The sequence below is a fragment of the Nymphaea colorata genome, chromosome 13 (assembly GCF_008831285.2).
Source record: "Nymphaea colorata isolate Beijing-Zhang1983 chromosome 13, ASM883128v2, whole genome shotgun sequence".
NCBI classification, from domain to species: Eukaryota; Viridiplantae; Streptophyta; class Magnoliopsida; order Nymphaeales; family Nymphaeaceae; genus Nymphaea; species Nymphaea colorata.
Window position 1 is genome coordinate 1,193,806 of NC_045150.1, and position 144,179 is coordinate 1,337,984.

The 144,179-nt window shown below is 38.6% G+C and overlaps 6 protein-coding genes across 8 annotated transcripts in view; 3 read left to right on the top strand and 3 right to left on the bottom strand.

Annotated features, from left to right (window-relative positions):
• Positions 1-8,174: 8,174 nt before the first annotated feature.
• On the top strand, positions 8,175-19,112 carry LOC116267084 (uncharacterized). The gene is made up of 7 exons (XM_031648650.2): positions 8,175-8,480; positions 9,373-9,469; positions 9,595-9,715; positions 12,496-12,617; positions 12,701-12,822; positions 14,070-14,229; positions 18,824-19,112. Exons 1-7 carry the CDS (start codon positions 8,348-8,350, stop codon positions 18,933-18,935), a joined length of 867 nt encoding a protein of 288 aa, XP_031504510.1. The 5' UTR covers positions 8,175-8,347; the 3' UTR covers positions 18,936-19,112.
• Positions 19,113-21,676: 2,564 nt separating this feature from the next.
• Positions 21,677-34,324, top strand: LOC116266906 (CAX-interacting protein 4). 2 transcript variants are annotated; one of them, XM_031648382.2, is made up of 2 exons: positions 21,677-21,815; positions 32,556-34,324. In XM_031648382.2, exon 2 carries the CDS (start codon positions 32,755-32,757, stop codon positions 33,718-33,720), a length of 966 nt encoding a protein of 321 aa, XP_031504242.1. In that variant the 5' UTR covers positions 21,677-21,815; positions 32,556-32,754; the 3' UTR covers positions 33,721-34,324. The 2 variants fall into 2 exon arrangements, with proteins under 2 accessions (XP_031504242.1, XP_031504241.1); XM_031648381.2 differs by lacking the exon at positions 21,677-21,815 and adding an exon at positions 31,777-31,914.
• A 6,272-nt stretch (positions 34,325-40,596) lies between these two features.
• Positions 40,597-69,624, bottom strand: LOC116266827 (CBS domain-containing protein CBSCBSPB3). The gene is made up of 14 exons (XM_031648229.2): positions 69,151-69,624; positions 68,799-68,967; positions 68,551-68,683; positions 65,248-65,418; positions 48,784-48,862; positions 48,546-48,659; positions 48,367-48,433; positions 46,575-46,680; positions 46,429-46,487; positions 45,528-45,637; positions 45,317-45,447; positions 45,111-45,196; positions 44,935-45,024; positions 40,597-41,200 (listed from the first exon to the last, which is right to left on the bottom strand). The coding sequence occupies exons 1-14, from the start codon at positions 69,303-69,305 to the stop codon at positions 41,021-41,023; spliced, it is 1,650 nt and encodes a 549-aa protein (XP_031504089.1). The 5' UTR covers positions 69,306-69,624; the 3' UTR covers positions 40,597-41,020.
• LOC116266828 (uncharacterized) lies at positions 61,837-62,654 on the bottom strand. The gene is made up of 2 exons (XM_031648230.1): positions 62,279-62,654; positions 61,837-62,125 (listed from the first exon to the last, which is right to left on the bottom strand). Exons 1-2 carry the CDS (start codon positions 62,405-62,407, stop codon positions 61,889-61,891), a joined length of 366 nt encoding a protein of 121 aa, XP_031504090.1. The 5' UTR covers positions 62,408-62,654; the 3' UTR covers positions 61,837-61,888.
• Positions 69,625-73,078: 3,454 nt separating the features above from the next.
• On the top strand, positions 73,079-98,311 carry LOC116267081 (uncharacterized). 2 transcript variants are annotated; one of them, XM_031648641.2, is made up of 8 exons: positions 73,079-73,578; positions 76,802-77,638; positions 80,727-81,082; positions 82,996-83,207; positions 96,824-97,080; positions 97,175-97,353; positions 97,608-97,710; positions 97,813-98,311. In XM_031648641.2, the coding sequence occupies exons 1-7, from the start codon at positions 73,245-73,247 to the stop codon at positions 97,689-97,691; spliced, it is 2,259 nt and encodes a 752-aa protein (XP_031504501.1). In that variant the 5' UTR covers positions 73,079-73,244; the 3' UTR covers positions 97,692-97,710; positions 97,813-98,311. The 2 variants fall into 2 exon arrangements, with proteins under 2 accessions (XP_031504501.1, XP_031504502.1); XM_031648642.2 differs by having other exon boundaries at positions 97,845-98,311.
• Positions 98,312-140,662: 42,351 nt separating this feature from the next.
• Positions 140,663-144,179, bottom strand: part of LOC116267162 (pentatricopeptide repeat-containing protein At2g22070-like) — a 5,089-nt gene continuing 1,572 nt past the window's right edge. The window contains exon 1 of the mRNA XM_031648756.2: positions 140,663-144,179. This exon is cut by the window's right edge and continues 1,572 nt beyond it. Within this exon, the coding sequence (XP_031504616.1) occupies positions 142,065-144,179 (2,115 nt within the window). The 3' untranslated portion in view covers positions 140,663-142,064.

The window sequence follows — 144,179 nt, forward strand, 5'->3', positions numbered from 1 at the left end:
ATATCTCAAAAGGTCCTACGAACCTCGGGCTCAATTTTCCCTTCGCACCAAAGCGAAAAACACCCTTAGTAGGAGAAATCTTTAAAAACACGTGATCACCCACCTCAAAAGCCAATTCTCTACGACGAATGTCAGCATAACTTTTCTGTCTACTCTGAGCAGTCAACAACTTTTTCCGTATCAATTTCACTTGGTCGGTGTAGTGCTGCAATACTAAAGGGTTTTCGATTTTTCCATCACCCAATTCGGTCCAACAAGCTAGCGATCTGCACGGTCTTCCATACAAAGCCTCAAAAGGTGTCATCCCAATACTAGAGTGGTAACTGTTATTGTAAGCAAATTCTGCCAGTTTCACATGTTTGTCACATTCTCCTTCCCACTCTAAGACACATGCGCGCAACATGTCTTCTAAGGTCTGAATAGTCCTCTCTGATTGCCCATCAGTTTGGGGATGAAAAGCTGTGCTCATCTTAAGATGGGTACCCAAAGCCCTCTGTAATTGCCCCCAAAACCTAGAGGTAAAACGCGGATCTCGATCCGAAATGATAGACTTTGGCACTCCATGCAATCTCACTGTCTCGCCAATATACAACTCTGCGAGACTTTCCAATGATTGACTTATTCTGATTGGCAGAAAGTGAGCGGACTTCGTAAGTCGATCAACAATCACCCATATGGCATTCTGTTGTCTTTTGGTACGAGGCAGCCCAACCACAAAATCCATCGTAATGTCTTCTCATTTCCACACTGGAATAACGATTCTTTGCAACAAGCCTCCTGGCCGCTGATGCTCTGCTTTTACCTGTTGGCAAATCAAGCACTTTGCCACATATTCTGCAATTTCACGCTTCATTCCAAGCCACCAAAAATTTCTTCTCAAATCTTGAAACATCTTTGTACTGCCCGGGTGAATAGAAAACTTAGATTTGTGAGCTTCATCAAGCAATAGACGCTTCACCCCTTCATCTCTAGGAACCCATAATCTGTGTCGAAACCGCAATGAACCATCTTCATCTTGATGCCAAAGAGAATCGGTCTTCCGGCTTGCTTCCATGTTCTTAGCAAACTCTGGATCTTCCTTTTGCTTCATTACAAGTTCTTCCATCAAGGGATGTCGTACCAAGGCTGTCATCGTTGCCTTGTGCTCATCACAAATGCAAGGTTGCCAAGCTATCACATCTTGCAATAATGTCCAAGAACGAGTCAACATACTGCACATTGTCGCCTTGGCATGCCTGCTCAACGCATCTGCCACCACATTCGCCTTGCCTGGATGATACGATATGGTGAAATCATAGTCCTTTAAATATTCGATCCATCTTCTTTGCCTCAAGTTGAGATCCCTTTGCGAGAATATATACTTCAGGGACTGGTGATCTGTAAACACCTCGAATGTTGCACCATAAAGATAGTGTCTCCACATCTTCAATGCGAACACGACTGCTCCCAACTCCAAATCATGAGTGGGATAGTGTTGCTCATGGGTCTTCAACTGTCTTGATGCATAAGCCACTACACGGCCATGCTGCATCAACACACAACCATATCCGATCCCCGAAGCATCAGTGTACACCACAAAACCGGAATGACATGATGGAAGCGTCAAAATAGGGGCAGAAGTAAGCTTATCCTTTAGAGTTTGAAAACTCTTCTCACACTCTTCATTCCACACAAACTTCATTCCTTTTCTCAATAGCTTAGTCATGGGCGTAGCTATTTTCGAAAAGTCTTGTATGAACCTGCGATAGTATCCTGCCAATCCCAAAAAGCTTCTAACCTCAGTTACACTGCAAGGTGTTCTCCAGTCCTGAACAGCTGACACCTTAGCCGGATCGACGGATACTCCATCCTTCGAGATCACATGACCCAGAAAGTTTAACTTCTCTAACCAAAATTCACATTTTGAGTATTTGGCGTAAAGCTTATGCTTGCGCAAAAGACCTAACACACTTCTCAAGTGGTCTCTGTGCTCTGCTTCACTCTCTGAGTACACCAAAATATCATCAACAAACACAATAACAAAACGATCCAAGAACTTTTGGAAAACCCGATTCATGAGGTCCATGAACGCTGCGGGAGCATTAGTCAACCCAAAGGGCATGACCCTGAATTCATAATGTCCATACCTGGTTCGAAAAGCAGTCTTAGAAACATCTTCCACCCGTATCAATAGTTGATGGTAGCCTGTCCTCAGATCGATCTTAGAGAAAACCCTTGCATTCTTAAGCTGATCAAACAAGTCTTCAATTCTTGAAAGCGGATATTTATCTTGATGGTGACTTGATTCAACATACGATAATCTATGCACAAGCGCATAGTCTCATCTTTCTTTTTCACAAACATCACAGGTGCTCCCCAAGGAGACACACTAGGTCGAATGAAGCCCTTATCTAAGAGCTCCCGCAGTTGCTTCTTCAACTCTTCTAACTCTGCTGGTGCCATACGGTAGGGTGCCTTAGAAATAGGAGTTGTCCCTGGTAACAACTCTATCTTGAACTCCACTTCTCGAGTTGGAGGCAAACTCGACAATTCCTCAGGAAACACATCAGGATACTCACTCACCACGGCAACATCCTACAATTTCATCCGTTCACCCTCATTGATCAACACATTGACCAAGAAGGCAACGCTTCCACTTTCTATCCATCGCTTAGCCTTCAATACAGACACCATTATCTTATCAGTTCGACTGGCCCTACGAGCATGAAATTCCAAAGGCTGCATCTCATTAGTCAACATCTGTATCTGCTTCTTCCTGCAATCGATTATGGCATAGTGCGCATACAACTAATCCATACCCAAAATCACATCAAACTCATTGAGACCGAGGATCACCAACTGTGCAGGTAGGTGAAGTTGATGGATTTCCACATTCACATCAGGAAGATACTCACGACACGACTCTTGAGCATGCATCGGACTAACAACTTTTAAAACATACGGCATTCTTCTAGCCGACACTTCGAGTGAGGTAGCAAATCGACTAGATATAAAAGAATGCGTCGCTCCTGCATCAAATAACACTCTAGCAAAATGAGAACTGACAAGTAAAGTACCTTCAACGAGGTCGTGTGCCTGGAGCTCCTCCACAGTAGTAGCGTAGACACGTCCAGACGTCTGTCGTGCGCTAGAAGAACCGGCTTTAGGCTTCTTCAATTCTCGTTCTTTCTTCAACGGGCAATCCTTGATGAAGTGTCCCATACCTCCGCAGTGTAAACAAGCCCCAATCACCCGATAGCACGGCTTCCCGGGGTGCACACGAGAATAATTGGGGCACTTCTGAGAAGTCGGAGTGGCCACTGACCCCTGTGTGGCCTCACTACGGGTAGACTGGTTCCGTCTGAAAGTTCGGTCATCCCGCCTCTCATAAGGCCTTGATCTGCCCGCAAAGTGTTGGCGCTTTACCTGTGTCCGTCCACCTTGTGAATGCTGGCCTGCTTTCTTCTGATGATCCTTCTGTGTCCTTACCCAATCTTCTTCTATGCAACGTGCCATTGTAACCGCCTCATCCAAGTCACGAGGTCTACTTGTCAACACTTTGCTTTGTAGTCCATCTCGCTCGCAGCCTACGCACAAACTTGCCCGCTCTGGCCTCATCCGTAGCATAAAGGTGTGGGCAATACACCTCCAAGTGCCGATATCTCGTAATGTACTCTTCTAAGCTCGACTGATTCTGCTGCAAATCTAGAAATTCTTGCATTTTCTTGTCCCTGGCATACATTGGAAAGTATGTGCTGAAGAAGGAATCTCTAAACTGCTTCCATGAGATTGACCCTTGGCCAGCGAACCGAATCTCACTAGTTGATTGCCACGAATTCTTGACATCACCCTTCAACAAATAGGAGCCATAGTTCACTCTATCTTCTTCTGGCACCTTCAGAAGCCCAAAAATACGTTCGACCTCTTCAATCCAGTCGTTCGCCTTGTCATGACTGCCCCCTCCTGAAAAGATAGGCGGCTGCATCGCCATAAACTGCTGATAAGACACTGTCGTTGCCTTCTCCCGAACTGGAGCATTGGTGTCCCCCGAAGGAGATGCGTCACTCCTCTGATTACCGACCATAGACTGCATTAACGTGGTCAGCGTTTGCAACGTGGTCAGCAAGATAGTCTGTTGATCCACTGGCGGAGTCTGTCTCGGTGGGGTTTGGGCACCCCCACCTAGCTGGGCATACTGGGGCTCTGACGCACTGTCACCCCGCGGAGTATGCGCATCAGAATGGGTTGGGCTGGGCTCTCTATGTGCCTCTGAAGACGGCCCAGCTCGCTTCTTACCCCTACGATGATATTCCATCTGTACAAACAAGATCCTTATCTCAAATCGCGACCAATACCAAACTCACAAGTTAAATCACAACGTGCATTAACACGAAGTTCAAAACATAAATCACATTACATACCTATACTTGAAAAATCAAAACTACAATAACTAACTAATCAAACAAATGCGTACCTGGGCAACACGGCTTCACAGATAGGCTTTAACTCACATCCATACTGGGGTTTAACCTGGCTCTGATACCAAAACTGTCACACCCCGACCTTTTTAACCCTCAAACTATTTTTTTTTCTAAACATAAAGCATCGAGGTGTGACTACCCAACAATTCAAAAAGACGATGAGCCAAGCAATACAAAACAATGGGGCGAACTTTCATTGATATAACCATTTTGTTTCATACAAATTCACATCTATGTGCATGACCAAAATGCCCCAAAATCAATAACATTGATGTCTAACAAAAAGAAGACATCAATAAAACCAAAACAAGACGCGCCGGCACTACAAACGACAATCCCAAAACCACCCCAGTAGGACGTGAGTGAAGCCATCTGCTCAACCTGTTGCCCCGGGTCCGCCAAAACCTGAAAAAGAAAACAACTGAAGGCTCAGCCTTCGCAGTATGGCAACAAGCCAGGAAAATGCCAAACCCTCTCAAGTAAGGCTCAAATAAAAGAACAAATATCAACTCATCTATCGTCATGTCGTGTCAGAGTACAACACGTAAAAGCCACTTGATGGCCACACTAACACAACATCAGTCACATGCGAAGCATGCTTAAACATAATACTTGCATTCATATCAATCACATATACGTCAATCACATGCATTCTGTAAAACACATTGCATTTTCATTAACTTTAGTGCATTAACAGTTCCTGTGGGTGCAACACAGGCACGTGCACACCGCGGGCGGCCTACAGCCGAGAGACAACCCCCGTGGTGGCCCATAACAGTATGGATCCATTTCACCCGCTGCAGCGGTAGAGCACTCATCCCTGGATGTGTGAAGTCCAAGGTGAGATACTCAGCCTTTCCTAGGACACCCAGGTTGGGAAGGCAGGAGCCCAACGCTCCAAGCACAACACACAACAGAACCCTGGGGCCTTGCACCGCCTGCGCTCTGACAGGCGAGACCAGTGGCAATCAACGGGGACGTCTCCCAAACACATAGCCACATCCCACTGGCCTCTCATCTCTTAGTTAGTCATTCTTATCATTATAGTTACACATTCACAAGATGACTGGCTAGCACACGAGGTTAGTACACTTCACGAGTGCACCACACCTCCGATTACCTCCACATGAGGTCTATACATACAGTAACAGTCATTGCTAGCCGTCATACCTTACGGGTACAACTACCCTCCAAAACATCCATTTGCATCATTGCCCATGGCAATGCATATGCAACGACATACACATTCATATCAATCATCACATCAATCACGTCAATCACCTCTTTGAAAAACATAGCCAATCCACAGAGAGTAGTCTCGATCTGCGGTTGGCTCGTAGCTGTCCTATGCAGTTATCATTCTATGATGCTTTCTAATGCACAATTGGGGTCGAGGAGACACTCGACTCGATACCCCGCCTCATCTGTCCTAAACAGATATCAATTCTAGCATGCACATGCCAATGCGTAACATTTTTAAAACGAATGACTAATAATCTTTCTAACCCATTCATATCATGTAAGCAACATACATATACTCAATCACAAAACAGTCAATCAATCAACATCACAATCCTAGGATCCCTTGATCCTAGGAGCACCCAATCACACAATTGCCCCAGGCAGGAATTTGCCTGGAATGTCGCCATACCTGTGGCGTGCTCACTAAATTCTTCAAAATGCCTCAGGCTTCGAACTCAAGGTCGACGGGATGAGCCCGGTGCACCTGTAAACATAAACAAGAATAAGGTTTCTACTAGATACCTACACCATTCAAACAGAAACGAACAGATACAAAAAATAAAATCCTTGAGGCACGTGCCGTCACCTCAAGAGGGTGTCGACAGGTAGCGTCGACCAACAAGCACTCCAATAGGCCTCCTCCTTTACGTCTTGACGTTGCCTCGAAATATCAAAGCCTTCAACCATCAATCAATCCATCACTAATTCCTTCCTCAATGGCGTTCTCTAAGTAAGACATCAACCTCAAGTCACGTCCCAATACGCATATATCCCTAATTAACTTCATGATACACCCGTTCATCGAAGTCTGCGCTACACTCCCTAAGACGGTTCTAAAACTTCTCCACAACCCCACAATCTCTACCATGTTTCCATAAAGCTTCGAAAATTAATTCATCATGCTTGACCGATAATTAAATACATGAATCATCACTTTCCAATGCAAATCCTAAGTTTCCCCCAAAAACAAAATCACTAACATGCGTCCCAAAATAATCAATTCTAAGCTCTAGCATACTCGAACAATAATTATACATGCTTTAGAAGATAATATTCATTACTTTGAGCTTGATTAGGTATTGCTCACCCCAAAACAAGCGTCCAAACTGCTACAACCCTTCTAGCAACCACTTCACACGTCCGATCAAGTGCCAATGCTCGAGATTGCTTGCTGTCGCTGCTCACTACACGCCCTACTAGCAGGTGAGAGGGGAAAAACGTCCCTAAACCGCAATCCAACCCCAAAACGCCATGGAAAGAGTCAACACACGTCCAAAAAGGTTCAACAGAAAATCTGTTGCTAACCCACGGTAGTAGTGGGGGAAAAAAAAACCGAAACAAACCAGAGAAAAGGGACGCTGACAGAGAGGAGAGACAGAGAGAGGAGGGGTTCGGTCAAGGGGGAAAACGGCCGTGGGGTGAGAAGAGAGAGAAAGAGCAGGTGGGGGAGTGCGGGTGAGTGAGAAGAGGGTCGAGCGGTAGAGAACCAGCGGAAAGAGGGGAAAGAAAGTGGCGAGAGAGAAGAAGAGGGGACGTGCGGCAGAGAGAAAAACAAAAAAAAAAAAGGGCATGAGTGGCAGAGAAAGAAAAATCGCACGAGAGAGAGAGGGTTTACCAAGCCGCCGCCGCCGCTGCCACCTCCGTCGCCGTCGCCGTTCCAGCCACCACCACCCGACCGCCACTCTCCTCCCTCTGCGCTGCCACGGGAGACCACCAGGAGACGACGACGAAGAAGGAAGGGAAAGGCGAGGGAGAAGGGCCTCGCGTCGGGCCCTTACGCGAGTGGGGGTCGGGTCCGGGTCTGGACCCTAACTCGACCCGACCCGCCACACCAGCGAGCGTTACACTCCTACTTGAAATTATGACATTCTTAACACGCCTTCATTATCGTTCAAATACACTTTTTCTTCAGTTTTAACAAGCTGAGTTGATGAGCTAAAATAACAAAGTACTTTCATGATAAACTGTTTTTCATGTTCAAATTTTGATTTAGCATCTTTAGCTACCCTATTAATATTCCTACATATATTTAACTACATCAAATAATTATACGTAAACTATTTACGTCATTGCATAAACGTGAGTATATTAGAAATGCTTTTTCTTTTTGCATGAGAATGGAGATAAAATTTCACTAAGTTATTGAAGAAATAAACCATGGTTTTAATATCAATCTGAAAAAACTTGGGACGTGTGCAACATGGAAATGGCAAATTTTAAAGTGTGCTTACTAGCCCTTTTTTTTCAAAAAAAAATACAAATAATTCGCTCCTTTGTTTCTGTTCTCACAAATGGTAATCTTTACGCAAAATATAATATCAATTCGATGTATTGTAACTCAAAGAGTTCCATAATTTGCAATTTTTTTATCACTTTGTTATTTTTCATGAACGAGTAGAAGACTAACCGGTTTTCTTCCAAATCTTTCTCTAAAGCCGATTCGATTCATCTACTCTTTTGAAGTTGACTTGGTTTTCAACCACCGAGGGCGAGAAGGGGAGGGGAGGAGGCTGAGTCCGAAGGGAAACAGAACCAGGGATAGGAGAGAAACAGAGAAGGAATACGTCGCCATGATTTGTCTGGAGTAAAAGCAAGTAGGAACAAAAAGGAAGAAGAGAGTCCAGAGGGACGACGAAGATCAGGTGATGGAGGTGAGGAGGGCGTGGTTAGGATGGGGAGTGGCGACCTTCTGCTTCGTAGTTCTGATGCTCGTGACCCCCGCCATCCCTCAATCCCAAGCTTACCACAATTTCGCCGACCAACGCCGATTGTTCCTGGGTAGTTCCTCCCTCTTCTTTATGCACCTCCTCAATCTTGCTTTGGTTCATTCCTTGTTCCTTCCCTTCTTGAATCTTATTCTTGTGGCTGCAAATCCGGTCCCACCTCCGCCTCCCAATTTTTCTTTCTCTTAAATTATTGATTGTTATTCCGAAACTAATCGTTCTCGTGCTTTCGCATGTTCAAATTGGATGCTGTTTGTGAATAATCGGATTGTTGTCCACCTCTCTGTTGCCTGGCCTCCTAAAACTCTATTATTTGACGAGTTTTTGAATTGTTAGCAAGCAAAATTCGCCCTTCGGTCATGTTTAGCGTGGTTTATTATTGTCCTACTTTTGTTAAAGTTGATCCCGACATGACCATTTTTTAACCACCCCCTTGTTCATGAAACGTGAATTTTTTCGTCCTTCAGAATCTAAGAATTTGGATCTCACAGAGTACTGGAGGTGATTAAACATTATTAAAATGGTAACTGTATTATTTTAAGGGCAACTTTGTGGGCTAGACCTATTATTTTATGCTTTTCTGCAAGCATGAGTGCATACTATCATACTTTCAATGTGTCTGAAGAACGCGAAATGCCATCTTTACCTGTAGTGTATCCATATAAAGCTTGTAAATGAATGATCGACAAAATTTGATCTCCTGGAGGGGGTATTTTGGTTGCTCACTATCACAGTAGCATCAGTAGTAGGTGTGAGATGAGTATGATTGATGCCACTAAATGCTTCTATGGACTAGTTATTGTCGAAATTTCTGGGTGTGAGTTAGCAGTAGGTAGATGATAAGCGTGGATGCAGCGTGATGTCATGTTTTCCCCATTACACACCTTCTTTCCTCTTACCCAAGTAGTATTATTTGTATAATGGACTTACTGTTGTTTGTTTACCAGGAATACCAAATACACTGGATGTAATCTCCAACTTTCCTTTTCTTGTGGTTGGTGTTGTGGGACTCATACTTTGCTTCAGAGGGGACTATAACCTAAGGTAATTTGGTGTCCACTTTTTTCTTCTTTTATTTTTTCCCTTTCCCTTTTCTGTTGAAAGCAAAATTTGTTCCCAGAGCCCAGGTAATTGAAAGCTTTTGATAAACCCTTTCTACCTCTTTTCAGTCTGCAAGGCGAATATTGGGGTTGGACTTGTTTTTTCATTGGTGTTGCTGCTGTTGCTTTTGGCTCATCCTACTATCATCTTGAACCAAATGATGCTCGCCTTGTCTGGGACCGATTACCTGTAAGGCTATTCCAACAAAAGAAACGGATTATCCATCTAAATTCATGGAATACAGCTTCTTGCTATCTATGATTGACAACAAACTTCATTTTGCACCGTGTCATTTGAGCTAGATATGCTTTATGGGCATATGAATCATGTAACTTAGTTATCCTTATTATGTACATATCTGCTCATGAAACCTTAGGTCTATGTTGTGCAACTACCATTTCTTTGTGACTGATTTCAAGAAAAGTTTCAAAACTTGTAGAGAATTGAGAGATATTTGTTCATTCTAAGCTATATCAGATGGACTCAAAATAAGATGTCGGACTTGCACTGGCTGCTGGTGCAGGTGTGGGTGCTGCACCAGTTCATCAAATTCAATCACTAGCAAATTAGCAGCATGGCAGGTGCAGTCAACTGCACCTGTTAACTTCGTACATAACTTTGGTTCAAGCTGAGTGGTTATCAGATGAGTCATCAACTCATTGGTTTAGTAGCCTAGTCGCACAATCTGTATCTCTACTTTTGCTATGTAATTTTCTAAATTTCATTTTGCTGTTGATATTGAAAAAAATGACGTTCTTACCCACATTTCTCTCCCTCCCTCTCTCTTTACGAGAGAGAGATTAAATGGCGCGCCCCATGTTTTATATGTCAAAATGATCCTTTCTCTGGAAGAAACTGATAAATTGGTCAATGACCAATATAATTTTCTAGATGTGATCTATATTTAACAACCAACAAATTCAAATCACATGTTTTGGACATGTTTGGAGAAAGATGAAGGGTATAAACTTTTATATCTCCGTATGTTTGTACTTTGCAGTGCCAAAACAATTTAATCAATTGATCAGATGACCAATATAAGTTGCTAGATGTGATCTACATAATTTATTTAATAACAAACAAATATTTAACCACATCTTTAGGGCATGTGAGGAGGAAGATAAGGGTATATAAAATCAACAGCTCACGCATATACATATATATATATATATATATATATATATATATATATATATATATATATATATATATATATATATATATATATATATATATATATATATATATATATATATATATATATATATATATACATATACATATGTCTGTATGTATGTAACTGCTAAATTGCACAGACTGACTTGATACATGATATATATTAAATCTGTCATTTTTCAGTTTTGGATGTACTTTCTGAGCTATAAATCAACTTAAACAAAAACATGTTTTTTGATAAAATAATCATAGTACATTAGCATACTTAGTGTAAGTTAATATCTTTGAATGTGTATTTGGATTCTCTGGTATTGTTTGTGACCTAACTTCTCTGGGATATACCAATATCACAAATATCTGCAATTTTTTGAAAAGATTGCTGTAAAGATTCCAGACTAAAGTAAACGAAAAAAGGGGAATTTATCATAACATTATCGGCAATGTTACAACTCCCAATATGTTTTGGAAACGTTTTTTAAATATGTTTTAAGTTTTTTTTTATCTTAATATTTATAAAATTTCAAACAACATATGATAAAATTTGTTTGTAAAATTTCCAATAAAGTATATCTAAAGTGGGATTGACAATTTTAAACTTGAAAACCTCTTTTGTCTTTTTAAAAGGAGTAAGCAACTGCCAAATAACAATTCTTGGTTTGTTAAGCACCATCATCTTTCTTACTGGCACATGAGCGAGACTTAACAAGTTATGGATCAAGTCCTTGAAAGTCTTTGCTTTATAAAGAAAATGAGTCAGATATATATTACCATTGAGAAGAAGCTTTTCCTGATGTAGCTCCTGAAAAATGGGGAAGTGAAAAATCAGAAAATTTTAATGTAAAATTTTCCAAATCCGGAGGAGGTTTTATGCACACACACACGCACAGAAACTTCATACCAGTGCCCATATCAGAATGTATGTGACTTAGTGGCCTTTATACATTATCCTTTAAGTATTCTCCTACGTGTTATCTGAACTCTTTGTTAACATACTTCATTGCATGTATCTTGCCACTTCCCATTTTCATGTTGTGCTATACAGTTATAAAGGTTTAGTTTAATATGAGAACATTACGCAGATTGTAATCTTCCAATAGTTGTGTGCATCCATCAGTTTTTCTTACACCCCCAGAAAGAGAAGCAACAATGAATTTCCCACTCAACCATGAAAGTCTGACATTCTATATGAGCTTTTAGAAATTTTAGCATACAGGCCTGAATTAAATTGGTCTGTTTATTATGAAAAACATAATATGTGTATAACTTGATAATATGAGAAAATGATCAGCATGCTAAGACTTGTTTATTCGGTTTTCGATTTTTCAATCAATGAAGAAGATAGTTGAAAGTCTTCAAAAAACTTGGATACTCCTTCAATGAATATGTTTATGTTGCTGTAATATTTCTCCTTGTTCCTATTCACAAATCTTTTGAATCTTAATGTTGGTAACTTGGATTTTACACTTTACCCTGTTACTAACCTTTGAGGGTTTTGATCTACTCATGAGCCCTGGACCTGTGACCTTTCCTCTGTATGCTAAACCTTGTATGTTTTCATTTGTGTCTCTGTGTTGCATGTGCACATGGGTCAAACAATGGATTGCATCATGTTGAAATAATTGATTAGGGCCTAAGCATTTTTTTCAACTTAAAGGTTATGTCAAGATGGATATTTCTGTATGATTTCATTCTTCTGTGTTCTCATTGTGGTTTTAGTTTATGTATTAGAATATGTTGTAATACTGCAAAAGCATGCTTTTGATCCTTAACGTTTTTCGATTGAATGCACACAGATGACAATTGCATTCACATCTATAATGGCTGTCTTTATTATTGAAAGAATTGACGAGAAGACAGGTACCACATCTCTTCTACCTCTTCTTGCGGCTGGCATAATAAGCATTTTATACTGGAGGCAAGCACACTATCATATAGATCACTGACTCCTGCTTTTAGGTTTCTGTATTTCCTTAAACTTCAAGTGCATGTTCCTTGCAGATTTTTTGATGATCTTCGTCCTTATGCACTAGTGCAATTTGTTCCTTGCATTGTTATACCTTTAATGGCTATCCTAATTCCTCCAATGTATACACACTCCATCTATTGGCTATGGGCAGCAGGTACGAGGATTTCTTTGCATTTTTTCTAAGCATTTAGTTTTTGTATTCTAATTTCTCATTTTCCCCTATTCTAGATGGTTGTCTGGTTGATTGTACTGTCATGATGCGTTTTGTTTATGGCGTTCAGCCTCATGTTTTTACAAGTTAGAATTTGGGCACTTGGATAAGACAATGGTAAAGTGAGTCCATCTTCTTAAACGTGGCCCTGGTTGATGTTAGAATATCAAACCCAAGCCAAGAATTAACAGAAATCAGAGCTCTCAAATTTTAAATTTTCATTATTCTTCAAGCTGCTCTGTGGCAGCAGCAGGAACCAGCTAATGCAAATGAGAAAGCGAGAACTGTGCACTAACTAAGGGTTGAAACTTGAAACCCTAGCTTAAGATACAACTGAAAGAGATAAACGGAGTAAAACAGTAAAATAGATTAAAACATATTACAATGAAGAAGACAAGAATATACTTTGACTGAGAAAGGGGCTGTTTGACTCAAGTATTTTAACACTCCCCCTCAAACTTGGCCTGATTGAATGGCATCATACCTAGTTTGTTTGAATTTTCTAAACTTTAATGGTGATAACTCTGTGTAAACATATCAACAACCTGGTCTTCAGATCTTGTATGCTCAAGAGAAATCAACCTTCTTCGCATGCTCTCCTTATAAAGTGGCAGTCGATCTCAATATGTTTAGTTGTTTCATGAAATTCTGGATTTTTTACCCCTAATCTCTCTTACAAGGAATTATGGTTAACACAATGATAATATTTCTTTCTCCTCCAAAGTCCAAACCTATCAAAACATGATTCATATTACTGGTGGACAACTTCTGAATGCAAGTTAAGGAATCAAAAACATATAATTTATCTTTAGATTGGTTTTCATCAGATGTAATTATGAAGGCTCGTGTTTTTGCTGTAAGTACCTGGCTATTTTATAATTATATTTAAGATTTTGAGTTGTAGATGTCTAGATTTGCATTTAAGATCTTATTTATGTTGAAGCATATCTTTACTGAATTGCAATAGATGTGCTATACATTCTTGTTTATGTGCTCTTTAAATACAAGAGTGGATCATTTATTACGCAAAATACATTTACTCTATCTTAAGCCTGCGATTCTAAAATTTTAACTGCTTACATGCTGTATACTGTATAGATAACCGATGGGTAACTGTTGCATTTTAATTTTTTGATGCTTTATTTAAAAAGTCAGGTCGTATGTTTCTCATTTTTTTGTCTTACTTATAGGGTTCTACCTCCTTGCGAAGGTGGAAGAAGCTGAGGACAAACCAATTTACAGATTAACTCATCATTTCGTTAGCGGCCACACACTTAAGCATTTATGTGCTGCAATGGTTCCTGTTTTCTTGATCCTCATGCTCACTAAACGGAGTATTGAAGAAGAGAGGTGCATGTCAGCTATGATTTTATGCTTTATGAACTATGATACGTTTTTGTTTGAAGGTCTTTTAAAATGATAGTAATTTGTTAAAAAACAAGTAGAGGTGTACCCAAGTTACAAATTTCCAACTCTCTACCTAAGTAGTGAGCACAGGTTGATCAACAGAGAACAGGTATAAGGCTTAATTTGGGCTCCTCAAATACCAAGAGTAAAACTTTATTAATCGATGGAATTGAATGTTCACAAAGATGGAAACAAGTGAGTACATAAACCGTTCAATCAAACTAACAAGAGACAATCAAGTAGAGCTAAACCCTAAACTAATGCTTACTGTTTGGGCTCGAACTCCAATGCATGAGGTTTCAACTGTGAATTGAGTTACCGAACCACAGTACAAGATGAAGACAGGATAAAACAATTGTTATTATATCTAATAAAGTGAATAAACCTATATAAACTACCTAGATACACACCATTCCCTCTTAACACTAACGGATGTAAACAAATACTATAAAATATCAGATACCAAAACTAAATGACGACCAAAATACACTTAAAAAGACACTAACTTATTAAAACACCTCTAAACTGAAGTAAGGCCATGCATCAGAGGCGTAAGGACGATGAAAGTGCAGAAGTCCTGCTGAAAAAGACTAAAATTTCCCTTTACATGCTATGTGTATTTTTCATTGTAGATTCTGTAATTTGCCTAAAACAGAGGGTTACAAGTGTCGAAAACTAGTGGGACAGAAGCTTTCTGAATGCTAACACTTCTAGGAACCCCATTACATTTTACAGAACTTGAAAATCATATCTATATTTCTAAAGATATTTGCATTTTGGTGCCAAAAACAGGAGAATACAGTTCTGTAATTTTCTGTAAAAGAGAGCAAAATGGGCATTAAATCCAGATAAAATGACATTGAATTTTCATCAAAATTGATCTGTAGAAGATACACACATTGACTTCGCTGCATTTAAAATTTTACTCTGAAATTCCCTAGTTTGCCCTCTGAAATTCAATTCTCAACTCAATGCTTCTTTGCTGAACAGAGTTCAGCAGTTCACATATTCAAATTAAAACTGCATAATAGAGGCCCTGAAAATCTATGAAGAAACTAAATTCAGAATATAAAACCTACAGCTTAATATGTATTTTAATGCATCTGCGTGCAAGTGAATACATGTCATATAACAAAAATATAACTAGCCCTACCCATCCCAACATAATACATAAAAGAAGAAAATTTTCACTGATTTTAATTTACACTATTTCTATGCATGAAATGCATGGTGAGATGCATGTCGTGTGGTTTAAGTATGTGTGGGACATGGACTGCATGATGAAAATACATAAACGATACATAAAACATGCCTGACAGGGATTGGCAGCATTTGGAAAATTCTGCCAAATGGTGCCAACCTTGTGCTTTGTGAGAACTTGGCAAGTTTCCTATTCTATTGGGTTGATTTCTTTGAATCTATGGTTTCCAATGGGAATAGATTTTCCTAACGCCCTGTTTGGATAGAGGGAAAGGGAGAGAAAGGAATGGAAATGATACCTTCTCATGCTTGGATGGCTAATTAAAGAGGAAGGAAAAGCTAGGAGTACGAGTTTTTGTGTTTGGATACAAAGGAAAGGAATGGAGAGGGAGGAAAAAGAAAGGATTATTTTAATGTACTGTTTTCTTTTTTTAGCCTCAAAGAAATCCCACAACACCCCACCGCCCCCCTCCCCCAAAAAAAAAAAAAATGAAATGAAAAAAATTCTAGATAGTGTACTTTATAATCGTTCGTTGTTTACAATTCAACATATTTTTACTTTCTTAAAATGGATGAATATTTAACATGATGCTTATCTAAATCTCTGTGAGTCAGCCAATTCAACTCGGTGGCCAATCCAAGAGTGGTACAAGCCATTTTAAAACTATTTTATGTGTACATTGTAAAGTTTTAATTTTCTATTATATTATAATTTATTTGTTTATTCAAAAATAAAATTTTAAATATATTTCACAATTAATTCATAGACATTGGGTATCTTGTGCTCTAATTTTTAGATGTTCCTCACATTGGTATACCATGTTAAAACGCAACCATGACAATTTTGCCTCACCTTGCATACTGTGTACTTAGCTTGAAGCCTTAAACCTCTTAATAGCGAAACTATATGATTTATATAGTTTAAACTTTAAACAAACATGGTTTAACAATTCTTTTCCTTTCCTTTCTTTTCTATCCAAACATGCTTTTATAATCATTCATTTCCTTGCCTTTCCTTTCCTTTCCTTTCCTCTCCTTCCCTTCCCATTCTTTTCTCTTCCTTTTCCTTTCGTTTATTTTCTATCCATTCATTTCCTTCTCTTTCCCTCCATCCAAGCAAGCTGCAAATCTAACATCCTAGAAATCTTGGCAGCAAATCTGCCAAATCCAGCCACTATGCATAATCAAGGGGATTCCTGAGAGCTGTAAATCCCAACTTTTTAGCATTTTCTTAAATCTAATGCACAGGAATAGGAAACTTCATATCTGGTACTTTCCTATACTGTCCCCAAAAATTTTCCCAATTCCTTGTATGCCCCTAGTCTCCATGAACTCCACACATGACAGACACCGATGCAGACCAGAAATAATGGTGATTGGCTGGATTCCAGCCTATTTTCCAGCGATAAATGTGGTGAAAATGCATGGGCAGCAGCACAAGACATTAATGCTATGAATGAAAGAGTGCAAATTATGCAAAAATGTAGACTTAAGCTAATGGACAATACTCTGGACAACTGAAAGCAAAATTTACACTAAGAAGAAGTCTGTCTATGATAAAGACAATGAAGAACACTAAGCAAGAAAATGAAATTCCACATTCTGATTTTCAACTAAAGTTCCATCATGTTGACAGATTAACTAGATCGGTAAAAACATGTATACATGCTGAATGGCACGTTCTGACACAAAATGTCAGCATTGCTAAAATTCTAAATACTTTTACTACAAGAAACCAGTACAGTCCAGCAAAAAAAAGAAAAAAAAAAATCTCTAACACCTAAGAGTACTGTGAGTAGACTGACCGAACAGAAATCTAACAGAAAATTCTAACATGGATAGGGATTCACAACAATCTAGGTTAGAAGTACAGAAAGTGGGATCATATTTTTATTACAAGAAAATCAGTACTTTACTGTATGATACATGGAATGCCAAATCTATTATCGGCAAACTATATTATCCTAAGTTGAAAATCTAAAAGAAGCTACTGTATATTTCAAAGAAAATTAATGGACTAGAACAGCAGGTTGGAGAAGGCAACGTTCTTGGTGAAAACCATCCATGCTGCAAAAATACCAATCTAAAATTATCAAAATGAAAATCGAAATCAGAGAAACCATACCAGGAATTATGGAGAAACAAAAATTCAGCAGGTATTGGAAGACCCAACTCTAAACCCTAGAAGAAAAGATAAGAAAAAGAGCAACACCAGTTCGGTGCTCTGATGAAAGTAGCGGGATAAGACCCGATTCCTTTGGTCTCTGGCTGCGGTCTTTGATGGTCATCACACGTCAACACCATGGGTGAAGTTTTTTTAGTCTCCTACAAGTCAAAGGCCAGAGGAAAGGTGGAAGAGAAGAGGTAGAGTGCTGACGGTGCAAACCTGTCTTCCACGGATATGGAGGGCCAATGCGAACCAGACTTTTGACCAAGGATCTCTCCACAATCTGATGTATTCCTGCAAAAAGTAGCACATCCTACAATGAAGGGAAAACACAAGAAAGATGGAAAATAGAAAGGAAGAAGAGGAACATCTGTCCAGGATGAGAACCCTACTTTCCCAGATGGAAGAATAATTTGATGATGAAAACCCTCTTTCAACAGTTGAGGAAAGAAGGAAGAAGAACATAAAATTCTACCAGTCGAAGACAAAGTTCTTCTCCAGGATACATTCTTTTTATGAGGGCAAATTCGGAGCTACTTTTTCTTATTTTCAAAATGTCTCATAAAAAGTTGAAAGTTGCTCAAAACATCAACATTTTACTATATATGCTTCTACCATATATTGGCCCCTGCTTTAAGCTATGTTATATATGAAATTTTCAATCAATATGGTTAAGGCCTGATTTAGATTTGCATGAACCTGATAACCAAAAAAAAAAAAAAAAAGACTAAAAAATACAAATGTAATTTGATGATAGAGGATAATATTGAAAAGCTTAATCTTTTTCTGTTCAGTTGACAAGATTTCACTTCAGGTTCTTATTTGACAGTTTGCTTAAGAAGTGTAACTCTTATTAAGAAACCTTAGAGGTAGTTCTTTCTATAGAATATAGGCAAAGATAGTCCTGAAAATGCAAATTTCTCTTGTTTTTATTGCTATTATAGTAAGTGTTTAGCTTCCTTGCTCAACTCTCCCTTTTACTACGGCTCTTATCATCTCCTATTTTCTCCTGCTTTATGGTATTTTTCCTCTTGTGCTTCTCCATTTCTGCTTATATACTTTGTATCTTGGTAACAGTGGATCAACTATAGCTCCTGTATTGGTACTCTCTTATCTCTTGTACTCAGCTTCTTATTTCATTTATGTTTGCATTTTCCACAATTTGTGCAGGCAAAGCTTATACCAAACATGGCGACTTTATTGGTTGAGGATAAAGATTAACAGACAGACACCTACAGCTGATTGTCGCTATGTAGAAGTGAACATGGAGGAGTCACCATAAATTGAAAGACATAAGAGCAGCTGTAATTGGTTTCGAGGCATTGCTCTTTGTGTATATAATAAGTGAATTAACTAATGTATAAAAGAAGAAGAAACTTTGTTGATCGTGTACTTCGAAGTTGATGAAACTATGATTGTATAATACAGGAAATTTTAATGGTAGCAATTCTATTCACCATGTTCTTTTCTCCTCAACCAGCTCCCTAGAATGAGTTCAAAATATATTCTTCCATGCCAGTGAGCTTGTCTAAGAACAAGTGTGTAGGGTTTAGAGTGCAACCTTTTGAAGCCTAAGAATGTAAAAAAGAACTTGATTTAGGTTGGCTAAATACCCAAGTCACATAGGTACTTCGGGAAGGTCCATGTACCTGTGCAACCATACTTGTACCCAAAATGGGTACTTGGACACACTTTAATACTTTTTATTTACTTGATTTAATCTTTTTTCAACTCACTTTTCATTTTGTTTTTAGAGTTATTGTTCATGTAATGTTTTTATTTATATCACTTGTTTATTGAAAGGTTGCTTTCATTTGGATTTTTCTTTGTGTTATAATATATATATCCTATCTTACCCTCATACCCAGATTTTCTAAAGTTGTGTCTGTACCCGTATTTTCATTCCCGTATCCCAACCACAAACCAACAGTTAAATAGATGATCAGTTTCAGATTCATATTTGAGAGTCCAATCAGTCTCAGACTCATACTTGAGAGTCCAATCAATTTTAGAGGAACAATTGGCTCCAGTATTGGTTTCCACTTTCCGCTGCAAACAAACCCTGTTGGGGGTTTACCTCAATTTTATTTACAAAAAATAGAGACCGCATACAAAAAGTGGTGACAGAAGAGGCCTCCTACAAAACATTGGAGACCCAAGACGTCTCATTACAAAAAAGACCAGAGACAAAAATTTGTTCAAGAAACAAAGCAGCTGGATTACAGTTAGCCATGAGATAATCTTCGACGGGAAAACAGAAGTGAGTTTAAAGCGTGCCCCTTGGGTGATGCAGACAGTTTTTTATTGTGTGTCTCCATTCTGAAGGGTCGGCAAGAATACAAATTTCATTGGAGAATTGAGGGACCAAAGTCAAGATATCTTCTAAGCCTGCCCATAGGTGCCGGTAATTGGGACGAGAGATTAGTTTTGACCCTTGACACACGAGCTCCTCGCGAAGTGGTGATGCCCAAAAGGATTACGCTACTGCCTGCCTGCTCCACAACAGCCAGTTGGATATGGAGGCCTCTCTTCAGGGGCGGAGGCCGGAGAATTGCAAAGGACAGCCATAGTTTGAGCTCTCTAGGATTAGTTCCATTATCCTTGAGCTTGGAGAGTATAGAACAGATATTGTTCCATACCATGGAGAAAGCTACTTCCATTGAGGCTTCGCCTTTACCATGCTTCATATTGTTGCGCAACTTCCATAAGTAGGTGACTATTAAGGGGAGACCCAGATTGCATGCCTTGGACAACCATCCTCGCTTGAATGCATAGGAGTACCATTTTTGAAGAAGAATGTGTATGTTTTTAGCTTGGGGGAGGCTTTTGTCGAACTTCCCACTCCACAGGCGCCAGAACTTCTTAGAATAGCTGCAATCTAAGAATAAATGGAAGGAAGATTCAGTGTTTTTCAAGCAAATTGGGCACTTGCTAGCAAGGGTGCATCCCAGACTCTAGAGTCTATCATCATGCAAGGAATAAAAACCACTTCGAAGCTGGTTGAGCTTTGCTACTCCAGATTTTCCCGCACCATGTAGACGGTTGGTTACGCATTCTGATGGAATTATAAACATCCATGGATTTGAAAGTAGCGACATCTCTATTCTCCCAGCATAAGCTGTCCTTAGAAAGGGATAGGCGTGTTTGTGCCAGAACCTGCCCAATCCAAGAGAGGCCACCTTCGCGATGATTTCATCTTTCCACCTTACGCAAACCTCTATGGATTGGTTAAGGAGATCTTGCATAGATCTGTAATCCATACCTGCGAGAAGCGTCGAGGGTATGCCAAAACCCCATTGGCTCAGACCAAAAAACGAGCAAATTTTTTATTGCCTACTGACCATTCAATGCAGTGTCCTACCTCCTCCCATCCCCAAAGGAGTGCCTTTCAAGACCACGATGAGGTTGGGTGGGGTTTCACCATCCAGAGATTGTTTCTGCCAAGGTATTTATTTGGCTCTGAAGATCTTAGCCCATGGTGAATCTCCAAGTCTGGCCCTGAACGAGAGCATAATCATGTGAGCTCAGTTTAGCACTGTGATATCTCTAATGTTAACCCCACCCTCTTCAAAAGGGAGGCAGAGAGAATCCCAGCTAATAAGGTGTGGACCTCGCGCATCCTCACTCCTGCCTCAAAGGAAGTTTGGCAAAGTGCCATTCAGTCATTTGGATACACAGAAGGATCTTGAAGGCACATAACCAGTAATCATGAGCTGAGCAAGCACGTGTTTGATCAAGCCAAGTGTTCCTGCAAACGACAGCATTCTGCCTTTCCAAAAGCTTTGTTTCAAGGCCACTTTGTCTTCAAGTAGGAGCAATAGCATACTTTCATGTTGCCTACAAACAAGGGAAGGCCCAGATACACCCTGCGGGATTGCGCTGACTTCCCATTCCAGGCACCCTCGGATCTATTCCAATGCAGTCTGAGATATCTTGAAAGGGATGATAGAGGATTTACGGCTGTTAATGAGCAGGAGGCGGGGGGTGTGGTGGTGGGGGTGGGAAGAGAAGGTCCATACCTCGGGGGCGAGGAACGATGATATTGTTTCGAGTCTGTTCAAAGTTCAGCTTCCTGATGAACATGTCGACAACAACAATGAACAAGAGGGGCGAGAGGAGATCACCTTGTCGGAGACCTTTGTGGATCTGCACCTGCTACCAGGTATGCCAATCCCTTTTAATCCTCTTAGTTATCCATGAGGATTCTTTCCTGGAACATTCGTGGATTGGTAAGAAAGCCCACTCAGTGAGACCTAAATTCTATTGTTAGAGATAACAACATATTGCTCTGGTTTTATTAGATACTTACTTGTCTAAAGATTCACTGGCTTTCTGGGCTCGCCAATTTAAAGATTTTTCTTTTGTTTCTAATGAGATCTGTGGTATTGCACATATTCTGATTGAATGGAGACCTAGCTCTCTTGAGGTTTCCATTATGTCAATTAGCAGGTTCTGGATTACCCTCAAATGCAAACACCACCGTCGCAATGTTCAGTTTGCACTAGTAGGCGTTTATATGCATACAAATTGGCATTCCAGAAGCGCGTCTTTCAGGGAACTGGACTCCTACCTTAGTCAGCTTCACCTCCCGATCCTCTCCATGAATGACTTCAATGCAATGCGCCACCCAGGGGATACGATTGGTTCTCCTCTCCTACACCAGTCTTGCCATGATTTCAATGAGTTCATCCATTTTTTTGACTTGCAAATTCTAGAAGATGAAGATCGTAGTTTTACCTGGACCAACAATCGGGATGGGGATGCTAATATCTGTTGTAGGTTGGACTGGATAGCTATCAGTCACCTGTGGCTTTTATTAGATTTGCTAAATTTCAATCTCTTTGTTCTGCCTCGTACTACCTCAGATCACATGCCTTTAATCTTTTGTTGAATCAGGCGACTCAACGCCGAAGTGGACATGGGATCTTCAAGTTTTTCAATTGCAGGTCTTTACAGAGTGGTGTGAATCCTTAATTAGACAGACTTGGTCCATTTCTGCCCTAGGCTGCCCCATGATCAGAATAATCGACAAGTTGGAGTGCACTAGATGGAAAATGTCTTGGTGGAACAAAAATGTTTTTGGGGCCATTTCATCTAGAATCAAGAATCTCTGCGATGAACTGATCAAAATTCAGACATCAGCCCAAAGAGGACTTTCATGGGATAGAAATTGTTGAATGGATCCTTCAGAAGGAATTGGACTCCTCTCTCTTAGAGGAACACATGTTTTGGAAGCAAAAATCTATGAACAATTGGCTATTGGAAGGGTCACAATACTAAGTTCTTTCAATCTCAGGTTAAAGCTAGATGGGATACAAACTATATTCACTACATTAAAGTTAACGAGGTAGAAGCACATTCCGATGATGACATTCTCAGCCTTTACACAATTTTTATTGATTTTTACTTTACAGATCAGTCATCCGACATCCCTTTCGAAGGCTCCCATGACGGCCCTAGTGTTTTGGATGCAGAGAACTTGTTCTTAACATCTTCAATCACCAACCAGGAAATCATCAAAGTTGTATTCAGTTCAGATAGCGACAAGGCCCAAGGTCCGGGTAGGTTCCTGTCAGGTTGTTACAAAACTTACTGGAGCATTGTTGGTGGTGATGTGAGTGCAGCCATTAAGGATTTTTTTTAGGTTGGGGAAGATGGTTAGAAAAGTAAATTACTCCCACATTGTTATGATCGGGGCCATTGATGTCGGAGATTTTAGGCCAATTGCTTTGTGCAATTGTCTTTACAAATTTATTCAAAAACTATAGCCGAGCGTGTGAAACATATACTGGCTCGCCTGGTTGGAGCAGAAAAATGAGCCTTTCTACCTAATAGGCTAATTCATGACCAGACCCATGCTGACCATGAATTGGTTAACAGCTTGGACAGACATCACAGGGCATCTGTGTTGCTGAAACTGGAACTTTTTAAAGCCTACGACAGGGTGAATTGAACTTTCTGGAGGAAGGCGTTGGAGATGCTGGGTTTCACTACTTGGTGGATAAAGAGGATAATGCTATGTGTTTCCACTCCAGCTTTTGCAGTGGTGGTGAACGGTAGAGAAGGATGTTTTCACCTGCATATTGTCCATGCTACTGCCTCCAAGAAGAGGAGCTCTCCCGTTGACGGCCTGGAGGAAAAGTGCATCAAGAGTCTTAACCCCCCCATTCAGATGAGGGCGGGGGGACAGATGTGTTGACTTTGGTTTTGAGATGTTGTGAGGGAAATATCTGCTTTCACCTCTGGTTGGGGATGGCTTGGATTGGTGGGGAGAGAATCGCAGGGCATTTCTTTATAAAACGTGTATTTCACCGATAGGTTGCACAATATCTGACTCTTTCTTCATAACCCACTTGTTGAGCTAAGAGATGAACACTCACCTGCACTTCCACCAGGGTTTAGGCGTTAATTGGAGAGGTACACTGATCCGCAGCCTCGAGAAGCCTATTCTCAGGATCGCCTTCGGCAGCGGGCCCGCCTCCAAATGTTCTCCACCAAGCACTTTCACAATTGCCTCAAAAATCTAGCTATTCCAACACAGGGTGGGAACCCTGGTAGCCAAATTTAGATAGATAGATAGCTAGATTATGTTTTCCACCTTCATCTCCATGCCTGCAGTCCATCGACTGGCAATGAGGACTTTTCTCCCAATCTCCAGACTCCCTCCTGTAGAACAATGTTCAGTTCCTCTACAAAGTCGACCCTCACCAGCTGTTATAGATGTATTCCCCTAGAAAGAATATTTATGAAGACAATAACCAGTAAAAAATAACTCTCAAAGCTAACACAAGTGTTCTCAAACTTTAACAATATATGTGTCCAAACAAAACTACTGAAAATCGAAATCACAGGGCTGCGAGCATAAGATCGAGTTTCCAACAGCAATGTTGCAGCAATATATATCAAAATATATGTTAAATAATGCAAAAAGTTAGAGACACCAATTTACGTGAAAAAACTCAATAATTGGGTAAAAAACCATGGGCAAGAGAGACTTTTATATTTATATTTCAAAGAGGCAATACAAACACATTAATATATGTTGTTCTTTTTGCAAAGAATAGCATAAATCATTCTCAATAATGAATGCACAAGAAAACAATAAGAAAAGAAATCATTGTATGTTCTTCTTTTCTTCTCCTTGTTTTCTTTACTTTCTCTCTCTACACTTGCGTCCACACGATTGATCGTGCTCTTCGTCCTCTTTCCTTCTCTTCTTTGCCTTCCTCTTCCCCTTCTCCTTGCGATGTGTGAGCCATGAGGGAAAGCCCTCTTTTCTTTTCCCTAAAAAAGTGAAAACGAGAGAGAGAGGGTCATGAGGGGTTAAGGCACTATCGGGTGCCCTTTCCCCTTTTTTTCTACACGGGTCGGGTCTTCTCTTGAGGCTGGACCCGACCCAACATACTCCTCATCCAACCTCAAGAGAGATATCATACCTGCAAAATGAACAAAAATTAATACACCGCTTTAAAGGCAGTCATCCCAACTAGGTCTCTACACTTGTCATGTTTTTCTTTAGGTAGAGACTTCATCATCATATCTACAAGATTCTTCTCTGTATGTATCTTCTCTAACTGAATCAGTTTTTGCTCAAGCACATCACTAATCCAATGATATCTAACATCAATGTGTTTGGTCCTTGAGTGAAACGCTGAATTCTTCGCCAAGTGTATAACACTTTGGCTATCACAATGCAACACATAGGTCTTCTGACTAAGGCCTATATCATGAAGAAAAATCTTCATCCACAGCAACTTTTTATAAATTTCAGTTGTTGCAATATATTCTACCTCTGTAGTAGAAAGAACAACACAATTCTGCAACCTAGACTGTCATGATACAACTCCCCCTGCAAAAGTAAAGACATAACTAGAGAGAGACTTTCTAGTGTTCAAGTCGCTTGTCATGTCGCAACAAAAAATTCTTGTATCTCTGGATTAGATTTACTAAAACACAAACAGTAATTGGAAGTATGTTTAAGATGCATTATGATCCACTTCATTGCTGTTCAATGCTCCTTGCTTGGATTTGACAAGAACTTGCTAACTACACCAACTACATAAACCAAGTCTGGGCATATGCAAACCATAGCATACATGAGACTCTCAATTGCAGAGGCATGTGGTACATTTTTCATTCTTTCTTTTTCATCTACTGAGGATTGACATTGCTCATTTCCTAATTTAAAATGTGTTGCTAAAAGTGTACTTATTGCTTTGGCATTGTTGAACTTACTAAACACCTTTTCAATATATTTCTCTTGTGATAACGACAACTTCTTGGCATTCCTATCACGAACAATCTTCATGTCTAACAATTGTTGTGCTGGCCTCAAGTCTTTCATATCAAAGAACTTTCTCATGTCCTTCTTCAATTGACTAATCAATTGACTGTCATGTCCAACAATAAGCATGTCATCTATATATAACAACAAGATAATGAAGTTACTTGATGAGAACTCTCTGATGTAGACACAATGATCTACGATCGACCTGCGATACTTTTTATTTATTATAAATGCATCAAATTTCTTGTATTATTGTCTAGGTGATTGTTTAAGTTCATACAAGCTTTTCTTTAACTTGCAAACCATGTGTTTCTTCCTAGCAACTATAAAACCTTTTAGTTGTCATGCAGATTTCTTCTTCTAGATCTCTATGAAGAAAAGCAGTTTTTACATCTAACTGCTCCAACTCCAAATCTAGGCATGCCACCAAACCAAATATTACCCTGAATGATGATGACATTTTAACCACAAAAAAAAAGAATTTCATCAAAATCAGTACCTCTTTCCTACTTGAAACCTTTCACCACTTACCGGACTTTGTATCTTAACTTGCCCTGGCCTTCATTTTTAAGCTTGTAGATCCACTTGTTTTGCAACACTTTCTTACCTTTTAATAGTTCTACCAAATCAAAAGTGTCATTCTTATACAAAGAATTCATCTCTTCCTACATAACTTGAACTTGTTCATGTTTATGCACATCATCTAGCACCACTGCATAAGATTTTGGTTCTTCACTATCTATAAACATAATATATTCATAAGTAGAATATCTACTAGATGGTATATGTTTTTTTTTTACCAGTTTCCAAGTGCTCTTCAATTGGTTCTGAATGAGAATGAAGTTCTCCCTCCAACTCATGCTCATGATCAGTTTGAATCTTCATAGGGTTGTCATCTGTATACTGATCATTTGCCTCTATTTCTTCTTCCTCTACATTTTCGTCAGTCTCACAATGCTTAGATGAAAAAATTTTAGGTCCTGCACAGGTTTGCTCATGAACACCACTAGCATTCACACCTGATTGTTTGTCACACATGACATCTTCAATCGTCTGATCTTTTCTGCAGACAACATCATGATTCATGTAGATTTTGTCATTTTTTGAATCTTATAACATGTAATCAAATTCATCATTTGCATAACCAACAAATATTAGAGGAATAACTTTATCATCTAGTTTAGTTCTATGTTCCTTAGGTACATGCATAAAAGTTTTGCAACCAAAAACTGTGAGGTGATCATACTTAATCTCTTCATCTGACCAAACTCTTTGTGGAATATCTTCATCTAGAGGCACTGAAGGAGACCTGTTTATTAAATAAATTGTAGTACGCATCGCTTCTCTCCAAAAGTATTTGGGCAACTTAGTGCAAGATAAAAAACTTTTAATTCTCTCAATTATAATTTTGTTCATCCTTTCTGTAACTTCATTATGTTGTGGAGTATAAGGAACTATCTTTTCATATCTATACCTTGCTTTAGACAATATTCTCGTAAGGAAAATGTTATGTACTTACCACCATTATCTATATGCAGTCTCTTCATCTTCTTACCAGTCTCGCACTCAACCGTTGCATGAAAAGTTATGAAGATACTACTTACTTCACTTTTGCTTTTCATTGTAAATGCCTACACCTTTCTAGATGCATCATCAATAAATGTAACAAAATAGATGTTCTACCTTTAGACATCTAAATAAACTAAATCTAATATATCTTTAGTTTTTTAAGAGTATTTTTTTTTTCAAATAAACTTTATGCAACTTACCAATCAAATAATGATCACAAGAAGAGAACAGTGCACTGTCTTTGGTAACAAATTCTTCTTGGTGAGCAAATCGATTGATCTTTGTCTCATGTGACCTAACCTCTTATGCTACAAATCTGACGAAGTACTACCAATAACTGCATTTACCTCCACACTACTTATTCAAGACTTCATACCATACAAAGAGCCAAATCTGCTAACTCTAGCCAACATTAGTGTCCCCTTTGTCAGTTTTCAACATGTCTGACTAAACGAAGTATAATATTCATTTTCACTTAGTTTTTTTACAGAAATCAGATTCATTCTAAGATCTAGAACATGTCTCACATCTCTCAAAGTCAATTTGCATCTTGTGCTCGTCTCAATGTAATCTCATATCCCAACAATCTTTGAAGTGTTAATGAGCATCACCCGCTCTATAGAATAAAAATAAATCTCTACATGGTGTGGCATGATATGATGTCATAATATCTAAAATCCATGTAGAATCACCATTCTGAACTGTAAGACAATCATTTTCTTCATATAAAAATAATACTACCTTGTCATCTGAAGCAACTGCAGTGTACTCTTTTGGCTTCACGTTCTCTTGACACTTTTTTTTTTTGCTCTTTTTCTTCTTTTCATTTCCTGCAATCAATCTTCTTGTGATCTGGAATACCACAATGAAAGCATTTACTTGTCATCTTGAGCCTTAATTTGGACCTAGATTTTGATATGTCATGCTATTTGTTACGGTTTTTCTGTCTGCCCCTATCTCTCATCACTAACACTTGTGAGCTACTAGTACCAAGAGGCTTTCTTCGTGTCTTTTCATTTAGAATACTGCTGGTTACATGCTTCATCGTTAGTGCACCATCTGGAGCGCAATTGCTCAAATAAACAATTAAAGTCTCCTAATTGTCGGGAAGAGAACTGAGCAATAAAAGTGTTTGTAACTCATCATTTAATATCTTTTTCATAGCTGACAACTGATTGATTATGTTCTACACTTCATTCAATTGCTCTGACACAGGTTTTCCCTCTCTAAGTTTCAGATTTATTAATTGCCTAATCAAGAAAGCCTTCTTCCCAGCTGTTTTCCTCTCGTAAAAATCATGCAACTTCTACCATAACGACTTCGCTCTCGTTTCTACGGATATCAAATGAAAAAAACACAATTATCTAACCATTATCTGATGGTGCCAATGGTTTTCCTATCTAATAATTTTCATTTTTCATCTGACATATTCGTTGGCTTCTGGTTCTCAATAGGTGCATACAAATATTTACAATACAGCAAATCCTCCATTTTTGGCTTTCCATATAGTCCAATTATTTTCGTTTAGAGAGACCATCCTAGTGGAGGTCGACTTCATCTTTTAATAAGAATGCACACAACCAACCTGACTCTGATATCACTTTGTTATAGATGTATTCCCCTAGAAAGAATGTTTAAGAAGACAATAACCAACCAAAAACAACTCTCAAAGCTAACACAAACGTTCCCAAACTTCAACAATATATGTGTCCAATAATTACGCAGCTAATGGCAGTTTTCAACAACAATAAAACAGCCTAAATCAACTAGTTTGATAGTTGGACATGCACAAAACTGCTGAAAATTGAAATCACAGGGCTACGAGCATAAGATCGAGTTTCCAACACCAATGTTGCAGCACTGATAGTGCCCTAACCCTTTTTTTCCATACGGGTCAAGTCCTTTCTTGAGGCTAGACTCGACCCAGCACCAGCAACAACGACCCAGAGCTTTTCCAAACCAGTCATGGTGAATGAAAAATCCATATTTCCTCTACCATTTCCTCCCACAAAACAACCTATTGCCGACCACTGGAATAACTTCTTCAGGTTTTCAATACCTTCTTTCGGCACAATGATGCGACGCATTCCCTCTACCGAAGTCACCAACAATGGTGGTTCGTTGACTTCCTCATCTAAGTCGTCCTGCAATAAGCGCTCTGCCCATGATTTTAGGGAGGCCTTTGGATGCGCACCATCTTTCAACTTGGCTGAGTTTTTCCTGCCACCGTTGGTCCGACCCGATATCACGGAAGAAGGTTTTCCAATTGATGTACCCGAACCATCGATCCCTCTAGTCGAGATGGAGCCGTTTGGTGGGTGGTGCCGTGACTCCCTTCGGATGAATCTCTTTTTGCCCTGTCGATCTGCCTCAAATGCTTGACGGTGATGTCACCCAGCAAAATGGCCATGGGCACAACACAACAGCCGTAGAGCACATAGGGATTTTGTTTCTAATCTTTAATTCACGGTTCTCAAATCATAAGGATCTCAAATATGAAGCTATCGGTGCTGTCTTGAGTTATTTTGCATCAGTTTCCACTTTAATGAGTTCCTTTTAATAATGAATAGAAACTTTGTGCCTGAGCAAATACATGAAAGCCACAGCACCTTAAGTGGGCAGCGATGAGATAAGAGACAAGCATGAAGGACAAGTGGGTGCAAAATCGTCTAACATCATTCGTGGGAATGTAGTTGAAAAAGAAGAATGAACTTCCCTTCTCTCATGCCCACAGCCTTGCAGTTTGAACAATCCTATTGCATGGTTGGAGTGGTCTTACCCGGCCTAAGTAACTGGGTTGCCTATATGTCTGCAGATTCAAACAACATACACAAGCATCTCATTTGGACAATACACCAGAGAAAAAATAATAGTACATACAAGATATATTTCCCACTATGCTATCTAAAATTCTCACAAATTCAAGCTATTGAAGCAAACAAAGGTTTTGAGTGCATGCTGTGGCCTAAGGCTGTTACTGGCTGTCAGAATAGCCAATCCAGTGGTGGGTGAAGGTGTCATGCAACAATGTCAGTGAGTCTTGAGACATTAGGCAGACTCAATGCACACTTCTTCTCATTGCTTGTGTCTCAAGCTTTAGGTTCTCTTACTTTCTTATGCCCAAGGTAGAGGGCACCTACCTGAGTTTTGAGTCTTTCAATTGTGTCAGCGACCTTACGAACCAAGAGGTCAAGGCACTGCCCTACTGTAGGAGTGCCAATTATTTCTCTTATATAGGAAAATAGAAATTAATTGGCTGCTAGATATTCCCGGAGTTTTAAACATTTGAAACTCATAGTAAAATGGATAAAGACTGGTCATAGTTTAAATATCTACCCATCCAACAACATTCAATGGCCTGCTATGTTGAATGTCTGGATATTTAAAACCCGTTGCTAAAAGCACCATTAACATTCATCATAAATTGGTACTACACCATAAAACCATTGCTAATATTCAAAATTGTCGCTACAATGCACCATATCTTGGGAACATTAGCAATAGATTTAGTGGCTTTAATTTGTGGTACTATATATATATATATATAGTTAATCTATGCTTTCTTTCCATGGAGGGAAGGGAAGGCAAGAGAGGGGTGCAAATGAAAATAAAGAAAAGGAAAGGAAGAGGAAGGGAAATGAAAGTAAATGAAAGAGAATAAATGAAATGATTATAAACTCTGTTTGAATAGAAAGGAAAGGAAATGAGATCAAATGAAACCATTTCCTTTTCATCCCAATCCCTCCAATTTTATCATAAGGATTGGATTTGCATTGGGTTATCTTTTCATTTTCATTTCATTTGTTTCCTTTTCTTTGTAACGAAACATGTTTCTCTGTTTTCCTTTCACTTTTTTTTTTCTTAATTAACCAACCAAACAAAGGATTAACTACTCTTTCCTTTTCTTTTTTTTCTTTTATTTCCTTTCCCTGCATCTAAACAAGCCGTAAAAGAAGAGGCCAAAAGATGAATAACCCTTCAAAATTGGAAGAATAAAATATCATTAATGATGAACTTTTAAATAAAACAAAAATATCTCTTTTTAATTTAAAGAAAAAGCACCTCGCATGTTAAAGTTGACACGAGAGGCTTGGTAGTTGGTACAAACAGCGCAGCGAACTAAATAAAATTAGTATTGTGAAATTGCGGAGAAAATATTAGGAAGAAATGTTTTTTTTCTGATCCGAATGGCCCCGTGAATAAATATAACACAGCACCGTCGACCCTCGGGCTAACTTTCAAAACCCTTGGGTCTGGATTTCGGTTCCAAAGCTCTCATATCCGAGAGCCGGATCCAAAGCCTGTTTGCAGGCCTTCCTTTTCTACCGGCCCGGATGCTTCTCATCCTTTCTCCATCTCTCTCTCCCTCGCTCGCGCTACCCTCGACCGCAGACGATCGTGTTCGGTGAGTGTCGTCTCCCTTCTCTCATTTTTCTCTCCCTTTAACCATCATCTTCCTTCTCTTGGTGAGTATTATTTTCTGTCTCTCTCTCTCTCTGTGTCGGTGAGTCTTCCTCTCTCCCTTTCTCTCGAGTTGTGAAACCTTCGGCCAATGCAGCCTAGGGTTTTTTCTGTTTCTTTTCTCTCTCTTGTTTTTCTTCCTTTTTTTCTCTCGCTCGTCTCTCGCTGGGGGTGGCGGAGGGTTTCCTCTGTTTTTCCCCCTCTATGTCTCTCTCTCTCTCTCTCTCTGTGGGCTAGTTCTTCACGTTTCGGAATGCCTCTGCTAATTCGTTGCCTGTATACGCATGTACATATCTGCTTTTATCTTTTTGCATGTCTATGTGTGTATGTATGCCCACGCGCGGATCACTGATTCGCTAACTTCTGATCTTAGGGCAGATCGGACCCTCGGATCGCCTGTCGTACGTTAGCCTAATTCCCTTGGATTAGCCTCCGCGGTTCGAGGTCCCAACTGTGTCGTCCCTTTTGTGCGCACTCGATTGTTGATTTTCTGCTGCATCTGGCGAATTTGCTTGTTTGCTCTATGTAACCCTAGTTTGTGCTTACTGCTTACCTACTCTTTCTTCCCCTCTTTTCTGTTGGCAGGTTGTTTTCGAGGGATTCTGTTGCGAGATTGAACTAAAATTGCGATAGCTACCCTGTCTTCTTGATCTAAAGGGGGCGCAATTCCCGTCCTTCCACATATATCTAACTCCTGTTTTTCTGCAGTAGTAAGGCCGTAATAGTCGTCGGATTGAGAAAACCTGATCTCAAAAGCTTTTCTTGTGGAAATTAGGGTTCCAAGATGCCGGCCACGGCAGGAAGGGTTCGCATGCCCGCGAACAATCGGGTGCATAGCAGTGCGGCCCTTCAGACGCATGGTATCTGGCAAAGTGCGATCGGCTATGATCCGTACGCGCCAAACAAGGATAGTTCGAAGCAAGGATCTGAGCAATCTGACACCAAAGCTGCTGCATCTGTGCCGGAGGGCGAAAATGCCTACGCCAGTTTCCAAGGATTGCTGGCCTTGGCACGACTGACTAGCTCCAATGCCGACGAAGCACGAGGTGCCTGCAAGAAATGTGGCCGGGTTGGTCATTTGACGTACCAGTGTCGAAATTTCCTGAGCGTCAAGGAAGATATTGCCCTTCAAACGATCGCGACCCATCCAGAGAAATCAAAAGCCAATGGGAAAGATAAAGGTGCTGAGTCTGAGGAAAGTTCGGAGGAAGAAGATGAAAGCGAGAGTTCTGATAGCAGTGTGGATTCTGAAATTGAGAGGATAATTGCAGCACGGTCTGGGAAAGGTTTGGTAAAGAAGAGTTCGTCAAGCCTTAAAAGCAAACATAGGGCACGTGAAGAGTCTGACTCGGACTCTGAGGAGAGGAGTACAAGGAGATCAAGGAAAAAGAGGAGCTCAAGGACATCAGACGAATCTTCAGAAAGCGAGGAAGAAGATCGAAGGAAGAAAAGAGAAAAAAGGAGGAGAAGGCACAAACATTCTGAAGCTGATAATGGCAAGCAGAGAAAGAGTAGGAAGGAGAAAAGGAGGAGGAGGGATTACTCTTCTGCTTCTGACAGTGAGTCTGACGAGGATGATCTACATCGAAGAACAAGAAGGTCTTCTGATTCCGAGAGGGATTCAGCCGTCAAGAAGAGTAGGAAGCATAAGAAGCGTGAGAAGTCACCAAGTGATTCTGACGACTATGAATCCACAAGGGGAAGGAGTAGGAAGAGGTCTGAGAAAAGGAGCTCGAAGCACCGGAACTGAAGAATGTGACTGAAACAGGGAGACGACTGAAAGGGGATTGTATGTCACGCTTTGGATCTCAAAATGGGTGCTGAAAATATTTGCTCGCCTGTGGATGAACTGTTGTATGTTCTGGATCTCAAAAGATGATTGAACCATGTCCTGCTTGAGGACAAACTTGGTATGCTATGTTTTATTTGCGATGTTGGTGAATGACTTCTATTGTTTCTAAAAATTCCTTCCCCTTGTTAAATGTATAGCGTAATGGCCTTTTGTCAACTTCATGAATCTGGCTATGAAGCTATCTTGATTTAGGTCTCAATAACCAGGTCTTTTTGTTAGTATTGCTGGCTTCCTTTCGGATATTATGTTACAAGTGAATGTGAACTCAGAAGGGTGACTGAAAATCTTAGCTTGCTTGTGGATGAAATGTTATGTCCTGGCGCTCAAAGGATGACTGGACAGTGGCATGCTTATCATCGAACTTTGGTATTGTTGTGTTTTATTTGCTGTGTTGATGAATGACTTAGGTTGTCTTTAAAATTCCAGTCTTAAAATGCTTGAGAAAAAAAGCTTGATGGCCTTGTAAACTTTATGAATCTAGCTATGAAGCTATCTTGATTTAGCTCTCTGTGACCAGCTCTATTCTTTCTTGTTACTGGTTTTGGCTTTTCGTTGGTACTTCTGTTACACGTGAACGTTGGGAAAAGATACTCGACTGGTCATCAGCCTATTTGCGAAGATGCAAAACAATCAGTTACGACGTAGGAGGAGATTTGCTTTCTGAGAAGCATGTTAGCAGACATGCTTGGCATAGTGCCTAGATGCTTGCGGTAGCATGCAGCTTTGTTCCTTGCAGTTGCAGCGCCTAGCAATTGATGGGCACCAGGTAGATGTCTCAAGTGGGACACAAGTGCTACAAATCGGACTTTGCTTGTCTCAGGTAGCCAGACTCATCTATGCTGCTGATGGGGCCAGTCAAAGTGCCTCACTGTTCATGTTTTAAGTTGCAGGCTTGCTGCCAATCTGGGTGGTCTCATTTGTAGCCTAATGCTTATTTGTGGACTTGCTCAGGTACCTATGCTCGTTGCAGTAGGTTACATGTGCTTCCTGTTGTCTTAGCAGTTCTACACCCATTAACTAATACCTTTATAACTTCCGAGATCTTGTTGCACGGGTTCTGAGACGGATAGATGTAGACAGGGGCAGAGTGAGAAATTTATGACTAAACAGCACTAGTAATAAATTGAAACTTTCAAGACAAAAACATGTAAATGAGAAACATGGTTCTAAAGTGTTCATATAAAAATAAGTGTTTTTTGTGGGTTTGTGCGCACAATTGCCCACATGTAATACAAATAAGGGGCATTAGAAATAAATTTTGAAACTTTTTAGAGAGAAAAATTGTTCCAAGAATTAGTATAAAAATAAGTGTTCTTTGTGGCTCTGTGTCGGCAATTGCCTACACATTCCCACACTTTGCATCACCCCTGTTGAATTACTTCTTCCTTTGCACGCGCACAGAAAAATAAAAAAATTATTGCTGTTACTTTTTGGCGGTTATTTTCTTGGACTTAATTTTACATTCTAGTTGCAGTGGTGAAGCAGTAGGAAATGTAGGCCATTACCGGATAGTTGCGGGCGTGAATCCCTTCTTAGATGAACATAACAAAAAACTATGACCCGTGTTGTAAATTATGACCAAAAGGCCGGGATTAAATGAAATTTTTACTGAAATAAATTATAAAAGGAATAATAGAGTAAATATTTGACTCACATTTTGGCAAGAAGGTTGGCAGTCAGCTGGAGTTGCAGATGGACATATTAGAGTCGGTGCATTCTTTTGTTTCCTTTATGCACAGTAGCAAAGCCATAAATATTTGATTAGACACTAAGAATTTAAACTTTGAGGTCATGTTTGATTACCGTAAGTATGACTTTAACATCACGTTTGGTTACCATGGATATGAGATGCGTGGTGATTTGAGATCAATGCAGATTTGAGGTCTGATCCCACATTGGATTTTAATTTCATGTTTTTTACACTATAGCATGGATTTGATATCCACATTAAAGGTGGATAAAACTGTAGATTTCACTTAGCATGGATTTCAAATCCTCTCGAATCTGAGACGCGTAGGGAATCAAATGAAACATAAATGATATTGTTAATATATAAATAAGATAATTTTCGGGGGCTGATGTGGGCAACATCCAGCAGCAGCCCACATTTGGCTCCACTACTACTTGGGCAGTATCATATTTGAGTTGGACCCAAAAACAAAAGCAATCAGTTCTCCTAGATCTGGACCAATTGCATTTATTGTTCCAAATAAATAAAAATATTTGTTTGTAGTTTTATGTATTCTCTTTGCACCAGAGAAGTCATAGCTTTGAGATCTGTGATTGATGCCTTCTTATAATTCTTGATTCTTTTCAATTTTGGCTCTTCATTGACTTTTATTGAAACTTCGTTTAACCTTGAGCGGTCCTTTTTTTTTTTGTTTGAATTGTAAACAAAAACTATTCAAAAACATAAATAAAAACTGTCAAATTAGATCATAATATTTTATTTTCCAGGTGAACGGGAGGTGAACAACTTACCGCTTGGAAAAGATGCTCAAAGGCCTCCCAACCCTGCCTATTTTAGGGGTCTTGGGTTGCATCGGAACTTGGGTATGATACAATATACCCATCAGCTACGGTGTCCTACCAATCAATGTTTACGGTCCAAAAGAGTAGCACTTATAAAAATCAAACTGTCAACCAATGTAATAGCTATGCTACATAATATTTTACTTTGGCAAATGCTAAAAGAAAACAAAACATGGTTTTCACTACATGTCATACTATTTATATCTCTTAGTCTTAGGTTACCATATACAGGTGGCTGGTGATACAAACCTATGACCAACCAAGAGAGAGAGAATATGAAAAATGTACATGCATCTGCCTTTCATGTCACTTATCTCGCAATTCAATGGCGACTAGCCAGTCAAATTAGTCGTAAATAATTCATCTGCACAGTGAGCAGCTTCAATGCCAGTGACTTTTTGTATTCAAAACTTTGCAGGCTTAGCGGCACGGAGATAAACTAACAAAAAAAAAACTAAGTTCTTCCTTAGTATAGGAAACTAGAAGAGTTTATTTCAGAATTCGATAAATATTAACGGTGGAGTTTTGTAAATATTCTGGTATTTTTTGGTATTTAGGCTCACGAGAAAAGATTGGGTAAACCTTGATGTGATCCTTAAACTAATTTTCGTGTTTTTAGATATGATTTCAATTATTCAGCATTTCCAAATTTTGCATGTTGTTAAAAAGCTAAATATGAATGAAAGACCTGCTCATTCAAGACCTGCTCATTCACACGAAGTCAGTATTCTTAAAGCATTAAAGCATACAACGATCCAGTGATTTAGAGTTTTTGACCATCCCATTGACTTGTGGATGTATGAGTCAGTATACTATTACCAGGATTTTTTTTTTTCAAAACTATCAACATCACGTAATTGTGTGCTTTTTATTGCACTGTCTAATTGAGAGCTGAAGTTTCCACCTTTTCCCTTTATCCCTTTAGGGTATCAGGCTTGTGTGCTTTCGTGCTTTTGATTTTAGGGTATCAGGCTTGTGTGCTTTCAGTGGTTTTGATTGATGCCTTTTTTTAGAGCATAGTAAATTTGATTGTGCATATATTTTCCATTAAATGTATGTGATTTTAAAGACATGGGAGGAAATGTTTAACCATTGGATGCCTTGGCTTGAGAAAGACGCCTCACTATCTCAATTATCAGAGTAAATATCAGAGTGACAAAAATTGAAACCCATGTACTCTTTTTTTGGGCTGGTGTAGGGCACTGCCCATGCCAGCCGATACAAGTCCTTGAAAAGGTAAAGTTTATTACCAGTGAGCTGAGCTGAACCCTGGTTACAGCCAGATATAATGCCCCACACCAAACTCACGTCAATGCCCATAAGGACCAAACCTATTGAGGTTAGTTAGTGCTCCTTTGATACCCAAAGTAAGCCTCTGGATTCAAAGGCGCTGCGTCAGGATCTTGCCATTGATTTCATCTTTATGAAAACAGTAAGACTGGAGCAGAGAGGCTCCAGTTGATTTTGATCGGAACAGAAAACGAACCGGTTTGGTAAACTGGAGCAGAGAGGCTCCAGTTGATTTTGGGGGCAATTTTTTTTTGTTCTTTTGAAAATCCAAAATCATTTTAATTCAAAATAATAATGTGCGGAAATAATTTCTTCAAAGCATCCACTTTTCAAAACAATTACCCTTCATCACCAACTAACTTCCAACTACAAAAACTTAAATAATAAATCAGATTCCACCTTCAAAGACATATTTTCATGAAAGCACAGAGTACCAAAATTCAGAGTTATCCTAAAATCTTTGAATTTACAAAAAAGATCGGTCGGGAATCATCAAATCATTACCACAGCACAACAAACCCGTCACCATCCTTTCTATTCAGGATCTCCTAAAAAGAGAATTGTCGTGAGAACTTGGGATGTTCTCGGTACGATGTCTACCCTTGGTTTATACTAGCATATATCGAGCATTACGAAATTAAACTTGTCTTGTTGCTTCATAAATTCTTGAAACAGTGCATGGACTCATAACAAATTTACACGTGGATAAAATCATTTAAGAATGAATTATAATATTATAACAACAATGAGTATAAGTATATGTGCATGCATGTAGTAACTATTATCTGTTGGTGATAATTAAGTTTCTCTTATGCATTCACAGCGGACACTATGCAGGTGGTGTCTCCACTGGCACTAGTATTTTCACATAACATTTTTGCTATAGTGCCCAAACACTAATATTTTCTTTTACTATAATGCCTATGAAAACAACCGACAACAACTACAACATGTGCTAGTATTAGACTCACAGATCAACTGTTGTCCTCATCCATTGAACATGCCCTTCAACTGTTCTCTCTACTCCTCGTGGCGAGGGAACGGGTCACCCTATGATGGGCATGCCCAAAACACATGCAGCCTCACTGCAAACGACACAATAACCTGGATGGCAATGGCATAACACTGGCTCGCCTAGACCCACCCAAACAAAAGGGCAACCCCTGCACCTTTCACATGCCAGGAGAGTTTGTGTCACCCAGATCCACGAGCAGTTTGAACCACACACAGTCAGGCCCGATTATGCATTAACCATTATGAGCATTCAAGTTCAATTCAAATATTTTAACATGCTTTCCATGTATAAACTTGTTTTGCTCATATGACTCATCAACTGCATGTTCAACATATATGAACATTTTACATGGTGTGGCTTGGCTGAACCATAACAACCAACATAATCAAGGCCATCAGAATCAATCAGCAGTTACTTACAGTAACAATCAAAGTCACCAACATGGATCTCAAGTCCAAATTTAAACAAGTTTGTGACATTGCAAGACCACAATGACATCCACATGTTAGTACAGATCCATATCCAAATCTTTCAGCAACTAATCTTCAGGCCTAAATCCATATACTGAACCAAAGCAACCTGAATGACAAGAAATAACTCATATTCTTCTGCAATGTAGTGGTGCAAATATATAGATGCGCACCGTGCGCATCATCCCCACGAGTGTGCATCGCATCATGGGGACGGTGCGCAGTGCACCAGATCGTGTGCATCATATCATAGCTCATGCCTGATGCGGCGCATCAGCAGGCATCAACGACATGCACTTTCTTTTTATGTTTTAATTTTTTTGAATGCTGTAATGTTTTTTAAACATTTTAATGGTTTATTTCCTTGATATTGCTGTGAAATTACATTGCAGCAATGGTCGACAGTATGAGCTACAAGATACGGTGACCCAAGTTTCATAATTAGTTTATCTCACACAAATCGTTTACATGTAACTATTTGATATGAAAAAAAATTGATCACATCAGAGTGTTTCCATGTGTGAATCCACTTTGAATTTGATAAATGCATTGCTTGTGAAGTATTTGTTTGCATATGTCCTGATAGGTCTACCTATTGTTGATTGGCAATTAGAAACAAATATTAGAAAGTTCCAATAAATGTGTTTTTGAAGCTTCCCTTTAAAATTGGAAGTGGATGTCCCAGCATGAATCTCATCAATCACTTGTTATAATTCCACATAGTGATCATTTTGAACCAATAGAAAATTTTGGTGGAATATTGATACCATGTATAATATCATGACCCTCAATAGTCACATATAGGTTTGCACGGCAAAGAAAGGGAGGATGTCCATGACACGCACGGGTGGAATGAAATGAATCCTCATTGAATTTTTATTTTTCCATTAGAAGGAGCTTGTACATGTTCTATGAATACCCAACCGGTATAAAAGGTTTCTAAGGTTAGTTGAATCTCTGGTTCTCCAATGGATTGACCCATAATAATACAATATTATGACAAGTAACCTTGATTCAATCACTAAACATCCTTCGATAGACTCCATGAAGCTAGACAAGTCCTTAAGAATGGCAAATTGCAAAGCTATAAATATTTCTGTTGTATTATGTCAATGCTAACCTCTGGATATAAGAACATATACGCTGGTTCAACTAGATACCAAGAGATTGTTGGAAATCTTTGTCTTACTTTCACTAATGCAGCCATTGTTTGTTCTAGTAATAAAGTATCATTAACTTTATATATGCATGAAGAACAAATCAGGTTAAGGTCATGAAAAAATTGTGAGACATTTGAAGAGGCCATAAGTGATGGCATGGAATGACATCTGTCTGCATACACTTTGGAGTTCATTTAAAGAGAGTTATTATAAGCACATTGCACTGAGAGAACTTCAAGTTGAGAAAAACTATAATATGTCCTATAAGCAGACCAATAGTTTTGAGGAAAACGAAGGCAACGCACTGTTATCTGACAAGTTAATATATTTTCTTCTTTCATGTTTAACCAGAAACCAAATACAAAATTTGAGTGGAACACGCCTAATTTAAGAGGACCAGTTGCACTGAAACCACATAATTACTTTTCACCTGCACAAATATATCAGTGCAACACAAAAGCTTTTGGTTTGCACTTGTATAGTTGGCCTGATAAAGCCTCTGATACATGAAAGTAAATCACACAGTGGCACTCTAAGTGCCTATAAATAGCTACTATTATGCGGTCTTTGTGAACATTGGTGTCCCAGCTTGAGGTGATCTGTAACTCCCACCACGGCGCCCCAGCATAGCGCATGATCATCAGCTAAACAGAATAAATCTGTCGAGTAGCCCTGCGTTGAAGTACCAGAAAATACAACTGATGCTTGATTGGGTGGACGACGCTTGGTTTTCATGAGTTAGATCTCCTCAAGTAGACCATCAAACCAATCCCGGTTACTACGGCTGCCCCAACAATAACACCAGACAGAAGATATGCACGTTGACCTCTTTGGTGGGTGCCCAAGTCTGATGGATGCCCCGACATTGGAAGCTCCGGCAGGGATGGGTATTCCAGTCGCAGTCTCAGAACCTGAAAGAAAAGACCAATTTACTTACCAAAAATGTACACAGGCCAGCCAAAAACAGGAGGGGTACATAAGTGTGTGGTTCGCAACCCATCAAAAAGTGGGTTTCCGAGGCAAAACATTGTTTAGCACGCTTTAAAATTTTCATAAAACAATCACGGGCCCCCCAAAAAAAAATTCCAGCTCTCAATAGCAACACATGAAACATACACAGGGAACGAATCATGCAGAGTGTCATAGATTCTAGATTAGTTTTTACAACCACCGGCTTTTCACTAAACAACTGGATAGACATCCTCATGTCATTTCAAACTAGCAATTCACTCATTTCGATTCAAAGGAACAGTTTTCCTAAGCAAAAAAAAAAACTAAAAGCAAATACATCTAAGTGATTAGTTTATGGGAAAAAGCAAACAACATTCTAGGAACATACACTCCAGCTAGAGTGCCATTCCAATTATACTAGATGTCTCCAAAGAGCCAACTCTCCAGCTTAAGTGAATTGCAGTCAAACTAAGTCATAACAGTCGCTGCACTCATAAGTTCCAGGTAGAATGTCGCTTCAATTATATCAAACGTCTTGGAACAGCTAACAATCCAGCTGAAGTGAATTGCAGTCAAACTAGTCAGACAGACCTTTCAAGACAGTTGCTACACCCAAGTCCACCTACTGTATCATTCCAATTATTCAGATGTCTCTGAAGAGCTGAAGCAAATTTTGGTCAAGCTAAGTCACAGGACTCCTCAAAACAGTTAATGCAACCGAGCTGACACAACTCGGATGTGGCAACTGACATTTTTTTTTTCTTACATCATTGAATCACTAATGTAGATAATATACATACATATATCCTCGCCATACCCACACCATGTTTTTTTTTTTAAGAAAAAGCTGCACCTGAAGCACCCCACACCTGTCTGACACAGCAGTGAAGTGGACATGCTGAGAGAGAGAGAGAGGGAGACAGAATAAGCCAAAGGTTTACAACCCTGCAGACCTATACCAAAAGAGAAAATGCTCAAGTTTTGTAGGCTAAGGAAATACACTTTTTTTGTAATAATTGATCATACGTTTTTGTGCAATAATTGTTCCTATGTTTTTTTTTACCATGTTAAATAGTTAGGTGTTTTCAAAAATCTAACCATATAGATGGATCTAGAGAGTTGAAAATTTTGAAACCAAAAAAAAAAAATCAATTTCTAGGTATGCGTTTATTTATTGTGCTTTTTTTTGTGTTTGAATGTAGACAACATGTGTGTGTGTCTGTATGTGTGTATGTGTGTGGGCATGTGTGTAAAGAGAGAGAAAGAGAGAGGGAGAGAGATCAATGTTCAATATAAGTATAACTACGTATTTACCATGTTGCATTATATCAAATCTGACAAACAACCACCTATTCTTCAATAAGAGCATCACCTTGGTGAATATCAAAATTTACATGCTATGGAAATCTACACAATCAAAAAAAAAATCTAATATGCCTTATGTTTGTCAATTTTTCTATGTATGTCATATTTTTCTTAATAATTGTGCAAAGAATAAACAAGACCTAGAGCACTTGAATTCAAAATCATATAAATTTACTCTCCAACACGAAATTGTCAAAACATTTCGTCTTTGCACTCCAATGTAAAAGAGCAGCAGATCAAGCAATAGATAGTAGGTGGATTGGTTTGAAAGTCAATGAATTAATAAGAGTATATTATTATTCCTAACAAAAATGAAAGTAAGATACTCTGTGACTGTAAGGTATGGACAATTTCGTCCCCTTCTAAGACAGAAGCCTCGTGCTCAAAGATGCCATTTATGAAACCTGAAATTTTTGCAGTTTTGCATAGTATTCTTTCAAGTTGGAATTTGCTTGCTTGCCCACAAAGAAAGGGACAAGTGCAACATAGGCAACCATTTTTGGAGTTGGGTAAAAAAAATTCTCGCCTCAAGAAATAGAGAAATGTTAAGACTGATTATCAGGGAATTAAGGCTAAACAGTCGATAAGAGAAAAATAATACAATAATAATTAATAAATTAGAGTTCAAAAATGGATGTTAGACTAATTAGTTACAGTTTGTAACTGGTGGTGGTGTTCTTTATCCCTATTTCTTTCTACTTTTACCTTTCTTTCTTTTCCTTAGTATTCTACTCTTACCTTTGTTTACTCTTTTTCTTCCCCACCCACCACCACCTCCCCCCCTAACTTTTTTTTTTTTCCTTCTTCTTCTTGTTGTCTCATTTTTCTTCTTCTCTCTCCTCTTTTGCTTTTTGGCTGCCTAGGTGCAGGCTATGTGCTGCTTAGTCCTGTTTGAAGGTCCAGTGTCTAGGTCCACCGAGCAATTTGGTCTATATAAGTCAAGTACCTTTTTCACAACCTTTCCATAATATCTTTAATAATGTCTAAGATGGCTTCCAAACCAAAAAATATTCAATGTCAATAAGAAAACTATAACCGACGTTCAAAATTTTTTCTGCACTTCATGGTGGTAAACATCCATTTTTCACATATCTGGTCATCAATAGTAATTCTAACCTTTGAATGATGGTTGATAAGATTCAATTGTTTTTCACATGCTAAAGCACATCTTTTAGACCCGCATATTCTTGAATTATGGCCATTCATTTTTACAGTGTTGGAAAAATCAAACCTTGTTCAGCATTGAAACTTATTAACCTTTTAAAATTACAGTTAAAATTATCTCAAACACCCGATGCGTTAAATCAAATATGTGATGGCTACATCTACTCAAACGGGGTCCACCTATAAGGTGACCTGATTTGCACACACACAAATAACACTAAAGACCGTAGCATCTCATTGTCAGGACAACCACAAAATTGAGTCTATCTCTCGTTGTTCATGCTTCAGTAATGAACATCGAAGGAAAGAATCAGCGTTTTTATCAAGATTGTTAGAACTCAAAAGCTAGTTGTGTTCTCTCTCTCTCTCTCTCTCTCTCTCTCTATATATATATATATATATATACACACACACACACATATATTATATACTTTCTCAGTAGTCAAAGATAGAAGTTGGTCAAATCCCTAAACATGCTAGTTGGTCTGAGTTGGCCCAAGTAGGTCTTCAGAAACCCAAATAATTTAAAATTTTAAAATTTTAAAAATTTAAAAAAAAAAAAGAGAGAAAGACAAAAAACTAACTTACAAAAAGCATAAAAATACCAGTATATCACTATAAATCAAGTAAAACTGTAAAACACATCTTGCATTTCTTGGATAACAGACTGAATCAAAACTAGCACAAACATTCCTTTACTCTTAAATATAAAAATATAAGTGAAAAGCATGTTTTATTAGTGTTGACAATAAAAACACACAAAAAAAAATCGTGAAAAAGTGGGAAATAAGTATAAATATCAAAAATAACAATAAAGAAAAGAAAAGGACACTCCTTTGATTTTAAAATGGTAAACAAAAAAAAAACATATGGCTGATATGAACTGTATAATGTTGAGCATAAACATGCAAAGAAAACATTCATAGCAGAAAAAAATAACAGAAAAAGAAAATACTAGGGAAATAAAATTTGAAATCCACGCGACTCAAGAATTCCATTCCAAATACTAGTGGAAAGATTCTAATTTCATGCAGCAACAATGAAACTTCAAGATTTCTGTTTCAGAATCATGCACCAATGACAAATTGACAACCTTAAACAAAAACCAAGTTATAAATAAAACTTTAGTTGCCAAAAGCATCATCAAGATAGCAAGGGAAATTACCTTCAATCCAGCTAACCTGGCATGGCTGATAGCACCAGCAAGATCACTATCATTGGTAAGAAGAACCCGATCACCCTCATCATCTTCATACTACAAAGGTGAAGAAATTATGATATGCAACACGTGCAAAATTACAACCAAAAAAAAAAAAAAGTTTTGCAGTCCAAAAGCAGTACCAAAAGCTGGGGCCTATGTGATTGATCAACATCACAACCTATCCTCTGCATGACGGCCGAAACAAGCTCACCTAGACTCTCAGATCCTGCAACCATAGTATCTTTTTAGTCATACAGGACAGTATTTTTTCAGACGTACAGGTCAAATAACTTCAAGAATCACAGCAATGAAATCCAAGTAGTTCAATGGCCTTGTTCCCACTAACCACAATTGAAACGATGTACATGGCCATTCCGGTCTTCAAACTTAAAGGTAAAGTTGTTTCCAAGTCCAAGGGATGGATATGTGGACCTCGAGGTTTCAGCACCATCTGATGCCATGAAACCAGAAACGTCACTGCAAATGGACAGTATTTCTGTTATGTAGGATAACGATAACATTTGATACTGATTTATAGAACAATGAACAAATAATGCCTTTGTGTTTCAAATTCATCTTCTGGTGGCTCAAGTGCGAGAGCTGAATCCCAGAATTTCTGCATCATTGTATTTGCCACATCATTGACAGCCCCAGCACTTCCTTCAACCTAAGGGCAAGGACCAAGGATATAGAACAACATTACTTTGCAGTTCATACACAAGCATCCAATTTTCAAGTTATACATACATACTTGACCATCAGTAGCCTGAAGACCCAAAAACAGGAAAGAGAAACCACATAGCTAAAAATATATTTGCCAAGGAAGCCCAAGCAGAACAACTGATTAAGGCTAACAATCTAAATCTATTCCTCATACATCAACACTGCAGTCGTCTGGGGAATCAAACCTACAACAAGTTGGATGAAGGAAAACTTTCAGACTTTCAGTCCTTCAGCCAATCCACTCTCCTAGGATTGCCACTACAAGGACTGTCGCTACAAGGCCAGTTAGCGCTTGATATCATAAGATTGTCATTAGAACAGAAGAAAAAACAAAAATAAGAACTGAAAAAAAAAAAAAACAAAAGAACCACACATCAATGCATTTAATAGTCACAAGCGACAACCAAAAAAGAACACAAGGACCTTATACCATTACATATAACTAAGTCACAAGAGGAGTCAACTTTTGACCCATGTTCATATTCTTAGGTGTGGCATGTTTTTTTACCAATCTAGAGTCACTGAATCATGTGTTTTGACCAATAAGGGTTCGCTATATGAAGCTTTAGATGTTTGTTCAAGACATTTTATACTCCTATGCAGCAAAAGTAACAGATCCTTGAGCAGAACCTAAACTCATTGATTAACAGGTTCTAGTAAAAGCGGTAAATTGTCTTTTCATTCACATATTCTGCTTTATGGAACTACTCAAAATATGTTGGTCATGGATCTCACCATTGAAATTGCAGCATGTGTTATCTGTAGGACATCCACACAAGCGACGGGGCATCCATCTGAAAAAAGAGAACAAATTAATAAGAAGAAAAAAATTTCACTTCCAAGGAACCCAGCAATCAAGTAACTTCTACCTTTTAACTCACCTTTGTCAACAACAGGTAAGTGCAAGAATTTCCCATCATGCATGATATGCAATGCATCAAGTATTGTTGTTTGCAGCGTTGCACACTCAGGATTGTGTGTCATCACCTTCAGCAATAGACAAATAAAATTCCTCAATGGCATTACATTAAGCTAAGGGTTCAGAGAGAAAAGAAATTAATCTAATCCATATGACAACCGGTTTCAGATCCTCCTAGCTACCTTGCCTCACGTCTGAAAAACTTGAAGGATAAGAGGAAGGAGAAGGTACAAACACAAGGTGCCAGGAAGATTTGTTAGTGACTCAGTTTGACAGTCATAAGTTACTAGTAATCCTTTATCTTCTGCAATTAGAGACAGATTCTCTTAAACTAGTAGAATGAAATGTTATCAGTTTCAATTTCCCATGGTTGAATATAACGTGTGATTAGTCAAAATAAATCCTAAACCATGTCTAAAAGTGTGACTTGGTTTACTCATCGTTTTGCTGTTGGATAAAGCAGAAGCATGACTAATCACGAGCAAACCACTATTCACTCCATTGCCTCACAACCGATATAGAAACTACTAGGGTAGAATTTTGCAGTGCCAAACTCCTACCCTAGTACCTTCAATTTACTTCGAAAATCTTCAAGGGGAGAGTTTGACTACCCCAGTTCTCAGCCATGGAATTGACATCAAATCCATGGGTTTTTCAAGCTCCACATTTCCAAACCATGGATTTGAAGCTTATCGCAGAAATGCATGGATTAAAGATGCATGGGTTCCAAATTGCTATTGTAATTTATGCATCTGTCAAATAAGGGATTCATAATCCCTGTTGAACACCATGGACCTGAGACAAGAACATAGGATCTCATATCACCTCCAGTCTCAGATCAAAGGCATTCAAATACCCCCTTAGGAGAGATTCATATCTCAGACCTGCTCTGGTCTCAAGAGCCTTAGAGCTTACGATCCTGAGTTTTGATCACTCCCTCTCCCTATATCATAATTTTGAAAATGCCAAAGTGAAGAGTCAATCTTGAGTTTGGATTCCCTGCCACATCAGATCCACAGAATGAAAACCCTTCACATTCAAAGACACCCTTGATGTCCATCAAATTTCCCACCTAGTATCATGGAATTGGATTTAAGAAATAACAATACCTAATAACCAAAGTAAAAGCTTCACATTGAAAGTCAAAACCAAAATCTAGAAATACCATAACTTTGTCCTCAAATTACAGTGCAATTTCTTTTTTAACTGTACAGAATCAAAGTAGTGATGAAAGAAAGGAATGGGATAAGCTTTCACTCATATTGTCGTTACACTTAAATAAACATGCTGGAGCAAACAGACACAGCACACAGATAAGAGCATGAGATAAAGAACCAGAGTGAGAAGTAGAAGGCCCCTAACCTATGATACCAGTGTTAGGGCGAATATCGTGTGCTTTACTCCCTTCATATTTTTCACTACTTTAATGCCACAAAAATCAAAGTGCTATGTTTTAGATGCAAAGTTAACATTCTCCTGGAAAAGACATGGCAGAAAAAGAAGACATCCAGTCCCCAATGCATGACATCTTCGGAAGAAACTAAATATATAGTCGAATTCTATACATTGTGAACAAAGATAAGTTCATGAAAAGATATAACCACTAAAAAAGCTTCCTTCAAAAGATAGATTCTGAGAAATCGGAATTTACCGTGTTTGAATGTAAAAAAAGCAATATCTGCTTCAAATGATAATATCCACTAAGAGGTCCCTAAGATTGATGCAGTCAAGATTGAGATATGTATGAAAAGAACCTTTTCTACAAGGGTTAGTTCAGGAGATAGATTTTGAGCCACAACTCGCATAAGCACATCCTTTGAACTGCATTTGAGCAAGGAAGGAAACAAATAATTAGAGGCAGATTAATGCTTGACCATGCTGATCACGTTCCAAACAAAATGAAAAGCAGTAAACTGCAAGTAGGTTTCTGTACGTAAGAATCCCCTGAGGTTTGTTCCCATTGACAATAATCACAGAGTTGACGCGAAATTCTCGCATTCTTTTTGTGGCAACATAGACAGGATCTGAAGGCAACACAGTTGCAACCCTGCAAAATAATGCACATTTTTCTAATGGTAGGAGTTGACAAGCAAACACATGTAACCTGATATGAGAACAAAAACACAATGACAATCTGAAACATAATCACTTCAAACAAATATTAGTCACACCTTGTATTATCTGTGACGATTGTTGATAATGAAGGCTTAAACATCCTCTCTCGCAGTGTTTCGATGAAAGCATATGGACCTATAACAAAGTGTAAAATTCATGTTCCACTGGTATAAAAAAAATAAACATTAAAGCATCTGAACATCAAAACAGAATCTTGAGATATTTGAAAATTTGAGCACATGGAACTTGAAAACAGAAAAGCTCACAGCTCACATGCTGCTATTTCACAAACATGCAACTATTCAGTATGAGAAATTTCACACATGCAATGACATACATGCGTGTGTGTGCATGAGAACAAATATATATACATGCAGACCATAAAATGCTCTCAGCTCCTATGTCTATTTTGTCTTGAATATATAGTTGACAACATACTACTTCCTGCATATTTTCATTAGTATACTGAAGGCCCCAGCACCACATCACACTTCCAGCTTCTGGAGTCTACTTCTAACAGTATGCCACACAAGACCGCTATCTTCTTCTTATGCAAACAGTCAGCAGCAAAACATGTGGAGAATGGACCTTGTGCAAAAATTACACATAATACTTGCTCCATTTAGAATCTGCTCACCAATCAATGTTGTTAAAGAGCATAGTAAAAAAAAATGTGTATTGTTTCAACAAAAAAACACGCTAAAGCGCAAAAAAACATCAGCCGAAAGGGTATACAAAAAGATGCATCTTTTCAAAAAGGTACAAAAACATGTTTCTTTGAATTTTCTTCGCAATCTTCTTACTCGGTTCAAATTCTTTTGGGCAGAGGTATCAGGTGTAATATTAAAAATTATAATGGCGAAAAAGGAACCTTACAAAGAAAGTTGACTTTTATGTTTAAAACTTGGAGTCGATTTAGAGAGACAGCAATTATAGCCACTATACAACATCTCAGACATCTGATGCATCTGCATCAGATGCTCAAGCTTTTAAAAGAAAAAAGCAAATCAAAAAAAAAAAAAAAAAGCTTCCCCACGAGTTGTCGCCGGCTGTCAGGACGGCCGGACAACCGGCGACACCCCCACGGGCCATCAATGGTGGCGGCAAGTAAAAAAATTTTGCATTTGACGCAAATTTTTTTAAAGGCAGGGGTGGCAACCGCTGCCCCTTTTTACTTGGAAATTTTGAATTTTCTTAGCTACTAAATATCAACAAACTTAGTAAGCCGATAGTTAATAGTGATAATACTATATATATATACATATATATATATATATATATTAGTTAACTAATATATCATAACATAACTTAATTTTCATATTAAGGCAACTGCAGTAAGTTTGTGGTCGGTCAACTTAACAGACCCAGCAAACTGGTTCCTAATAGAGTAACCAATTCGTTAATTGATTAGACATTCATCAAAGAATAACTCTTGAATTAAGAATTTTTACTTAATCATGTAAGAATTTAGGTGAATCCTTAAGAAAATCAAAACCATTACATGATTATCTTTCCAATGAAAATTGCATCATTAACTTTATGCTGTCTTTGTTTTATCATTTATGATTTTCCTTAAATTGAAATGAGATTTAAATTTTTCTTATTTTTAATGACTGTTGAAGTGCTTGATAGCTGATTGCCGAAGACACTACATTAAGAAGGAGGACAAAATGTATAAAGGCAAGGATCCATTTTGATTTTGGTCACATGCAACCGAAAATGATGAAGAGAGGTTGAATTGCAACTATAGTAGTGAACAATATACAAGAGGAATTACTCAATTTAGGTATCATTTGTCTGGTATTCAATGTCATGATGTTGCTCCACCTTATAATGTGCCTGAAAATATCAAGCAAATGGCAATTGAAACTTGTAGGTCTCTTGATGAGAGGCCTACAAAGGAGAAAATGCAAAGTATAAGTATACCACACTTAAGTGTAGGTTCATCAAGTTCGGTTAGTATTTTTTTCTATGCAAGATCATTTGAGAGAAGACAAGGGCAAAATCAAAAGGTTTCAGGCATGATCAAAAAGCCAGAAAAGGATTAATTTGACAAGCTCCTATCTAAAGCTATTATAATGAACAGTTTACCTTCCAACTTGCTTAGATCAATGGATTTTCAAAAATTTTGTTACTGTTGCTAAAAACTATGGCCCAGGATATATTCTCCCAAATGGTGAAACACAAGGAAAAAACTAATAGTTGAAGCAAAGGAAGATGTTCCATAATAAGTTGATGAAATGAAGAACAGTATTTATGCACAATTATATTTGATATTTGGAAAAAAACAATTAGGATCGGATCCTAATATAAACTTGTCGGTAAGCTTTTCACCATGCACCATATTTTGGAAGGCAAAGCATGTAAAGCAATGCCTTGAAAATGCATATTGTATAATTAACTTTTGGTCTTCAGCTATAGAAAAAATAGGGCCGAGAAAGTTGTACAACTTGTTATAGATAATAGGAAAAATTACAGAAAGGCAAAATAGATTCTTAAGGGAGATACACAAATAATTTTTATTACATCTTGTGTGTCCCATTGCATTGACTTAATGTTTAAACTTTGAAGACACCAATGGTTTAGAAGATGTGGCAAGTATCACGAGCATAGCAAGGCGAATAATCAAGTTCATATACAAAAAGCAACAAGCTTTAGATATAATGAGAACTCATACAAAGGCAAAGGAGTTGAAGAGGCGTGGTGTGACTTCATTTGCTTCTTATTTTATTTTGTTTGGATTCTATCTTAAAACAAGAAAAGGGTTTGAGGTTTATGGTTGTTTCCAATTGTTGAGAAAACGTGTTGTTTCCAATTGTTGAGGAAACGTGTTGTTTCTAATTGTTGAGAAAACATGCTGCTTTTGATATTTAAAGTGTTATGTGTTTTGGTATTTAGTATTAGGTAGCTTTCTGAATTTTTAATATTTTGGTGGACTCTTTATGTAAAGGGTTAATATTAACCCTAATCCTATTTAGTCTAATGAAAAGAGGAGCAGCCTTACGTTTTTCTAGACTGCTACCTTTCTCTCCTCCTTCCTCTCGTTCTTCTCTTCTCTACCTCTCAACGTAACATGGTATCAGAGTTTGGGACCTAGGACTGTGACGTCTAGGGTTTCACGCGGCTTTTCTTTCTCTCCTTTTCTCTTCCTTTCATTCACGATAAGGTTGGGGCTGTCGGTGGGACTGCTTGATAAAGAAAAAGGGGCAGATCACGTTCTTCATGTAGAGACGTGATCTGTACCCTATGTTGCTGCTGAAGAAGATGTGTTGTTGTTGACATTCAGATCTGAAGGTCGAAGTCCCTCATGTTGCTGAAGAAGACGTGTTGCTGTTGACGTTCAGATCTGAAGTTCAGAGCTGAATGCAGAAGTGTATTAGATCTAACCTTCATGGTGCCGTTGCAAATTGTTGGTGTTGATCAGATCTGATTCAGTGGATGTTATTATAAAAAAAAAAGGTATAATATCAGATCAGACGTTGATTTTTTGTCATAGGTTTGATTTTCAGACGTTGATTATCAAAAATATATATATATATATATATAACGTCTGATCTGCCTGGCGTGTGGTGCAGAGTTTTTTTTTTGAGTCGCAGAGTTGTTTTCTCAGTCGCAGGTTGATTTTCAGTCTATCGTGGGTCTGGTTTCGTGGTTTTATCATGGCTGCAAACAGATCTATACAATTTGATATAACTGAATCTGGAAATCAACACAAAGAGGCAAGTGTTGAATACAAAGCTTTCCTTTTTCGTTTGGATCTACTATCAAACTTGATGGAGCCAACTATGATGTATGGGTTAGAACCTTCATGTTGTCGGTCGTTGGACATGGGAAGAAATATATATTAGAAGAAGATGAACCAGTTGAAAAAACTGGTAAATAGTAAATACGCACGGTGGGAGGAAGAAAACAGCATTATTAGTGCTTGGCTTATGAATAGCACTCAGCCCCACATTGCAGCAGGACTTTGTTATTATAATACAGCCAAAGATATGTGGAATTCTCTTCGACAGACGTATTCTCAAGATAAAAATATCAGCAACATTTTATAGGTTCAGCAAGAATTGTTACAAATGTAGCAAGGTGACAATGATTTGACAGAATATTTTACAAAGTTGAAGTTTACTTATGAAAAGATGAATTCCTTAAAACCGCCCTGTAAGCATTGTCTCAAATCTCACATGGAGCAAATGATTGTGGTTAAATTTCTTGCTGGACTATCTTCTGATTATTCTGCACCAAGGCTCAAATGCTTACAGGCTCTGATTTTCTTAAACTTGATGAGGCCTTCAATAGACTAAACAGATTGGCTGTTACTCTTCCTCCATCCTCGAACAACTCGCAGCCTTCTGCCCTTGCCTCATTTGGAGGAGGAAGAGGTGGTCAGTACTCTTCTCGTGGTAGAGGAAGAGGCCGAGGCCCTGGAGGACGTGGAAGACTTCAGTGCACATATTGTGGTCGTCTTGGTCACCTAGAGGATAGGTGCTGGAATAAAGTGGGTAAACCTAACTCATCCACTTCTTCGTTTGTGACATCTTCATCCAGCTCTACTCCAAACACACATCCTATCAATATGGCTCCTAAGGCGAATCCCATTGCTGCTTCAGTAGATGCTACATCTCTTAATTTAAGTCCAGCTGAAATTGATTTAATTATGGAGCATTGATCTAATGCTACTCCTTCTACCTCATCGACATCTACAGTTGTCACAAGTTCAGCGTACTTTGCAGGTAACACTACTTCTAAAGGTTGTTGGATAATTGATTCTGGAGCATCTAAACACTATTATGGAGATGCTAGTATTTCAAACCTGCAGAAATTTGATTCTCCTCAACATGTTCGTTTGGCGGATGGAAGACTATGTCGCCAGTGGATGAATGTGGAGATGTTTATCTCTCTCCTTCTTTGCATGTTCATGATGTGTTATATGCTCCTGAATTACCGAAGAATTTATTATCTGTAAACAAACTAACTAAATAGATGAATTGCAGAGTTATTTTTGATTCGGGTACTTGTGTATTTCAGAATCTATCAACTGGGAGGAAGATTGTGGGAGGCCATGAGATAGATGGAATATACATCTTGGATACATCCCCTAAGGAGGCGTCATTCCATGTTGATTCTACTTCAAATGCCTTCCAGTGGCATCTCAGATTGGGTCATCCTTCATTCCCTAAACTTCGACTGTTGTGTCCTCAAATTTCATCCACAATGTCTATCGAGTGTGAAGCTTGTCAAATGGGCAAGCATAGTCGTACTTCCTTTCCATCGAGTTAAAGTCAATCTAGTCAATGTCTATTTGATTTAGTTCATGTTGATGTTTGGGAGCCTAGTCGGGTTCCAAGTCGGTTGTTGTCTTGTTATTATCTTTCCATTGTTGATGATTTCTCTCGTGTCACTTGGGTGTTTTTGATGAAAGACAGAACTGAAGCTCCTTGTATCTTGAAATCTTTCATATTGGAAATAAAAACTCAATTTAATTCTTGTGTCAAGGTTGTTCGCACTGACAATGCTCTCAAGTTCAAATCTTCTCGTTTACTTGAATTCTATAAATCCCTTGGTATTGTGCCACATTTTACATGTCCTCACACATCTCAACAAAATGGTGTAGCTGAAAGAAAACATTGTCATTTGTTGGACGTAGCCCGCACCATCATGATTCATTCTCATATGCCTTCCAAATTTTGGAGAGATGCAATTTTGACTGCATGTTACCTAATGAATAGAATGCCATCATCTTCCATAGACAACAAAATTTCAATACAAATTTTATACCCAAATAGAGCTTTTTTCATTCATGGCTTCGGTCCAATGTTTGTTTTTGCACGCTTGCTCATAGCATTTTGGTTCCACCTTTTTGTTCAATTCCGTTATGAAGAGCTGAAAATCCAAAGAGAAATTATCAAAACTTACCCATCTATCAATAGGGTGTTCCACACGTTCTGATCTACGTAGACAAGTAGTGGCAGTTTCCGGATCAGCTGAAACTGATCGTCGATTATACACCACTCCTGAAAACCGATTAGGTGAAGTCATGCTCATGCTGTTGGTTTGAGTAGATGAAGGTACGTTGTCCATCTGAGTGTTTGTGACTGCCTCGAACTCATTATCAGCTTCTTGGTCTAATATTTCAGCATTCGGTCATGAGTCATATACATCATTTCTAACATTAAGTGTTGCATGTGGCTCCTTTAAATCCTTCAACCTGAGCTCATCAAAAACAACATGTCGTGAAATATGCACATGTCTAGTCTTTGGATTATAGCAGCGAAAGCCTTTATAATTTTCTGCGTAACCCACAAATCTACACATGACAACTCGATCTTGAAACTTATTTCTCAAAGAAACATCAACATAAACATAACAAATGCATCCAAAAACACGCAGCTCGTCATAATTTGATTGTTCTTCATGTAAAATAAAGAATGGAGATTTTCCTTCAAGCATAGATAGTGGCAGTCGATTAATAACATGAACAGCAGTATGAAAGGCTTAAGTCCATAAAGTCATGGGCACATCAGTGTTATGCATCATACTGAGAGCACTTTCAACCATGTGCCTATGTTTTCTTTCAACAATACTATTCTATTGTGGTGTGGTGGACAGGAAATCTGTCTAGTGATCCCATGATTTAGTAAATACTCAGTGAATTCATTTGAAGTGAATTCACCACCACCATCACATTGGAAATGCACGATATTATTGAAGTATTTGTTTTGGACCAAGGTGTGGAATTTGGTGAACAAGCGGAAAACTTCTGATTTGCTTTTCATGAAGTGAATCCAAGTGTAACGAGAATAAGAATCAATGAAAACAACATAATATTTACTCCCGGAAGAAGAAGAAATAGGAACAGACCCCCAAACATCAGAATAAATGGTGTCAAATAACTTCGAAACTCGCTTATTTATTGATTGAAAAGGAAGAGCATGACCCTTACAAATATGAAAACTTGAGCACATGCTAGACTCACTAACAGGACTTAGACTGGTCTTTTGTAATAGTCCATCTCCAACAAGACATTGAATGAAAAACTGATTACAATGTGATAAACGACCGTGCCACAGAGATGGGGATATCATAGTCTGTAATATTGACTTCACTATGATTGGGAAAGGATGAATCTGAAACACAAGACTTAGACACTTGTGGAGTTTCTTCAATGACGTACATGTCTCCTTTGCGAACACCCTCAGCGAATGTCTTCTTGTTTCAAGCATCCTTAACATAAACAGAAGAATGAGTAAACTCAACAGAGGCATGAGTATCATCAATAAGCTTTGACACAGAAATGATATCTTTCTTCACATTTGGAACAACAATAACATTCTTAAGGGTATTGAGGAATGAGCCATGGATAAGTGTGCATTTCCAATATGTGATATTTTGTGATGGGAACCATCTCCTGTGACGATTGAGCCTTTAGCTAAATAAGGAAGAGCACTAGAAAGCTTACCTGTGTCACCAGTTACATGAGCAGCAGCACCTGGAGATTGACTTTAGACAACGGTGTCAGTAGAATATGTTGCATATCAAGGGAAATGTTCGATGCCACAGTTGTGTTCAAAATAGATGACCATGTTGCCTTATTGTCACGCCTGACCTGTTTTCCCTTGTTCTGAGGGTTATGCCAACATTCTGACTTCACATGACCTCTCTTATTGCAATAAAAACAAGTAGGTATCCTTCGTGGTACATTTGCCTGTACATTTGTGTTAGGTGTAGGAAGGATACCTCTCCCCACCCCTGCGTGTGAGTTCCAAACTCTTGGACGACTTCCTTGTAAAGCATGGGTCCCAGTGATCAATACATTGTAACTACCGGAATGAACTAATTCATGTCGTCGTTGTACATGACTCGCTTCATGCTGAATCAGTTTTGCTTTCAGGTCTTCAAAAGAGAGAAGAACAGGCAATACCTCTAAAGCGGTGCAGAAAACATCAAATTTTGACCCCAATCCACTCCAAGTATGTTGTACCTTGTCCTTGTCGCTGACTTGATGTCCTATGATGGCAAGCTGATCACTGACATTTTCGATCTCATGTATATAATCCAAGATTGAACGTGTGCCTCGCTTGATATCTTGAAATTGCCTCTTGAGTTGTAGACATCTCGCTTCTGACACTTGAGAACATGTGGTAGCAAGTACATTTCACAACTCAAGTGCTGAAAGATCATCATTAACACCCACCAAAACTTCCTCTGATAGTGTGGAGGTGATATAAGCAACGAGAGATTGATCATGAGCCATCCACATCTCATATTCAGGATTGATTTCTGCAATGGTCTCTTGAACTTGCTCTGCAACATTCTTCATCTCGCATAATCCATTTAGGTGGTGCAGGTGTGGTGACATTGAGATGTCCATAGAGACGGTGACTTTTGATGAACGCGACTATTTTACGTTTCCATGTCAAATAATTGGTATGATTTAGCTTTTATGAGATGAGTTGAGAGAGGAAATTGGACGACAAGATGTTGGAATTGCGGTGGGGATCCATAGATGCAATAATCAGAAAATAGGGGGAAAATAGAAATTTTGATATTAAGGTTAGGTGGCCAACGGTGGGGCAGATTAGGACAGATTAGGGCAGACGATAGGGGTAGGGCAGATTAGGGCAGACAGTAAGATTACGGCAGATTAGGGAAGACGATAGGATTAGGGCAGATTATGGCAGACAGTAGGGTTAGGGCAAATTAGGGAAGACGATAGGATTAAGACGGATTAGGGCAGACGGTAGGATTAGGGCAGAAAATTTGGGGAGTAGGGTAGAAAAGAAACAAAGATTAGGGCAGAAATTAGAGATTCTTACCAGACATTTTCAGTGGCAAAACTCTGCTCTGATACCATGTAAGATTTTGATATCCAATACCAAACCACCAAATGAAGTTAGATGCAAGAGGAGGAAGAGAGAAGTGGGCTGCACATCCAAACAAGAGAGAGATGAAAGAGGGCAGCAACAAATGACGTCTGCTTCTTGTTATCATTATATACTAATCACGATTTAGAGTACATCATAAAATATACAAAAATAACATTAAGATTTACAAGTATGCCACCGCCCATGATGTGTTGGGCATGTAGATCAAATGGGTCGGGTCTGGGTGACCCGATTCATATTGTACAAACTTAACAGTTGTATCATACCCGAAAAAAACATTGGTGTTTAACATTCAGAGACGTTATTTGTTACTATGATCTAATACCAAGCTAAAATAGGTACTCAGACAAACTTAGGTATTTTTTAGCTAGACGCTGATCTAAATAACTTAATTTTATTTGATTTATTTTTTTCTAGCTCAGTTTTCATTTTGTTTTTTAGAGTTATTGTTCACTAACATATAATGTTTTTTAGTTATGTCACTTGTTTATTTAAATGTTGCTTTCATTTCGATTATTTTGTGTTATCCCGTACCCACGTTTTCTAAAGTTACCATGTCCATACATGTATCTCTGTACCCATACCGCCATGTGAGTTAGATTGTAAACTTGTTGCCTTCAGGTCACAAAGCTTTTGAACTTTCATTCTTCAGCTTTATCAAATTTGCTCTTTCAATATCTTAACTATGCTTATTATCATATTATAAAATGCCTAACGTTTATATGTCACTGTGCATTCTAATCTTTTTTTGTTCATAAGTGTAGGTTTTCCATTGAGAAATGCTTCGGTTTTATCGTCAAGTTCTAAAAATTACTGTTCCACTTCATTGGTTTGCTTTTTTTTTTTTACCACTTAATGTGCATAGTCCCAAGTAGGCTCTAGGCTTCCATCACCAGCTAGGCTGCACCTAGAAGTTTTGGCAATAGAGGGCACAACCCTTACTCAAGGCTTACGTCACCAACTAGGCTGCACCTAGCAGTTTTGGCAATAGAGGGCATAACCCTTACTCAGGAAGGGGACAAATTGAAATCATAGGTTGCTGGACGGATGGAGTTCAATTATTGAATCAAAATGCTAGGAAGTAGTCCTTGGCCTTGAAAATTGAAGGAACAGAAAGAACCAACAAGAACAATAAGATATGGACTGAGAGTTTCTACTACTCTGTGGCAACATTTTGTTCCTTTAGAATCAAAAGCAAGAAAGGAACACGATGTAACGTGGAAAACCCCTCAACAAGAGGGAAAAAACCATGGGTGAGGAGGACTAGTGCCCACTAGCAACCAGACTCTCTCTCTCTTAAAATATCATTCACACACCGAAATTAGCTGAAATTAGGGTTTACACAGGTTAAGAAGGACCATAACAGTAACACACTAGATCGAGTCCAAATCCAGACCCGAATAGGTGACCCAAATACAACATATGTCAACACTCCCCCTCAAGTTGGACATACATATCAAACATGCCCAACTTGGATACATTTCTCTCAAACTGAGTCACAGGTAAGGCTTTAGTTAGAACGTCAGCAATTTAGCAGTTTGGTCCTCAGATTTCATATATAGTAGAATCAACTCTCTGGCATCAATTCTCTCCCGGATGAAGTGACGGTCAATCTCGATATGCTTTTTTCGGTCATGTAACACAGGGTTGTTGGCCAGATTGATTGCGAACTTGTTATCATAGTACATCTTCATAGGTCCTTCCGTCTCTATCCCAATATCAGTCAGTAATACTTTCAACCTCAGTAATTCTGACACTCCAGTAGCAACAGCCGTATATTCAGCCTCTGCACTTGAGCGGAAACAAACATCTTGTCTCTTGCTCCTCCAAACAACAAGATTTCCCCCCAAGTAAACGCAGTACCCTGAAGTAGATCTTCTAGTATCAACACTCTGCCCAGTCTGCATCTGAATACCCTTCCATCTCAATCGGTCCTTATTTCACATATAAAAGCCCATTGCCAGGATTCCTCTTCAAGTAACACAAGATTCTGTCGACAGCCTTCAAGTGAGTATCTGTAGGCGCGTGCATGAACTAACCCATCACATTTACAGCAAAGGTGATATCAGGTCTAGTCAGGTAAATCAATCTTCCAACCAGACATTGATACCTCCCCTTAGCTTCTTCACAAAGAGGTTCTTCATCCTTAATATTGAGTTTGTATCCAGCATCCAGAGGAGTAGAAGCCGGTCTAAACGCTAGTTTTCCTGTCCCCTTCAGTAAATTCAGGGTATACTTCCTTTGATTTAGCACAAGGGTCGTACCTGATCTAGCAATTTCAATACCAAGAAAATATCTTAGTTTGCCAAGGTCCTTGAGATCAAATTCAACAGCCAATAAACTCTTTAATCTTGTTATCTCATCTTCATCATCACATGTAACAATCATATCATCAACATAGAGTAACAAGAAAGTAACCTTACCTTCCTTCTTCTTTACAAACAGAATATGATCTCTGTTTCTTTGATTGTAGCCATGTTGTCTCATTACAAGTCTAAAACGTTCAAACCATGCTCGGGGAGACTGCTTGAGCACATACAAAGTCTTCTTCAGTTTACAGCATTTTCCTGGTTTCTCATATCCTAGGGGCATACACATATATACTTCTTCTTCAAGATCTCCATTGAGAAAAGTATTATTAATGTTAAGTTGGCACATCTTCCACTCCTTCAACACTGCTAGAGAAATAATAACTCTAACAGTCTTCATCTTCGCAACATGAGCAAACGTCTCCAAGTAGTCAATCTCATATCTGACTAAACCCCTTGGAAACCAGGCGAGCTTTGTACCTCTCAACATTCCCATCTGGTTTGTACTTAATGGTGTCGACCCACTTGGATCCAACCTGATGAACCACTTTAGGGATCTCTACCACTTCCCATGTCTGGTTTCTGCTCAAGGCTTCCATCTCTTCTTGCATAGCATGAATCCACTTGGGATCACTCTGAGCCTTTGTAACAGTCCTGAAAATCATAGCCAAAAAGAGAGATGATACAAAACATTTGTAATTCGTACTCAGTCTAAAATATGACACAAAGTTACCACTAGGGTGTTGGGTACAGGACCTGACACTCTTTCTCAAGGCAATGGGAAGTTCCTCATTTTCAATTTCTGTCTGAACAGTTTCTGTCTGAACAGTTTCTGTCTAAAGCTCCTCATTTTCAGCGTCTGTCTGAACATTTTCTCACTGAATGTCTTCCTCAATAGGTTTTTTCTGAGCACGAGTTGGGTCATCCAGGAAAGAAGTAGGATTGGGATTAAGAGTAGAATTATCACCATCAGTCACCTTATCTGTACGAACTATTCGCCTAGAGTACACCTGCCCAAACAATCGATTACATTCCTCTTCCGTCCCAATGGAACACCCTTCATTCCTCTCATGTTCAAGCACCTCAACAACTGATGGACTCTCTTCCCGCTTGTACTCCAAAAAATCTGTAAACTGAATTTCCTGACTCGAAGAATACTCTTCCCCTGACATAGACTTCTCCCCCTGAAGAGAATTCTCACTGAAATAAGCGACATGTTCCAAGAATGTGACATCCTTGGTAACGTAAACACGACCAGTGGTAGGATCAAGACATTTATACCCCTTTTGAGTAGGAGGATACCCAACAAATATTTCCTTGATTGACCTTGGATCAAGTTTTTTAACATTAGGGTTGTGATCATGAATGAAGCAAACACACCCAAAGACACAAGGGGGGAGGTGAAAGGGTTGATGATTCCCTGGAAGCATAGAGTGGGAAGTCCACCCATTTAACACACGACTAGGCATGCGGTTAATCAAGGATGCACTGGTAAAAATAGCATCTCCCCAATAATGCTTGGGAAGATTCCTTTGAAACAAGAGGGCTCTGGTGATATTAAGCAACTGACGATTTATCCTCTCAGCGACCCCATTTTGAGGAGGTGTATAACTACAATACAAGATGTCTCATGAACAATTCCCATTTTTCGAAGGAAATCCTCAACAGCATGACACATACTCACGAGCGTTATCAGACCGAAAGGTCTTAACAGAACCACCATAATGATTCTCCACAAGAAGAATGAAGGTCTCTATGACATGAGACACTTCACTACGATCTTTCAACAGGTAAACAAAGGTAGTCTGTGAGTAATCATCTATAAATGTTATAAAATACCAAAAACCACAATGGGTATGAATTCCCGAAGACCCCCACACATCAAAATGGATCAAGAAAAAAACTTCATTAGCACGAGTGTTGGAAACAGGGTATGAAGCTCTAACATGTTTAGCAAACTAACATACATCTCAAGATATCCTAGATATGTCCAAACTAGAACATAACTCAGGAAATAACTGTTTCAAAACTCCAAAAGGGAGATGTCCAAGGCGTTCATGCCAATACAAAAATAATTGAAGACAATCTTCTCTCTTTTTCTCAGTCCTGCTAACTAATGTCATAAGAGCATTGGCCACACGGATGGGAAGTCGATATAAGCCTTCAGACACCAAACCAATCCCTATCATCTTCCCTGTCACCAAGTCCTGCAAAACACAATGATTTGCAGAGAATATGAATTCACAGTTCAACTCCTTAGTAATCTTGTTGACAGATAACAGATTCAAGGGAAGATAAGGAACATGTAAGGCACTATGCACTAAAAATTTGTTTAACAAAGAAAGACTCGCTTTTCCTACCACAGAGGTAAAGGAACCATCGGCAAGAGAAACACGTTCCTTTCCAGAAGATAGCTTATACTTATAAAAAAACTTAGGATTGTCAGTCATGTGATGGGTGGCACCACTGTCAACAATCCATTCTTCCATACAAGAATTATCTTTTTCACTAGAAATGGCCAAAGCATGGTTAACCTTCACATCATCTGACACTTCAACCTGACCAACATCAATCCGACTTAGATAAGCACGAAACTCACGAATCTATTCAGCTGAGATAGAGGCTCTCCCTCCACTAGAGTTGGTAGCATCAAAAGTAGATTTCTTCCCACTAAAAGGTTTGCCTCAACTATTCTTTTTTCCAGGATGGAGGTCCCAACAAAAATCCACTGTAGTCTTCTTGCAATGAGTGCACTTGCGAAGAGGTCGGGCAGCTCCTACAGGGCCACGGCTAACAAGGGCAGACCTCTCATTATACGAGATGTGATCCCCCATTTTTCCAGTAATAACAAGGCGTTGTTGCTCTTCAGTCTCTACACGAGAGTAAACATCTTCAATACTAGGTAGTCTGTCAGATTAAGGATTTGACTCCTTATACCTTCAAAGTCATCATTCAACCCTGCTAAAAATAGGAATACTCTATTCTCTCATTCTTTGGCTAAATAACGCACTTGATCTTGAGAACAATCCCAAGCGTCATCAAAGTAGTAGTCAAGTTCCTCCCACTTAGATTTCAAAGCAGCATAGAAATCTGTTACATTCCTCCCACTTAGATTTCAAAGCAGCATAGAAATCTGTTACAGAGTGTTCACCTTGCCGAAGAGAATAGACATTCTTCATCAACTGATACACCCGAACAACTTTCTTTTTTTGACCATACATCTGCTTAAGTATAACCCACATATCCCTCGCAGTCCTCTTGCGAACAATAAGAGGTTGAATCTCGGGAGACACAGAGTTGACAATCCAAGCCTTAACTTGGTTGTCCTCAAGAAACCATGTGTCCCAAGCAACATTAGTCTCAAGGGGTTCAACTTTCCTTCCGCTAACATACGCAATTCGGCCCCGACCAGCAATCCCCATAGTGATAGTTGGGGACCATTGAAGGTAATTTTCCTTGGTGAGGCGAATTGTAGTGACTTGAACTGGAATATTCTCAATTCTAGACGCCCCAACATCAGGCTGGTCTATATTGACTATAGAAGAAGAATAATCTGCCATGATCAGATTTCAATACTGCAGCAAGCGACAAGGCAACGGCGAGTGAATGGCTGATGTAGTTGCACAGGCAATGACAGGAAGAAGAATCGGCAAACTGAGCAGGGAGCACGGTGGAGCATGGAGCACGGCGGAGCAGGGGGGCAGTAGCCGAGGCTCGGGCGTCGGTGTTGTGCACACTTGAGCAGAGGCAGCAGACGGACAAAGCTCAGGCGACGGCGGATGGGAGGCGACCAACTGACACTAGCGACGGTGGATGGGAGGCGACCAGCTGACACTGGCAACAGTAGAAGCATAGCGATAGCCCCCACGCACGACAGGAGAAGGCAGCAGGACAGGGGCGGGGCGCCAGAACTCCACGGCAGCTACTCAACCGTTGAACAAGGAGCGCAGAACCAATGGCGACCCTTGGGAGATGCACGTAGGAGTGGACTCCGTCGGGCAGACCTCGCCGGAACTCAAGGCAACGACACCAAAAGACCACGGCGGCGAGCAGTGGGAGTAGTGGAGAGCATCGGGAGAGGGTGCCTTCGAGCGAGAAGTGGGAAGCAATGGAGAGCGTCGAGCGAGGGTGACTTCAAGCGAGCAGTGGGAAGTCAGAAGATCACAGAAACTTTACGATGGGTGATGCACACAGTGGGATGCCGGAACTTCACGGCTACGGCAAAAAGCATGCAACAGGGAATCCTTCACCCAAGCACTGTCTAGGGATTTTTGGTCCAAACTAAACAGTAATTTCAAAGCCAGCCGACTCTGATACCATGTAGAATCAAAAACAAGAAAGGAACACGATGTAACGTGGAAAACCCCTCAACAAGAGGAAAAAAACCACGGGTGAAGAGGACTGGTGCCCACTAGCAACGAGACTCTCTCTCTCTTAGAATATCATTCACACACCGAAATTAGTGTTTACGCAGGTTAAGGGCCACAACAGTAAACACACTGGATCGGATCTAGATCCAGACCCGGATAGGTGACCCAAATACAAATGAGACGAAGTCTCAAAAAACTAGTCACAGACTAACAGTGATGGATTTTTGTTTGAAATAAGCTGTGTGCATAAATTACATAAAAAACTACTTAGCCATAGATTTATTCATTGATTACCTGACCTTGTGCATACATCATTCTAGCTTTGATGTTAGCATTTTTATATAATTTAATGTAATTTACATTGAAATTTTAAATTTGAATGCACCTAGCACAGTTTTTTTTATTACTTGCCTTTCTTTTGTGCACGTGATGTTATGACTCTTTTTTTTTCAATTTAATGTAATCAAATTCTGCTCCCAAAAATGAATGGTAAGCAAGTACATAAAATTTTACCCAGAAAACTCATAAATACCATAATTGAGTTATACGGAAGATATCTGATATTCTACCAATAACATTGGCTGGTCATAAAATCATTTTGATTTCATAATACCAGTGGCTCTTTCTCTCCACCCACACATGTATGTATGCCCCACCACCCAAAACACAAAAACACACATACACTTGCACACCACAGACCATACCAACATCAGTAATACGATTACTATTTTTTGCTATTATTGTCGTAATTGAGTTATAAATGAAATAGAAAGTGAATGCAATGTGTACAGCACACAGCCAGAAAATGTATGATCTCCTTCCAATTTGGCCATAATAGTTTCTTGTCATCATGTGCATCCACTAGATGCATAAGCATGTGTGATGCGTCCAATATATTATTGAAATATAAAAGCAAGACAACATTAGCAGCAGTCACACAATCAGAATAAGCAACAGACCAGAAAAATCGCGTCCCCATTGGCGCTCGACCCCCTCAACAGCAGCAGCAATGGCACTTCCTTTCTCAGCAGCCCTTTCCATTTTGGAAATAGCATCGTATAGACACTTTGTGATATCCAATAAAGCAATAACTTCACCATTTTCTACAACAGGGAGGTGTCTAAATTTTCCTACATTCAAAACAGCATCTCAAATCAATTGACATATAAGCATGTTTCTTATGAACTACAAAAAAATAAATAAAAGAAAATTATTGGAATGAATATTGCCAAAATAAATAAATAAATAAGACTGAATTTAAGCAATATGAAATGTCAAGTCCAAGAACACCTTACAAGCAGTTCAGTCGGCAAACACATTTGTAAATGCCTGAAGAAAACAGTAGAATTTCACATTGATAAGAAATTGTCAACATGTACTACAGACAGCTAAAAAGCCTCCGGAGCTTGGCGATGATTTTGGTTAAATGATAGAAAACAGCAAAATGTTTAGGAGACAAAGAACTACAAAAGGAAACTCCCTTGCTAAATGTTGATCCTCTAAACTTGGCTCAGCAATCGTGTTTGTCAGCCAGTATCACACTATTAATCACATGGACCAGGATCACCAGTATATGATCATCTGCAAAACAGCTGTCATGTGATTTGTAGTCTCTAAAAAGGCTATGGTATTGTTTGCATGGTCCAAATGAGCATTCTGCACAAGCACAAAGTCTTATATAAAATAGCACTTGACAAGATACAAATTTCTCCTTGTATGAAGAACTGAAAACCTAATCAGAACACCTTGACCCAGTCACTCTTTGACTCATCCAAGACAAGTGAGCTGATAACCCCTCATCCTTTCCCAAGTCTAGGTCAAATCAGGTGGTTGACCCAGTCGGCATTCACCTAATTTTATATTCTTAAATGCAGGTCTTGAATATTTTTATCATCATTCATGGTAATCATGGAGATAGTCAGTGAAATTCGAACTGTTCTATTTGTGCATGAACTTGTTCTCATCTTCATTTTGTTTAAAATATAACACTTGATAAATTCTGACCATATTTGCTATTCAAAAATCTCAATCATTTTGTAATATCACAATGTCGCATTGATATAATGTCACAGATTCATATTGACTTATGACAATGAAGTCCACAGTCTACACAAAATCACCAATTAGTTCATTGAGATGCTTGATGTAACAGGTCATTTATGATAAACAAGTAAATGGAAAGAGGCCAAAATGTCTGCTGTTCTCATCAAATAGTTTCTCCTTTACCATAGGGGGAGCTGCAAGATTCAGGTGAGGCATGAGCATGCAGTCGACGACAACATGCTGCCTGTTGGAGACCGGAAGCAGCAATGATACAAGCAAGGGAATGGTCAGAAGCAGAAGGTGCAGGACTGCAATGGTAGTTCATGACTGCTAATGGGAACCATCCAGATGGTTCCAACTTCCAACTACAGTATTGGAAAAGACTTGGAAAACCTGCAAGCAGTGCTATCCATATCGCACAATACAGGCCCGTATCGTGTGATACATATCATATAGGTTCGAGAAACCTAAACGATACACCTACAATGCACGATACATCTATAAATCATAGGTGTGTCACCTGTATCATGTGATATGCCCCTTTGTTTTACAATACGGGGACAAAACAAAATTTTTTTTAAAAAAAAAAACCTCTTTTTTTCATGCTTCCTTTTAAAATAGCTCATCCCTCCCATTTTCTAAACATTTCTAAGAGATGTGGGAGGAGGAGGTTTTACTAGTTCTCTAAAAAACACCATATGTTGGTGAGGACACACCATTTGAAGACATTGAAACAATTCACAAAGAAAATGAGGATGAATATATTTGGCGCTTGGCACTGAACAATTACATGTTGTGGATTGGTGATATAACTAAAAGATTTTAAACTCACGATTGATGTTTATTACGTTATTTTGAATCTATGGTTTCTCATTTTTTAATGTGTTGTTGACATATTATGGCTGATGAACAACGAATCATGAATGTTCTTTATGTGAGACAAGTTTTTATATAAAAAACATTTTTTTCTCAATTTTTTCTATTTTTTATTTTTTAATTAAAAAATTAATTTTTACAATACGCTATGCTACATTTACAATATACAGCATATAGGTTGGCCCAACGGATATGTGTTCTGATATTCCTTTTACAACATTGCATGTAGGTTTCAATGGTGAAAGAAAGGAAACGGACGAGAGGTCAATATTCAAAGGGAAAAAAAAAAGATTCACAAACCAACAACAGAACCACTCCACCCCACCCACCCCAGGCATAAAAAAAGGGGGGTCACCATATACCATTGATTGCAGATAGAATAGACAAAGAGAGTCTCACTCGCCTAGTTATCATGTCTACATGTGTTATTAAGTAATCTTCACCTTCAGCTGCTCAGTCTTTACAATCACATAACCCCAATAGAGTTTTTAAACAAAAACCAAGGACCTGAACATTTCATTTTTGTAGCATAAAGTCTGGTTCAACAAGGACGTTCATATATAAAGGTGCACAATCTCTTTGGCAAATGCCCTCTCAGAAGCTCCTGGTAAGCACATTTTGAGATCCTTTCTATTTATATCTGATTCTCAATCTAACAATAAACAAGTAATGGGCTATACAACGATAGGAAATGACTAGAATCTACGTGGCATACTAACAAATTAAAGTGTGGGTACCACTGATTATCTTGATTTGCTAGCTCCCCACTCTATATTCAAGAAACCTGACAAAGATCCTTCAAGGAACCTTGTGACCGGACGGTGCTGCTTGGACGCATGTGCAGGTTCCCTTACTCGCTTGACATCAAAAACAGGTCAGAAACCTCTTATCCCTCTCCGGAATAGTAAAGTGCTGATAAATGGTGAGAGATTGCTCACTTCTCATTGTTTACATTCGAAGGTCTGATAAACATTCTAATGAAGCCCTCCATCCTGTTGATTAGTCAGTTCATATCTAATAAGAAGCCTTCTAGAGTGCAACAATGCTAACTTTGGCATATGAACAGGAAAATAAAGAAAAAGACACACTGCATATGTATTCCCACTGTTGATAGCTAGTTTTTAATAAAAATAAATTATGATTAAAATCACTCAAAGAAAAAAACAAAAGAGCAATATGGTACACCATGGTCACATGGAAAAATTTACCACATACGATTTCAGAAAACATCAAAAGGAAATCACGAATTAGGAGAGTATATATACAGTGACCCATGAAAAACACCCGACACTTAAAAGATTCAGCTGCTTTTCTAATAGTAACTTGGATTGAGGAGGAGTAACCTTGAACCATCTTCTGCAAAGCCTCAATAGCCAACGAGTCCGCATTGACAAACACCGGATTCCTTGTCATGATTTTTGACACTATTGTTTGCTCGGGCCTCAGTCCCTCAGCTATGACACGAGTGGCGATGTCCTAAATCAATAGGAGAAAAAGAAAACCAGAAAAAATAACTCTCAATAACGCACCACTAAAACCTTCGAGTACCGCTAACAAGACACCCATAAAAGAAAAGTAATAAAAACCATGCCTTGTCTGTAACGATTCCAGAAAGCAGAGCATTGGAGTCGGTAAGCAAAACAGCATCAACGCGGCGAGTTGCCATCCGGCGACAAGCGTCGGAAACCGTCGTCCCCTCGGGAATCGTCAAAGCTTTCGACAATCTCAACTTCTTGACAGTCCTTTCCCCACCAAGAGAGCTGAACCAGGAGAATACAACACATTTAAATGGAATGAAGAAACGCCAAAACCACGAAAAGGGGAGGTCCCAAATAGAACGGCGAAAGTTTGTCAGCATCAGAAAATCAAAAAACTATTAGATAGGGAAACTCAAATAGCAAGAGAAATAAGAAGAATTCGATCAATCGTCCAGAGAGACTTACGAGAGTTGGTGAGGAGGGGAGGTGGGCTTGGTCCCGTTGGTCCCATTCTCTGTAGGGACGGCCTTCTTGACGACGGAGGGGGCACGCTTCGCGTTCAAGGAGTGATGCCGCCTTGATGCCAATGGTGGCGCGGGGCCTGCCGCCTGCCCGCTCATCCTTTTTTGCCGCTTAACCTTTCTCGCCTTGCTTTTTCCTCTTCTGTGAGACAGACGTATGGCAGGGGTCGAAGGGCTACGGGTGAAGGGTAGGAGAGGAATCAAGGAGAAGCAATAAGACGGAGGCGAGGAAGGGAAGCAAGGAACGGCTTACTTCTCCTTCCCCCGCCACCACCACCCTGTCTTTCCTCGCGTCTCCCCCCTCGCCCTCCCCAACTCGTCAATAATAAGCTTCAGAGAGAGGGAGGGAGAGAACGAAAGGGGAGATGAGAGAGAGAGAACGAGTTTCAAGTTTCAACTTTCAAATGTGGTGGCTTCTGTCTTTTCCACCGATGGAGTAATAAAATCCGGACACCGACACGTTCGACTCTCTCTGGCGTTCGAAATCGCGACCTCTCCTTCTCTCTCGGACAAGAACAAAAGCTGTGACTCGACAAATTATTAAGCAAACTTTTATTTCATTGATGTTGGCAGAATCTCATGACTTTCTATATTAATGTGTGCCTCAATTACCAACAAAAAAATATCATTAAAATTATTAAACAAACTTGTGTTTCATTGATGTTGATATATAATTATTCTTTCATTCTCAAATTATATATGGTGAATCCAAATAAACCTAAATTTATAACGGTGGTCTATATCAGTGTATGCAGCATTGCTTTCACATTAAATTCAAATGGGATTTACTCAGCTCTAGATTCTAGCGAAGTTGAGTGGACCTTCAGGCGCTTCGGGTCATCATGGCAGCAAAAAATAAGGTTGATTCATGAAATATTGTAAGACTACTCCAATTTCTTGAGCAAATTTATTAGACAATAACAATTTATTATTATTACCAAACAGCCCTTAAAACACTGGTATGCCATGGGGGTTGGAGAATTAGTCCCACAGTTTTGTGACTTTGAATACAGGATCAAGACTCTCGAGCGAAGTGGTGGAACACAAGTAAATCAACGATAAAAGTAAGATTTATTGTCGCATCATAACTGTAGCGACCTAATGTTATACGGGGAACTTTATTATAGGATCCTTTGCGTATAGCTCTCACACTTATTTGCATTGGAAAGGCATGAATCTATGGTATCCAACAAAGTAGTACCACGTCTCACGTATAATTGTAGGCAAATTCCCTTTCTGCAACGTATTTACTTTGGTGGGTACATAATTGGGGAGGTGTTTTTTTCATCCCAAATATAATAAAGTTATTGATACATAATTGGCAAGGTGTTTTTTCTCCCTAAAGTAATAAAGTTAATGGTTCTGCTGCCAAATACTTTACATTGTTCATCACCAAGCACAAAAATTGGTTGCTAGATTCAAAAGCGCCGGTGGAATGCCTTTGTTTAATATGAAATAGAAAGAAAAAGCTTATATCAACTACAAAGTATCGCGTAAATATATATATCTTTTGCAAGTGCCGAGTCCATTTAATTTCCTATCATGATTCGTGACTAAACAATTTTTTTTGTCTATCCTTTGCAAGTTCAATTCACCATATTCGATCTCAGTACTGCACTAAAATCAAAGAGATTTATCTGGCGCAAATAGTTATCTAACTCTGTATTTTCTGAAATTCATTAGTTGATTGATGCAGCTCAAAAGTAGATGAAACATGGAGGATATGTGTGTGTGTGTGTGTGTGTGTGTGTGTGAGAGAGAGAGAGAGAGAGAGAGAGAGAGAGAGCACTTGTAAGAGCAAGTTAGATGTCAGAAAACAAGGAATCTACACCCTTTAGAAAGGTCAAAATCAAAACAGCAATGGGTCACCAATCTAGAAAGTGAAATGTAGTTCACCAAGCAGGCATGAAAAAATCATTTTAAAAACAAACACTTCAATTATTTTTTGTCTTCATCAACTTTTTAGTGGACTGCCACCCATGAGGGCAGTTCTTCGAATCATTGACCCAGTTATTAATGGGTAAAATTTCAATGATTAGGGTATGATTTCTAAATTGCCTAAACAATGGACGGTTTTCTGTAATTATTTATAAATGTCGGTGGGTTCTCATCTAGCCTTATTGTTCTCGTTTCTAAAGCCCTTCCATGTGCATGCTGGATTGCTGGTGGATTGTGGATTTCGATATCTCAGTGGTTTTAAGTGTTGTTTCCGAAGCCTGCTTGTATAGAAGAATGCAAAATATTTGAAAATATATCAACAAAAAACATTCATTAGAGTTTGACGTGTGATTTTCAAATCCTTATTGAATCCGACTCGTGCATACATTGGAATCTTAAGCTTTTTTTTTTCTAATATACAACTCATGTAGCACATCTATCTGTATGGTTGACTAAGAAATGGCTGAAAAGACAGATCCGCTGGTAGAACATAATTGTTAGGGGATCGGATGACCAACAAATTTCTAAATGTAAGAACCGATACATGAGAATCATTGTGATCTAGTGACTCTTATATTTTGAGTTAAATTTGTTGATTAATATTTATTGCTTTGAAGTAAAATATGAGCTACCCAACTTAGCTATATGATCATATTGCGTGTCAAGAAGGTCTTAAGTTTCATTGGATCCAATTTATTTTAGCCAAAAAGGCCTTAAGCTTCCCACTACTAAAATTTTCATGCAACTGTAATGTAGTCTAGAGGTTGTTGGGCATTCCATTAGTTACTTTATGTTAGCTTTACCTTATGTTAGCTTTTAGCATTAGACAGACAAGAGGAGATTCCATTAGTTATCGTTTTCTTAACCTGCCCTTTTTCTTTGTATTGTAGCCTAATGTTAATTTGCACAACTTACAATCACAACCATACACCAACTAACATGATTTGCACCATTTGCTCCAATGTGCATTGACCTTGAGGCGTAATTGACGGTGGAGCCGGAGAAATTTTGGTGAGATCGGCGCAAACATGTTAAATTTTAGAGTTCACAAGAGAAATCAATATGTAAAAGTATGCATATATATGAAAGTTTTTAAAAGTTAGGCGGAGTTGGCATGTGCCTGCACCATAGAGTGAGCCTAACCCATGGCAGAGCCATGACTGGTTTATAGGGGGGTCAATACATAATTTTCAAAATTGTTACAATGGCCAAAGTTAATTTTTTAGAACTTTGGTAAAGTAAAATTTATTTTTTTAAAACGTTTATTTGCCAATTAAAAGATCTTATTGCACCAAAAAAGGGTAGCTCTCTCTGCTACTGGATGTTTGGTTAATGGTTTCTAAGGTGGAGAGAGAGTAAGAGAGAGAGAGATATTCTCTCGTGTCACCGTTTCTCAGGTTTTCTAACAACACCATTTTTCACATGAAATAAAGTGGCTGTGGGGTTGGTGGTACCCAAGTTTGCCGTCAAAACAAGCACCTAGAATAATCTTTTGTTTTTCATATTCAATGTTGGGTCGAGGATAGTTTTCACTTCTTCAAGGAAAACCATGACTTGTCTGGTAAAATCTAGGATTTTCATAAGAAACCGTGAGAAGCAAACGGGGCCTTATAGAAAGCAAAGGGATACTGAGAAATAAGAGGTGAGCAGAAAGTATAGCTTTTATGGTTTGAGTAAAAAGAAAATTTGGTTCAGTAGATATAAATTATTCAGATGAGAGGATCGAAAGATTTTTGGACGATAAATTTCTATATAACTGTCTTCTTTAATTAGTTGTCGGCGTGCCCACAATCACAAGAAAACGTTTCCGAGGTAAACTTTTTCATCCACATTGATGTCATGTGATTTTTTCATTTACCGCGACCAAATTCTATCTCGTCTTGGCGTGCTCCAAAGCCTGGTACGGTAAAGATTAAAAAAGTAGAATAGGGGGGTTAGTGAGAGAAATTCCCCAATTGATCAAACGTGGGGCTCTCTCTCCGAGTTCATTTAGGACACAATTTTCTGTTTTCCGGCAATTTTCACAAGAAAAGAAACCAAAGACAGGGAGAAACGGAAGGGGCAGCCGGAGAATGTGGAGTGATTGAGGGAGGAAAGAGAATGGCAATGTACAGACAATCAGGATGGACGGACAGAGTAGGCCTCCGAGGAGGAGGGGGATGTCCCGGAGACAATGGCGGCAGCAACAGCAACAGCAACGACCATCACCACCACCACCACGAGGGTGGCGGTCCGCCTCCTGACTCAGTGAGCGTCCGAGTTGCTCCCCACCACAGGGTTGGTGCCGCTGGTGCACGCAACAGGCGTTCCGGCCGTTCGGAGAAGGCCTTGCTCAAGCTTTCCTCTAGAAGGGGCCTCCTCTTCATCCTCCCTTCTCTGCTTCTCATCTTTGTAACTTTCTTCGCCTTCTCAATCCTCTCCAGAGACACCAAAGGTCAAATCTCCTCTTCTGTCGTCCAGATCGACTGCCAATTAGCTTCTGTCATTCTTTTTGTTCCACGAACCTTATCTCTGTCTTTCTCTTGTTTGGGTTCTATATTCACAAGATGCGTCCTCATCGTAGATAGATCACCCACTTTGGTTGTTAAACAGTCCAATTGGTTTGACTAGTTGTCAGGACATTCAGTGAATGGCTTATTTGGGCATCTACTATTACGTGACAGACATCCCAGCTATTGAATTGAGATTGCTTTTACTGTTTGAATTCGAATAATTCCTCCATCGGACCTTATATATGCAGTTATTTTTCTTGCTTCTGTTGAACTAACACTCTCAAGTGGTTGGATATCAAAGGGCGTTGGTTATGAGAAACGTATACAGATAGAATTTGCAATGATCGTCACAGGAACTTCTAGTGGCTTTAGTAGGGACCCGTTCGCAAACATACGTTTCTCCGTTCGATTTTCCTGCATGTTTTTTTCTGCGTTTCAGTGGTTAATGATTGCATTTGGTTTATAAACATGAGACTAAAAGAAGCATCAGTGGATGATTCAAATATATAACGGCTAACTAAGATGTGATGCTACTGGTAGCAGCATATATTAAAGATGAGGGATTGGTCTCTAGATACAGGTGGTGGCAAAATGTATTTAGTCCTGTAAAACATGTCCTATCACAAAACAAAGTCATCTATATGTGGTGGTGCACTAGAAGGCCATAAAAACTACTAATTGCGTGCAGGCGGAATCAGTGTATTTGGTTGCACATTGAACATAACATTCTTTTGCTAAGTTTAGAAAACAAAATCTCATATGTTGCAGTCCTCGCTAACGAGTCGAGTCTTCATGCAATGTTGAGGTAGGTGGTGGATGCAACCAGGAACTGTCAGCTCAAATATTGAGGTAGACAGGCAGAGTAACAACTATTTCCGGGAGATGGCGATGACATAAAAATTTCAAAGATAGAGACAAATGGTCTAAAAGAGCCAAGTGTTTTATTTTATTGTATTTGTTTCACCATGTTCAAGTTTATGTCTGTAATTCTGACAAGATCTGAGGTGGTTAAATTCCAGATCACAACACAGCATGAATAAACTCATTATATGAACACACCAGACAATTAAATAGTTCATCATTCAGAAGAAACAAAAAGAGAGGAGTCATGTAACAATTCAAGTTCACCAAAATTTATCTTCAGAGTTTCATTCAGTATTGGGCAAGTGGAAGGTAATTTTAGTTCACATGTTGAAAAGAATGCACGATTTCGCTCCTTCCTGTCATTGGTGAAGTTTCCAATTCGCCACAGCATCATTGTTTTAGAAAAACTATGTTTCTATCACATGCATGAAAATGTATGTTTCTGATATACACGATTGAATGCTCCACACACATTTTTTTATATGTATAACTTCGAACATGATGTACTATTTTAAACAATGATAGGCTGAGAATATTCTGGTGAGGGTTTAGTAGTGCCAGCTTTTCATAATGTAACAAAAGAAAGGGACTTGATTTTAGAAATAAAATTCTGGCATGCCGTTGTTTAAATCCTTAGAGAAATAGATGAGATGGTCTCTTATAATTGCTTATTCCATTTTAATATGTTGAACCTGTAGGTTTGGAATGAAGGATGCATCATTGGCTATCCATCTATTTCACTCTTAATCACCTTCCATTATATTGTTTATACCTTTTTTGCACTGATATATGTTGTTTCTGCAAAAGCAATAATGAGAAAGCTTCCATTGGTCCAAGCATTATCTCTTTTAGTACGTTCTATCCATATTCCACAATGATATATCATTTAGACCTTATGTGCTGCTGCGTTATCCTTTTCCTTTTTCAATGATGTCGTGTTTCTAAAGTAAGTAATACACCTTCACTTTGTCCATGACACAATATGTAGATTTAGCAACATCTTGTACAGAAATTGTCAATTCGTGGTTTTGCACAATATTTTTTTAATCTACTAGACGTTTTGTGGTCATAATGTTTTTTTGTTTTTTGTTTTTTATTATTATAGCCACCAGTGACATTTTCGGCAATTCTTGCAAGGTTATCTTCTGGATTTTTTCAAGACTGGACTTTTAATGATGAAATGTCAGGAAAACCCAAATATGAAAAGCGAATGTTATCACATAATAGGTTTTTGATATCTTTGTTCCAAAATTTAGAGAACCAACTAAAAAAACAGTTTGAAAACATAAAAGAAAAGACTGGAAAAAAATCAGATGCTTGAAAGTAGAAATAAGAAGCTGTTATGAAAAACTCGGAAAAATATTGAGAATATCTCAGGGTAGTATCACAAATATTATTTTTGGTGATATTGTGAAAGCATTAGTTTACTTTGCTGATATTGCCAGCTGTCTTCAATTAGGCAACAATATCAGGATTTTTTCAAAATATTTAAAATATTTGTGACTATGCCGACAACATACCTCAATTTAAAGAACTACGTTCTCAATCTATGAGGAGTGATGACTGATCTGCAAACGAGCAATTCTTGAATCCACATGAGTATGTGCTCAAACGAGCAATTCTTGAATCCACATGAGTATGTGCTTGTGATCAGTATTAATATATGCCCCTCCTATGTTGTGCCCTTTTGCTCGAAGTGATACTTACCTATATTACAAACTTTTATGTATACGTATATGCGACTTATTGACATGAGAATGATCTGGGAAAATACAGAAATACTCATGCAGTCATGCACACATGTGACCTGTGGGAGCTAAAAGCCTAAAACCATATCTAACATGATCAAAATTCTTTGAATGCAAGTGTCATTACTTTAATCATGTAGTCAGCATATTGCATATCATAAGAGGGTTGGTGCTCATGACTGTTGTCCACCTTTTGGGTTCCCACATTTTGCACTTTGTGTGCAGCATGTTATTATTCACACATGGTAATTCCTTGGTGTTGATACAGACATTCATATAATCTTTGTAGTGCCACTCTGACAGTGCTTTAATTGAAAGTTGAAACTTAGGCTCGTAAGGCAAGGACTTTATGCTTTTACTGTTTTACATTATAGCACTAGGGCATAAAATTGTTCCTGCTGTAGTAAAAGATCATTCCATCTCCCAATAATATTAAATGATAATCAGTCGCTTCTCAATATGTATGTGAAAGTTTTGTTCCCGAAACTGAGTATATGTTTTTACTACAGTGTCTGTTATACATAAATAAAAGATTATGTCAATTATTTTGCAGATGTTCAACATTTTTATGATCAAACTAAGACCAATAGTATGGATAGTCTTTCAAATGCCACAAAGAAAAATGCAGCGTTCAAGGTTCTCAAATTTGGACATGGTTCTGTTTCACTTGGACGAGACTCTAGGTACTGGGATGGTGATGACAGGAGAAGAGACGATGAATACAATGAAGATGCTGTTGAACACTATAATGTGACCATTTCTATTTCTCGTGGAAGGAAGCATGTCAGAGAGAAATGGAAGAAACAAGAGGATCCTTACAAATCTGCAGAGGGCCATGTTGTTACAAGTGTGTCTGAGAATGTTCCAGTAAAGGGCACTTTTGGAAGGCCTCTTACTAAACAAACTTGGAACTATAAAAATAAAAGGTTGTACAATGAAGGAGGTCAGAATGAACTGAAACACTATGAAGCAGAGTTCCAGGCATCAAAAGAGAAAGAAGAGGGCAGAGAAAAATATTCATCAAGTGATTCTCACTCTGCACAGAAAAATAAAAATAAACTTTCTTCCATGGAGGATATGGATGAAGGGTCACAGAGTGACAAAATTGACATTGATGATGAATATGATATTGATGTTCAAGATATTAACGTTGATGATGAAATAGATGGAAGCAATGATCAAACTGATTCTTCCTTCCAGAAATATCATAGTAAAAAGGAACTTGTTAGCGGCATCACAAGGGAAGATTCTTCTATATTATCAGAAAGGTCTGCTGGTGATAAAGCTCAAAATGTGCATAATGGTGGTGCTGAAGGTCACTCTGCTAAGACTACCAGCTTGGGAACAAAGTCCTCTGTAAAAAGGAGAGGGAAGCGACACAAAAATACCAGTAAGTTTTACAGTTTACTCTCAATGTTTCATCTTTAACACTATTATTTTCATATTAAACTAGTACTTTGGCCTTTTGAAAGGACTTACATCAATGAGAATGTATTTTGTGCAATTTTGAGTTATAAAAATGAAAAGAATTATTTTTTGTTAAGTGTGTAGATGCATATTATGTGTCTGCGTTCATTATTCTGTGTACACAGACGTGCACGTGCATGTCCTAACTTAATGTGACACAATGGAAAGATTGTAAATTTGTTTAGAAGCCATTCAAAGTGAAAAATAGGGACATTTTAGGAAAAAAACTGAAAAAGAAAAATATATTACATGACAAAATTATGTTAGTTACAGAATAGAACTACAATTTTCACTCTAAATGACCATGAATTGCATAAAGACATCAAATGTAAAATAATAAAAAATATATGCTACAAATAGCACATGCATTTCATTGGAAACATTCAAAATTTAACAACATAAATTGATCCAAATACTTAAGAGATTTCAAATGAATAAACTTAAGTGAGTATGGTTGCTTGTTGCACAATTCAATGGTCAAAAGTTTATCTGTCTGTTTTAAATTTTGGGGGATAAAAAATCAGAAATAGACGCCTATGTAACGGAGCTGTGAGATCCCCCTAATTGGTGCATGAGATCAGAGTTAAATTCTATCTTTGTAACTCTAAGAATGCCGCTCAACATAATTAGTTTTCAGTCTTATGGGAATTTGTGTCAATTCTACCTTAAAAAAAAGTTAAGTTTTGCCACTTTCTGTGTTCTAAAGACATGACATACAATAACTTGGTGTCATGTAAATTACAATTTCGTCATTACTTACACCCCTGGAACTAGTTTAGGGGTGTGTCATATGTATTGTAGTGTAATTTATGTTACATTCTGATACTTAGCTGTAAGTATTAACAGAATAGGACACAATACAATTCATTGGATATATCAAAATTTTGAAAAAAGCTTCTTCTCGCAATAAGTTTTTTGTAATTATTGGGGCTACATCAGTGATCATTCCTCATGTTTGACCTTTTGAGGGAGTTTGCAAAGAGTTCCATAGGATGCAAGGAACTGGATGTTCAGTTCCTTGCTCCATGGACAGGATGACAAACACATCCTTAAAAGGGGTCATGTTTGTTTACTGCGGAGTCCGGGGTGGATGCTCCTGCTCCATTCTTTGGCACTCCAAGGTCCCCCTTGGAACACTGAAAAATGTATTCCTTAGGATGCTGGAATGCACAGAGGTGCTTCGTCTTGCGTCCCACATTTTTTTTGCAGGTGCTGTGAAATGATGTTCTCATTCTACCATTCCGTGGCGATCCAAAAACCTGTCTTCAACCCAGAACTCTCTCTCGTATATAAGAAACTGGTATTTATGGGATAGCTAAATGATAAATGCCAGCTAACAATGGGATCTAACCTACCGTCTGGTCTGGATGAAATGAGTGGCATGAATGAAAGGCTGCCAGGGATGTTTTTGCAGCCCCATTTTGCCCCTTTTCAAAATGGGCAAAAGGGGCTAGGTGCCCCCATTTTCCCTCTCTCTTCTCCATTCTGCTCTCCTTTCTTCAAGCTCGAGCTGCCCTTCTCCTTGGTCATCTTCCATCAGGTCGAAGCTGCGATGTTATCGACAGGTATGTGTGTCTCTCTCTCTTGGAGAGAGGGGCGGTGCATCGGCTGCTCATGTTTCCTCTTTTTGTTAAAGTAAGCCCCTTATCTGTTCACCCCCCCTCTCAAACCTTTCTCTAGGTAAGAGGAATTTGTGTTTTTGTCATTTTAAAACTAAGAGTTCAAACAAGAAGATCAAAATTGCGTAATAACTCATTCAAGGTAGCAGTATGGTATGATGATCAGCTGTTGCTCTTGGTAGCATTTAAGTGTTCATACAGCTGCAGTAGAACACAAAGAACTGCAATGCCACATCAAACTAAGGCATGAGGCAACAAAATGGCTCAAAGCATGTAACCAATAACATGGAGGTGAGGCTACTGTCTGAAATTCGTTTCAAAGTCACACATCTGAATTCAAAGAAGTATAAATTGACAGTGTCATGTTGGATCGAGGAATTACAAAAGGTTGTCTTTAAGGGACAGTGACAGCATTGACTGTGATACTGTCATCTGAGTTATTGCAGTGGTTGTGGAGTATTTGATCTGGGTTTCCTCAATCTGTTGTTAGATCATGATTGAGAGTGGTTGTTGTAAGCCAGAAGAGGGTGTTTTTCTTCTCTGGCCGTTGGAATTTGTTATTCTTCTTGTGCAACTGAATGAACCAGGAATATTTGCAAACATGGTGATGGAAAATGTTAACATTTTATCATTCTGGGAACATGGGGGTCTTGAGCCCTTTTTGCTGTTTTAGGGAGGGGCAAAATATGGATGCAAACGACGGCGGTGGCTTTTCATCCAGGTCGCTTTGCTTGTTTCATCCAGATTGGATGGTAGGATATATATGTATATATATATATATATATATATATATATATATATATATATATATATATATATGTGCATGCTTGTCTGTGTGTTTGCCTGGTTGTTTTTTGGCTAACCTATTACCTTCAATCATGCAGTTTGGAGAAATGATGTGTACTTGCATTTTCCATTGTTTAATTTTTCAAGTTGTTGGATATACTTTCTACCACCATCACATTTAGATAATGTAAATAATGCTTGTTGGATTGAATATGTCAAAATATTTCTTCTTCTTAACAAGATGATTTTATGTGTTAGGTGTTTAGGGTGTTACTGACTTTGCTTAAACAATGAAATTGTAAGTGTTAATCTCAAGAACTGTTCTGTTATTAAGTTCTGTCCATATAAAATGTGAAGTTTGTGGCAGCATCAGTTCATGTAGACTTCTCCTCTTGCAGAAAACTGGTACCATTTTGAAGCCTCCAGCAAAATGATGATGTGATGTTTTATTCTTGTCCAGATGCTTTATTGATTAGCATGCTATTCAGCAATTTCAACTGTCCATATTAAATTCCTTTTAGTATTTTCAACAGTCATGCATCCTTGTACCCTTGAGCTTTTACTGCTGGAAACTTTAGCCATATTTTGTTTTTGTTGTTTCTTTAGGTGCCTCGTGCGGGATGAAGTTCTTGAACTCATCATCACATGTTATAGAGCCTTTAGAGAGTAAGAAATTTATGAGATTCTCACTGCATTACACTGAAAGAGAGGATGCACCTAGCGGGTTAGAAAATTGGGAGCCGAGATTTGCTGGGCATCAAAGTCTTGAAGAGCGAGAACGGTCATTTAATGCATCTGACCAAAGAATAAATTGTGGATTTGTTAAGGGACCGAGTGGGTTCCCAAGTACTGGGTTTGACCTTGCAGAGGATGATATGAAGTTCATGAGTAGTTGCCACATAGCTGTATCATCATGCATATTTGGGAACTCTGATCGCTTGCGAGTACCTAATAATAAAATGGTAAACTGTGGACCTGATCTTTTACATATCGAAGGCATTTACTTTTTTGGCATTTCTCATAGATATTTGATATCATGGTATATTTTTACAATAATTTTTACTATTCCATTGTTTTTGCATCAATGTACATTCAAACTCCTTGTAGGATGTCTGTGAAATGAATGGCGACTGAGACACCACCTATACCTTCCATTTCCTGTAAGCAAGGGGTATATTCATGTAAATTTGGATTTGTATTCATAAATTTAAATAATGACTAAAGTTGATTTAGGATACACAATTTTCTTGTACGAGTTAGCATTCCAAACCATAGTTCACTTACATATTTCCATGTAATGTTAATGGACTGTGTATTTGTTAGCACTATTTCTATGCTGGTTCAAATCCAGCTTGGCCAAAAAATTCAGTGATCCCTGAGGATGACGTAGCCAATCTGTATTCCTGAAATATATGGTGACATGGAGGAATAAAGCGTCAATTGATATTGTTCCTCCATTTTTTGTTGGATCTATGAATCCTTTAAGTCAATCCAAAAATAATTGGAAACAAGATGAGCCTTTTTCCATTGAAAGATGGATTCTCTGTCTAGACGGATCATGTGCTCACTCTATCTATACATTCAGTGGCTAATAGCTTCAGTAAACCGATACAGTTATGAACAAAGGATTATCAAAGGTTTGAATCCCTCTGTTGCCTTTTTTCCCGTTACATATATTGGTTTAGTTATTGCAGTAGGAGCAATATTGTGACTTGAATGGCATGATCAACTGTGGTTTTCTGTCCCGGTCCCTTCCTACCCCAAACACATAAATAAGGTAGACAAGTCTTTAGCAAGAGAAAGAATGATCTGAACTGTTACATGGAAAAAGCTCTAAAAATATTTAGCTGTTATAATGAGAATATCTCTAGCATGATGATGGAATGATATTTGTATCACTCTTTTGCCTTTGTGATCGGTATTCTTTCTCATATTGATGTTATGGTATTTTTATATTTTACAATATCGCCTAAATTTGTGATGACTGATGATGCTGATCATACCAGTGACTGTGTAGGAAAGCCATTTCTAGTATGTAACTTTAGGAGAGTTCCTTCAGAACTTCAAATGATAAAATCTCATTATTTCTGCTTGTCATACCTATCTTCCAGTAATACCATTTCTTGATTCATCTGCTTACACATTTTTGTTTAATTCTAACCACCAGGCTTATCAGGCCATGGGCCACTGTGGCCAGCATTTGGAATCTTAGCTCTTTAGGTGTCGTCAGGCCAGTCTTTTTCAGCCCGAGGAAGGGTTTATTGGACTCAATTGGTCCTTTTACCTGCTAATGACTGTTTAGCCATCTAGAGGTAGCATAATTTGCAATTAGGTGTGCCCTTCCTTTGGACATTTATGTTCATGTAAGCTGCAGTCTTCGAACTGCTGATGGGGCAAAAGGTCACCTATGAAAGTCCCACAGCAGAAACTGACTGACCCAGCTTGCTTTCTAACACGAACTTGCTACCACTTCAAACACCCCTGACTGAGGTTATGGTTTATGAGTTCAACTCCTGATGTTTACATGCTGTAAATAATTGTATTGGTACAAAGGTCATTCTTATATAGCTTTTATCATTCTGGTTTCTGGTGTCACTTACATGTACATAATTCTATCATGTGTCTTTTCTTTCTTATTTTTGACTGGGTTTTATTTTTGCATCTCTGTACATTACCTGTATCTTTTTCTAGTTTATCTGTTTTGAAGTTCTTCCATACCCAATTTTATTGTCTGTATCTCTTTTTTGTCTACGCTCTTATTGTTATGCACTTAACAAAGTCCAATGATAGATTTCTATTCATTGAAAAGTTTTATTTTGAATGTATTTTCTTTATGAACATAACAGGTGAAATTTATTTACTATTTTTGACATAGGTTTCTCGTTTGTCAAGAAAAAGTGTTTGCTTTGTGATGTTTGTGGATGAGAATACATTGGAAACCATGTCCCTAGAAGGCCAAAAACCTGATCAAATGGGTTTTGTTGGTTTGTGGAAGATTGTGGTGGTAAAAAATTTACCATATTCAGACATGCGGCGAGTGGGAAAAGTTCCAAAATTTCTTGCTCATCGACTTTTCACAACGGCAAGGTATGGGAATGTTGTTGGCAGGACCAACAAAATTGTGATGTTAAAATAAGTATGATCCTTACTGTCTTCCACAAGTATATATTTATTCCCCATTGTTGAAAAACTTACATCTTTGTCATGCTTGTTTGAAAGATACACTTTTAAGTATCTGCACTCAAGTAATTGTGGTGGTCAAATATTTACCTTAGTAAGACACACAGCAACAAAATTTCTTACCACATAAAATGTGATGGTAACATAAATATGATCCTTATTGTCTTTGTCAGCTATAGGTTTGTTCCCATTGTGGCAATACTTATTTGCTGGTTATGCTTGTTTGAACGATGCACTTTTAAGTGCATGTACTGTTATTGAGATGTTTTTTATAAGTAATTCATTAGAATAGGGTTCTGTATTGTGGTCTTACTGAATTTCTTTCATCTAATATTTATGATGTGATCTTTGCCTTGTGTCACATTTGCAATACTTCCTTCTTGATCAGTTCATGCTCACAAGAATATCAAAAGACTCGTAATCTGCAGATTGAGATGCAATATATGATCCTGTCCTAGAAAATGGATTGGTTAATAAGGCGATGTTGATAATCCTAGCTTGTGGACACTTCTGCTCTGGACTTTTTAAGAATTGCTCTTGTTGATGCTCCGTTAGGGTTAACCAGGGAGAGAAAACACCCTATAAAATAAGTACTTCTAGGACAATGTATTTATCTGGTTTACTTATTTATTCATGAGAGACATGACTTCCAGCAGCATAATTAGCAATCTTGTTGTCAGAAATGAGTTACAATAACTCACTGAGACAGTTGTAGCCAAAAGAAATTGTTTAGTGTTATTTGTCAGTTGCGGTGATCTCCTAGATGGGAGCACTTGATGTTTGCAGTCATTCCACCTCCCTAGATGTAAAGGGCCTTTTTCATTGCTTGCATTTCTGCAGAACGGGAGTTGCTTGGAAAAGCAAAATAGACAGATAATGAGTGTTGGTGGCGTCATTTCTCCAGTCATATCTCAATTGCATCATCTCTTTGTTCAGAATTTGACTAAGTTGCGCATTAGGAAGGACTGACAAAGATCCTTGCTGAGAAAATGTATTAATGTGTTGCTTAGCAACATACTAATGAAGATTTAGGGACATGCTAAAAATGGTTCACAACAAACTCTGTATCTGAAGTCTTTGACACTGTAATACTTGAAGAAACATACATTAATTGGTGATATGAGGTTGGATTTTCTAATAAAGCACCATATAGATGTTACTTTTCTTTGATTATTTAACATTTGATATAATGGATATTAGAACTATATCAATAACATTGTTTTTGCAAAATAAACATCCAGAGGGAGATTTTTATTAAGTTCTAAATTTCCAATCAAACATCAAACAAGTCCTAAGCCACTATTTCAAGCTTTTGCTAAGGACTGTCATGTTTTCCAATACCACTAAGATATTGTGGTTAATGATCATATGATCAATGTAAAGGGGACATGGACGATGATTTTACACTGTAAAATTGGTATAGCATGTGTTGTATTTGACATGGTTTTCAGATCGTGTATAAAGCTCAAAGAGCAATGTAAAGCTTTTCATAGAAATAAACAAACCTCTGAGTCTGAGGAATGTCTAGATTTTTAGTGGAACATCCACAATCATTTCTGGCAAGTCATCATTCAAAAACTTGTCCTTTAAACCCATTTGATGCAGTGATAATATCTGAACCATATTTATATGGTTGAGAGCGAAACTTTTATACATCTTTTCCATGCAATATTCAGTATAATTTTCTGAACCAATCTTTTCTCACTAACCTTTTATGTGTGCGGCCACTCCTAAGTCTAACCTGATAGCCTTCTTGCTTGTGGAACGGCATTTTATTTCCTGAGTCTTAGCCATTAACAGTATATTCCCAGCACAATAGCTTCATCCATTTTGGATATTATTTCACTTCTTGGTAGATAATGATCTTGAGTAAAGAGTGAGCAACCGCAAGATATCCCACATTCAGGAACAAAAACTTCACAAAATATCAAACACCTGTTCTAGCAGTTACTTAGTATTTGAATAAGAATTGTCATTGGCTCTTCACACATAAAAGAAAATGATCCTACATGCCAGATTTACGATATTTGCCTAAATTGGCAGAGTCACTTCCTGTCAGTATTCAGCGATGTGTTTCCTAGAACCGATTTTATCATACAGAACTCTTCTAGAAAAGAATAGTAATTAAAACCCTATTAAACAAAGATACATGACGATGATATTGATCAATATTTAATGTTCTTGTTTGGTGAAAGCGCTATCTGCTTCTATTGCTGCTTCTTTAATTTAATATATCACTTCCTTGCAGAAAGCAATGTTACCATGCATAACTTGTCAGCAGAAGCCCCTTAGCACTAATGTCATGCTTATTGTCTTTATGTCTGTATCAGTTATCTTAAATGTTTTCTGTTGGCATACCGTTCCTAATGGTTCAACTGACAGTATATTGATGAGATAAATGCGTGTAAGTAACAAACAGAAGGTAGGACTGAAATTGTTGGAAGAATGTTGCATTTTCATACTGTCACTTCCTTTTGTTGCAGAATGGGCTTAAAACAATTGATTATGTACTCTTTTCGAGTTAAATCTTAATGAGTATAGGTTTTAAAACGGACTGTTAACGTAAACGTGAAAATCTATAAAACCAGTAATAGTTCAAATTTGTGAGTCATCTGTAACATAAGTCACATTGGTACAAGTTCGGGTATGAGTGCGTGCGGGTAGACCTGGGCAACGGGCCGGGGCCCAGTAAAACCCGGCCCGATTGCACGGGTCCCGACCCGATAGCCTGGGACCCGGCCCGTTTGGTAATAATTTTTTTTTAATTATAAAATAAATTTTTAGTCATATAAAACATATTTTTAATAATAAAATACATATTATTAAATTTTGAAAAATTTTAAAATTTATTTTTTAAATTATAAACTGGCTGGATTGGGACAGGCCGACCCGGGCCGCACATCAGGCTTGGGCCCGGCCCGCTGGGCTGTTTTCTCGGCCCGGACCCGGACCCGACCGGGCCGGGTACCGGGTACCCATCGCCCGTTGCCCAGGTCTACGTGCGGGTATGGACACAACAATTTTAGAGAACATGGGTACGAGTGTAGAGGAGGGTGTGTATGTATATCTATATATTTAAAAGCAAAACTTTGAGAAACTTACTAATTTGTTGTAGTACTTTGTATGTTTTTAAATATTTGAGTTTGTTTCCATAATATGAATAAATTTAATGGGCTTAATAGAAATTTAAAAAAGTTAAAAAGAAGAGAAAGAAAGGGGTGCTGCAGTCCCTCAACTTTTTTTTCTCACTCTCGCACATACGCACCCAAAATGAGGTATGCCTTATCTTTCTCTCTCTCTCTCTAAACCCCTCCTCTCTGCTCTATCTTTGTCTCTCTAAAACCTCCCTCCATCCAAGTTTTTTGTTTTCCTTTTTTTCCTAAACTTTACAAAAAAAGAGGCATGTTGGGCATGTGTCCCTGTACCTGCATTGCCATGTCGGCATACCGACTTGGTTCTGGGAACATTTCCCTGGTGCCCATGTGATTTGGTCTATAATTGCTGCATGATATACATATGAAATCTATTTCTAGATGTAACAAGAGCTGCACTTGCTAATTCATATCAACAATATGAAAGGGCAATCAGCAGTATAGATACTAGAATTAGAAGATATTCCAGTAGAATTACTATAAAAGAATGTAAAGTAGAATAACTGGAATTTGAAGCCACCTAAACATAGTCCTCGCAAGTAAACACTTGATATTATTATCAGAATTGGTATTATATATATGTGTGTGTGTGTGTGTGTCGAAATGAAGATTTATTTACGTTTGATCAAGGATTAAAGAAGAATTGGCTACCAGGAATTCATGGTCTTTGTGCCACGACATGGTTTTGTATAGATCCATACACTAGTTATTGTCTATGAGAAAAGGCTCCTGAAAGGACTAGCTGGGGCCCAATTAGGACTACAGAAATGTTCAAAATTAATTTTAAAAACTAAAGGTTGAATTTTAGAACAGATAAGATTTGGAAAGTCTCACACGAATAAAAACACTTGAAAACCACCTGTTATAAGACTTTGTGGATAAAGAAAACAAAAATAGAAAAAGAAGTTGGATACTTGCAACTTACGTAACATAAATATAGATGCAGCTACATGAGCAGGCTGGCAATAATGGAAATCAATCACTCAGATTAGTTGTCTCTTCAGCTCTTATGCTTTGGGTTTGTCATTTAGATGTCATTTGAACATCGTGTCAAGCCAAAGAATTCGTCTTGACCTAGGTGGGTTAGATGGTGATGTAAGATTTTGATATCTAATGCCATACCATCGGATGAAGTTAGATGCAAAAGGAGAAGAAGAGGAATAGGCTGCACATACAAGAGAGAGAGAGAGAGAAGAAAGAGAGCAACAACCCTAATGTCTGCCTCTTGATATCATTATATACTGATTTGGTATACAACAAAATACACAAAACAATTTTCAAAAATACAAGTATGCCACCGCCCATTATGATTGTGCGTGTGGAGAAGATGGGTCGGGTCTGGTTGACCCGATCCAAATCGTACAATCTTAACAGCCCCTCTCAAGTTGTGCATGAGGTTTGTATCATGCACAACTTGTTCTTCAATTCTCAGAAATGATGTCCTGTGAGCCTTTTAGTAAAAAGGTCAGTTACTTGTTGAGACGTGACTATATAAATGGGAACAATTTCGTCTTTTTCAACCTTTTAACAAATGAGATGTTGGTCAATCTCTATATGCTTAGTCCGATTATGTAGAACATGATTGAAAGCAATGTTGATTGCACTTTAATTGTCACAATATAGAGATGATTGAGCAATGGAAAGGGAGAGTTCCCCAAGCAGATGACTTAACCATGAAGCTTCAGTTATGCTTGCAGCCATTGCCATGTATTCTGCCTCAGTGCTAGATCTGGCAACTGCACGCTGTTTCTTGCTACTCTAACAAATAAGATTGGAATAAAAAAATAGACAATAACCGGAAATTGATCGTCTAACGTTTGGATCACCTGCCCAATCTGCATCAGTATAGGTGGAAATGTTGTGTCCATGTAAAACAGATGACTGTCTTGTGTAGACAAGTCCATCCCCAAGAGTAGCCTTAAGGTAACGCAAAATGCGTTTGGTAGCATCCATATGCCCTTCTGTAGGTGCGTGCATAAATTGAGATACTTGATTCATTGCATATACTATGTCTGGGCGTGTAAAAGTGAGATATTGCAACATGCTAATTATACTCCGATAGAAACTAGGATTTGAGTATGCATCACTCCCATCAGAGGCATTCAATTTTATGTTGAGAACACTAAGTGTATTTATGGGCTTGCAATTTGTCATACCTACTTTGTCCAAAATATCAAGAGTATATTTATGCTGCGTAAGAGTTAATGTGTCGCCGTTTCTATCAAGCTCTACGCCCAAGAAATACCGTAATTCGCCAAGGTCTTTCATCTTGAATTCTTGTTTCAATACCTCCTTTACATGGGATATATGAGATGAAGAATTTTCAGTAAGAACTATGTCATCCACATATATGAGCAACCAAGTGGTAACTTTACATGAATGATATATGAATAAGGAGTGATAAGTGAACTTCTGCGAAAACCAGCCTGCTGTATATGAAGGGAAAATCTATCGAACCATGAACGAGATGCTTGCTTAAGCCCATACAATGATTTTTGAAAATTGCACACCCATTTGGCGGGATCATTTGTAGCATAACCTGAGGTTGTTCCATGTATACTTCTTCTTTAAGAAAACCACAAAGAAAATCATTTTTAACATCCAACTGATATAAAGTCCATCCATATGAGACTGCAAGAGATATGATAACCCGGATTGTTCCCATCTTGATGATTGGACTGAAAGTCTCATCATAATCTTCCCCGTGCTGCTGAGTGAAGCCTCTAGCCACATGTCTAGCCTTATATCTATCAATGCTTCCATCGGGTTTATACTTGAGTTTGTAAACCCATTTTGAGCTCACTACATTCTTACCATCTGGACGAGGAACAATCTCCTAAGTTTGACATTCACTTAAGGCAGCCATTTTTTCATTCATGGCCTCGACCCAATATTTGCTTTTGCACGCATGCTCATAGCATTTTGACTCCACCTTTTTGTTCAATTCTGTCATAGAAAGCTGAAAATCCAAAGAGAAATTTTGATAATTTACCTATCTATCAATGAGATGTTGCATACGTTCTGATCTACGTGGACAAGCAGTGGCAGTTTGTAGAGCAGTTGCTGGAATTAATCGTCGAGTATACACTACTCCTGAAAAATGATTGGGTGAAGTCATGCTGTTGGACTGAGTAGATGAAGATGTGTCTTCCATCTAAGTGTCTGTGGCTGTCTCAAACTCATCAATAATCCTTTCACCTTGTGTGTGGTGTGTGGCAGCTCCTTGGCCTAATATTTCAGCATTCAGCCATGTATCATATGCATCATTTCTTGCATTGGGTGTTGCCTGTGTCTCCTTTAAATCCTTCAAAATATGCACACGTCCAGTCTTTGGATTGTAGCAGCGATAGCCTTTATAATTTTCTACATAACCCACAAATCTACACATGACAGCTCGATGTTGGAATTTATTTCTCAGAGAAACATCAACATGAACATAACAAATGCATCCAAAAACACGTAGTTCATCATATTGGCTGTTCTTGATGTAGAACAAAGAAATGATATTTTTCCTCAAGTAGAGATAATGGCAGTCGATTATTGACATGAACAACAATATGAAAAGCTTCAGTCCACAAATTCATAGACACATCTGTGTTATGTATCATTCTTAGTGCACTTTCAACTATATGTCTATGCTTTCTTTCAGCAATGTCATTTTATTGTGGTGTGTGTGGACAAGAAATCTGTCTAGTGATCCCATGATTTAGTAAATACTCAGTGAATTCATTCGAAGTGAATTCACCACCACCATCACATTGGAAATGCACGATATTATTGAAGTATTTGTTTTGGACCAAGGCATAAAATTGGGTGAACAAGCGGAAACCTCTGATTTGTTTTTCATGAAGTGAATCCAAGTGTAACGATAATAAGAATCAATAAAAACAACATAATATCTACTCCAGAAGAAGAATAAATAGGAGCAGACCCCCAAACATTAGAATATATGGTATTAAATAACTTCGAAGTTCTCTTATTTATTGACTGAAAAGAAAGAGCATAACTCTTACAAATATGACAACTTGAGCATATGCTAGACTCATTTACTGGACTTAAACTGGACTTTTGTAATAACCCGTCTGCTGCAACAAGACTTTGAATGAAAAACTGACTACAATGGGCTAGACGACCATGCCAAATGGATGACTTATCATACTTTGTTATATTGACTTCACTATGACTGGGAAAGGATAAATCTGAAACACAAGACTTGGACACTTTGGAGCTTCTTCAATGACGTACATGTCTCCTTTGCGAACACCTTCAGCGAATGTCTTCTTGGTTTGAACATCCTTGACATAAACAAAAGGAGTAAACTCAACAGACGAATGAGTATCATCGATAAGCTTTGACACAGAAATGATATTTTTCTTGACATTTGGAACAACAAGAACATTCTTTAAAGGTATAGAGGAATGAGCCATGGATATGTGTGCATTTCCAATATTTTGTGATGGGAACCATCTCCTGTAACAACTGAGCCTTTAGCTAAATAAGGGAGAGCACTAGAAAACTTACATGCATCACCAGTCACATGGGCTGCAACACCAGAATCCACATACCATTGTCATTCCTCATTTTGTTTGAGATTGACTTTAGACAATGCTGTCATTAAAATCTGCTGCACATCACGAGAAATGTTCGATGCTGCAATCGTGTTTGATATAGTCGACCCTGCTGCCTTATTGTCACGCCTGACCTGTTATCCCTTGTTTTAAGGATTATGCCAACATTCTGATTTCACATGTCCTTTCTTATTGCAATAGAAACAAGTAGGTATTCTTCGTGGTACATTTGCCTATGCATTTGTGTTACGTGTAGGAAGAATACCTTTTCCCATCCCTGTCTGTGAGTTCCAAACTATTGGGTGACTACCATGCAAAGCTTGGGCTCCAGTGACCAACACATTGTGACTGCTAGAATGCACTAATTCTTGTCACTGTACACTACTCGCTTTATGTTGAATCAATTTCGCTTCTAGATCTTCAAAAGAGGGAAGAACAGACAATACTTCTAAAGCAGTACAAAAAACATCAAATTCGGACCCCAATCCACTCAAAGCCTATTGTACCTTGTCCTTGTCGCTGACTGGGTGCCCTATGATTGCAAGCTGGTTGCTGACATTTTTGATTTCATGTATGTACTCCAAGACTGAATTTTTTTATGTGCTTGATATCCTAAAATTGCCTCTTGAGTTGTAGAAATCTAGCTTCTGATACTTGAGAATATGTGGTAGCGAGAACATTCCACAACTCAAGTGCTGAAAGATCATCATCAACGCCCGCCAGAACTTCCTCGGATAGTGTGGAGGTGATATAGGTAACAAGAGATTGATCACGTGCCATCCACGCCCCATATTCAGGATTGACTTCTGCAAAGGTTTCTTGAACTTGCCCTGCAACATTCTTCACCTCTCGCATGTCCCCACTCAGGTGGTGCAGGTGTAGTGCCATTGAAATGTCCATAGAAACGATGACTCTTGATGAACAAGACTATTTGACATTTTCATGTCAAGTAGTTGGTATGATTTAACTTTTGTGAGATGAGTTGAGAGAGGAAATTGGACTACAAGATGCTGGAATTCCGGTTGTGATCCATACTTGCAGCAATCAAAAGGTTGGAGATTAGGGCAGAAAGTTGGAGATTAGGACACATGATAGAGATTAGGGCAGACGACAGAAATTAGGGTTAGAGCAGAAATTTGGGGATTAGGGCAGAAAACAAAGATTAGGCTAGAAATTAGAGATTCTTACCGAACATTCTCAATGGCAAAACCTGCTCTGATACCATGTAAGATTTTGATATCTAATGCCAGACCACCAGATGAAGTTATATGCAAAAGGAGAAGAAGGGGAACAGGCTGCACGTACAAGAGAGAGAGAGAGAGAAGAAAGAGAGCAACAACCCTAACGTGTGCCTCTTGATATCATTATTGATTGATTTGGTATACAACAAAATACACAAAACAATGTTAAAAAATACAAGTATGCCACCACCCATTATGATTGGGCATGTGGAGAAGATGGGTCTGGTCTGGTTGACCTGATCCAAATCGTACAATCTTAACAGGTGATTCTTCTTGAAGTGACTGCATATTCCCTCTTTGAATCTGCAGTATTTGTAGCTGCATTGTTTGTTTGGAACGACGTCTTGGATTAGGTCAGCTTTAGAAGAGGTATGTTGCTACTGTCAATCTGTTTAAGGGTTTAATCTTGCTTTCGAGGGGTTGCTCATGGAGTAGAGAAGGCTGTCTTTGTGAAAGCCATCATGGCATTGTTAGAAGGTAGCTCTGTGAAAGCCATCTTGTTGTGAAAGCAGTATGCTTACAGCCTCATTTTGTTGATGTAGTAGTTGTTTGTTGGGCCTTTACCCAGTCTATATGAGTGTTCTGACTGTGTTATCTTGGTATTGGGAAGGCTGGAAGATACGTCTGCGGTTGGAAAGCTGTATGCTTGCAACTTGCTACTTGTTAATGTTATAGCTGTCTGGTTTGCCTTGCATTCTATCTATATCAATCCTTGACAAGTCTCAGTTTTATTTGCTAATTGAACAAAGTATATTTTGTATTGCTTGCTGGGTCATATAAGTATGAACAATAAAAGGCTTGTGCAAGTGCCAACCATAAAATTTGGTGGGTCAAATTATGCGTGTGGGGATGAGTACATGAAGTTTGTCTTAAAGGGACTTTGATGTTGGGAGTTTGTTGATGAGGCTAAGAAAGAATCCAAAGGAGATGATGAAGATTTTATGACTACCTTTGGAGAATGGGATAAAAATAAAGTGAAGTTTTGGTTGCTTGCAGCTATGGAACTAAATATAGCTCTAAATACAGTTAAGTTTGAAAAATACAATATATTTGGGAGTATAGATTGATGTATGTTCAGTTAAATTGGGCAAGAAAATACCAATTAGCACAAGATTTGAGAGGTTTAAGACAAGAAAATGAATCTATGTAAGTCTTCTTTGTAAAATTTGAACACATATCAAATGATCTTGCTATGATGCTCCCCAATGTGAGATCTGCAAAGCGTAGGGAGTGTTTGGAATGTAGAAAGATGGAAACGGATGCAAGGGACCAACAATATGTCATGGACTTTTTTATTACCTTAAGATTTGAATTTGAAAGTATAAGTTGAAATGACTCCCTATGAGTTGTATAGGCATAAACCAAATTACAAAATGATGAAATTGTTTGGATGTACTTCTTTTATGCTTATACGAAACAATTAAGAGATAAATTCTCACATAGAGCTGCAAAATGTTGTTATTTGGGCATTTCAGAAGACAAGAAATTACAATATGTCATGGACTTTTTGATGACCTTAAGATTTGAATTTGAAAGTATAAAAAATGAAATGGCTCTCTATGAAAAGTTGTATAGACAGAAACCAAATTACAAAAGGATGTAAGTGTTTGGATGTACTTCTTTTATGCTTATACGAAACAATTGAGAGATAAATTCTCACCTAGAGCTGCAAAATATTATTATTTGGGCATTTTAGAAAACAAGAGAGGATACATATTATGATCCAATTGGACAGATAATATAGGTTTTAAGACGTATTTTTTCACAAGCATGAACCATATTCTATTCAGGTAGAGGAAAGGCAAAGGACAACAATACATATCAATCTTTCTTAATGACATATCCCTCAGAGAAGAATAGTGAAGTAAAGGAAAGACAGTTTGAAAATGGAGAAGGAAATAACCTTGGCGACATTGGGAAGGAAACAATATTAGTCAAATGTGTCAAAGAAGGGAAAAAGGAATGATTCATGTACCATTTCTTGAACAACCCGAGCCATTAGAAGAAAAATTAGAAGTGGCCAATTCTGATATGATTTCTTCTGCAGATCCTGAATGTACAGTTCAGGAAGAAGATTCGTCTCCATCTTCTTCTATCATAATTCATTTTCCCATTTAGATGCGTAGTAGTTCAAGAGTCTTAATTCCTCATTCTCGTTTTTATGACTCATTTTCTTCTAAATGTTGTGCTTATCTTACCTCGATTCATTCTTATGATGAGCCCAAAACCTATGAGCAAGCTGCATTTAAGGAGGAATGATCTCTTGCTATGAGTGAGGAATTGAATGCTTTAGAAAGGATGAAGGCATAGGACTTGGTAAGACTTCCTCCATAGAAGAATGTTGTGGCCTATAAGTCGGTGTTCAAGATCTAGAGAAATTCAGATGGATCAGTAGAATTTTACAAGGCCAGATTGGTTGCCAAAAGATACAACCAGCAATTTGGAATAGATTACTAAGAGACTTTTGTATTATTTGCTCATATGACCACTATTAGAACTCTCTTTGCAATTGCCTCTGCAAAACATTGGAATTTCTAGTAACTTGATATAAAGAATGCCTTCCTGAATGGAGATCTAAAGGAAGAAGAAGATGTCTATATCTAACTCCCACAAGGTGTTTCTAATCCAAAAGGCAAGGTATGGAAAGTAAAGAGAGCTCTTTATGGGCTGAAGCAAACACCAAGAGCATGGTTTGAAAAGTTTAGCACAATAGTTAAGGAAATTGAGTTTTAGTGAAAGTTTCCATCATTGTTCGTATTCACTATAGAGAAAGGAAAATGCTTATTGCTTTTGTATGTTGATGATGTGATTATGATTGAATATGTTCCTAATGTTGTTTAAGAAACAAAAGAAAACTGTCACAAATGGTTGAAATGAAGGACCTTGGATTTTTGAAGTATTTCTTGGACCTAAAAGTAGCTTATTCTAAAAGAGGTTTGTTTCTTTCTCAACGCAAATATGCAGCTAAACTTGTGGCTAAAGTTAGATTATGTGATAATAAGAAGGTAAAAACTCCTATGGAAACAAATGTTAAATTGAGACATCTTGAAAGAAAAAATTTAGTAGATCCTATGGTATACAGGCAACTTGTTGGGAACTTAGTTTATCTCACCATTTCCAGACCTCATATAACTTATCCAGTTCATATGGCGAAACAATTTATGAATGCTCCTAGATCAACACATGTTGCTGCTGTGTTAATAATTATTAGGTATGTAATAGATACAATGGATTATGGTGCGTTCTTTTCTTTATTCAATTTTGAAGAACTTGTTGCCTATTGCGATGCTGACTTGGAGGATCCACCTGAGATCGACTCTCCAGGACTGGAGTTTTTGTCTTTTTGGCTGAGTCTATGATTTCTTAGAAGAGTAAGGCAACAAAGGTAGCATTGTCTACAAGTGAAGCTGAATATAAAGGTGTAACTCAAGCTACAACTGATAATCTGGAGAAAGTGTCTGCTAAAAGAGGATGGAATTCCAATCCACAACAAAACTAGATTGATTTGTGACTATAAAATCTAGAATTTCATGAAAAGCCAACACATATTGAGATCGACTTTCATTTCACAAGGAAGACATATGAAGAACGATTGATATTCCTTGACCATGTAAGGATTGAAGACCAAGTTGCTGATATATATAAAAAGTTTATCACCTTCCAAATTCAGAATGTTTGTTGACAAACTTGAAATTATATCTCTTAAACATGCCAAGTCTGAGGGGAGTGTTAAGAGTATGTGGGTCTCTCAGTTGTTTTAAGTTGGTCAAGGGCCATGTATCATTCTTGTTATGATATGCTTAACGTCCTATTGTTATAACTTATATTAGTGAGGGCCAGGACAGTCACTTACTTATTGAGTCTTAAACTAGGGTTTCAATTATTTCTTTTGGAATTATTCTATGTATTTTTGAGGTGCTGAAGCTACATGAGCAGACTGGAAATAATGGAAATCAATCACTTAGGTGAGTTGTTTCTTTGATTCTTAGGCTTTGGGTGTCACTTGAACATATATCAGGTACCCTGGGTTCAGGTAGCCTTTCTATTTCTTGTCGAACGAATGGCATCTTTTTCTGGAAATGATAGCTATTCTTATTCTGATAAAAGGCTTAAATTGGGGGTCTCATAGAGTGAGCTAAGTTCATAACCTCAGGGTAATGAACATAATGAAGTTAAAGTAGGAATCTTGAGGTCACAAGCTTGTCAAGCTGCTGAATTTATTAAGTGTTTAACAGGCCATGCCGTGGAGATAACTCTTTTGGCTGGTGTCTCACTGCGAGGAGCTGTTGAACCAACACTAGAAAATGAAATACGGATCAGGATACTGATGTTACCACACTCTTTTAACATTTCCCTTTTTAGGGCTTGATCTCTTGCAGTAACGACACATTATGTTGTCAAACCTGCTTGTGAAATTGGTGCATATAAAAAATGGAGGAACAGAACTTGTATGCAGAAAAAGCACTCTAGCATGCTAAAATTCAAGTTGAAGTCTTTCTGAGTAACAAATTGCGTTTAGCGATGGTTCATCTCTCTGTATTGATTATGTGCAAAATATGCAGGTACTCTATATGGCTAGACAGTAAGCTGCGCCTTCAAAATGATCCACTTCTTATCCTGGAGTACTTTCTTTTCAGAAAAGGCCATGAGTATGCAATTTCTAATCACTATGATCGACACTGTGTTTGGGAGGAGGTTATGCAGAACAAGAGGCTTGACAAGTTCAATCACACCTTAATTGACCAACAATTTGATTTTTACCAGGCTGATGGGCTAAAAAGATTTAATGCATCTGATTCGGATAAGCTGCTACCTAGCTGTATGAATTTTCACCTTTTCATCTTATCTTCTGTATGACAATCTTGTGACCTTCTAGATGGGTGATAAATTTTTGGTTTGTCTTGCACAAGCAGATGTACCTGAAGGTTCCTTCATAGTGCGAGCACATACAGCAATGTCCAATTTGTTCTCGTGTCTTTGGTTCAATGAAGTTGATCGCTTTACACCAAGAGACCAGCTAAGCTTTGCATACACGTATTTGAAGCTGAGAAAGATGAACCCAGAAAAACCTTTCTACCTCCACATGTTCAAGGTGGTGTTTTCTCGATTCTGTGAAGTAGATTGTTATTTTGCTTTCCTAAATGATTAAATTTGTCCTTTTTGCATCAAGCAATGGTGTGAAGTTCTTTTTAATGCTCATCCATGCAACCACATGATTTAAATTTTAAAGCAATCTATAATGATAAATTTTGCTTATGAGTGATTTCTTGACAATGGTGCTTAATGCAGAAAGAAATGAACTAGAAGTGGAGCTGTCTGTACTTATGTTTGAGTTGGATTTTGTAGGACTGTGAGAGAAGATTAATTACAAAGCTATACCGTCACAGAAATGAGAACAAACGAAACCTTCCCTCGCAAGCAATAGAATGACAATTTGGAGTTACCAAATGTGGTTCTCTCTTTCTCTCTCTCTCTCTCTCTCTCTCTCTCTCTCTCTCTCTCTCTGTATCAGCCTGTGGCACTCATTCTATGTAAATCTGAAACTTGGCAGCATCTGGTGACAATGGGTTGTCTCCCATGCAGTATTGCAAAGACTTTCCTGCCGACCAACCTGCTGTGCTGCTCAGCCATAAAATCGTTCAGACGTCATTGGCAGTTAAGGCAACATGGTCCCGATGGTCGAAAGTAATTGAAAAGTTTCAGGTAGCATTTGCATATTATCGGCTACTATTGGAGGCCAGGGGCAGATGCTGCAATTTTTCCAGGTCATGCTTATGTAATTTTAGTAAATTGGTGCTTTTCTTTTCCCAGTTTTGGGATATATTCATTTTGTTTGTACCAATCCACATCGATTGTTTGGCTCACTTCATTCCAAAGCACGTTCTCTTTCAGAGACGTGAAAGTCTTGTGGGCTTTGTATTTCAAGTGCTGTTACTGAAAGCCAGCCATTTCAATTTGCTTTTGCGAATTGGCTACGGTACAAAAGCAGCGCCTCATGTAGATGTTTCACCAGCCTTATTGACCTTTAATGTAATTCTTTTTCATTCCCACGGACAGAATCTGTAATTTATGCTGTATTCTTGCCTGGAACAAGAAAACGAAAAGCAGACGGCCGTTGACTGTAGCTGGTGATTAACTCCTTGCCCGCCATCGTCACAAACCAATCTCACATTGTGTATGTGCACAGCTACATGGCTGTGTGTGCTCGGGTGCGTGCATGTTCGTGTGCCTGCATGCACATGCATGTGTATGTGTAAAAGCTTGTACAAGCGAAATTTTCATGATATTGATTGACCTATTTATACCCTACCTACGCAACATTCAGATCCTAGTACTAGTTAGGCTGCTTGACCTTTTGATGGGGAAAGATGCGCATGTACAACATGTGTTCTTTTCAACTAGAAAAATAAAAATTAAAGCAGATCCTGCATTTCAGTTGGTAAATATATCCTTGTTAGAGTTTGAAGACAAATTGAATGGATTTCGTAGTTCCCCATAGATCTGGATGAGATGTGATTACATTTTTGGCCAACCTTAATTCCATTTATAGAAAAATTAAGGCTTATATACAATATATATATATAGGAAACTAAAATTTCTGTCCTTCGGCATGGTGCCAGCGACACGCCCGGTGGCAGGAAGGAGGGAGATGATCAGAGAGAGAGAAATGAGTAAAAAAAATAAAGAAATGTAAAAGGACAGTGCCCATCAAGAGAGAGAAATCAGTAAAAAAGAATAAAGAAAGGAAAAAGGATAGTGCCCTGATAGGCTGTCCCATGGATAGAAAATGAATGAGTCAGCTCACTGACTCTCTCTCTCTCTCTCTCTCTCTCTCTCTCTCTCTCTATATATATATATATATATATATATATATATATATATATATATATATATATATATATATATATATATATATATAGAATGTTGAATAGGGCTACAACCTTAAAAAAAAAGAACTATAAGGATTGATCTGGTTCATGGAGTCTAAATATAACCAGCGTGTTATCCAAGAAAATTAATAGTGTGAGCTGGAGTGGCTTCACCGTGTAAAACAAGAGAAATCTGTGATGTCAACCACTTTTATTCCTCTCATGAAGGACCATCAAGTACCTACAATTTCTCACATCAATTTTGTATGAGAGTTGTTCTTTGGATGCGGTCGTATTCACTTAGTACATGCTATGTTACTTGTACCGATCTTATGCATAGTGAAGTTCTACACTCTCCAATTCGAACAAGAAAAGGGATATCATAAACAGCCTATCCATTTTTGTGGCAAAACTCACATGTTTGATAAAAAGGGATTTTTATGGCCTTCTCAATTTATTGGTGCTTCACATATTCCTGGTTGAAGATGAACATTAAAATGGAGACCATTGACGAAGAGACCTAGATGGGCAAGTGATTGTATAATTTGTCACGCTTAGGTTAATGTTATCAGAACTGAACTGAATCAGCTGATTCGAAGAATGCCATTCCTTAGCAACAGGCCTAAAGCCCTGCAGATAATGTGAAAAGAGCTTCATGTTTTATTTTATTATTATTGAATTAAGTCCAATTACTTATTCAAGTCATCTGCACCTTCCACCTGGAGCTCCTTAAGATCCATCCCAGGCATGAGTTTAGATCTTGAATTTGAACAATGGATCTTATGGTACGATGATAATAGATCTTGAATTTGAATATTGGATCTTAGATCTAGGACCTGCTGGCACTGGATCTTGGTAATATTGGATCTCGAGTTTGGATTGCCAAGCACAGTGGATATCAGATTCTAAAAATGTGATGATTTGGATCTTCAGATAGATATCTGAATCACTAATATGAACTTTAAGTAGATTACTAGATCATGAATCTCAATATAGATCCAATTAAGTTAAAGATTTGGTTGGATCATTGGAGCTACTTCCTAAACCCCAACAAACCAGATCTTGGTTATGAGTGACCTAGTGATGTGGACCACACCGTGGGCCCACACCCTTCATGCACCATGTCTAGCATCTACCTTCAGTAGAAGGCCAGCTCTGCATTGCAGGCCACTCAACAAACCTAAGTAGTATCCTTGACCGTGGTGGATGACACCCCTGTAGCGTGGCCAACATCTCATGTTCACCCCTGCTTGTCTAGCCTACCGCAGCTCCAAAGCTCGGCCTACAGCCGAATGGTTGACCTGGGCCTGAGCCACCTCAAGCCCAGTCTGCACCTAGCAGCTTGCTAGCTCCTTTTGGTGCGCTGGTGCTTAAGCCACCCAGCCGGCTGTGTGCTAGTGTAAGGAGGACTCACACCCAACACACGCCACAGGCAATGTGGTGCTCCACCTCAGCCCGGGTCCTGTGCACCTCCAATATGCATACAACACCTATCTGCCACCTCAGCACACGGGTCTTCAGAGGAGTGCCACCTACGCCATTTGCCCTCTATAAACCCTCTATTTGTGACAAACCTCTAAGAACGTGCCCCACAACTCAAATCGGCCAACAAGAGGGCTAAATCTAGCTCTTACTATAGGCACCACCTCACTCTAGCCAATGAAGATGCACCGTTTGAATCTGCGTCATCCTATTGATTTATTTTCCATTTGATTGTGCACATGAGGGCTTAGAAGCCAAAACCCCTTTGGATTTTAATCAATCTTATGCACAAATGAATAAAGTTTGAACATCTCTCTCTCTCTCTCTCTCTATATATATATATATATATATACCGGCGTCTCAATCAATCTTTGGTGAGGCTCCTCTCTGTATAAATTCAAAAGGGCTAGCCTTGCCAGCACTTTACTGGTTTTAGACGGGCAACCTATCCATTGAAGATAGGAAATTCTTGTCAAAAGGAGCGGCACAACCAAACCGGACACTACCAATGAGGAAGCAACCCTGGCTGTAAATTGTAATCCCCATTACCATCGGCGACTTGCCGATTGGCTGTCTCCTTACCAAGATCAAGCATACCCCAACCAAAAGCTGAATTCCTTATCTGAGACCGTTTCTAACCAATGCTCCTTCTCAACTGACAAGCACCCGATCCAGCCCCTACCATCGGCCATGAGCCTAACCGCACACCTAGACATCGTTTGCACTAGCTAGAGAGTGAATTCCTTTTGTACTATTGGGTCCACCCTAGGTATATTCACAACCTAGGATCCTTGGGTTAGGCAGTCTGGACCGCAATAAGTGGCATCAAAGCTCTATGCCATGCAAAATGAATACCGTCAAGCAAATTGCAAGCTCTATGCCATTGACCAGCTGAGACATGAGATGTAAACAACTTGCAGTGATATGGGTACACTTAACACATGGATGGACACTATGGTCCAACAGGTCATTATAATAAGTAATTGATTTGAGAGGCTCTTTGCTCAACTGGACCAGTAGACTACTGTCATTGCAGCCCTACGAGAGGCCAACTGTGCCCGCATCGTGGATGTAGTTAGGGAGTGCACTCGTAACACAGGCACTCCACCGCACCACCATGAGCCTAACCCCACACCCTCCGCTAGGCCTCACTGCTCGCCACAGTTAGAGCCCTTTTAAGAGGCCCTCCGCACACACTCACTTCTTCACATGTAGGATCAAAATATGATGATTATAATGTAAATGGTGATAGACATCGTGGAAGACATCATGATCATGACAATAGGAGAACACCATGGCTTCTTTCTCTTGAAATTGATTATCTAAAATTTGATGGTTGTAATGTGATGAATCGGTATTCAATGCATGACAATACTTTGACTATCAAACCATTCCCATGGGTCAGTAACTAATCACAGCTATTCTCCATGAGATGGGATGGGTGGTATGACAAAACTACCCCATATATCACAAGGGAGAGACTGGTGGATGACTTGACCACCCAATTTGGAGATAAATGTTTCACCAATTACAAGGTGGAGCTCAAGAACCTTTGGTACACAGTTTCCTTGAATGACTACATAGCTAAGTTCGAGGACATGAGTGCGATGATAGAGTAACATGTTTGCCTGTTCTACGACAGGTTCTTTCATTGGAGGACTTTGGAAAGACATTCAAATAGAAGTCCTAGCTGCACGCCAACATGATTGAGTGGATGCTTTCATGTAGCTAGGTTGATAAATGAAGAGGGTGTTGGAGCTTTGCGAGGAATCAAGATAGGCACAAATGAAAATGCAGAAATTGAAAAACATTCATAGAAACGTGTGTTTCATAGGGCGGAAGTAGAACCTGTAGAGGCGATCACCGACTGAATGTCGGTGGCTGTTGGTAGAACAGCTACAGTCCCCATGGAGTTGTTGCCCAACGGAGGTAGCGGCAGCGGCAACGGCAATGAGTTTCTCTCCTCAGCCATAGCAGTTCAGTGATGGAGACAGACAATTCACGTATGGTTAAGGGGACCGATTACCCAGACGGTAAAAACTGAATGTGTCTCTCACCATCACAAGACACAAGTATTTATACTTAATGATCCAAAACGGATATGGACCCGTATCGGCGCAGGACTATCCAGATGGGTAAATCTCAACAATCTCACGCTAGTCCAAGTCGATATCAAGGGTAAACAAAATAGACGGATGAGCCTTAAAATCCATTCCAAGGTCCCACCATTGTTATCTTACAAAACTTCTCAATAAACAAACGAGAATTTAAAATAAATAGACAACAAGCTTAATGAGAATCAACAAACTGTATGTGATCACATTCATAAATGTTTGTATAATAGTGTGTTTATATTGAACTACACAAACTCATCCTCTTAACATGTTCAAAAAACATACCAGATGCTAGCACTTTAGTAAGAGGATCTGCAACCATATCTGTAGTTCCAATGTGTTGATCACGCTGGTTGATTCTCTGTCATTTCCTTAACAACAAAATACTTAAGTTTCATATGCTTACAAGAAGTAGTACTTTTGTTGTTGTTGGGAAAAGACATTGCAGCTTCATTATCACAGTGAACCTTAAGTGGTCTGTCAATAGACTGCACTATCTTGAGATGTGAAATGAAATTCTTTACCCAAATTGTCTGCGATGTAGTCTCATATAATGCAATGAATTCTGCTTCCATGGTGTGAGCAGTAGTCACAGTCTATGTTTTGCTCTCCCATGAGATGACACCTCCTGATAGAAGGAAAACAAAACCAGTAGTAGACTTTCTACTATCGGTATATCCTCCAACATCGGCATCATAATAGCCAATCACATCTAAATGGTCCACCTTGCAATATGTCAACATGTAATATTTTGTCCATTGCAAGTATCACATGACTCTCTTTACGGCCTTCCAATGTGTCATGCTTGGATTAAATTGAAATCTACCAAGCATGCCAATAGCAAAGAAAATGTCAGGCCTAGTGCAAATCTGCGCATACTGCAAACTGCCAACCGTTGATGCATATGGAATATTGATCATTTGTGCTTTTTCAAATTCGTCATTTGGACAATCATTTAGGCTCAATTTATCACCTTTAGCTATGGATGTCGAAATAGGAGAACATTTCTCTATTCCATATCTCTTAAGTACTTTATTGATGTATGCTGATTGAGAGAGACTTAAATTACATTTAGGTCTGTCTCGACGAATCTCAATGTCGAAAACATATGAAGCCTTACCCATGTCCTTCATTTCAAAATGAGATGCGAGAAAATGTTTGGTCTCTGTTATCAATTGAAGATCATTTGAAACAAGTAAACGTTATCCATATATAAAGTCAAAATTATGAACTTACTCCCACATGTCTTAAGATACACACATCGATTAATGATGTTTTCTGTAAATCCAAAAGTCGTAATGACTTCGGAAAACTTAATGTACCATTGACGTGAGACTTGTTTAAGTCCATAAGTTGCTTTATTAAGCTTGCAAACAAAATGATTTTTACCACTCTCAGAAAACCCTTGAGGTTGATCCATATATATCTCTTCATTCAAATCACCATTTAAGAAAGTCGTTTTCACATCCATCTAATGTAGCTCTAAATCAAAATGAGCTACAAGTGCAAGGACAATCCTCATTAACTCTTTAGCAGAGACAGTTGAATGTGTCTCATTATAGTCAATACCTTCGATTTGTGTGAATCCTTTAGCAACCAGTCTTGCCTTATATCTCTCTATGTTGCCTTTAGATTCTGACTCTCTTGGTCTTATAGACCCATTTACACCCTACATGTTTTACTCCTTCAGGCAACGACACAAGACTCCATGTCTGGTTTTTAACCATAGCGTCAAGCTCTTCTTTAATGACATTATTCCAGTGCCTGTATTGTTTGCTTTCAACGACTTCAATAAATGTGAAAGGATCATCATCAACATCTATGAAATCATTAGGCTCTTGTAGGTATACCATATAGTCTGATGATATGGCAGATCACCTGGCTCTTGCAGATCTACGAACATGTAATTGATCATTTTCAATTTGTATGTCTACATCCTGTTTGTGTTTATCAGTATGATCCACATTTAATTCATCTGGATCTGATGCATTACCTGTATGATTTGCATTTATGTCATCATGAGAGACAACATAATCATACACATTTACATTCTCTTTAGCAGATCTACATTCAGTATCATGTATTTCCTCAAAATTGAGGTTTTGTAATACATCTAATCCAAATGAGTCATCTTTCAAAAACTTAGCCTTATCTGTTTCCACAATATGTGGTATGTGAGATGAACAATAAAACCTATAGCCTTTCGATCTTTTTGGATAACCAATAAAGAAACCACTGGTTGTTCTAGGATCAAAGGCTTTTATGTAAGGGTTGTATAATTTAGCTTCAGTAGGACATCCTCATATGTGCATATAAGAGAGAGAATGTTTCATACCTGTCCACAACTCCTAAGGAGTTGTGGGAACAGCTTTAGTAGGAACCCTATTTTGGATATGCACTGCTATCCTGAGAGTTTCACCCCACAAGGTTAGAGGGAGAGTAGAGTAATTTAACATAGCTCGAACAATTTCTTTAAGCGTACGATTTCTTCTTTCAGCAACACTATTTTGGTAGGTGCTGCTTGACATAGTGTATTGAGGCACAATGCCTTATTCCTTTAAAAATCGTGCTAATGGTCCCTTCCTTTGTCCCATCTCAGTAAACCTACCATAGTATTCATCACCTCTACATGATCTGACTATCATGATAATTTCACCGGTTTGTTTCTCTACTTCTTTCTTATAGTCCTTAAAAACTTGACACACATCAGATTTCTCAAAGATTAAGTAGAGACACAAATACCGAGAATAGTAATCTATAAAAGTAACAAAATACTTTTCGCCTGTGTAACAAGGAGGGAAAGGTCCACAAACATTGTGAACAATTCCTAATTTTTCAGCGCTTGACACCTTCTTTATAAATGTTAGTTTGCTTTGCCTTTATGCAATCTACACATATGTCGTTATCTGTAAAATCAAGAGGTCGTAAGATCCCTTCATTTATGAGTCTCCTTATTCTCTTTTCAGAGATATGACCCAAACGGCGGTGCCATAGCATGTACAAATAATCTTTCATGGTACTACACTTATTGCCACTTATACAACGACTAGAAACCAACGATTCAGGAGATTGGATCTTCACATTCAACTTGTATAAACCATCACACAAAATAGCAGAACCAATTTCAACAAGATTTTTATAAATGAACATCTTTGAATTCTTAAACTTTAAGCAGAAATCAAATTTGTCCAGTCTTCATACAAAAATTAAGTTTCTACTATATGATGAAACAAAGAAAACATCATGAAGATCCAAAACAAAGTCAGTATCAAGCCTAATCTAGCATTCTCTTACAGCCTTCACATGTGGGCGCATTTTATTTTATGATAAAATGCTCTTCTCATGTAGAGTTGGTCCCATTTTGCTCAGAAAATCTTGTAAAGAATTAGCAATATGCACAGTAGCACAAGAGTCAATCCACCCGCTATTAATAAGAACATGTAACATATAACTTTCAAGTGAAACAAATGACATATTACCTTTCTTCTCTAACCAACTCTTGTACTTGATGCAGTCTGACGTCTTATGTCTCATTTTCTTGCAAAAGAAACACTTTATAGGAGCTAAGTTAGTCTGCGTAGTTAGAGAAGCAGTTTGACTAGTTGACTTCTTTTTGGCACTCATTTTCATTGAACTTTTCTTTATGCCAACTTTACCAACCCCAGAGTGAGAAACCATATGTGCGCTTTGCAATTTCTCACCATTCATTCTTTCATCCTCTTCAACACACTTAGACATCAATTCATTAAATGTCCATTCAATATTATGTGTGTTGTAACTGATATTAAAAAAAATATATTCAACTGGTAAAGAGGTCAAAGTAAAGAATACCAAGAAAGATTTAGAAATAATCAACTTTATGTCATTCAATTGAGAAGCAATGTTCCTCATTTCTAACATATACTGACGAATGTTACTCGCTCCTTGATATTTCATAGATATTAACTTTGACATTAAGGTACTGGCTCTGGCTTTATGAGAGCTAACAAACCGAGCCTCAACTGCATCCAAGAACTCTCTTACCGTTCTGCAAGGTGGGATAGCACAACGTATGTTCTTAGTGACATTTGATTGCAAAAACAACAAACTTAGTCGGTTAGAAAGCTCTCACTTGTCAAAGTACACTGTTTCATTATGTGTACTTTGTGGTGTAAGAGGAGGCGGCTCAGGTCGCCTCAAAGCTATATCCAGATATATATACCCCAATGTAAACACAACATTTTCTTTCCATTCAACATAATTTGAATCATCAAGTAAAATGATAAAAATTGAGCCACTAAAATAAATAGAACCAGATACTGCAGATGACAAAAGACATCAATAAGTTGACATGCATTATATGAGACAAACCATATAGAACAGTAAACTAATAAAAGACTCTTTGTGTCTACATTTTCCAAGACAAATACCAGAGGTCATTAGGTTACTACTTTGGTAATATACATAATATGCACATGTATTCCATCTTAACTTTATCTAATAAAACTAAGAAATGTAAATCAAAACTATAATTAAGCATCATACCTTTGGGTGTAAAATGACAGAACTATGTAAGAATCTATTTTCTTATTTTACTCTACTTATTCTCTTGAACATAACACACTACCTTTGGGTAATTATGTTATTTCAAATGAGAGTAAGTACAACATGAAACACTAATGTGCCTTTATAAACCATGCGTAGTCACTTTGGTGAGGTATGACATGATTTAACTAATCATAGGCTCTTTACATTAGCGTTATCATAAATTGTTCATTAAAGCTCCATAAAACATAATGAATCGGTCCCATATCGATCTAAAATGATCAAACCAATTCATTAAACACCTTAAATAGACATGCAACCACATATACCAACATCCTCTAGTTTAGAACCGGTCTCATATCTGTCATAAATGGACTAAACCAATGGGAAACTAGATGAACCGGTCCAAAAAAGGGAAAGAACCGACCTCAAACAACTCTAAATTAGTTTGAAAAAGCCAGAATCAATTCTGAAATTGAATGAACCAGTCTGAAAATCAACTGAATCAGTTCAGAAAAGATCTGAATCAGCTCCAAAATGCCCGAACCGGTCCCAAAAAGGTCTGAATCGGTTCTGAAACGGACAGAATCGGTTCTGATTTAAACATCAGGCCATATGAATACGGGTAGGGTCCCAGACCTGACCTGATCCAAAAAAATCAAAACGCGGGCAGGCGATGGGCGGAAGAACGGGTGGGAATAATTTTTTTTAACTTTTAGGGATTCGGGTCGGGACAGGACTGACCCGACCCGGGTCTGACCTGCCTCCTCGCCTTCCGTCCGACCAACTCCCGCTCGACCTAGCGAGCGGTTTCAGGCAACGAAAACTGCCACTCGCCTGCAACGGTAAGGAACGGCAGATTTTCTTCTCTGGCAGCCTTGGGTGGTCGCCAGAGAGTCTCACGGCGCCGCGCAGCGACGAGGAACCTCCCGGTAGTGGAGATGCGAAGGTGGGTGCCAGAATCGAGCGAACCCCAATCATTTGTGCTTTTCTGGATGTATCCTTATTACTTCTGTGATTATTGCTTTTAGATTTTGTAAAGTTCTTTAACACAAATTTCATGTTCAAATAAAAGAATTGCTTGAGTAGAAGGATAAATTACTTATTTGAAGAATGACAAATTTAAAAAGAAATATCATTGAGAAGGGCAAGCAAGTATGTGATTCAAGACAAAGTTTAGCAGATGTGCCAATTGGAGTACATTCCTCTAATAACACTCATATGGATTCGCAAGACATTGAAAATGAAGGAGTTTTACAATATGGAATGATTCTGACGAGGTAATTATAAATGGTGTAAAAAAAAAAGAAAATGTAAGTATTGTAGTACACTATTTATCATAAGTACTGGTAGATCTACATCATCAATGAGAAGGCACAAATGTTTGACATGTTTTGCTAACAAAAAACCAGAGGTTTGAAGTTTTAAATTAGGAAAGACTTCAAATGTCACAAAGAAGCTTATAGAAATGGGTTCCAACACCTTTTATCCTTATTTGAGGAAGTTCATGTTGGAGCTCTTTGATGATATGTGGGTGTATTGTCATTCACAGTTTGATGATATTGTCCATGTTCCTGTTGATTTGACAAACTTTTAGGAGCACAACACTTTATGCCAAACATTCCAAATGCACATTTGGCACATAGGAGATGTTGGCTATTGTGATAACCCTGGATAAATAATGACCTTACATTTTTGGTCAACACTTCATTGTGGTGACCAATTATAGCCTCAAGTTTTTGATAGGGCAAAGTCATCACTATCTCTATGTAGTAGAAGTAGTTTGCAAGATTATGACCTATGACTTTAAGATCCCATACAGAAAGGGCCAAGACAATGACACCTCTAATGCTTTCTCAAGGGTAGTGGATGACCAAAATGGAGATAGAGTAGTTTTAACACAATCCACAACTTTTGTGGACCTATGGCATAAAATAGTGAATGAATAATACTTAGATGAAAAGATATTTGAGATAGGAACCAGTCTCAAAGATAAACCTTTGGCATGTCCTAATTACACACTTATGAATGAAGTTGTTCATTTTAAAGATAAAATTTGGCTGCCTACCCTTTCAACATTGATCCCAGATTTGCTAAACCATTTTCTTTGTTTACCTATAGCTAAGTATGAAGGCATCAAACCACTATGCCCTCTATCCCCATTACCTATTTCTGAGTCCACTTAGGTGGATGTGTCTATCGGCTTTGTTAAAGTTTTACACTGCTCTCTTGACAAGGAAACTATCATGATTGTCAATGGCACTACAAATATACTTATTTCATTTCTTTATTCATCAACTTCTCATCCCATACAACTACAAAATAGGATAAACATAGTCATTAGATTAACAGTATGCTAATGAGAATGTGAATTGTAGAAACATGCAGCAGAAGAAGAGAAGGAAAACCAACAAAGGATTTACGTAGAAATCCTCAGAACAAGGTGAAAAACCACGGGAAAGCTCTAACCTAGGGGCAAAACCGCAACCCTACGAGAGAGAAACTTAATTCACTCAATCAACAATTACAATAAGTGATTAAAATAAAAGAGGGAGGAAGAGAGACCCACCTAGGGAACCGAGTCCATCCTCGGTTCCCGTGCCCACGGGTACTGAGTCCATATCCGGACCCGGTTCCCTATTACACGGTATTCTAACACTCCCCCTCAAGCTTGACATACATGTCAAACATGCCAATGTTGCTAACATTCTTTTCAAATTGAGATGTATATAAGGCTTTGGTTAGAACATCTGCAATTTGATCTTCATACTTTATATAAGGAATGATCAACTCTTTTGAATCTATGCGCTCCCGTATGAAGTGATGATCTATCTCCACATGTTTGGTTCTGTCAAGCATGATGGGATTATTTTGCCAGGTTAATCGCAGACTTATTGTCACAATACATTTTCATCTTCTCTTCAATTTCAATTCTAATATCTGCTAGAAGAATCTTTAGCCATAACATCTCTGTAACACCCATAGCAACAGCCTTGTATTCAGCCTCATGGATCTAGAACATACCTCCTGCCTTTTACTCCTCCATACCACCAGGTTTCTCCCTAGAAAGATGCAGTACCCTGTGGCAGACCTTCTGGTATCCGTGCAACCAGCTCAATCGGCGTCAAAGTATTGTTCAATATTAAGTTTGTCCTGCTGTGTAAACACTAACCCTTTACTTGGGTTATTCTTTAGGTGCCCCAACACTCTTTCTGCACACTTCCAGTGACAATCAGTAGGAGCATGCATAAACTGACTCAACATATTTACAACATAAGTAATATCAGAGCGAGTAAGAGTAAGATAAATAAGCTTACCAACCAGCCTCTGATACCGTTTTTTTCCTTCCTCATTCAGGATGTTACCAGTTTTGATACTTATCTTTGTATCTGACTCTATTGGATTTAGAAAGGACAGACATTCCACTTTACCTGTCTCTTTCAGGAGGTCCAGAGTGTACTTCCTTTGGCTCATAAGAAGCCCTGTCTTTGATCGAGCAATCTCTATTCCCAGAAAGTACCCTAATTTTCCCAGACCTTTAAGGTCAAATTCAACATCTAACCTCTCCTTCATCTTCCTTTTCTCGTCTTCATCATCTCTTGTGACAATCATATCATCAACATACACTAGAAGAATGCTCACTAGGCTACTTCTCTGCTTAATGAACAGGGTATGATCACCATTTCCTTGTTTGTACCCATTTGTCTTCATTACCATCCTCAGTCTTTCAAACCATGCTCTGGGGGACTGCTTCAGGCCGTACAGAGCCTTCTTGAGATGACAACATTTTCCACTTTGAGCATATCCAGGAGGCATGCTCATATAGACCTCATCCTCTAGATGGCCGTTCAAGAAGGCATTCTTGACATCAAGTTGGTGTATGCCCCCCTTCTTTTGCACTGCAAGTGCCAAAATGATCCTCACAGTCTTCAGTTTTGCAACAGGAGCAAAGGTTTCAAGATAGTCACTTCCGTATTTTTGGCTGAATCCCTTTGCAACCAGGCGAACTTTATATCGTTCCACAGTGCCATCAGGTTTATACTTCACACTAAATACCCACTTGGAACCAACTAAGTGAGTCCCCTTGGGAATATCGACCACTTCCCACATGTTGTTCTTTGCTAAGGCATCCATCTCCTCTGTCATAGCCTGTAGCCATTTAGGATCCTCTTTAGCTTCTTCCACACACTTGGGAATCACAGAGATAGTTAGAGTGGTAATAAAGGATTTGTATTCTTTACTGAGTTTTGAATATGAGACAAATATTTGAATAAGGTAAGAAGTACATGACCTGGTCCACTTGCGCAGGGCTATGGGAAAATCTTCATTCATTGGACTTGGTTCATTAGGGGAACTCACAGGATTGAGATTGGTTACATCAACAGTCTCAACCACATCTTTCTCCTATCTAGTGTAAACCTGCCCAAACAAATGATCACAGGATGTGGGCTGATCATCCACAGGGCCCCCTTCCACATGAGTGTCTTTATCATCTCTTACTGTATCTTCCACACTGTGACTAAGTTTGTAGTTCAAGAAGTCAGTAAACTGAATAAGCTGATTTGGAGAATACTCTTCCACACTGTCCCCTATACACTCTCCCTGAAGAGGATTCACATGAAAATACGCCTCATGTTCATGAAAGGTAACATCCCGGGAGACATAGATTTTGGAGGTAGTAGGATCAAGACATTTATATCCCTTCTGAGTGGAGGAATACCCCAAGAAGGCAGCTTTGATAGACCGAGGGTGAAGTTTCTTGATGGTACGACTATGGTTATGAACAAAGCAAACACACCCGAACACCCGAGGAGTAAGAGGCCATGGGTTATGAGTGGGACGAAGCACATAGTAAGGAGTATGATCATTCAACACGCGAGTGGGCATACAGTTGATAAGGTGAGCACTAGTGAGGAGAGCATCACCCCATTAGCGCTTATAAACATGCCTGTGGAACATAATAGCTCGAGTGACATCTAATAAATGACGATTTTTACGTTCGGCCATGCCATTTTGAGGAGGAGTATAACTATAGGATGTCTCATGAACAATACGTTGCCCCGCAGGAAGTCATCCAGGGATTGGGAGACATACTCCCTGGCATTATCAGTACAGAAAATCTGAACAGAGGTCTGAAATTGATTTTCGACAAATGCAACAAAATTTTTTGACAACGACAAAGACCTCACTGCATTCTTTCAACAAGTACACGAACGTATAATGAGAGTAGTAATCAATCAGAGTCATAAAGTAATGGAAACTACGAGAAGTGGGTACTCCCGAAGGACCCCAAACATCAGAGTGAACCAAGCCAAAAGGGCGAGTGGTTTTATTAATAAAAATAGAGTACGAAGCCCTAACATGCTTAGCAAACTGACACACTTCACATGTGAAAGAGTCCATGGAAACAAAAGTAAACAACCTAGGAAACAACTTCTTAATCAACTGCAATGAGAGATATCCAAGGCGCTCGTGCCACCTCATAATGCTAGACTTGTCCTCCACGCCCGTCAACTGTCTGCTAGTGGCTGAGATGAGAGCAGAGGCAACCTGTACGGGCAGTCTGTAGGGGCCATCAATAACCAAACAAATCCTAAGCTTCTTCCCCGTCACCAAGTCCAGCAGCATACAATGATCAGCAGAGAAGATTAGATTACAATTGAATTCTTTGGTGATACTACTGACATATAACAAATTCACAGGAATATTGGGAACATGAAGAGCGTGATGCAGAAGATATTTATTTAGTAAGGGCAAACTCTCTTTTCCAGCCACAGAGATCGATGACCCATCAGCCATAGATATGCGTTGCTGCCCTGAAGACAATTTGTACTCTTGAAACATCTTAGGGTTTCCTGTCTTATGATGAGTAGCTCCACTGTCAACTACCCAATCACCAAGTAAGGGATTACCTTGATCACTTGTGGCAACAAGAGCTTGGGCTAACTGAGCTCCGTCAGATGTGGAGGCTTCCTCCTTAGTAGTAGATAACCTGCTGATATAAGCTTGTAATTCCTTGAGTTGGTCAGAGAAAAGCTTCGATTTTTCAACACTGTGAGAGCTAGTATCAGGCATAGGAGGACCCCGCCTACCAGAGGGAGGACGACCACGTGTAAGCCTCTTCTCAAGATGAAGATCCCAACAAAAATCAACTGAGCGTCCCAACTTGTTATAATGACCTCAATGCCAAATAGGACGCTGCCCAGTCCATGGAGCACGGCTAACAAAAGCAGAGGGTGAACTACCATGACTAGAGTCAACATGCATCACTTGACGACGTTGTTCCTCAGATTCCATCCGGGCATACACCTCCTCAATTCCAGGGGTCTCGTCATAGTTGAGAATTTGACTCCAAATGGATTCAAACTCGTCATTTAGACCTCCCAGAAAAATAAAAGTATGGTCCATCCATTCTTTCTGCCAGTACAGTTCATGATCAGAACCACAATTCCAGTCATCATTCACATGATAGTCCAGTTCCTCCCATTTAGTCTTCAGGGCTGCATAGAAAGATGCCACAGACAAGTCACCCTGTTTAAGAGAATAAATGTTGCGTTTAGTCTAGTATGTACGCATGATTCTTTTTTTACGGCGATACATCCTCGCAAGCACAGTCCACATGTCATATGAGATCGACTTCCGCAAAATAAGGGGCTGAATATCAGTAGAAACAGAATTAGTAATCCAAACCTTAACTTGACTATCTTCCAATGCCCAAGTCGCCCATCCAGGATCAGTTTTACTAGACACAGGTTTCTCCCCAGTGATATAGGGCAGACGACCGCGACTCGTGATCCCAATTTCAAGCGCAGCAGACCAAGAGAGATAATTGTCTTTGTTCAGCCGAATAGAAGTGACATGAACAAGAAAATTTTTGCTCTTGGTATTGTTGCTTGTGTCAAAGGTAACATCAGTCTTGGAGGTCATCCCTTTCGCCATAACGACCACAAAACAATTCCAACAGTCAGAGAATACCAGAAAAAAATGAGGAGTAGGACCCGGGCGGCATCAGACGACGTTGAACAACGAGCAGCGTCGGGCGGCGCACTCCAGGCAATGGCGAAGATAGAACTCCACCATGGTCAGACTTAGGGTTCAAAAAAAAAACCCTAAGTCACACACGAACGAAGAGGCCAAACAACACGATTTTGGCTCTGATACCATGTAGAAACACGCAGCAGAAGAAGAGAAGGAAAACCAACACAGGATTTACGTGGAAAACTTCGGAACGAGGTGAAAAACTACGAGGAAGCTCTAACCTAGGGGCAAAACCGCAACCCTAGGAGAGAGAAACTTAATTCACTCAATCAACAATTACAATAGGTGACTAGAATAAAAGAGGGAGGAAGAAAGACCTGCCTAGGGAATCAAGCCCATCCTCACTTCCCACGCCCATGGGTACCGGGTCCATATCTGGACCCGGTTCCCTATTACACGGTATTCTAACATGATTGTTAAGAGTTTCATTGATCATAAACATGAGTTTATAAAATGACATTGACTATGGGTAAAACTTCTTGAGATGTAAAACATTAATAGGGCTTAAAAATTTCAGTCCATCTTGATCAATGTGCTTGTATGAGTTATTGGACAACACTGCCTTGATAACACAAGGTCCTTCCCATTATGGGGCCGCCATGCCATGCAAGTGATTCTTTAGAGGGATAGTAGCTCGAAACAGTAGATCATTAACTTGAAAATTTCTCACCATCACTGCCTAGACATATTGTCAAGTTATTTGCTAACAATAAGCTTTTGCATGCTCTATGGCTTGAAGTTTTTTTCATCAACTGTATCTAGTTGAACCTGTTTCAGTTGTTGATATTGATCCAAAGGTAGTTGTTCTAGTGATGCAAACTTGAGTGCCAACTTCTAGACACATGAAGACAACACCACTTCCATGTCATAGACCAATTTTGTTCGATAAACCGACAAAACATCATGTATATTCTCATATCAGTTGCATCCTCTTTATATAATCCTTTTCAAAATGTGGATCAAGATCATGTTAGTAGCCTTTATTTGGCTGTTATTCTACGGGTAATACAAAGCTGAAAAATGATTATTGATCCCAAACTTGTGGCAAAAAACCTTCATGTTTTTATTTTTTATGTTACTGTCATTGTTAGATACTATGTCATGAAGAATCTCAAATTGGTAGAGAATATTATTATGAATAAAAGAAACATGTCATCCGTCCAGTGTCCATAAGGTGATAGCCTCAACCTATTTAGTGAAATATTCGGTTGCCACCAATAAATATTTATGACCATTAGAAGTAGCAGGAGTGATTGAGCTCATCACATCAAAGGTCAACATGGAGAAGGACCAACAAAAACAATGGAATGCAAATAATCTACATGAATTATATAAGCATGCAATTGACATTTGAGGCATCTCCCACTATACCAAAAGTGTCCTTGCACGACACTTAGTTGCCAAAACATGGAACCCCATATGTCGGCTTTCCCATTTTAGTTGTTTTGCATTCTTATTACTAACCATAGCCTTCCGTTTTTACTCGAGAATAGATCATGGCGTAGAACCTTCGTCTCTTATTCACACATGACACAAAAAATGCTCAAATATTTCTGACTGAACAAAAGTTCGTCTTGTGCATTTGAAGCTCTCATCCGCACGTCTACCCCAACAACACTGGGTCATCCACAGTATTTCCATGTTTGTCTTGGTTTTTTCCTCATTTGGAGTTTATACGTGAGGCTTCCACATTTTGTAGTTTGGCATTGGAAGCTGTTGTTTGTGTTTCTTCAATGTTATAGGGAAACCTAGAAGAGTGAAAATAAATCATAGAATCATCGGTGTATCAAAATCTCAAATCTTTTCTTCCTGCTAGTCAACTAGTAGAACATAGACTATTTTTACTCTTCTCCATGTCATTCCTAAATTTTGTGTTTTGATCTGGGTTTTCCAAAGCTAGTTTCAGTTTGGTGTCTGTTTTCTTGCCTCTATGATGTGTTGAATCCAGAGAGTTATTGCTTTGCTATGAAAGCTGTAAAATGTTTTTTTTTTTCATTTTTTTGGCTTTTTTTCTTCATCTTCCTCTTATGTAGGAGCTATAATTTTTTTGGAACAGGGGGCTGCATTTTGCAGTTCATTTTTGTTTTCTTCTTTTTTGGTTCACCCAATTTATTTTGCTTTCTTTTTGCAGTGTAGGGTGCCTCTGGTATGATGTGCATACTATAAGAGACTAGAGATAAGCAATCTGGCCAACCCAAAGGTTGAAAATTGCAAAGTAAAAGTAAGAGTACCACATTACTTGTTACTAAAAACCCCAATGGCTCATGACAGGGACAACTTAGGTTACAAAGTGCAAGGACATTAAACATATATCATTTTCAGGTGGTGATGATACAAATGGTCCATACTCTTCGTCTACAAATTCACAACGTGCTTCTCTCCAATCTTCTATAGTAAGCAATTTTGGATCTTGCAATGGCATTGCAGTCTATGGAAGGTAATGAAGCCACTTGTTATTGATATACGTTTTCTCTTCGGATTCCATTTCTTATCTTTCTCTTGTTGTTGTCATCATCTCTAAAGAGGACACTGAGATAACAAAGTTTGTTTTAGTTGTCTGAAGATTAAAATTTTCTTTCACATTTTGGTCATTTTGCATGCATCTGCCTAGTTCAACATCATTTGCCAACAAAAGCTTGGGACGAAGGCTCAAGGAAACTATTTCTTTTCATTATGAGATTGCTGATTTAAGTGCTTCTGCATAGATGCTAACTATATCTTGCAACCTATAACTCTAGATCTCTAGCTAATCATGATAAGTTGTATTTCCTATTGCTGTAAAACATAATAACTTGAAGCCTTTGAAACAAGAATTGCCCTCAAAAGTTGAAGACGATGCACATTCTTCTTCATTTTAACCTTTTGATACAAAATTTAAGTTTTTAATTCCTTATGTTTGTTACCAAATTGACTTGCATATTAGGTAAGGCATTGTTATGTTCTTTTAGCCTTTCCATGTTTTATTTGGTTGAGATTATGAAAAATATATAACAATTGGGAAATTTTGCAAATTATGGAGTAATTTTAAATAAATAAAGGTTATAATAAATTATAAGTCAGCATGAATAGTTCCCCAATTTTAAGTTCTTATCTAAACTAGATGTCACAAAAGGTTAAAGATTTTATATTGTAGATGCATGAAAATTGAGAACAATTTTCCTAATAAGATATGTTTGTGAGTATTAATTTTATGTTTAATTGGAGAATCTATAGATCTTTAAGTACTTGTGGGAGCCCTACAATTGGATGGTCTAAGCCACTAAGAATTGGCAATACTCCTGCATACAACTTCAACTTTAGGTGTAATGAGAGAGCTGAAAAAAGAAAGGAAGGAAGTGACCACTTACTGACAAGCACACGTCATTGGCCTCTTGCTTTTGCTCTTTTTACCTTTTCATTGAAGAAAGAATCGAGCAGGCGATTTTGTTATTTGAGACTGGTGTTTCTCCCTTTTCAGGTCAGCATCTACAAGGTATTTTAGTTTCAGAGATTTTTTTTTTTCAAAAAAAGAGCTGTCCTTAACAAGCAAGTCACCTTCTAGAGTCTGCTCCTAACTTGCAGCTTCATGGGGCAATGAACCATAAGCCTCCAATGGTAGAAGATGACAGTGATGCACAGCTGATATCAAGGGGTATATACAAGACATATAAGAAGTGTGAGTATACACTATTTTTGAATCTTATAGTTTTATGAAGGGCAGTTTATTATAATTGATATATACCATCATATTCCAAGTTGTATCTTATACCAGAAAAGCATGCAATGGAAAAGGTAACACCACCATTCCTTCCTCTTCCCTTCTTCATTTTTTTCTGCTTCTTCTCTACCTTTGTCTCTCCCTTTGGTTGGTGATTCCTGGTTTCACCTGTATTCCTTCTATTTCTGTTTTTTGGGGAACATGGTGTTCTTTTGATCAGCCTATGCTCCAAGCTTCCCATTCCTGCTTACAAGCATGAAAAACTATTCCAAGCCCCTGATCAAGTAAGTTTCTTTTTCTTAATTTCTTTGGCTAGAACTGTATGGGTTTGTTGTTAGCATTTGTGGTAATTGATGTTACAAAGAGAGAAATAACTATAAGATTTGCATATTACTTGTATTTATTTTGTATACTAGGATATATATTTGCATGCTATTTGTTTTTCTCACTGAATTCATTCTTTATGTGTGTGTGTGCATGTGTGCTTGTGTGTGTATAATATATATACAAGTAAAGTTGTTGGATCTAATTTCCTTAATGTTGAGACGCAATGTTAATAATGTTTTGAAATATAATCGTTTTCCTTAGAATTGGTGTGCCTGGAGCATAACAAAACAAACATAATAAGTGAAGATGAATAAAGAAAAGTATCTAACAGTTCTTTTCGTTCCAGTTGCCACTTGTTTCAAGGTTCTGTTGTTGTGTCACAAGAGGCAGAACCATCAGCTGGTTCTATGGACGTGCATGGCAAAAACTTTCTCGTTAAGGAGAGGTCCATAGCCAAAACCCTCAATGGCCACCAATATTTCAAACATTGGCCATAATATTTTTGATTTAGTTGATTTCATGCGTATTGGATAATTGTTTTCAAAAAATATTTGTAGTTGACTTTCGTTTTTTAAATGTAGGCAGTATGAAGTTTATGATTTTACTCATATCTACTGGACGACTAGGGTTCAGCCGTGTGAAACTCTGGCACATCCGGCCAGGCACGTGCACAGCTGGATTAACCCCAATTGAGGTTACAATTTTTGGATGTGGTGTTTAATTTTAATGCTCAAGCTTTTGAAGAGGATAATATTCTTAGTAAGTTTAAACATGGAAGACTACTTAAAGATTTGTGTGTTTCTGATTAGAAGAATTGAACCATTTCTGGAATAAATATGAATAAGTAGGAGCAACAACAATGGCAGGTGTAAGGGGACTTTTACTAAGATTTATAAAAAGCCGACTAACGTCATCAATTCTAAACCACCAAGTGTGGAAGTCCCAACACGCTATCCCGGGGGGTGGTTTAACAGAGGGACTTTTTCTGACATTTATTGAATGCCAGTCCACATTGACACTTCCCAACATTTACGCAAAGCTGTATAATGTCATCAATTCTACACCATCGAGCATAGAAGTCCTAACATGCGTATAGTCGAGTTTGAGACATTTTTCGACATTAAGTGAATGCGGGGCCATAAATGCTGTAGTGCACTTCCTTAAGTTATAACAATCTTTTTAATTGGAAGGCCAATGCTTCCTTAAGTTATAACAATCTTTTTAAGTGGAGGCCAATAATAACCTATTGTAAAGATATGCTTAACCAAGATTTGATGCTTGGCATGTTCTCCACAAGTTCCCTCATGAACTTCCTTGATGATTTCTTGAGTTTCAACCTTGTCAAAACACGTGGCATATTTGAAACTAAAGCCTCAATGATATATGACACCTACGTGTCATATTTGAAACTAAAGCCTCAATGATATAGACACATACCTAGACAAGGTATCTGGTTGACATTCGTTAAATGACTTGTCTCCTTTTTTGAGACATGTCAAAAGAGAATTTATCATCTCCACATAATCTTTAATGTCTTGGTACCGAAGTTTCTCTTGTTCCTCTAATTGGTGAACAAAGTGGATGGGTTCATTGGGTTGGTGCAACTATCCAATCTCGAATCAGCTGTAAGACTCATTTATCTTGAATATAACAATTGATTTGAGACTTGTCAAACTATTGGATAACTGATTATATTCCCTTTTCACATGACATAATCTGACCTCTTTGAAGCCTTAAATAAGATCAATAAAAACCACCTGATAAGGGATACCATTTTTCATCTGCCATTCTTGATGGACTTGACTGATAACTAACATAGAATCCACAAAAGTATGTGCCCTCTTGACTTTAAATTCTCAAACTGTCTGAGGCAATGGATGAGAGCGTCATAGTTGGCCATGTTGTGAGTACATGAAAATCATAGTTCTAAAGAGGAATGGATAATCTCTCTTTTATAGGTGACTAGGAACACAACTTATCCCTGCACCTACTTCATTCTTTGCCCCATTAAAAAACATAGTCCACATTGGCTCTAGCTGAATATGTAGAATCTATTCATCAAGGAATTTGAGGTTCACTTTAGCCTTCTTCTTCCAATGGGAAGTCAGTCATTAGATCTGCCACTTGCCACTTCACCATCTGACCTGTAAGGAAAGGTTGTTCTAACAAGTATATTAGAGGGTTCAATCATTATAGCAACTTGACCTCTGAGCCCAAGAAAGAATGCCTTAGCATCTGACAGGCCCAGACCAATGCCAAGTAGGCTTTCTCCATGAGTGAGTACATTTTATATTGCACAAAATTCTTATTGATATAATAGATAACACGCTCAATTTTGAAACCTTCTGCATATTGACTGATATATAAAGAAGTAATTGCCTTCCTATAAATGATGGCTATAACACAACTTGAACTAAATCTAGATTCCGATCAAAGCTGACACTCTTTCTAAAGAATTGATTGAAAGACTCACACCTCATAGTCAAGTTAGAAATAAACATCATAATAGCTTGGATCCACCCCCACAAACTTTGGACTTCCTTGAGACTAGTAGGAGGCGGCATGTCAATGATGACATTAGCTTTGGACAAGTCCATCTATATACACTTGCAACTCACCATAAAGCCCAACAACTTGGCCGACTCTACTCTGAATATGCATTTGTATGAATTAAGATGAAGCTTGTATAGAAGTAGTCTTTAAAAGACATTTGCCAACACTTTCACATGATCCACTTTGGTTTTAGGTTTGGCTAGGTTGTCATTCACATAAGCATCCATGAATTTATCCATATGATCATGGAAGATAAATGTCATAACCTTCTGAAAGTTGCTCCTACCTTGTTGAGGTAGAAAAAAAGCTTGACTGTGTAATAGAATGTTCCCCAATATATGATGAAAATACCTTAGGTTGATCATTTCCTTGATTTGGTTGCAACCGGAGTACCAAGGCATAAATGAAAGCTTGCTCCACAATATTGTCAACCAGCAAGTCAATATTAGCTAGTGAGAAATAATCTTTTGGAGTGGTCTTATTCAAGCCTTTGAAATCTATATAGGCGCCAACCTTTCCCATTCTTCTTCTAGACAATGAAATTGTTCACTAGCTGTAAAAGCTTCACACACAATCTTGATGGATTTTTAAAATACTGACCCCATTTTAAGGAATAGAGGTGGACTGTCTTGTCTCTATGAGGATTGCCCATTCCTAATGCCATTACTATGGGAAACCAATCTAAGGTCCAAACTGACTTGCTTAATGTCTAAACAACAATGTTTTATGCTTTAATCATAATGAACAATGCAAAACACTAATGCATATGTGCATGAGCCTATGGAAATTAAATTGGAAATCATTTTTATCAACTTGGAATTGGATTTCCAAAGGAACTTGAAAAATTGGGATGCTTGTTTGAAAATGTGTCATAGAGGAAATATTATATACAAATTGTGCACAATATATGTGAGTCCACTACACATGTCATCGAGTAAAACAAACTATATGCAATCCACTCCTAGCTAATGCATATAAAATAAAGAACAAAACTAAGCTTGTACAAATACAAAGCAAATATTATATACAAATTGTGCACAATATATGTGAGTCCACTAGCATGAATCACCGACCGAGCAGCCTTCTAAATTACATAATGTATTCCTGATAGTGCATGTTGACTAGTATCCTGAACATGACAACATCTTGACCACGAGCCCATGTAACAACCACTAGTGATGATGAACCTAAGAAGATACATTCTAGACATTCTGAATGAGCTATATAAAACACCAAAATGATGAAATGATGATCGGAGCTCGAGCTCTGAGACCATGAAACAAACAAGAAGCCTAACTTCGACGGATAGCATGGCAACTAAAACCAAAAAATAGATAAAATGCTTAGAACGTAGTTGACTGCCTAAACAAGTTCTGGTTGTTAAGAAATTTGAACCATGAGTTTTAGACATGTCAAAGAAATCTACATAAGTGACAGATTCAAAAAAAGTCATTTGAATGAATGAGAAATTATGCAACAAAGGAAAAAAATAACACTATAGAACGTTGTCTATGACTTCCAAGAAGGAATGACAGCCAAGTGTCCGACTAGTACCAAATCACACATAAAGTTTTTATGCATGACAAACTATGATCTCCAAGTGACATAATTGAAAAAGACATATAGAAAACTATTCATCTTTTTAGAGAGAGAGACAACCAAACAAGTCCTGGTTTATGCCAAATCACATGGATGACATGTCGACATATCAAATCAATGTGTCGAAGTGACAACTTTAATAGTTGAAGAACCAAAAAATGCAATGAACAAACACAAACTGTTTTTGGTTTAGTACAACAAACAATTTGACTTTCGAGGAAGATAAAGACAACCTAACAACCTCAGATTCATGTGAAATTGCACAAAGGGTGTCTAGACATATTAGACTAACTTCTTTAAGAGGCAAATTTGGGAAATGATGGTCAGATTTGGACCTAGGCATCAACCATCAAGAAATTGTCATGCACTATGTAGAAAAATACTTGTGATCAGGTATGCAGCTTTGTACTTATAAAAGGAAGACCAACGAAACTTGGTTTGGGCTAAAACTTGATGGGAACATAGATGGTATTAGGGAGACACAAATACACTCTGTGGTATCTTATTATCACACCCTTGTCAAGACTTATGATGTCTGGAAGTTAGAGGTTTGACAAAACCAAGATAGTTACAAGCGCAAAAAGACAGAAAATTATGACAAACAGACAACTTCAAACAACATAATAAAGACATTATCAATTATCAGATTGTCACATAGTAAAAAATGGAAATGGAGACTCTTGACATATAGGACATGGGATATGACATTTTGCTCAAATTGAGAAAACCACAAACTAGAATACAATAGAAAATAAGTTATGAGTGAGAGACAAAAGTGATGGCTAAATCATGTTCAAATCTAATAAAGATTGGAGGAATGACTCTAGGCATGTGGAATTATCCTTTGATGAACTCGAAGGAAGACATTAAAATCTTGGCCACATAAAGTTGAGAAAATATGCTAATTCTCACCAACTGTTTTTTGGAGAAACTTAGATTGAAGAAAATAGGTTCATGTAATTTGGCTAGTAGAGGGGTCAAACGATGTCAAAAACTCTCAAACTTGGTTTTGTTAGAAAATAACAAATAAACATACAACTTTGCCTTTTATGAGGTCGAGAGATTTCATCTGATTCATGAGATATGAAATTATAAAGTTTGACAAAAGTTTGGGTCCCAACATTCTACATACAGAAAATTTTTAAAAAATAGGTTTCTACATTTCACGTAATAGAGAGGGCAAATGGACTCTAAATCATTCCAAAATGGTGCCAAAAGAAAGTAGACATCCCAACGATTGTAATGTATATCTATTTATTGAAAAATTCCTCTAACATGTGGAAGACGGGCAAAATTTCTGCTACTAGACATGATGACTCTACCGAAGAGTACTCAAAGCACAGTAGAAATCTACATAAATAGATGTATGTGCATATGTGATTTAAAGCATGCTCAACACAAAAAGATAACGAAAAAATACCAAACTAGTAGCATAGACATGGCAGGAATACATTTAGCAACAATGTTTTGGCCTTGTTGGCAAATTCTACCCATGAGACAAGCAGAATATCTTTAAAATCAGCTACAAACATGCATGAAACATAGACAAACACAAAATTTGAAGAAAGATATTGAAACCTAGGGATGCCTAACACAAACTTGGGATTCAAAGGGATGGACCCTCCCTAGGATTTTGTAGAGTCCACGTAAGCAATTTCCATGAGCCTTTGTAGAGAGCAAGTAGTGTCATGCATGGATTATTTATGGATGCATAGGAGAATGATAAAAAGTAACCCACCAAGTGTTGGGCCTAGGAAATTCATTGCCTACCATCTTCTCACTTTGCCCATCCCTCACCCATGAGCCCTTCTTCAGTGCCTCAATTATCTTCTTGGACCCTCTTCACCACTACAACAGTTTCGGCCATCCGTTAGCCTTTTCCTGCAACAATTGCTGCCTTGTGCTTTAGGATTTGCCTGCCTTGCCAACAAGCCTGCTTGGCTTAAGGCTCTTCCTTCACTGGCAGATACACTCATTTAGGCCAGCCTCTGCCTCATCCTCCTTCATTTTTTTTTCTTTCACTAACAGTTGCCTCCTCAACGACATCTGGCAAAATTGAAATGATTCACTGCAGCTGAACTCATCTAAGTCCACTCTTCCTCCTCACTGCACTTATAAAATGGATGAAGAAAGACATATGAGTGCATGTTCAGTCAATGGCTAGAGATAAAATGACTTAAATATGCCTAAACAAAAAAAGAAAAACCAAAACCAAAACCCCCATGACGACATAATAAAAACAAAGTACCCACCAAACCCTTTTTTTTATAAGGTACTAGACCTATTTTCTTGTTTGAAGGTATGCTCATACCATGCTTCAATTATGTTTGAAGTACCCATTGTTTGTAACACAAAAAGTTAAAACCCTAGTAATTCAAAAGGAGAACTGGCTGTCTACAAACTCTCACCCCAACTGTTGCGCCAACCTCTTCAAGGCTGTTTTCAAGATATTTTACCGTGAAGCAGGTCCCATTTTTTAGATATTTTGTCATGAAATAGTCCTTCCATCAAACACGTCTAAGTGGAAGAGTTGAGAGACGTTCAAACGATAAACGGAACCACGCCGCCGTCTGATTTATTTCTGAATATCAAAAATTAAGAGAGAGAGAGAGAGAAAAAGAAGTGGTACAAATGAGCGTCGATCATTTATAGAGATGAACGGCATCAGGAGTGCGCTGGCCCTTGTACCGGCCTTCCAGCGGGCTTCGTGCCAGCTTCCACGAAGAAGTTCCAACTCACGCTCTCGCATGGCACGTCACATCCTTCCTCACGATAGCCACAACATGACGGGCGTGTATGCGTCCCTTGTACGCACCACCCCAAATCCAAGACGCCCCCCCACCCCCGTCGAGCGCATGGTGGTACGGTACCACCAGGGCTGCAGCTACCCAATGGCGATCCCTCATTGATTTCGGCGTTTCAGAGCAGCGGAGGGGCCCAAATTTATTGTTGGTACAAACTGGAAGCCTCAAATTGCACGCGGAGTAAAGGAGAAAAACCAAATTTTTTTGTTGGTACAAACTGGAAACCTCAATTTGCACGCAGAGGAGAGCGAAAGGAGAAAGGAATAAAGGAGGAGGAGGGAGAGGCAGGGAAGGATAGACAGAATCCGTGCAATCCCAAGCAGGTACACTCACCCATGTGCTTTTCTAATCACTTTTCTTCCTTGAATAGTATCGTCGCGGTTCTATTGGGTTGCTCCCTTGGTGTCTGCTTTGGTTTGCCTTTTTTCTCCATTCGGCATGGCTGATGCGTCTTGATCTCTTTTGATTCTTTTGTTTGGTGGTATTGTATATTTGCCAAGTGTTCAGCAATCGATTGCTTGTGCTTGCTGGTTTCCGTGAGAATGAGATGAACAGTGGTAGGTTTTCTCGCTTTTGTTTTTCGTTTTCCCGTGTCTGTTGCTTAGGCCTTGAATGACCACTCTTATTAATGAGCAGATTGGTTGGTCAGCATAATTGTAGTTTCTTTTGCAACGGTCTTTTGGCATAATCTTCTTCTCATTGGGTTGTCGTGTGTTTGCTCTTTGATTGGTTGGTCGAGAGTGAATTTTTAGATCACAATTGGGTCTTTGGTGACAAGATCAATTTATGAAAGACGTCGCTTGTGTCTCTGATTTTCTTCTGTTAAAGGTACTTGGAGCAGCAATTTCTCTCCACGTTGCACTATTTACAGATCATTCCAAGGGCCTTACCTAGGTTGACAATGAATCTACTGTGGCAGATTCCTGCTAGTTTGCGGTAATCAAATAGGAGATTCCAGATTGATGACCAAGATGAAGATTGTCTTGGTTGCCCATAATACATAGAGTTAATGTTCTGTCAAATGATTGTCTTGGTTACCAACAATACACAAAGTGAATTTTCTGTCAACATGCTAGCTGATGGTGATAATGGAGGTAAGATGAGGACAGATTAGTGTTCCGCCCTGGCAGCTGAATAAATTGATGATGATGAATGCACAAATCAATGATCTGTATTTGGTTAATTTGCAGATGAATATGGCTAGATACACCACGGGCAGCCTCTGTTTGATAGTGCACTCGTTTCAACATTTATTCAGTTTGGAGACTAAGACAAGTTGAAGCATGGGACACTTTCCATGAGAAAAAATTTGAAATAGGAAAAAAAAATGCAGAGCAACAAAAGAAAGAAATTGAGGAGTGTGGTTCAATGTTGTAAAACAGGTAATGATCTGTACGACCAGGTTCAAAGTTAGATGCATAATGCAAGGTAACATAAACAATTACAAATTTGAAACTTGAAAATTGAAAAGCACAAAAAGTTAAAATAAGATCAGAAAAATTTGCAAAAAGAAGAAAAAGAAAAGCAGGAAAAGTGGGGGAAGTGAAAAAAGTCATCTACACGAAATAAACATGAATTGCACAAAACATGATGAGTAACAAGTATTCTTCTATCTACTATATACATGTTCGTGTTAGAAATAATTAAAATTGATCACTTAAATTACTCTCAATGTTTAACTGGATATCGATAGGTGTTAACTATATATGACTTACTCTTGGCTTGAAAGTTGAAACAACTTAGTGGCCCTAATACATGACCCCATAGTTATGATGCAGTTGTAAGTCCATAGTCACAAATAACGTCTCGGAGTTTTAAATGGCGAAGTTTTTCTCAGGTATAATACGGTGAGCTTGAAAAAATAGAAAATAAAAAAAGTTGTTTGTCATTGAAAAAACTGAAAAAAATGGAAAACTGAAAAAAACACGAAAAAATGCGTTAAAAACATGCTTTTTCGTCTTTAACGTTTTTCTAAAAAACGCGTTTTTTAAAAGTTTTAAACGGCTAGTTAATTTATCACGTTTTTTTTTGCGTTTTTTTTTTTTAAAAATGCGTTTTCTTGTAACATATCACAAGATACAATATGATACTTAAAATTTAAAACTGACATGGAGAGTTGAGGTGGCTGGCGTAGTTGTAGATTTCATGTTTTCAATGGACAGACACAGTTCAACTCCTATGGTTGTCAGCTCCTTGCATAACATGAAAACAAGCATCGGCTTTGGGATTGAAGATATTAGCCCTCACATTTTATACTGTCAGCAACAACAAGAATGCTTTCCTTTGTAGGTGCTTAGCTTTTGAATGAAAGGAGAGTGCAAGAGTCAGGACTAAGGAGTGTGGGAAAGTGCTCTCTCTCTTTCTGTCTCTGTAGGTAAATATGAAGGCTTGAGTTTGATTTTAAAAAGGAAAATTTTGCAACATAACTGTAGATGGCAACAATTCATCTGTTAACAGTCAGAACAACCCTGACTAGAAAATCTATAATGGATCATTTATATGCCTAAGAGTAAGAAAAAGAAGCAACAACTAATGTATTTTACCTCTATTTTTAATTCAATAGTGTCATTGCATTTTTCACAAAATTGTATAGAATCCATATCATTCAACTCTACTGAAAATCCTATCAACATTGTTCTTTTCTTATTAGCACCAATGCATAAGCTGAAGCAAGACCTTACTTTCAGGGTGAGGGGAAGTGACCCATGACATCACCTCAAGCAATGATATCTCTCAATTTAGGTTTTGGTTCTTTGTGTGCAAAAACAAATGTTCAAATAATTACCTTCTTTGCTAAGAATTCTAATATAGCAATTTCATGCTCCTTTTGTATGATGATATGATAATTACAATAAGTGATAAGATGAGGGTTGCTCAAATCAGACAGTTGTTGGGAAACTAGTTAATGTATTTCCTTGGTATTGAGGTGGCTGTGCACCCAAGGGCTATCATATTCTCAAAAAGGAAATTGCCTTAGATGTTTTATAAGATCTGGCTTGATAGATGAAAAGAAGTTCAGACTCCAAAGGTTGTGAATCCAAAATGAAGTTTGAAGACGGGGTGCCATTAAATATCCAACACCATACAGGTAGCTGATTGGAGCAATCATTTGTTTGAGCCTTACTCCACCTTACATTTCTCATGCTATACACTATGGCCATCTATTTCATTTTTCAATATAGTGCTACTTAAGTATACATGAGTGCAATGATACATATAACTATCATAGATGACTGTTCTTTTCTTCAAACTTTCTTTAGATTTAATTGCTTGACTCTAATTGGGGAGGCAATTCAAACAATCCTCATTCTACCACTGGTTCTTGGATTTTCTTATGTGGATCTCTTATATCATATAGATACAAGAAGAAGCAGAATGCCTTCTTGTACCAAAGTTGACTACTGGGAACAGCAAATATATCTATGGTGATAGTGCAACTGAAGCAGTTGATTTGAGATATGGAAGTTTGTGTTCAACAGCCCGTGAAATTATTGTGATGACAAGAATGCAATATATATTGCAAGTAGTCACACTTTCCATGAGCGAACCAAATACATTGAGATCAACTATCATTACATTAAAGAGTACTAGGAACATATTAGAATTTCACTGGCTGATTATTTTACTAAGGGATTGACTTGGTCAAGGTTTGAACTTTTATGTTCAACAAACGTTTAATCTAATTCACATGGGTGCAGGTATAGCAGTACAGGTTTGGACGCAACAATTTTAAAACTGTGTGTACAAAGATACAGCGGGGCAAATCATGCATTATCCATAACATTGAAGAAAAGTGATTCATATGATAATACATAGAACATAAAAGATAACATAGTTTAATAGCTCATACACATAAACACGTCAACTTAAAGTTAAAATTATTGTTTTCAATGGAAACATCACATATAAAAACATCACATTATAAAATGTCAATATTTGAAATTTTTTATCAAATAGGGACCAATCCAGACCTGATCCAAAATGTTCCCAGTTGGTCTGGCATACCTGTCTCTAGAACTGCCATACTGACATGGGGTACACCAGCCATTCTCAGAATCTCATGTACCCATGTTACATAGCTTTCAATAATATCGCCTTAAGTCTGAGCGAGGGTGTTGGGCTTTTATGTAAAAAAATATGTACTTTATATGTAGGGAGGGTGTTAGGGTGGAACGGAAAAAAGAGGGAAAAGGACAGAGGGAGAGAAAAACTAGGTGAGAGTCATCCTCTGGGATAGAGGCAACACTAAAATACTGCTTAATGTCCCACAGGTAGTTTTCTAAGTCATGAGAGCTGTTTGCCTCTTGGAAGCCCTTTGGCTATTGCACCTTCTAACAATGAGACTTTGTCTCATAACTAGCACAAAACAATTTGTGAGGATTGCTACATCCTTCTGGAAAGCCTTGAGTTCCTCTTGCAGGTTCTGAACTATGGCCGGCACTGCGGCACATCAATGTTGGTCATGGTGAATTATACCTCCGTACTCTTGTGAAGGCCACCAGTCTGGCTTCGATGACACTAGTACAACTGTATAACCTGCCACATCAACTGTGCGTTGTAGAGACTCAATGTGCTGATTGAAGAAATCAATGTGATTCCATGAGCTACTCATTCACTGAATCCTTTATGCATGCATAACCTGGATTTGTTGCCATCACATGGCTACTTTTTTTGGTCTAAGTGCTGAGTGCAGCCTATGTCTGTTAGCCGCTTAGTTACTATGCTTGGCTGAGCTTAACTTTTAGCTTGTGCAACCAAAGACATAGGGAAAAAAATTCAAGATTAAAACCCATTTCCTACTCAACTTTATACAATTGTTGTTTGCAGATGCTCCTCAAGGTTCTGGCTGGTAGCTATATAAAGCTCTTAAAGTTACATGATCTGGCAGTCAATTTTCAACTGTACAATTGAGAAGAACATGTAGATGCTTCATCCATGCCACTGTACTTCAATTATATCTCATTACCCCTCCCTAAGGCTGTATCTTCAAAATGGTGCCTCTCCTAATTTGCGAGCCAAACACAAAAGCATGCCTTGCAAATGCCTTCTGTATTGAGTGTATATTCTTGCTTGATCTGTTGCCATGGATCACTTTGTGTGCAAGGTGGCCTGTAATATTTGCTGCATAAGCAAAACTTGGTCTTCTTTGTCTTAGCTTGTTAACCTCACAATCTGTCACTTAACTCCATCCGACTACCTTTTGAACAGTTAGGACACATCAAGGTTGACAGACCGAAGCTCAATGTCTTTGGTTGCGTAGCTCCCTGAACAGGCCTTCGCTTCACATGCCGACATTTGGATCTCAAGCTAATCCACATGGCTGGTTGCTTGTGACTAATTCATTACAAGCCAAGTATTTTAGCCATCCTGTCCCACTAGCTACTCATTGATGCCGACCCACTTGCTCAACCATCCTACTTAAGCCACGACAAGCTTTTCTTCCTTTCCTTGTTTATGCAGACCCTGCCATTGCTTCTAGGTGTGGACTGTGGTGGTTTCAGCGTTAGCAGGCAAGCCACCAAGTATCCAATGGCCTGTCTACTTCAGCCAGGTCTTTGTCCTTGTTACACAAGGAACAACACCCTTCTGTGGCTATGAAACAATGGTATCGCTCAAAAGGCCAAGTACATCTACACGGGTGCGGATATAGGCGCAGTCCTGGACACAACAGACATCATTTGTTTTATAAAATTTCTTTTGGGTAAAAAAATTTGTAGCTTTTGCATATATTTTAGTATTTTTTGTTCAGTAACAAATTTTTATGAATATAAGCAATGCATTTATGTGTTTATTTAGCTAAAATCTTATTATCGTATATAATGTATGGTCGTACCTCTGTACCCATGATTTTTGAACTTGGTCTGCATCTGTACTGAAACCACCCCCTGTACCTGCACCCATATCCATGTAACATATCTGTAGGCTTTCATAAATTCTACTACTAATTGGAAAAGAACTAATCACTCAACTTATAGGATCATAATAAATTGTAAGTAAAATATGCTGATGGTTGCCGTTTTCAAAAAAAAAAAAAAATTCCAAGAAAACTGGCGGATGTGACAAATGCCTAGGAAATAAGACTTTGCTTCATTTGTGAAACTTGTTCCCCATATTTGGATTTTTTTTCTCCCACATGTTCCTATGGTCTGGCCACACATTTCCCTTTTTTGGTGTTAAAAAAATGTGATATGCTAGGTCAACTTAGACCAACTTTTGTTATTTAATATGACCAACATTGCTTCGTTTCTGAAATTTGTTGCTTCTTAATGTCCTACCTTGCATTTTTATTTGGATATTTATTGCACACTCAAAGTTCACATCTGTTATTAAGGGACTAATTCATTTGTTCTTAGTTCTTGGTAGGTTACTATGTTGATGAACAGTTATAAGTTGATAAATGGTTATGTTTTTGGATATTGTTGTTATCTTTGTCCTCTTTTTATATATATGTTTGTGAAGATATCCTGCAAGAGTATTGGTAATCTGAAGTTTGGAGTCTGACATTGCAAAGTTGGAGTCTTGAACCTAATAAAAAAAAATCTGTGCTTCCCACTTAATTTGTTTGTATTGCAGTTTCATTTTTCTCTCATTTTCTACTTCTTGATATCATATCTCATTTTTGGTTCCCAAGACATCTGCTGTTTCCATTTCCTTCCTGGCTACCTTTGTCCAACATTCTTTAGTTTATGTTTTGTCTTGAGTAACACCCAACTCTTTGGCAACTGTACTTAGAGAATGTCATAGAACACCTCTTGGTTTGAATTGGGGAATCTGCATTCCTGGAGAACTAAGTCACATGGCTATGAGGAAAAGGTCCCCACATTCGATGCTGGTACGGGGACACATCGCTGCTATGGTTTTCTTTTATTTTTTTTATTTTTTTACTTTATAAAAAAAATCCAGGTCAGGTAGGAAGGAAGAGCGAGAGAAAGAGAGTGTGTGAGGGGAGGGAAGGTTTAGAGAGACAATTGAGGGAGAGAGCGAGTGGGGAGTGAGGGTTTAGAGAGTTTACCTGTTCCCTTGTATGTATATGTATATATATATATATAGAGAGAGAGAGAGCTTCAGTTCAGGGGACTGCAGCCTCCCTTTTGGCTTTTTCTTCCCATCTTTTAACTTTTTTAAATTTCTACTCAAGTTCATTAAATTTATCTATTTACTAAAACGGTCTTAAATATTTAATACTTACAAACTGATGCAACAACATTGTAAGTTTCTCAAAGTTTTGCTGTATATATGTAAATATATATTATACATATGCTCTTTGGTACCCCCATACCCATATTTTCTAAAATTGCTGTTTTCACCCGCATCGCCATACCCATACCACCCATTGACTTAGCTGAGGAACAAGTTATGAATCAAGCACGCCGGGATAGTCTTACTGAAACTCCTATCTCAAGCTTCTCTTTTCTTTTCCCCTGATGTATGAGAAGTTAGCATATATTTGCATCTGAAACTTCTGAAAGTACTTATTGCATAACCTTCATAGTTCTGATTGTTTCCTTCCTTCTGTGCAGTACTTTGTTTCTTCACAATAATTAAGATGGTAAAGATTTCTTATGGCATTTGGAGCATGTGAACATCATAATTTTGTATGGAATTTGGGTGAAAGTGCTAGTTCTCGTAGTGAAAAGTGCTCAGGGTGTTGTTGTGTTGAACTCAAGTTTTGAGAATGCCCACTTGCAAAAGGTGGAAATTAAGGACCATCTCCAGTTTGTCTTCCAGGGCTCTAGATTATGGGTCTGATTTGTGTGGTCTTTCTATTTTCATAGGCTAGCTGAGGGATCATCTTCAGAGCATCTTGATCGAAGACCCATTGGTTATAGTACCTCAACGCAAATGCCAGCCTCCCTTGTTATCCTTAGTTCTGAAAAACTCGTGAAACTATGACATGAGAAGATGAGTAACTCTAGTTAGTGTTATGATATGGTAATGAAATCATTCAAAAATTTTGAGGTTATGACTCATGGTTTTTGCCAGTAAAAAGGAGAAATTTCCAGTTAAGAGATAATTTATGTGTTGAATAAGAGGTGAAATAATTTATTCACCTAAAGCTTATGCATTGAATGATTATTGCTGGCACTGTCTCTTATTGTTTACCGCACAACGTATTATATATGACCAGGCTTTTGTCATCTCAACTGGCCATTTGGATGTTGTGTTGGAACAATGCAGCATTGCATGTCAAATTATATTTGCTTCTCCGGTTGTAAAATGATGTTCTTATTTACCTGCTGGATCTCTTTCTGGTTTTTTTTTTCCTTTTTTTTTTCCTACTAGGGTAATTGTCACATGGACCAGCACTGACCTCATCTTTGGCCATTTAGGAATCATGAGCTTCGGGTGCCTGGTCTGTCATGTACACAGTCCTGCAGAATCATTTAGAAGCTATTCAGTCTCAAGCTCTGAGAATGAAGGCCGATGTGCTGCCTTTATTAACTGCTTAAATAGGATTGTAGTGGGAGAAAATACCACAATGACATCTAAAGTAGCTCCGCAACCACTGATGGAAAATGATGAAGACCTTTCAGGAACCCCACGGCTGATTCGAAGTCATGCAGTTAGAAGGGACCTCTTCAGGGACTGGAACTTTGAAAATTCCATGATGGTATGATCATGGCCTTTGGCGGCAATAGATCGCCGCAGTTGGAACTCCTAGACTGTTTACTGTCTTTGAGGATTTACATGTATCTTTCATGCCCTGTGATGTTCTGTAACCAATTTATCGGATGCCCCGTTATGTTCTGTAACCAGTGATGTGCCGGCACAAAGTGAACTCACATGGAAGTGGTGCAAAAAAAATCGTACAGGCGTATCATTAAGAAAATATGACTGCATAAATAGTGCGTTTTGTTGGTTAAATTTTCTTGTGATACAGTGTCCAGTTTCTGACTTCATTGCATTTTGGTCTTTAGTATTTTAAGGGCTACTACATATAATGGAGACTGTTTGAGCTGCATACAGTGTCCAGCTTCTGACGTCATCTGCATTTTGGTCTTTAGTATTTTAAGGGCAACTGCATATGATGGAGACTGTTTGAGCTGCTTTTACCGCCGAATTTTGTTGGAAGTGCCATTTATCCTAATTTTGCTTGCATCGAGGACATACCATCAATTTAATGTCATGTTGCTACGTTGATATCAGTGGAGGTGGTCGACAGTTCATCATCATTGGATCTGGCTATGTAATTGTTCTCATGTTGCTTCTGAACAGATGGTTGCAATAAGCAATAAATTTCAATCTGTATGGAGTGATTACTAATAGGTGACTGCAGTGGATAAATTATTTGGCTGGTTTGTTTTCTGGGATGATCAGCAATGTAGCGGTGGAACCAAGGGCGATGAAATTCCAAATTATATGTTAATCCTTCTTTTTTTCCGAGTCAATTTCTCACTCCACCTATTTGTGGTTCCTGCCTGCTACTATGGTAGTTCCGGACAAAGACTCCGTGGGGGTTAGGCCCTGGCCTTTTATTAAGGGAAAAAAAAGAGGGTTAACATGTACTGATGAAAAACGGGATCATATAGATTCTAACCCATGTCCAGAGTCTCACAAAAGGGGTCTCAAATGCAATTAAATTTCAGGCACTTTTTACAAAACCAATTGTCCAGAATAATCGAGAGAAGGTGGCCCGGCTTTTGCAGCGGGCCAGCCTTTACTGACCTGAATTTTCTTGATCATACATGCTATTTGAGGAGGAAAGACAATCCAAGCACTGTCATCTGCAATTTCCTTAATCACATCTTCCTTCCAATCACCATCAAGTTGATCGGGCCTTCCTCGTCCTCCACCTTTTTCAGAAATCTGAGGCTAAACTTTCAGCCTTCGCGACAAGTTGTAGTGGTTTCTTCACTCGGTTCATTCCGAGGGCCCCAAAGTATTCCTGAGTTAAGCCGGTTCCCTATCTTTTGGGCCAGGTTTCCTGACCATTTACAGCTGCTGAAATGCTCTTTGCAGCGACTCCGTAAAGCATCTCCGATATTTTTCACACCAAGTTTCCCTTGATGTTTGCTGTTTTTTCCTTTAATGTCCACAGCAACTAGATAGCAATGTGAAACTATCTTTCCAGCTTTTATCTAGCGCCTTGTCCTTAAGACCTCTACGATACTACCATTTGAGCCCATTAACTAGGCCAGTTCGAGGACGTCTGTGCCTACCGAAATGCTTCAAAATTGATAACCACACTTTCCAAGCTTTTGGGCAGGAGAAGAAGTGTTTTTGTCTTCAGTAGCCATGTGACTTAAGTTGCATCAGGAAGCCATGCAGATGCCTCTATTTTGTGGCAGACAAGTCGTTTCCCATAAAATTTCCATTGTTCCTCACTCCTTTCATTTTGAGATTTTGCATGAACTACGTCCAGTGATTTCTGCTTGAGAATGATCATTCCAAACTAGAGAATCTTGCTTGACGCGATCCAAGGTGGGAAGAGTTGCATTGAGCCCCTCTTTACATAAAAATTCCTGAAGACTGTTTCTGGGGTATTCCATCAATTCCTGCAACCCATAGTATCTTCCACAAAGTGGTACATCCTGTCAGGAATTTGCCGGGTCCACACCAACGGTCTTTCCAGAATTTGATTTTGCCCCCATTGCCAAGTTTCCAAGCTATTTCGTCTTTGATGCTGTTTAACGCTGTCACAATTTTCTTCCAACTTGCTAACGCTGCCCTTGCAGGCTCAGCATTTAAGTCCCATAAACTCCTAGATAGATACCTATCCCTGATCAGAAGTGCCCACGGAGAGTCATGACTCAACTCTGCAAGCTAGATATGCAAGGTTTGATTTGTCGACACCTTTGAGAAGTTTGAGTCCAACATCTCCCTCATTCTTTGGGATGCATAACTTGGAGTCTTGGACCAGTGGATTCTGCATCTAACTCTAACCTCATCGCTTCCACCCCACAGGAATGTTGCAGACATGGCTTCCATCTTCGTGGAAGTGGTCAGAGGCATGTTCAAAGTGCGGTTCCACTAGTTAGGAACTGCAGCTAGAACGTGCTTGATAAGACAAAGTCTGCCTGTAAATGAAAGAATTTTACACTTCCATCTGCCGGTCTTTGATCCATTTTGAGCAAAAGAGGAAGACATTGCTATTGCAGCTGCTTGCCCACTTGCGGTGGCATACGTGGTTGGATGGAAGCCTTTCTCTCCTCCAGCGGAGCTCATTCTCTAGTTATATCATGGTGCTCTCTTCTATGTTAAAGCCATAGATGGAGCTCTTCCTCGCACTCACCCTTACCCTGCACATTGCTCCAGCTCTATGACACCCTAGACTTGAGGTACTTTCGAGCTCATATCTTAATATTCACGAGCTGCCTACTATATGTTGCTAGTTGTGGCAGTCAATTTTCTAGTGTATTAGAGTCTCCACATGAGACTGGCGTGGGTGGATAGAGCCCATAACCAGCTCTTCACCGATGCTAACTATGATGAAATTAGATTGTATGATAGAGAACTGGTCTATGAAAATCTGAGTTCTTAAATGCAGTTTTTAAGAACTGGTGAGCTACTTATTTATAAATGTCAGGTGCTCTTAGCCCCTGTCTGATGCACAGGAAAAATCATATGCATCGGTTGAAAATCATACGGGGGAAAGGAAGTTTAATGCACCGTACGGTGAGTGCATCAAATATTTCCCCGCAAAATTCTGCACGAACGCGGAGAATTTAACCCACAAAAAAGTCCAATAAGGTCAAACTTTTTACCACAGTGAATTTACCCGCAACGCTGCCTATCCTCTCTCGCTGCCTCTCCACTCTTGCTCTCTCCTTCCTCTCCTCTCTCGCTGCCTCTCCTCTGTCGCTCTCTCCTTTCTCTCGCTCTTTCGCTGCCTCTCCTCTGTCGCTCTTTCCTTCCTCTCCTCTCTCGCTGCCTCTCCTCTCTTGCTCTCTCCCTCCTCTCCTCTGTCGCTTTCTCGGTTTTCTCCTCTCGCTGCCTCTCCACTCTCGCTCTTTCGCTGCCTCTCCTCTGTCGCTCTCTCCTTCATCTCCTCTCTCGCTGCCTCTCCTCTCTTGCTGCCTCTCCTCTCTCGCTCTCTCCTTCCTCTCCTCTCTCGCTGCCTCTCCTTTGTCTCTCTCTCCTTCCTTTCCTCTCCCACTGCCTCTCCTCTCTTGCTCTCTCACTACCTCTCCTCTCTTGCTCTCTCGTTCCTCTCCTCTCTCGCTCCCTCTCCACTCTCACTCTCTTCTTCCTCTCCTCTCTTGCTGCCTCTCCTCTCTCGCTTTCTCCTTCCTCTCCTCTCTCGCTCTCTCCTTTCTCTCCTCTCTCGTTCCTGTGCACCAAACGCAGTTAATTTTATCATGCAAAAAACTTCTCTGCAATCAAACAAGTATTTTTTTCCAACATTCTTTTTCATGGTAAATTTGCCACGTTAAATTCTTCCCTGCCATCAAACGTGGCCTTAAGGAATTTAACTACAAGCCTGTAGGTGGAATAGTAAATTGGTTAATAAGGAAACATTCTAAGCGGGATTATAACACTTTTAATAATGGTTTAATCATGAATTAATGCTAACTGATTAAGGATATTAGCAATTAATTGCTTGTACTTCTCAATGATTGCATTGACTAGTTTGCCTAAGTCCCTCATCTGTGTGGATCAATGGTTTCCAAGTACCACTGTGCAACATCCCCCTCTAGGCTCCTGCCAGACCAACCTACATGATCCTATGTATAAGATCATGAGGCAAAGAGGAGATAGAACCAGAAATTCAATAAAAAAAAATGGAGAATCATCAAGTTGGTCCCACACTTATGCGGGTGATTCAGAAGATGATCCAATAGATGATGAACAATGGAGCAATGGCTGGGCCAAGCAATAAGAATTCAGAGAACTCTACCAAGGCTAAAGAACAGAGATTTCCACAAGACGTGTGATAGACTACTATCCAGTCCTAGATGGAAAATTTTGAGAAAACTGCTCATCGTATACATAGCAGAGGCAAGAAGACATATTCTAAGCGGGACTTCTGTGAAGGTCTGGACAATGAGGACCTCACAGACTTCCAAGTAAATTCAACAAGTTTAAAACTGAGAATCCCCACATACATCTGTCAATCTTCTTTGTTGGGTGTGGGAAATTTTGGGATAACAACAAAGCTCTATTCATCTGGATTCCGTGGAGACTAAGGTCTTCAGCCCCTTTTGGATACATAATCTGGTTTTTGGTTGGCTAATTGAAACAGCCTCCTCAATGTGGAATGGTTCTTGCATTTCTGCTCCTACTATCTGGTTTAAGGGAGTTATGGTCCATAGCTCTTGTGATTTATCTCAAGCTTATTTGATCATGAGGGAAACGCCTCATTTGGACTATGCTCTTTCATTCATTCATTCCTTAGTGGACTCCATTTATCTTGTTTCCAACAATGATAGGTGGAAAAAGATGGCTGCAAGATGGGCATATTATATCTAATATCTCAATGGCTAAGTTTCCTTGGCTGAGAAGGAGAATTTCTGATGGTTTTCTATCAGCAGAGATTCTCTCTCTATTGGCAAGTCAAGAAACTGCTAACTGTAGTTAGTCTTTCTTCTTGGGTTCTGAGCTGATGTTTCTTTTCTGTTCTTATTCTTTCATTTGTCAATCTTGCTATTTTTTCTTATTTCGATAAAGGATGGGACATTCCCCTGCCAGCTTGCAGCGAAATATTCAATGAAATTACTATTCATTTTCCTCGAGCCTAGTCGAGCTTAAAAAATTCAAGTTTAGTGAACTCAAACTCGGCTTGACTAAAACAAACAAGTCGAAAAATAAGCTCGAGCTCAGCTCATTTATTAAAATAGAAATCTCAAGCTCAATCACAAGCCGAGCTTGAATGAGCCAAGCTCAAGTTGTTTTGCTCATTGTTCACCCCTATTGCTGAACCATCAAGTGGTTGAAAAGGGATGGAATCCTTATGAAAAACATGGGGATTCAAATCTCTTATATATTTATATATATATATATGTGTGTGTGTGTGTGTGTGTGGACAAGCGAACTCCTGCTTCAACATTATGCATCTGTTTTTCGAATGATTTAAGTATGCAAATGAACGTAGAATGTGGACAAGCAAACTCCTAATTTGACATTATGCATATGTTTTTCGAAACAATTTAAGCACGAACGTAGAATGTGTCAAACCGTATGTTGAAATGAATTCAAAAGAATCAAATGTTTAGGTATTCTGAGGGTTGCAAAAACTCTTAGTGGTAAACTCTGTTTCGAAGATAAATCCCTTTATGGATTTAACTCTTCTAGGAATGTGTTTCTCTTACGACTGTGGAGTTGAAGATAAATCAAAATAAAAATTGCATTTAACACATAAAAAGACATGGATTTACATGGTTCAGAGAGACAAGCCTACATCTAAGGATGTCAACGAATCAGACTCAATAAAGATGTATTTTTACCATATCCACTTTTCGGATGTTCACATATTTGGATTCTAAGTCTAATTCATATATAGATGAAGAAAAGTTCAAACCATATGTGAATCCAATTCCCAAATTACAATCTGAATTTAACCTGGATCCCATTTCTGGATTCACATTTGAATCTGATACATAAACCAAGTTAAGATGCAACTTTCCAAATATATGGACATTGGATTAGGGTATTTATTTAAAATTAAATATCATCCGAATCTGAACCTGAATTCGATCAGATAACTTAAATCTGAACCAATCATATTAAGTGTCATCTTCAATCCAAATCTGGTCTAATTTCTTAATCAAATGTTAAATTTTTTTAGAACAATTACTCTTCCCTCCGAATTTCACAAGGACAGGGGCAGCCTACTGAAAAATGATATCAGGCTACAAAGTCGGACAAGGTCACAATGCGTAGACCATAAGAACTTTGAGGAAGGTGTTCAGTATGCAAACTTTTAGGCAAATGTTATGGAAATTGGAAGGGACTGAATCAAAGTTTGGCTGAAGCTTAATGGGTAACTAATTTTTTTTCGTTGTTCTTCTTTTTGAATAAATGATCAAGCTGGGTTGGGCACTAGAGCAAGTAATCAATTTTCGGGCATAAGAGCCAAAACCAGCGAATAGGCATCGTGTTGGCGGTGATAAACAGGTTTCCGAATATCTTATTGGTCTGACCGCAATGACGTAGGCGCTGGCCATTATGAATTTATCGCCATTAATGTCATAATCTTCACTAAATGTTCAAATGTTGCAGCTCAGGACCCTTCCGTATTTCAAATTTATAAATATTTAAAGAACCAACGAAAGGTGTGAATGGATCTGGAATATTTAAATAAGAAAATATAAATAACAAGTGCTTTGCTTTAAGTGAAAACAAATTATACTTATTTTTACGCCCAAGAGCTTTTTACCTCATTTAAAATTCGTTTGGTTGACCCTCTATCGTACACATAAACACTGCCGAACGTGATCATAATGGAAGGAGAAACTAAGTAAACATTACTGATGAAACTATAAAAGTTCAACTGTCTTTACTTTTAGCATTGTTTAAGGGGGAAAAAAAAAGTGAGAATAGATACAAAATTATTATAAATCTTGTAGAATGCTCGTTTTCTGGGATTCGGCAGTTCTCTAATTCAAGATAGTTGACGAAGCAGTCCCTCTGGACAGGCGAGGTCACTGCTTCCATCCTCCTAACAGTTAAACAGATGACACTTTTATCATGCTTCACTTCTCCGCAACTCCAATTCATTTCATATTTTTAGACCAAAATAAACTGTGTTAATTACTCAATTGCACATTTTGTGACATCCAGTTCTTTTGTGGAATGCAGAGACTTTTCTGAGATTTGCAATATATTAAAATCTTCTGATATTATTCCTTGCCCAAAATTGCCTGATCACAAAGACATAGGATGATGCCTCTGCCTCCCCCATGAAAAGCCTTCCAATCAAACTTACCAATTGCTGTATCCGAAAGCAAAGCATCCTGTATACACGAACTGATGCTAATGTAAAAGTAATAGGACTGTCCACCCACAAGAAATAAACTTCAGCTAAACATTATTCTCAACCTTGCTGATCACAGAACAGAACATGGTAGCCTTCCACATGATCGGTAATTGCAGCTACTTCCAATGCTAGTGTTCCTTTACCTTCCAGCAGCTACTGCATCAACCTCATTTGCATCAATGCTTTGGGAACATATTCTTTCTGTACAACTTTTAGGCGCTATTTATTCTGAAACTCTATATGAACATGAGAAATCACTAGCTTTGTTTTTCAGCAGCAGCAGGTGTGTAACTGCACAAGCACTGCAATTTATTTGGTTTCGGGTCAGCAAACAACTGTCACATGAAAATAGATGACAGTCCGCAGTTATTTTTAATATGCTCCATTTGCGATACCTTACAGTTCAGTACTTGGTACCACTGGTGAACCTTTGCTCATTGCAATTTTTCGAGTCATTGTAGTTCTTTGTCAAATTCGTAGTAGATACCAAGCAATCTCTGTTAATTTTCTCCAACAAAGTACTTGTCTAATGGAAACATATGACGCATGTTGCATGCTATCAGTTGCCGCCTACCTTACCTCACCTTTGTTTAACTTCCACAACTTCGTGGAATAGATATCCCTGCACTAGCAAGACCGGCTTCATATCGTCACCATAGATTTCTGAGAAAACGCTCAAAACTCTGGCTGATAAACCAAGTCAATCCGCTGGTTTTATTTGCAGGTACCTGCAAGTTAAGAGGTACTTGCAGGATCACTAGAGGCGTGGTACTGGATGATCGTTAATCAGATCAACCAACCAAAGTTTTGGCTTCACCTCGGGTAGCAGCAAAATGTCATGTCACAAAGAATGATTCGACAATCCCACGTCTAACACAATTCACCACTTATCATTGCAGCTGCAATTACCACCGCTGAAATGATGATAAAAGCACCCATCTTTCACGAGGATATCACGTCCAATAACTTGGGAGATGAATTTGGTTGATGTATGGCAGTCAATGCACATGCGCAAGTTCTTTACAACATGAATAGGACTCCTGCTATTTGGAGAGGTAATGATTCCATAACACAAGGCCAACCTTTCAGTATGATAGCAAGAAAAGGGATCTAAAGAACCAATGTCCAATTCCTCCGGACAAATATCACAAGGAAAATAGCCATTCTCTTCCATTTGTGCAGCCAACTTGTCCCAGGTCTCCAAAATTTCCTCCATCTCAGGATGCGAAGGATCCCCAGCTTCAAAGAACTTGGTCATCTGATTCATTTCTATCCAGCTACTTTCCTTCGCTGTTGTTATCCCTTGCTTTTCCATCCATTTCCTTACTTTCATGGACAAGTCCCACATACCGGCTGTTGCATATATGTTGGCCAAAACAATATAGCTCGCAGCATTTGTAGGTTCTAGCTGGAAAAGAGCTCTTGCTGCTTCTTCTCCCACTTTTACATTTGAATGAATCCGGCAGGCTTGCAAAAGCGTGCTCCAAAGACAAGCATCTGGCTCAAATGGCATCTTCCTTATGAGTTCTTGTGATTCATTTAACAAACCGACACGACCTAAGATCCCGATCATGCAAGTATAATGTTCAAGAGTAGGTGTTATTTCATAAACCTTTTCCATGGAAGTGAAATATGCCCACCCTTCTTGTACCAGTCCTCCATGGCCGCAAGCTGATAAAACTGAGGTGAAGGTAATATGATCCGGCTTGACACCTGATGATTCCATTTCCTGGAACAGGTTAACTGCATCTCTGGCCATCCCATGCATTGCATATCCTGAAATCATCACATTCCACAATGCAGCGTCCCGTGCAGTGGTACGGTCAAATACCTGTCGTGCTTCTTTTATGCTCCCACATTTTGCATACATATCTATAAGTGCACTTGCAAGAGCACTACCACGATAGAAACCAAACTTCATAGCAGAACCATGTAATTCTCGTCCAAGTCTCAATGCCACGGTACTGCTGCATGCGGACAGCAATAATATGATCGTAACGGCACTTAGCATGACACCATCCTCAAGCATTCGAGAAAAAAGTTTCAGAGAGCTCTCTGGTTGTGCATTTTGATTACAGCCCGCAATTAAACAGTTCCAACAGACAGTATTCTTGTCAACAATCCTGCAGAATGTCTTTGTGGCCGAACTCATGTCTTGACATTTGGCATACATGTCAACCAGTGCACTTGAAAGAAACACGTTTTGCTCCAACCAATTTCTCAGGACATAAGCATGGATCTGCTTTCCTTGCATTTGCCTTTTCAAATCAGCACACGCTGCAAGAGCACTGGTAAGTGTAATTGCATCAGGCTGCAGGCCTAGGCGTGTAGCATGGTGAAACAAAGACTTGCTTTGTCCATCAGTATGCAACTGTGCACTGAGACAGCCATCTGGAGTAATTTCAGATGACAATTGCATACACTGAAACAGTTTAAGAGCTTCAATAGTTTGTCCACACTGCTGAAAGCCAGAGATAAGAACGTTGAACGTGACAATATTGGGCTTCAAACCCAATGAGATCATTTCTGAGAATCTCTTGAACGCTTGGTCCTTTTCTCCTGCTCGTGCATATGAGGCGAGTAACGTATTGTACGTGACAACGTCTGGCTCCACACCGCTACTTCTCATCCTATTGAGAAACTCCAGAGCCCGTTCCAGGTCGCCATCATTAGCATAAGAGGCGATCATTTCATTCCACACGGTAGGACATACGTCAGACATGGATTCAAAAATCTTTTGAGCACACTCTCGCTTTCCACATTTTAGGTACATGCCAAGGATAGATCCATTTATAAACACGTTAGTTTCCATTGCACATCTGATTGCGTAGGCGTGAACTTCCTTTCCCAACTGGAGAAAATTCATGTCAGATAAAGCAGCAAGTATGCTTGAGATGGTGATGGTGTTAGGCTTTTCAGATAGTCGCATCTGACGAAAAACTAGTAGAGCATCCTCGGCATAACCATTGCATACACATCCAGATATAATTCCATT

Coding starts and splice junctions, on each gene's coding strand:
- LOC116267084 (XM_031648650.2), top strand. CDS start 8,348: ATGGAGGTGAGGAGGGCGTGGTTAGGATGGGGAGTGGCGACCTTCTGC. Junction 9,470..9,594: donor AGAGGGGACTATAACCTAAG/GTAATTTGGTGT, acceptor ACCTCTTTTCAG/TCTGCAAGGCGAATATTGGG. Junction 14,230..18,823: donor CGGAGTATTGAAGAAGAGAG/GTGCATGTCAGC, acceptor CAATTTGTGCAG/GCAAAGCTTATACCAAACAT.
- LOC116266906 (XM_031648382.2), top strand. CDS start 32,755: ATGCCGGCCACGGCAGGAAGGGTTCGCATGCCCGCGAACAATCGGGTG.
- LOC116266828 (XM_031648230.1), bottom strand. CDS start 62,407: ATGGAAGAATGGATTGTTGACAGTGGTGCCACCCATCACATGACTGAC. Junction 62,126..62,278: donor ATGGTTCCTTTACCTCTGTG/GTAGGAAAAGCG, acceptor TGTGTTTTGCAG/GACTTGGTGACAGGGAAGAT.
- LOC116266827 (XM_031648229.2), bottom strand. CDS start 69,305: ATGAGCGGGCAGGCGGCAGGCCCCGCGCCACCATTGGCATCAAGGCGG. Junction 45,638..46,428: donor CACATGCTGCAATTTCAATG/GTGAGATCCATG, acceptor CCTTGCCCTTAG/GTTGAAGGAAGTGCTGGGGC. Junction 45,197..45,316: donor TGTACATCGTTTCAATTGTG/GTTAGTGGGAAC, acceptor CTATGGTTGCAG/GATCTGAGAGTCTAGGTGAG.
- LOC116267081 (XM_031648641.2), top strand. CDS start 73,245: ATGGCAATGTACAGACAATCAGGATGGACGGACAGAGTAGGCCTCCGA. Junction 77,639..80,726: donor GAAGCGACACAAAAATACCA/GTAAGTTTTACA, acceptor TTGTTTCTTTAG/GTGCCTCGTGCGGGATGAAG. Junction 97,354..97,607: donor TCTACCTCCACATGTTCAAG/GTGGTGTTTTCT, acceptor TGGATTTTGTAG/GACTGTGAGAGAAGATTAAT.